Source organism: Falco peregrinus, chromosome 5 (assembly GCF_023634155.1).
Source record: "Falco peregrinus isolate bFalPer1 chromosome 5, bFalPer1.pri, whole genome shotgun sequence".
Classification (NCBI taxonomy): domain Eukaryota; kingdom Metazoa; phylum Chordata; class Aves; order Falconiformes; family Falconidae; genus Falco; species Falco peregrinus.
In genome coordinates, this window is record NC_073725.1 from 51,584,051 (window position 1) to 51,728,229 (window position 144,179).

The window sequence follows — 144,179 nt, forward strand, 5'->3', positions numbered from 1 at the left end:
ACAGCCACGTGAAAGGAGGCTGTAGTGAGGTGGGGATCTGTCTCTTCTCCCAAGTAACAGATTATAGGACAAGAAGAAACGGTCTCAAGTTGCACCAGGGGAGGTTTAGATTGGATATTAGGAAAAAAAATCTTCACCAAAAGTGTTGTCAAATGATGGAACAGGCTTCCCAGGAAAGTGGTTGAGTCGTCGTCCCTGGAGGTGATGAAAAGACATGTAGATGCAGTGCTTAGGGACATGGTTTAGTGCTGGACTTGGCAGTGCTAGGGTAATGGTTGGACTTGATTATCTAAAAGTCTTTTCTAACCTAAACAATTCTATGATTCTATTCTGTTAGTCTATGATTTTACACTGCTAGCCCAGGCAACATAAAATCATAGTAGGGATGAGAGGCTCCTGAGGGCATTGCAGTATGGGGACAGATAGTGCAGAGTTGCTTTACTTCAATGTAATGGATGTAGCCAACAAGAAACAATATTTGGTTATACCTGCTGGTCATGGGACAACTTGTGTAAACACCTGCCTCTTTACATAGCAAACTTCCAATACCTAAAGTGGTCACAGATACAAATATGGCATTTTTAACTGTCATTGCTACTTTAGCATGTCAGAATACATCCAGCTGAGTACACTAAATGTGCAAACAAGCATTCATATAAGTTGAAGATTAGTAAAGAATTGCTCCTCTGGCTATCGGAGTACAGACCAGTACAGACTTGGCTACACCATCCCCTGATGGTTCAGCTCTCATAAACATTAATTCACTCTCAAGCTCTCTTTGGAAAGAATAACCTAGACCTGAAACAAAATCTGATGAGATTATGGAGATAGTTTGCTCAGAGATCTCTTTTAAAAGGCAACTGCAACAAGACTTTACTGGGCTAGGCTGCTATCCCCTAACACAACCCTTGGACCTAATCCTGGGGCTTTACACCTCAGATTTCAAGGCCCTTTTCCCACACATGGAGGGATGCTGCACAGTTTTGTTTTATAAAATCATTGCTCCAGTAAGATGCATTACAGCTTTCTCACTACTTTAGGTAATTTAAACTGAAATTCGCCTCCCTTCAGCTATGTCTTAGGGCCACATAGGGACCAGAGAAGACCAAGAGCCAAGTCTGGCTCTTAGTTTTTGTGTGTCTTCTCCGGCTTTGCAGTTAGAAGATGCTTTTTATCATGGAGGCCCACCGCTACCCTGACACTTAAGTATGTAAAAAAATGCAAGAAACCTGATGCTTAAATATTTTTTCTCTCCCTTCCCCTCTCCCCCCAAAATGAAAGGTAAGAGATAACAAGAAAGAATTCTTTCCAACATGTGGCAGCTGAAACTTAAACAGATGCAGAGTGATTCTCCAACTACTCCAGACAGCATCAGACATGGACTAGATCCCACCTCTTCTCAAAATATGTTTCACTTGTACTAAACCAAAGCATACATTTCACGTTTTTTCCATTACTGCAGCTCCACAGGCTCTAGCATGTGGTTTTGCAGATATGGGTAGTGAGCTCAGTTAAATGAAATCTTTAACTCTACATAAACTCCACAACTCCTTTACACAGATGCTGTTCTTCCCGCACACAAAGAGTACACTTTGGCCTATGCCTGTGCTATGCATGTATCTGCACTGTTAAGGACTTAATATAAGGCTCTCTGTCAATGGGGTGACAAGAGCAAGACTGAGCTACCTTGTTAGAGCTATGTGAGAGACCACATCTGCACAGCATTAATGTCTAGTCTAGCTTGTCTCACTCTGGTGCAACAAAGAAGTTAAGAAATGAAATATAACCCAACTAAGGCTAAAAGAAAATTCATAAAATGTGGATCACTGCAGTATCAAGAACTTGTTTATCCTCTTCTTGGTGTGGTAGATTATAGCTTATGAATGGGTATGAGACAACAACAGTGGAATTTCTCAGCAGCGAGGCTTTTGTTTTTCTTCTGTGGGAAAAAAATGGACTCTGATGTTAACTGATGATCACGTATGTTACAGCTATCTGCCTACAGCAAGTAACATTATTAATGCTTAGAGTGAAGGCATTCCCAAAGTGTTTGTAAAAGGATGAATGAAAAGATTGATAAGACTATGTAAGCCACACAGCTGAATATTTCTGGGTATTATAAGCAACCAGCAAATGCCAAATAGGATCACCTTAGAATACAAGTAAGTTATAAATGGTTAAGCCATTTGATGGAATAAAATGCTGCCGGTGTTCTAACAGTTGTTAATTCACTGTTTTTGTCATCCCTAAAATTCATACCCCTCCAGTGTTAACAAGTGACTCGCACAGGTTTGAATATAGCATTAAATTGCAATTTGGAGGCAGTGTAGAGCAAGTTGTGCATGAAATTCTGCTTAACCTCTGAGACACTGTGGTGTCGAGCAACTTTCCACTCCTGCATTTGTGATATTCTATAGCAATGCTTTTCAGTTAGTGCTAATTCTTTGTCACATCCTGTTTCATAATAATAATATTGATGCGACTTCAGCTTTCCTCACTTATATGCATCATAGAATCATAGAAACGTAGAATGGTTCGGGGTGGAAGGGACCTTAAAGATCACCTAGTTCCAACCCCCCTGCCATGGGCAGGGACACCTGCCACTAGACCAGGTTGCCCCAAGCTCCATCCAGCCTGGCCTTGGGCGCTGCCAGGGATGGGGCACCCACAGTTGCTCTGGGCAACTTGTGCTAGTGCCTCACCATCCTCACAGTGAAGAATTTCTTCTTAATCTAAATCTTCTGACCTACATCTACCCTCTTTCAATTTAAAATCATTACTCCTTGACCTATCGCAGCAGGCCTGGCCCCACTTTTCTTGTAAGCCCCCTTTAAGTATTGAAAGGTCTCTCCCATTTACCATGCTCTCTCCTTCCTGTCCCTGAATTCCTCACTGTCACACTATTTGTTAGCAGGAGAAGCTAAATATTTACATCTTTTAATAAAGATGCAGGAAAAGATGTGAAGGAGGGTAGTAAAATTATTTGAAATTTGAAGTATTAAGCAAGGTTTTTATCTTGACTGTAACCATGTTTTCTGGTCTGCTTAAAATAATCCTGAGACACAGAAGCACTTTAGATACACTACATCACGCAAGGCTTTTAGCAAGACACATAATTTTCTTTTTATTTTTCTCTCAAGTCATTGGTTGGGAACAAGCCCACTGCCAGCACTGCAGCAATGGGAGGTGTCCTGTTCTTGGGCAGTACAATGCAAAGCAGAGTTGGCACATGCTAGCCTCAGTCTTGGATAGGGTCACATAGCCTGGTGGAGAGCTTAGTCTCACCTTGTGGGATCTCTTTGAGATAAATTGTCCCAAAATCATGACACTGACCACTGTGCTCAGTTTTCATACAGTTTTTGTGGGGAACATTTCCCTCCCTTTTACACTACCATGTACTGATTTAATAACCTTCCAGCTGCCACAGACAGGAGTCCTGATAACGAGCAGACCGTCTCTGGGATACCCTCAAGTCCTAAGTTTCAGGCTAAACAGACACTTGTGAAGGTAGGAAGGAAGGAGAAGTACTACCATCAGCTTCTGGCTCTGCCTCTTACTTGCAATCTTGTCTAGAAGAAAACATGGACAGAGTCAATTATGAGGTATACTGAGGCCTGGGAAACTTTTCTTTGAATGTGGCTTTGTAAAATACCAATTTCAGTGCCCACTGAATGCTGGCTGACACCCGTGGTGCAAAACTCTTGGCTTGCTAATGTTTTGTTATTGAAGACAATACACTTAAAAATAGGAGTGCGCATAAATAGTTTTGGAAGCAAAATTGATACACAAGCAAAGGCTACTAGTAGGGCTCTGTGACATTCAGATACAGCTGAAGTCGAGGTTGTGGTCTCTTCCTCTCAAAGACCTATTCTTACCAGAATAGGTAAGATGATGGGTGGTGATCACAGGGAACCCAGGAAGAGAAGAGCTGGCATCTGGGATGTGAAAGTTTAGTCTTCTCAACCCATCGGCTGCCACACTGTTGCCATGATCTCACTTCACAGAGCTTTTACTCACAGCCTTCAGAAAAGGGTTGACAGGCAGATAGTTTCCTCATTATTTTGTCCACTGACAGAGCAAAATTTCTGACACACCAACTGTATACCCTTTAAATTTCTATCTTTCAGTAGACCTTGACTATAGCCTTTTTTTCCTTTAAATTCTGCTGACTGCTGCATAAGGAGATTTTTGTTGCTTCTGCCAACATGTAGTACAGGGCTGTGCAGAAAATCACCGGTCTCTCCCCTGGGAAGGTGAAGCAGTCACAGAGGAAATAATTTTTGTTAACTTTAGCCCTGAAAAAAACCTAGAAGAAAGGTACAGGCACAGTCTATGCTCTGCACACGGAGAAATGTTGAGATCTAAGTATGCTTAGTAAAGGACATCATAGAAAATAGTTTTCCAGCTGTAACAAGCATCTATTAAGTATTTTTCAGAGATTTTACCTTGGCAAATTTTGGGCCTTATTGTCCATGAAGACAAGAAAAGACACACTGGGAGGGACCAAACTCTGCTGCAGAGGGTAAAGAATGAAACTCCTTAATTAACCATGAAATATCATTTTCATTCCTGAACAGTTTTAGTTGACTTTTTTTAAAGAAACAGCTTGTGCAGGCATGGAACTCTTTAGCCCAAATATTTAATGTAGATAAATTTTTAAGTGATTGAAAAACAAACCTTTTGAAGGAAAATAACACTAAGTAAAGGTATATCTCTAGTCAACACTGAGGATTAAATGTAATTTCGTTTCCACCAGTGCAAAAGTTCTTTGAAGTAATTGCAGTTACATAGAATTTGTCACTAAATAACTGAAAGCAAAATCTGGACATGGTAATCCAAATGGTTTTATGTGATTTATCAAAACAAGTACACGAAGATAATTTTATACCTGTTATGCTTTTACATGGCAATGAGGTTTTTCTGAATTACCTTCTTGAAATACAAAAGTCATGTTTACAAAATACACACACCCCCCCACATACACACGTGTGTGTGCCTGCACATTCACAAAGAATATAACGTACTACTCTGACATTACCAGTGCAGCAGTAATCTTACACAGGAAGAAAAAATAGTGTAACACATCAGTTTCTGTTCTGTTTTCCAGAAGAAAAGCTCTGATGTACAAAATACATCAAAGACAATAGCAGGAGAAAGAAAAAATATTTTTAAGTTATCTAAAGGGTAGTATAAAAGATTTCTATTTTGTGATTGAATTTAAGTTTAGGAATAATGTTTGATGTATTTTGAAACTCAGCCTGCTCAGATTGGTTAAATTTGTGAAAGGTTGCCTGTCAAACGCTATGTCAGTGATATGAAAACAGACAGCCAGTAAATCATCCTTCCAATATAAATGTCAACTAAAAATAAATAGATGTCTGCAGCAGAATGCCAGCCTGATATTCCATTAAGATCAATGTTCTAAACCATAAAGCAAACTAAATATTGATGACAAGAAATCTGTGAAAAGAAACAGTAGCTTATGGTCAAAGTAGGAAACTGTTAGTAAAACTAAGGAACTGAAAAATTAACAGAAAAAAATAGTATAGTCTTTTAAAATAAAAATTTCTGCAAGCTAACCTTCTTGTGACTAATAATAAGCTGTAAGTATACAAAAATATTTAGAAATATTTGAAAACTGAACCATGCAGTGTAAGTTCAGCGTTCTATGTGAGTTTCAGAAGTACTTCTTTTCATGTGTTTATTATTTTGAGAACATCGTTCATTAGATGTTTGTTATTCTTTGGTTTTAGCTTGAAACAATGTAGAAGTTTCCATCAGGACTGGTTCTTCCTGGTGTTAGAAACACGGTTTCTGGAATCATATACTGAAAAGAAACATGCACTAGAAGCAGCTCCTATCAAAGTGTTGTGACTTGAATTTAATCTGAAACAAATACAGAAAAAAAAGGACAAAAACCACATGAGGTGAAATGGTAGAAGGTAGGGAGGAAATCAGGTATAATGAACATAGGGAGTAAACAAATTGCATTCCCTAGTACACAGCATCTAAGCTTTACAGGAAAGTTACTGGATCTTTTCACTAGCCTTAAAAAAGGATGAGAATGATATGTAATTAAGATAGATGACAGGTTATACAGGTTAATGCACAACATCCAGACTTTAACTACAGCAAGTTATTGGCTTGTTGATTTAATTTAAAAATTAACAAAATGGGAAAATTGCATGGCAAACACAAATGAGAAAACCAGAGGAAATGAGCAGCTCTGGAGTGATCAGGAGCCATGCAGGTAGTGGGAGGAGGTGTAGGATGTGCCTCGGGGCTGCTTGCCGGCAGCAGGGGCGGGCAGGGCAGGAGGGCAGCCAGAGGGCCCAGTCACTCAGGGGTGATAAATCCCTTACGTGACTGATCACAGCAGCAGCAGGAGGTAAACTGCATGCCAGACAGCCAGGAGGAAGAAGATGTAAGAGATGGTAGATACAAACATTCCCAGGATACTTCAAATTCCATTTTTTTCAGTTAACACCATAGCCAAAGAACTAAAGACAAGCGGTACAGGACTTGCCAAGCACCTGTTGTTCACTAGTTTTGTCTAAAATCCCATGTAGTCTCCTCTTTTGGCACCAGGCCTCATGTCTGAACAGATAACCGGGCTCTCATGTTCAGGATCGGTACTTCACTGATACCGGCCTTCTGGGAAACCTCACCAATGCATGATGTAAAATCAATCATCAAGTTACTACCTAAAAGTTGTATTAGTTTGCAAAATAGAAGGAATAAAAGCCTAGGCACATATCAGCGCTTTCCCGGTGGGTACAACAACATCCCGTGAACCGTCACAGAGGTCCTTGTTACAACACCGACCCGAGGAAGCGCAGCACATGGAAGCCGCCCGTCCCTGCGCCAGGCCCCGGGCAGCCCGGGGGCTCCGCTCGCAGGGCAGGCCCGCAGCACTGCAGCCTGGCCGTTTCCCTCTTAGGTCTATTTACTTTGCCCATTTTCCTCACAGAATCCTTGTAGAAAAATATTAAGATGCATTGGCAAGATGTGGGCAAGGAGAGTTGAAACATTTATGTCTGGTGTTGAGGTGCTGGGTTTTTTTACTTTGGGAAAGCAAACCATAGGCTCTACTCCTTTTACAACCAACGCGGCTTTTGATTCTCCTGAGAACTTCCTCTGGAGGCAAACGCCTTTCCAAGCGCCCCCCCGAAGGGCGATCCTCCCCAGAAAGGCCGATGTTTTGGGGTTGCACACCCACCGGCCCCACGACGTCTCCCTGCCGAGAGCCGAACCCGCGCAGGCGGCTCCCGGCGCAGCCCCGCTCCCCAGCGCGGCCGCCGCAGCGCGGGGCGGGCCGCGGGCGGGGCGGGCGGAGCCTCCCGCCGCCACCAATGCGGGCGGGGGCCGCGGCGCCTGCGCCGCTCCCGCTGTGCGGCCCGTCCCGTGGCAGAGGCGCTGAGCCATGTGGAGCCGCTACCGGGCGGCGGGCGGGCTGCTGGGCCGTGGCCGGTGAGGACCGGGTGGGGGTGAGCTTCGCGGAACGGGCTGGGGGGCCCCGCCAGGTCTCCCTTCCCTGCCCCGCCCGGCCCCTCTGCTGGCGCTCCGCGGGGGGGAAGGCCGGCCTGCCGCGGCCCCGGTCCCCGCCGCGGGCCTGGGCGGGCTCCGCGCTGCAGCCGGCCCCTTGGCGCTCTGCCGAAGGCCGGGGACCGGCGTGCCGTGCCCCCGGCGGCGCTGGGGGCCCGCTCCCGGGGGCAGCTTCGCGCAGGGGCCGGCGGTTGCGTGCCCCCCGGCCGCCTCCCGCCTCCCTCCCTCCGCGGCGGGGTGAGGGACGCGGTTGCGGCGCGGCGGGTGCGAGCGCGTTGGTGCTGAAGCGCCGTGTTCTCTCAGGTCTCTGAATCAGAAGTTGCGGAGGTGGAAGAGCGTTCCCGCTAACGAACGGGCCCTGCAGTACCGGGCAGGCGAGCACATCCACGGGTTCACTGTAAAGCAGGTAAGCGGCGCCCTTCGCCTGCGTTTCGCCTGTGTCCGTACCGAGAAATTGTCCCAGGAGTCCGCACACCACGTACTTGCATAGGCGCTTTGGGTGGCCAGTTAAAAATTGATGCAGTAGGTGCTTGCGGTTATCTCTGCAACCAGAATCCTTTAGGTAACGTTAACGCATGTTCCTGTAGGGAGCTCAGCCTCCTAGAACAGATCACACTCCCCCGGCGTCTCTGTGTCTCTGCAGATGCTGAATATTTGGTTTGGTCTTCTAAAAGTCCTGGCAGACAACTGAACTTCACTCTGTGCTGTTTCATGAAATACATTCAAGTAATATTTAATCTCCTAAGCTGCTTTTAATGCCTTTGTTAAGAGCTTACGTTTCTTTTCACTTTTTTAAAGAAAAAAGCAGAAGCAGAGAGTAAAGGTAACTTGCAAAAAGTGATTGCTAGTGAAAGAGAGTGGCGAAAGTGGGTTTCTTGATTATTATTTTTTTCTGTCTGCCCTAAACATTGCCATTTGAATATATACCTTTTCTTTGTATTTCTAATCAAATTGTTTGGGTTTTAATATCTGTACCAGAAGAATATAGTTGTATTCTTGCATTGTAGTGTATTGGTTATTTTCCATTTGCATACATTTTTTTTGATTTTTTCACCCCACAAATCATAGGAACAAAGAATTAATTTAATACTATAGATGCATATTATATACAGGATCAACAAACTGATCATTGCAATACCATCCATGATTTTAGTTGACTTAGTTGCAGTAACTCTGTAATACAACTGTTTTATTCCAATGCAGGTGACAGCTGTTCCTGAGCTGTTCCTGACTGCGGTGAAGCTTAGTCATGACAGTACAGGAGCCAGGTATTTACATGTGGCTCGGGAGGACTCCAATAATCTATTCAGGTAAAACATTAATGTATGTATAGCACGTTCCATCTCAGCATCATATTGTGGTTTCTAAACTGTAATCCAGCTTCATAACTGCATTTTTTTCTGTGATAACAAAGAGGACAGTACTTGGTTTGTGGGACTGCCTCAGAGATTTTCAGGTTGGAACAGATGTGATGAGGTCTGTTGTTCTGTCTGGTGCTCCAGACAGGGTCAGCACTTAATGCAGGTGGAGTTCCTTAGACATTTATCCAGGTGGGCCTTAATCTCTGTCTTTGGAAGTTTTCATGCAACCTTCTGGGCAGCTTGTTCCTAGTGTCCATTTGGTGGGATGTCTTTTTCTTTAATATCCAGTTGAACCCCTCCTTGCTTCAGTTTATGAACAGTGCCTCTTGTCCTTCCATCATGCATATCTATGCAAAGAATCTGCCTTCATCATAACCTCCTTGTAGGTATTAGAAGGCACCTATTGAGTCCCCTCATGCCTTTCCTTCTCCAGGCAAAATTAACCCATTTTCCTCAGCCTCTTTTTGTGGAGCATGGCTCCAGCCATCTTTATGGCTCTCCATTAAACTGTTCCAAATTTATTATCTTCTCTTCTGTATTGGTGAGCTGAAAAGTGCACTTCCTGATAAACTGCCTTATAGTTGCAAGATGTAAACCAGTTTTTTTCTGTAACCTTCCATGAACTTGGTGGGGTTTATTGACATTTTTAACCTTATAGATAACTAAACACATTATTTTTTTTTTATGTGCTGAAAGCTTCTGTACCATCTCCAGAATTACAAGTGCAGAGGTTGTACACCCTCTGAAAGGGGTGGCTGAGCACTCAGGCGTTTTAAGAACTCAGTAACTCTGCATTGTGCTGTTTGTCCTGTTGGTTACTAGACAGTGATAATGTTCCCATGAATCGCAGCTGCAGATAGGAGGTGGGTGGACTTATCACAAACAACTGTGTTCCTGTCTGTGCTCTCTGTCTTCCAGTATACAATTCCGAACCACTCCAATGGACAGCACTGGGGTCCCACATATTCTCGAGCACACTGTGTTATGTGGTTCTCAAAAGTACCCTTGCAGAGATCCATTCTTTAAAATGTTAAACAGGTCGCTGTCCACCTTTATGAATGCATTCACAGGTGAGCCCAAAGTACATAATACTGCTTAAAATGCATGAGGTTTTACTGCAGTAGAGCTGTTTGTCAGCCCTCCTTAATTTCCCTTTAGAGAGCCATTGTTATTAAGTGTGAATAATGTGAGATATTAAAAAAACTAACAAGGCAACAAAATAAATCCTGTTTATTTGGCAGTTACAAAGTCCCAGTAGAGTTGGATCTTTGTAGTATACAATACATTTAATTATTTGTATATATACATGGCAAAAGCAAAGTTTTCATGGTAAAATAATTTCAGTGTTAAACTTCTGTGTATTTCTCAGCAGAAATATATTTCATTTAGTAAGTTTCTTCTTTTCCAGTTATTTATATGGATGAGAAATTAAAAATGAATGAAGGCAAATTGCATCTTAGAGTTTCTGAAATTATAGTCTTTTTATGTTTATTTATATGCAGCTAGTGATTACACACTCTATCCATTTTCAACACAAAATTCCAAGGATTTTCAGAATCTCCTGTCAGTGTACTTGGATGCTGCTTTCTTTCCATGTTTGCGGCAACTAGATTTCTGGTAAGATGTGGACAGCTTGAAATGTGCGCAAACCTTAAGTGAAATAAAAATACCCCCCCACCCCCCCAAAAAAAAAAACAAACCAAACCCCAAAACAAACCCAAACCCTTGACATTCCCAACACTTCCTGTTATTAATTTTTTCAGGCAAGAAGGTTGGAGGTTAGAACACGAGAAGCCAGCTGATCCTCAGACACCTCTAGTCTTCAAAGGAATTGTGTTTAATGAAATGAAAGGGGCATTTGTAAGTTTTGTGAATGTTTGGTTTAAGATCTTATACATGGGGAAGTGGCTTAAGTTTCAGATTATCAATGGCACCAGAGTTTTCCATTCCTCTGTTGTGGAATTTAAGCCCTCGATAAGGCAGCAATCTGTTACATGGTTAGTCTTAAAGTTAGCCCTTCAAAAGTTTGTTACATAGAAGAAAGCACCTTGTTAATGGATTTTATTGTAGAATTTTCTTTTAAATTGACATAACATAGTTTTATTATAGTATGTGGGATGTGTACAGTATGTGACAAAAGCTTATGTGAGGAGGAGTGAGCTCTGAGGTCTTATTATTGAACACTTTTTATTTTTAAACTGTTTTGATGACTTTTACTGAAATGTGGTGTTTTCCTCTTAAGACAGATAATGAGAGGGTATATGCACAGCACCTACAGAATAAAATCCTTCCTGATCACACTTACGGTGTAGTATCTGGTGGAGATCCATTATGTATTCCTGATCTTACATGGGAGCAGCTTAAACAGTTCCATGCCACACATTATCATCCAAGCAATTCCAGGTATCTGAAATTGATGACTAACTTTCTAGGTTAAATAGTGTATTAGCACCCTTTTTATATTTTTTGAGGGGAAAACCAGCAGTACAGTGTTGCCATTCACAAGGCCAGCAACTTAGATAACCTCTGCCCTGCAGCAGCTAGGACATCGTTGAAGCAAGGAATTTGCTCTAGGAAGGGTAATGAAAGGCGAATTGGAGGCAGGAAAGAGAAGTGGCTGATTTTTCTAGAGTGCATCTGCCTGCTTGATTATGAGGCTTTGTTTTGGGGATTTTATGTTTACAGATATTTTACCTTGAACTCATGTTCAATTTCCCCCAAACCACATACTAATAACTATTTGGCAATAACGTTAGGGAGTTATGATACGAGTAGCATAGATGAGTCTAGGGGTTCCTGTCCTCCTTGAAGTCAACAGATTAGCAATTAATTTGTGACTTTTTTTTAACTTATTCATCTGCTCCTGAATCACACATTGCTGTATCAAGTTCTAAATAATGGATACTCATTTAGATCAGATACTAATTCTGTTGGTACTAATAAGGTATTTAAGCTAAAAGTCAATTTGAAGGTGGTATGGAGGGAAATCCATAGTATCATTGTTTCTTTTGTACCAGTTTTATGGTTCATCTGATTAATTCACTTAGGGAACATCAGTTTGCGTCATGATAGTGAATTTACCATCCGTTGTTTTTCCAGTCATCCCAAGTATTCTTCTGCACCTGTGTTTAGATTTTAATTGGGAAATACGATTTACCGGAGACATACCCTATGCTCATATTTAATCCAGCGGAAGTCAGCAGCGTTTCTTGTATATACAGGAATGTACTTGGTAGACCGACCCACAGAACCCAGCCATGTTTTACAGATCAGTTAAGACAAATGGATCATCATATTTTATACATTATCTGTGACGAGTGTAAGAATTTTGCCTTCTGAAACTTTAGAGCACTGGGATTCTGGCTTCAATTACTAATATTTTTTTCTTGGAACATTGTATGTTACTGCAACTAAACAAATTCTAGCTTTTTGTGACCTCTGAAGCATAAAACAGAAGCTGTAAAATTCCACGTTTTTCCAGAGTTCTATGTATATGGCAAACTGGTGGGTCTTTAACCTAGGGGCCTTACAAAGCACATTCTATTCTAGATATAACTGAATTACTGGAAACACATGAAATTCAGAATATAATAAAAGCTGTTACTGTAAATTTCTGACAATCTGATGCTTAATCCCAATCTTTCATTTGAAATACAGATTTTTCACTTACGGTAATTTTCCACTGGAGCAACATTTGAAGCAAATACATGAGGAAGCATTGATAAAATTTGAAAGAATTGAACCAAATACTGACATCCCGAAACAGAAACTCTGGGAAAAGCCTGTAAGTTAAAAAAACCCAGAACACACACACCCCCCACCCCCCCAAAAAAAATACTTAAAATGAAACAAACAGAAAGAAACAGTGCACATCCAGTCTTGGAATTGCAAAAACTGAATGACTGGGTAATATTTTAGCCTAGCTTGCTGGAGTTCCTTTTTTTTATTTAGAAGTGTGTTTGTGCGTTTACTCATGAATATTGAACTTACTCATGAGTATCTGTAAAATCACTTGAAATCTTTGAAAGGAAGATACTATGAAGATGCAGGAGTCATTTTTTAGTTGTGACTTTTGCTCAAGTTCAGTCTGTATCAAATCTGTTATACTTTACAGAGAGAACACAGTGTAACATGTGGCTTAGACTCATTTGCTGCCGATCCTTCCAAACAGACGACTGTCAGTGTCAGCTACTTGTTGACAGAGTAAGTATATCAAAATTAAATTCTGAATTAAAGGCTTATTTTAGAACTTTAAGCAAGATGCAGGCATATTGCGTGTCCACCAGTCCCTCTTTATAAATGTCATCTTTAAGGCGATTAATACCATGGGAAAGCTAGACAAACTGTGCTTTAGTAAAGGAAAGTTTAATTACTAAGCAGAATTTTTGCTGTCTTTTTCTGTAGCAGCTAGATGTAAGAAAAACCAGCTATTATCTTACAGAACTGTTCAGTGGGTTAGACTTCTGGGAACACTGGCTTCCTGTGTTTCAATTCCCTGCCATGTGCAAGCTTTTCCTGTGTCCTACTCCTAATTTTGTCAACCCTTGCAGCTCAATTTAACTTGCTTTACTGCTAGTTATAACAAGTGAAAGATGCAGAACTCTCCTAGTTCCCTGTTTGGTGCAGTGTTCCTAACTGACAGTCCTTTCACCTTTGCTCCTTCTACAGTGTTTTGTAGAAGTAATTCTCAGCGATGCTGGGTGTCACATATTTCTGGCTTGATGGTTTTTAAGAACTATTAATTTTTGTTCAGTATTACAGATACTTTTGAAACCTTCACACTAAGCCTGTTGTCTTCACTGTTGGTTGATGGGCCGAATTCTCCTTTTTACAAGGCTTTAATTGAGTCTGGTGTTGGTACAGATTTTTCTCCTGATGTTGGGTAAGTGTTGCAGTTTACATTTCATCAATGTAAGCAATATTAAAAAAGTTACAAATTACTATTAAGATGGGTGAAGTCATCTCTCATACAGGCAACTTATGCCAGAATAATCTTACTTTAATCTTAAAACATTTTTAAAGAGTTTCTACTGATGAACTGTAAAGCATTCTTCAGTGTAATTTTTGGCTTGTCAAAATAATGTCAGAAGCTATGTTAGTTCAAACAAAGTTGTACTGTTTAAAGCTTATGAACAAGAAAAATGGGTAGATAAAAACATGGTATGGCATCAGTGTCCTAATTTACTTGAGGTTTTCGTCTTGGCCGTTTAGTATTACTCAGGAGAGTTTGCTAGCCCTTCTCTGTACTCTGTCTTTGCTTTTTTCTGTCAATTCTGTGATTTAGTAGTAGGTGGCTTTGGCACAAATGTACTTTTGCACAGTTAGGTGCCATTAATTTGCCATCATCTTGGTACAAAAGGGTATTTCTGCCAACACCTACTTTTTCAAGCTGTAGCTCTTGCAGCCAGTCTTCTGAGCTCATTTTGCACTGCAGACTAAGGGTGGGTGGATTGTCTTCACCTAACTGCAGGCTCAGCTGCTCATCATAGTTTGCCTTTCTTGTCAGCAGAAAGAAAAAATGCTTTCAGGGCATGATTCATCTGACTGATTTTTAGACTTGAGGATGACAAAAATCATGCTGTTGTCTGCACTGACTGTGTCAGATGTTTGAGTGGGAAACCTTAATACACTCAACTATGGCTTTAATGTCTTTATCTGCCTAGCTTGAACTGTTTCTAGGTGAAGTCATGGGCTTCCTGCAAATCCTGTGTCATGTAGACAACTTAATATTACAGAGCACGGCAGTAGAAACCTGTCTTTAGACACTGAAGTGGTGATTCAATTTGGTAATTGAACCAAATTTACCTTAGTGACTCTGCTGATGAATTAATTTAGAAAAAGAGGTTTGAATCCAGAGATCAGTATTCCAGAATTCAACACTTGAGTCTGCTATTTAATTCCTTCTATGATTTTTAGTATGAAATAATGGATGTTTAGAGTTGATGAGCACCAGTTGTTTTTTGTTTGTTGGCTTTGTTTTGAACTGCTAAGTGTTCCGTATTTCTGCACGTGTCAATTTGTCTCTCTAAAGATGAGTTCTTGTGATTAACTCTGCCTGATCACGTGGACAACATTACCTTTAAGTACCATTGAAGCTAATTGCAACAAACATAGAACGTTTCACCTTCACCACTTACTTTACAAATACTGCTTTAAAAGTGCAAACTTAAAAGTACCATTCCACTCACCTGCTTAAGTAGAATGTATGTGTTTGGCATTACAGGTGGCTAAAATGTTCACCTTAAAAAAAAAAAAAAAAAAAAAAAAAAAGAGAGAGAGAGAATTCTTTACCTGAAAGTACTTACAGGTGAATGAGAAGATGAATAGAAGAGACTAGCTTTTCTTCTCTAACTGTTGTTCTTTCTCTAATATTATATGCCATATGTTTTCTTAACAGTGGCTACTAATACTGAAAGTGAACAAAAAAATGCTTTTAAGTTCCATTTCTTGCCTCTTTGGTAATTATTCTTTTTTTCTGTCTAGCTTTTAAAATCCCGTGTGTGTGTGTGTGTGTGGAAGTGACAGGTGTTTTTTCCCCTTCTTCTGCCTTTCCTGGCAGTTTTGATGCTGAAATTCTAGTACTTGTCACTGAGTTGACTATGTTTTATTCTAGGTTTAATGGCTCAACAAGAGAAGCTTATTTCAGTGTGGGTCTGCAGGGTATTGCTGAAGGAGATATTGATACTGTGAAACAGATAATTGCTAGAACAATTGATGAAGTTATTGAGTGAGTAATACTAAATTTTTGAGAATACTGTTAGTTCTTTCATACAGTCTTCTACAATTAGATATTAGTAATATAATAATATATAGGCATATAATAATACAAGCATATATAATAACATGCCCTAAAAATTTAGTTTTATAAAAATAAATGCGCTAAAGAAGTAGTAATATTGTTCAGTACTCTTAAAACTTGTCTGCTGCTTCCTTTATTGTAGTTTATTCATCAGTGTAACCTTCAGGAGTTTAATGCTATTAGTAGAGTTTCACTAAATGACACAGCATGGTAAGATTATTTCATCTCAGTTTTAATTCAGTGTGGAAGACATTGTGTTTTAATGCTTCCTTTATAAATGTTTTAATTCATTTTCATAACTTCACTTAAATTGATTAGTGTTAATAGATATGATTTCCTTCTCTCATCACCCCTTCCCAAAGGAAAGGATTTGAGGAAGATAGGATTGAAGCTCTACTTCACAAAATTGAAATCCAGCTGAAGCATCAGTCTACGAGTTTTGGACTTGCCCTGACATCTGTAAGTCTGTATGTGTGCCCATGTGTGGTGTTTTTTTAGGAATGGATAAGAAAGCCATGTCTGCGTCTTTACGAAACATGGGGTCATTTTGTAGGCATTTGATATTTCATGTACATCTTTCTTCCTTCTTTTTGGTAGCCTTCAAACTGTTGCTGAGCTCCACACTGTATGACTTAATTAGGCAGTAAGCCTGTTGTCTTTGACTGAATGGTAGCTTTGATTGCAGTAGCACTGATTACTTCTGCAAGAGACATGCCATGCTGGCTCTTGGGACTGTATATTTTGGCTAGATGCCTATGTATTTTTAAAAGGACTATATTTTTCTATGGAATTTACTACTGGTGGTACTGCTGTAATTTAATTTCAAGATCTGTAAGTGAAGATTGTGCATAATTAAATTCTTGGCCTCAAATTTTGATACAAAAGCTGTATCGAAATTTTGATACGGAACTATTACAGAAAATGCATTCCACAGCAGAATGTAGTGTCTTTGAGAAATTGGCCAGTCACCATAAATTCAGGAACAAGTTAGCTGCAGTATTTACAATCAGTTTGGAAACTGGGGCCTCCTGCTGCCACTGATTCTCTGGTGTCCTCTGTGGTTTTTTCTTCTTTGCAGTTGATCAGCAGCTCTTGTGCTTTCTTCTCTCAAGTGTCGTATCTTCTTCAGCATGGACAAGAGTTAAATCCTTTGGCATGCAAGGTTAGGTAAAGAAGCAGGGTCCTGGCTTAACATGAGACTTGTAAATGGGAGAGCACAACCAAGAGCTGTTTCAAATCGAATTGCCATACAGTGAAACAGACAAATTGTGGAAATTTAATTGCCTGTCATGTTTCATAGTAGGATCTGACAAAACAGGACTGACTTTGATAGCCAAAACTTTCTAGCATTCTTCAGATTGTGTGAGTAACTCTGTGATGAAACAGTTGTGCATATACTTTATCTTTCAACATTTTTTAAGTCTTGAGGTTGATTCAGCTGTTAGGACTTAATTCTAGAACAGAAAACTCTTAAACAATTCTTCCTTTTAAAGACAAGTCCTGCAGCATTTGCTGTTAATGCTCCCATAGAGAAGGGTTATATTTCAGTTCATTTCCCTGAGTTCATGTTTTAGAAGTTGACCTTGAAAAGGGCCTGAAAGGGGCCTAGTTATAATTAAAGTAATTGTAGAACCATAGAATGGTTTGGATTGGAAGGGACCTTTAAAGATCATCCAGTTCCAACCCTTCGTCACCCAGCTTGTGCTGATTACTGGTGATTGCCCCAGGCCGGGTGCAGGACTTCACACTTGGCCTTGTTGAACTTCATGAGGTTCATGTGGGTTTATTCCTCAAGCCTGTCAGGGTCCCTCTGAATGCCATCCCTTCCCTCAGGTGTATCTACTGCATTGCTCAGCTTGTTGTCAACTGCAAACTTGCCAAGCATGGACTCAATTCCACAGTTTATGTCATTAATAAACATACGGAACAGTATCGTTCCTAATAGAGACACCTGAGGGACAGACACCACTTATTACAGATGACCATTTGGATGTTCAGCCACTGAATTTAACTGTTTGCATGTGGCCATCCAGCCAGTTGCTTATCCATCAAACAGTCCATCCGTCAATCCCATATCTGTCCAATTTAGGATGTTGTGTGGGACTCTGTCAAAGGTCTTACAGGAGTCAAGATAGATGACATCAGTTTCTCTTCCTTTACTCAACAATGCAGTCAGTCCATTGTGGAATGCTACCAGAATAGTGAGGTACAATTTGCCTTTTGTGAAGCCATGTTGGTTCTCGCAGATGACAACCTGTGGAACTTTAGATGTCATGTGGTAAGGATTCTCTAACTTCCATGCTGTGTTCCAGTGCTGTGCTAGCTTTACAATTAGAAGGACTTTCCTGTGTGATGCATTTATTTAAAACGCAGTACAATAGGTGAACCATTGACTGCAGAGTGGAGCTTAAAGAGTTTTACTAAATGGGGTAACATCTAGCTGGTGGCCAGTCACAAGTGGTGTTCCCCAGGGCTCAAATTTTGGGCCAGTTCTCTTCAATGTTTTTGTCGATGACCTGGATACAGGAGTTGAGTGCACACTTAAGTATATTTCCTGATGATACTAAATTAGGAGGAGCTGTCAATTCCCTTGAAGTAAAGAGAGATCTTGATTGACTGGAGTGCTGGGCAATCACAAACTGTATGAAATTCAGTAAGGACAAATGTGGATATACCAGGGATGGTATAATCCTGGATGTACATATAGACTGGAGGATGAGGCTGGAGTGCAGCCCTGCAGGAAGGGCCTGGAAACATTCAGGGTCAGGTTGGATGGGGCTCTGAGCAACCTGATCTAGTTAAAGTTGACCCTGCTCTTTGCAGGGACGTTGGACTAGGTGACCTTTTAAAGGTCCCTTCCAACCCATACTACTCTATGATTCTACGATTAGAGGGATCTGGGGGTTTTCATTGGTGGTAAGTTCTGTATGAGTCACATAAAGCTAAAAAAGGCCGACCGTGCCCTGGGGTGCATCAAGGACAGTATAGCTAACTGGTCAAAAGCAGTGACTGTCCCACTGTGCTCAGCATAGGTGCAGCCTCACCTTGAGTACTGTGTGCAGTTTTAGGCTCCATAATATAAGGACATGAAAATATTAGAACATGTCCAAAGGAGGACAGCAAAGATGCTGAAAGGACTGGAGGGCTTGTCTTGTGAGGAGCTGCTGAGGATACTAGGTTTGTTCAGTTTAGAAGAGAGGAGATGGAGGAGTGACCTCACTGCTGTCTACAACTCCCTCATGATGGAGAGCAGAGCAGGAGGTACTGGTCTCTTCTGTCTGGTGTCCAGTAATAGGACATGAGGAAATGGCTTCAAGCTGCATCAGGGAAGTACAGATACGATATTAGGAAAAAGTTCTTAATGGAGGCGGTGGTCAAGCGCTGGAACAAGCTCCCCAAATGTACTGGTTTTGGATGGGATAGGGTTAAATCTTTTCACAGTAGCTAGTATGGGGCTGTGTTTTGTATTTGTGGTGAAAACAGTGCTGATAACACAGGGATGTTTTAGTTACTGCTGAGCAGGGCTTACACGGCATCATGGCCTTTTTTGCCTGTTACCCCTCCCTACCAGTGAGGAGGCTGGGGGTGGTGGTACAAGGAGTTGCGGGGGTACACAGCCAGGACAGCTGACCCCACCTGACCAAAGGGGTGTTCCATACCATATGGCATCATGCTCACCGTATAAAGTTGGGGAAGAAGAAGGAAGGGCGGGGGATGTTTGGGGTGATGGCATTTGTCTTCCCAAGTCACCGTTACGCATGAAGGAGCCCGGCTGTCCTGGGGATGGCTGAGCACCTGCCTGCCCATGGGAAGCAGTGAACGAATTCCTTGTTTTGCTTTTCTTGTGCACAGCTTTTTTCTTACCTATTAAACTGTCTTTTATCTCAGCCCATGAGTGTTCTCACTTTTGCCAGTTCTCCCTCCCATCCTGCTGTGAGGGGAGCGAGCAAGTGGCTGTGGGGGGTGAGCTGCTGGCTGGGGTTAAACCATGACACCAAGGGGAAGTGGTCATGGCCCCAAGCCTGTTAGTGTTCAAGAAGCATTTGGATGACACTCACAGTTAAACTTCTAGGTTGCTTACTGAGAACCAGCACTGAGTTGTTGTAATGACCCCACAGAAGCCTCAAATAAGGAGTGACTACTTTTAATTCAAGAGAATTAATGCGAGCAGGTTTTGAAACAGTATTATTCTTTAAAACACATTAGTGAATTTCCACAGAATAGATAATAATCGATACTACTGAAAAAGTCTGGAAGTCTTGTGTTACCTGCTTGTAATTAAAGAGGTAAGAAAAAGGAAGGTGGTTTTGACAGTTCCAATGCATTTGTTTTCTCTATGCTTTTAAAAGCCTTTTCTTTCCTAGTTCTTGGGATTTTTATTTTGCTTTGCTTTGTTTTTTCCCCGTTCACACAGAGTAGAAATGGAGAAGGTTTTGATATCTTGCCCTGTGGTGTATTTGAAGAACTTCCAATAGCAACTTGACCAAACAATGGTCTCAAAGTAGAGAATAAAACTACAATACATATCCTTCTAAAAGAAATATCCTGAGGATATTTCTCGTTATTTAGTATCTTCTTTCTCTGAAGTCCCTTCTGTGTTACATGTTTGAGTTACTTCTTTATAAATCATTTCATCTGACCGATAAAATAAACTGGTGGACTGTAATATTTATTTTGAGACTACTTTGCCTCTGCTGTCTGTTTCCTTTTTCCTTCTTTCTTGGGCTGAAAAATTAATTTATTTTAAATGGGAGGGAAGAAAGAATATTACAGGATTTCCAGACTACAGATACACACCTATTAAATAAAATAGGTGGTTTGGTGTGATAAAATTAGAGGAGAGAATGGAGAGAACAAGGGACAGATGATGATGGAATAGTCCTTTGAATCTGAACAAAGATTTCAGCTGTTTTTTTCCCTGTCAAATATATTAGAACTACTCATTATATGTCTGCAATTCAAATATAAATGATAATGTGGTTTTGGAACATAGATGTCAGTTATAGAAATGCACACGGATTGTCCTACTTACCTAATTATTTTTTTCCCTTTCAGTATATAGCCTCCTGCTGGAATCAAGATGGGGATCCAGTGGAGCTTCTGCAGATTGCAGATAAAGTCTCTCGGTTCAAGCAGTGCCTTAAAGAAAATCCCACATTTCTTCAGGAAAAAGTTAAAACATATTTTAAGGTAGGCAAACTTATGGAAAAATATCTTCAGTATTAATTTTTAAATCACAATCTTGTATTGAAAATTAAACCGAGGATATTTTTTTTTTTAATAACCATACTGCTTATTTTTAGGTGTAGATGAACAGCAGCACTTCTGAATGTGGCACGTGAATTTTGAATGATTGAAGTGAGAACTTTTCAAAACAGAAAAAATGGTCTGGTTGGACATTTGGAAACATACATACTAGAACACTGATAAAACACTAATGTTTTACTGAGCTGTGGTAGTTCAGTAATGCTGTATGCTGATGATGTAGAAGGGCACATGGGTATCTCCTAATAAGAAGCTGGGCTGTGAAGAGGGAATTGGAGACCTAGTTATGTGTTGGCATAGCAAGATGTATCTGTTTTTCCTTGAAAAGACTTTGGTTATAAGTAAGATTGTTCTGGTGCTCCTCATGTTCACTGAACTGCTGTCTGAATTTTGCTGTCAGTGCCAATTGCTTTCTGCTCTTTTTCTTACCTTATTGTCCATACATACTACTGGAGTTGGTGAAGACATAGAAACAGTAGAGGCATTATAACAGTGAATAGTTCTGAAGCCCTGAATTAGTTAATGTCAGAAAGAAAAAATCCAGTGGTAGTGCAGAAATAGGGGTGGGTGGTTGTTTCTGTTTTGGTTTTTTTTGGGGTTTTTTTTTTTTTTTTTTTGAGGGGTGGGAGGGTGGTGGTGGGGTTTTGGCTTTTTGGTTTTGTGTGGTGGGGTTTTTTTTCAGTCAGATTGTTCAAGTTGTTTTGGAGGGCATATCCGTTACAGGTAACGGCCAGCATGATTTAATAGTGAGTACATGCTGGTTCTCGTATACTCTAAGGCAACAAGAGACAGTGGCATCAATTGAAATCTGTTTTCCTAAAGGCATTATTAATGTCTGGAAGTAGTAGGGAGCTGTTACAGTTTTAGCTTTTGTAGGGAAGAAATACAGGTGCAGTATTTTTGAAAATGTTAAAATGTTCTTTACTATGCAGTTCTGGTGAGGGGGCTAAGGGAAAAACATGACTCAGTAGGAAGTAATGAGAATAGCTGAATGTTCTTGTTTCACAAAATTATGCGCTGTTGTACATTGTGCTTGGAGTTTAATAAAGCAGGAAGACAAGGAGTGAGGCAGAGAATGCTGTTCATCCTGTCGATTTTAATATGTCTGGTTAATTCTGCATTCCCCTCTAAACTCTGTAGTCAGTCAGGTTTCTGTAGTCTTTCCGCATAAGCACGGGGGAGACAATCCAATTCTGTTTTATGAGTTTACATTGTCCCAAATTATTGGCAGTGTCTGTCAGTGACAGATGTTGCTGTTTGACTCCTGCTTTGAAATGGGCAGCTTTTGAGGTCACTATCTTTTGACTGGCCTCTCATTATTATACAAAATGGAAGCTGCTTGAGTAATTTTGTTATTAAAATTGCATAGTCTGGTATAAACAAAGAGAAATTCAACAGCGGTTGTGACACTTGCATAAGGCATGGAGTTCTCTGGCAGCAAGACTGATGCAAAGTATTTCTGAGCAGGATAAGGCATGCACATTTTGCATCATATGGGATCTCTCTGCACTCATGCTTGGGCAGGTTGAAAGAGGTGTTTAATGAAACCCTTCTGGATTTAACCAGATTCCCCATCTTAGAACGTTCTCCAGATAAAACGTGTGGTGTGCTGCTCTGTAGCTTTATGTACAGTTGTTTAACCCTGATGTAATTAAACTAATGAGTACTGTGTGTTGTTGAGGGACTCTGACTCTATACTAAAATTACACAGAAGGTTGTCCATGCTTGTTCTTGTGGTAAGCTGTCTCTCTTCCCCACCCTTGCAGCAGACTATTCTGTGTGAAGAGTTCATATCACCTGTTTGTGATACTTTTGATAATACGCAAGCCAAGTGGTGCAGACTGTTTTTATCTGCTGTCGATGAAGCAATAATCTGAGGTGAAACAGGAGGCAGTTGCCCTCAAAATTAATAATCCTTTGTTTTGGGATATATTTCTGCAGGATAATCCACATAGATTGACTCTGTCAATGAGTCCAGAGGAGGACTACCATGAAAAACAAGCAAAAATGGAAGCAGAAAAGCTGGCAAAAAAGGTCAATGCTCTTTCTGAAGAAGAAAAAACCGAAATCTTCGAAAAAGGTTAACATGCTTTTTCATATTTTTTAGGGGGTAGCAGCTTAAAAGCATAGCCAATTTTTTAGCTGATGCTGTATAGAATATCTTAAATTCTCAGGCACTCTCCAGCACTTGATCTGAAAGGGATGATTTTTGTTGGAAGTTTGTGTATGTGTTACGGGTCTATGCGGTGCAGTATTTACACTACAATGTGCGATTGGTGTATTCCATTAGTTTTAGCACTCAAAAATACAGTGATCAACATCTCCAGTTGGGCAGAAGAAAGGAAATTGTTTCAAAATATTGATCTGCTTATTCTTTTCCATGTTAACTTGCACTAAGTACAAGATGAATCCCACTAGTTACCTTGAAGCCGTTTATTTTTGAGCAGATGAGGTCTGCCTCATATTCCTATAAAACTTACATTTTGTGATTTTATTTCTTACCTTTTCTACTTAAAAAGCCAACTCTAAAAATAACGTTGTTTAACTTACTCTGGGCAATAACTTAAACTTGGAAACCCAGGGCAGTCACTTGATTTTATGAAAACAGTGATCTAGTCACAGAAATCCTCCAAAAAAGCGGTGTTAATCTTCTAAAGCTTTGGTACTAGGTGGGGGATAGGGGAGCAGAAGATCGGATGAGGCTTTCTAGTAACGAAAGTAAATTAGAGTACTAGAGGTGACCAGCTAGAATCTGAAAGGCTGAAATATAAAATTAAAACACAATTTATCTGCATGAGTTACTGACAGAGCACTGGGGTAAGAACTGGGGGGAATGGCTTAGAAAGATGTTCTTACCTGCAAGGTCTGGGTTGCCTGGGTTGGTGTTCGCAGAGCTGGGTGAGAGGATGGCCTGACAGGTGTCAGTTCTTCGGGGTTTAAATTGAATGTTGCTGTAAACAGGATGTGAAGGGGCGATTGGAAAGAGAATTTACAAAGTGTTGCGATGTGATGATCTGCAGAATTTGTTTCAGTAAAGTATTTGAAAGAATTGTTGATAGAAAATTCTAAACTTCAAACTCTTGCTTTTTTGTGTCTGCATCACCTCAGTGGGTTTTGAATGCACTTACACTAAAAGCTGAAAATGACGAAGTGGTATTCTGCTCTCCTTACTAGGTTTGGAATTAATCGCTCTTCAAAGCAAACCTCAGGATACCTCTTGTCTCCCCGCTCTAAAAGTGTCCGACATTGAGCCTAAAATCCCATTCACTGTGCTGGAGACCACACTCGCAGGTTGGTGTAACCACTATTTTGTCCTCAGAAGAGCAGCACTACTGGATTATTACTGAGCTGTGTGCCCAGCTGTTGCTCTTTTTGCTCTTTGCAAAGCATATGTGCTTACTGTTTCTGGTCCTTTCCCTCAGTCCGCTACCTCTGCAGCAGGCAGTTTGCACCCGATCTGCCGGAGCTTCTTGCCGTCGCCTCCGAGGGGCAATGCAGGGCTGTGCTCAGCTCCAGCCAGCCGCCTGCCTTCCCGGGGTCTGACAGTCAGAGGGGTCTCTCGGGGCATGCCCCACTGCTCTTGAGCAATCTCCCCACTTTCCAAAGACTTAACCAGGGTGCAGCACTATTGGCAGCTTGTGCAGCGAGCCTTCCTTACCGCTTTCCCTCCCTACCTGTTTTTTACAGAATATGACATACAGGAGACATGGGGGGAAAAAGAAATCTATATCATTCTTCATAACTTCAGTCCAAGTTTCTCCCTGCTTTGGCAGCGGCTACCCCATGGACTGATAGGAGACAGGAAATTGTAGATCTCAGTTTTGTTACAGTTCTGCCAGAATCTTGCGGGTAATACTACTCTGTAATATGTTTCTAATGGACACTTCCCACCCAAAATTGCCAGCAGGTATCAAGTACTGTGTAGTTTTGATGCTAAAATGACCTGGGTTTATGAAAATTCTAATGTGTATATTCTAATGCCTTAGCTTAGAGAGAATGTACAGTGCAAGAACCTGCTTTCCCCAGCTTTTGAGGTGGTGAAGGCAAAAAATAAGGGAGAAAAACGTCTTCACTTGTTTAGAAACAAATTGCCATTCCTTTGTTTGGGTATTACCTCTGAAATGTGACCTCTCTCAACAGAGTTCTGTCTTCAGATTGTCCAGGTATCCTTTGCCTTACCATGGACAGGCAGAGTAAAACCCCTTCAGTCCAGCATTCAGTGCAGCTTAAACAAGAAGTAGCTCTGAAGTGTCAACAGAAAATAACTCTTGATGGGAAGATCTTGTAAGAAATTGTTTTGCTCTTATGTGTTTATAGTAGGAAGCTGTTGGTTGTTCTTTGCTTTTGTCTTTTTTTCATCCCTAGCTGATGAAATTCCTGTGCAGTTCTGTGCTCAGCCGACCAACGGAGTGGTTTATTTCAGAGCTGTTTCCAGCTTGAACACGCTTCCCGAGGAGCTCAAACCATACGTGCCACTCTTCTGCAATGTCATTACAAAGTGAGAGGTTTACTTTCTTAGAAGCTGAAGCAACAGGCTGTAAGCAAAAAGCTTACTGAAACAGTCTTGCTTTTAATAATTTCAGCATCTGTTCTTATTATACGAGGGAAATGCTGTTAAGTTGGTGTCCTGCAGAAACAGTGGTCTTCCCTGTTCCCTACGGAGTTGCCAACTCCTTTCCCCTTCTCTGTCAATCTCTGCATTGCCTTGTTCCTCAGCATCAACACAAGTATTCCCTGAGCAGATTGGAAAAGTCATAACAATTAAAAATACCCTAGCAGAAGTTAAGGTTTTCACTTGGATAGGTTTTTGGTCTAATTTCACCATGCGAGTTGCAGAAACCCTGGCCCCATCATAGGAGAGAGTGGCACAGACCAGAACAAGTAACCTGGGCTGGGAGGAATCTGGTTTTTTTTATTAGTGTTAACAGCTTATGTGATGTTATTAATGTAGTTCCATGTGGGTGTTGGTAGCAAGCCTGTACACAGGCACACTTTTTAATACACCATTTTGACTTAACAGGACGTTTCAATGGAGAAGTTTGGTGTGAAGCTTTTATAAGATGTGAAATACTATGTTTGCTTGATAACGCTCCAAGTTGTTTAGTTGCTAGATTAGTATTGCCATATGGATCCTGGTTTTGGCATCCACTGAAAATGGAAATAAATCTCTCTTGTTTTTCACAGGATGGGATGTGGAGCCCTTGATTACAGGGAACAAGCCCAGAAAATAGAACTAAAAACAGGTGGGATGTCAGTCAGCCCACATATCATTCCAGATGATTCACACCTGGATGTGTATGAACAGGTAGATTAATCATAAAGTTCAAGATGTTCCACTTGCAATAACAGCTTTATAGTTAAGGGTCAGTCGGCTCCCAAGCAGAGGATCACCTAATGTGTATTGAGAATGTACTGTATAAAAGGACTCGTGCCTTTTTGTGTAAGATAGAATTTTGACATTTGAATTAATCTAGTATTTCATCTTAAGGGGACTGCTTGATGTGGATTGTGCTTGATGTGGTTGTCTGTTTTAAGGCAGTGCTTCACTAGCATCTGTCACCATATTTGTGGGTGCTGTAAAAAGGTTTGGAAGCAGAGGGTAGAGGAGAGAATGGTTTAGTTTTATACACAGAGATTGCTGTGGTTCAGATACATGGCATGTTTACAAGATCGTTAGGTGTCAGTATTGGGCATAACAGTCCTAGCAATGTTTCTTGAGGTTTATTCTTAGACTAACCTGGGGGTTTGCTGCTGTGTTCTGCTCCCCATGGATCCTGGAGTTGAATTAGAGGACTCCTTTGCAGAAAGGTGCACCCTTAGAGCGGTTTTATTTGTACTTGATGTGAAAAATAAGAATTTTTGTTTCTGTTAAGGAGGAACTGACAGGCTTACTTTGTGTGAAGAACAGTCACGTTTCATGTCTGCTCTGAGTTTAGTAGCACAGCCTGCATTAAACTGGTTTTGTGATTTGTAACATTGGGTTGGCATCACTGCATCACTTTCATGAAAGTTATTGTACGTTTCTTAGGCCATTGCTTTGGTTGTCTTGTGTGAAGCCTTTTTTTTTCTGTTTTGTTTTTATTTTTTCTTCAGGGTGTGCTCTTTTCATCTCTGTGCTTGGATAGAAATCTGCCAGACATGATGCATTTATGGAGTGAAATATTTAACAAGTACAGTACATTGGTTTTCTTTTGTTCATGTTTTTGCATGTATTTTAGGGTTCTCTTTTTATTTTCTTTTTCACTCTCCCCCCAACCATTCTCTTCTTAGAGGTTGTACTTTTGGATTTCTTTTTATAACTGTTTTTAGTCGTTCTCAGTTGCTAAACCTGAGTATTCCATCATTTGCATGACTGTATAGTGGATTAAATGGAGAGCTGACAGTTTAAAAGCTCTTTGTTGAACTTGGGGTGATGAATGATTCGTTATTATAAATTCCATTGGTGTGCTTTTGCATGAGACTTAGCAAGCTGATACTGCTATTTTTCAGCCCCCAGTTTGAGGAGGAAGAGCATTTCAGGGTGCTGGTTAAGAAGACTGCCCAGGAGCTGTCAAACGGGATTCCAGATTGTGGGCATTTATATGCCTCTATTAGAGCCAGCAAAAACCTTACACCTTCTGGAGAACTGCAAGAAATGTTCAGTGGGATGGATCAGGTAAAAAGTTGATGGCATCCTTCAGCAAGGCCGAAATCCTTGACTTGAGAATGACAGTGCTTGTTTTCGCTAATTCTTTCTGTTGGCTTAATCTGTCATCTTTCTGCCTTCCCTTCCCACACAGGTGAAGCTGATGAAGAGGATAGCAGAAATGTCTGATATTAAACCAATACTACGCAAACTACCACGCATTAAGAAGTATTTATTAAATAGTGACAACATCAGGTGTGTTCCAGCTAAAAAGAAAAAAGGGCATTAGGTTAAATAGAGGCCATGGCCTGTGGATCTGCATTTCTCAGTGCGCTTCATGGAGTACTGGGGTTTTGTGCAACGAAGAGCTGTGGAAAAATGTTACTACTTTAAATCCTCCTTGCTTACAGAGTTGTAGCTATGGCTTATTTTGTTCAATTTTAATAGGTATGAGAAACTTACGGCAAATTTCGTATGTAACTGGTACCACAAGTGTGTAAATGGCCTGGGCGATTTTACAGAAATACTCAAAATTCTGTCATTTTCTTTTTTTTTCCCTTCAAGGTGCCCATTGGACAAATACTGTTCTGTTGTTTTGTAACAGTAGAATACATTTTAGTTTGGATTTTTTTTCTCCTAAAAGGAAAACAGTGGCATTCTGAAATCTGCTTTACGAATATATTGGAAAAAATAAGAGGGCACTTTAAGGTGTTTAATATCGGACACATTAGTTCCAAAAATAAGTCCATTTGGAGTGACATAAGTTGCAAAGTTTTGTTTTGCAAAGCATGAAGTGATGAATGAAATTATGGAAATACCATGGTTTTGAACCATACAGATAAGTCTGCCTGTGAAGAGAGAATACCGAGGGCATTAGTTTCTTTGTGAGACACTTGTATTTCGCAAAACTGATGTCGTCCTGTCCTGTGCACAGGAATAGTTTGACAGCTGCTGCTAAAAAGTCCAAATGTGTTCTTGGGCAAGCAAAAAAACCCCACAATTGGACTGTGACTTTTTTTTTTAATTGCACATCAAATGCTGATTTATGAGTATTTTGCTTTTTTCTGTGATAGTGATTATCAGTGACCGCAGATGTAACATTTTGATGATTGAGTAGGAAATGTTTAGGAGCACAAAGTGGTGCAAATTATAAAGGACTGTCCAAAATCGCAAAACCATACTTAAAAACTTGATATGTGTTTTTAACAGATGTTCAGTGAATGCAACACCTCATCAGATACCAGAAGCCTCTAAAGAAGTAGAGAAATTTATAAAGGGTATAGCTAGAAGTAAAAAAGAGAGAAAACCTGTTCGTCCCCATGTGATTGAGGTAAGACATTACTTCATTTGTGACTAGGGCATCAAATACAGTTGACTTACCTCTTGTAAAAACCACTGTGTAATCAGGAGATCGTTGAACTCTGGTACTGTGCCCATACAAAGATATCTGAAGAAATTTGCAAGAGGCAGCTCTGTGATATGCTGCAATGTGTTTTGCCACAGAGGCTGTCTTCACCTCAATAAAACGGGCAATAGCAATCCTGTGGATCAGGTGTCAAGCCTTACCCTGAGGTTACTGCTTTTGTTGTGGCATGTGGAAAAAGAAATTCTTCTGTTCTTTGTCACATGAAACTGTAATTTCTTTTTTAGCTGAGCTTTACTTGAAATGTTGGCCAAGAGGAAATGGTGCATGATGTGCAGTTCCTCAGTTGTGTAGAAATTTGTCTTGTTATCTGGGTGTTCAGGACATTTGGCATAAAATGTGCTTCATTCAATAGAGTTGCCAAAAGATCCGCTCTGTCAATACGAAGATTCGTCCTAATTTCTGATGAGACTGGCATAAGCTCCCAGTTTCCTATCCATGCGGGAAATGATAGTCTGAAACTTTCTCGGCCTGATTTAATCTCTGTCTTGTCGTCTTTCAGTGCCAAATTACTCTTGAAAGGAAATTTATTTGGCGTTTGCTTAGAAATTCAAATATAAATAAGTAATCAAGTAGCTTGCTTAGGTTTGTGAAGACACAGTCTGATGATAGTTTCGAAGAGGTTTGAGTGGCTGGGGTTGCACTTGTAGTATTCTTGGTCTAAATTGTTAAGTCATCTTTTAATATGAGAGCTGGGTCTCTTGTAGAAATCTTCAGAAGTCAGACCTGTGGGAAATGAAGCGCTTACTGGTTTGCAGATCACAAGGAAATTAGTGAATGTAAGTACAGTATTGTTGGGAATACTGGTGTTACAGAGCTCTTACGGGTACTAATGGTCCATCTTAAGCTGTTAGAGATTCTTTTATTAGTTAGAAGCACACCACTGAAATGTGCTGTGCCCTTCAGATCCACCCTCTGACTGGATTGTTTCCTTAAACTAGCCATCAAACTTCTTAATCCTTTGATGTCATCCTTTTTGTTATCTTCCCTTTGGTTCTGGAATGAGTATCATTTAGGTGACTCCACCATCTGTACGTACAGGCAAATACTCACTTGTGCCGTCTCTTGTAAGTGATACTTGTTTTATTTGTAAACCTGGTTTCTTTCAGAACCGGGCTCGTGTGTGGTCACTTCTAGTTAGTTCCTTCCTTTCCTTCCTCTCCTCCCTAAATGATTCTGAATGTGAGTGACACCTGGCAGAAGAGCATTGGTGACAATTCAGTAAAAATGAAAATCTGCGTTTGGCTACAGGAGAGAAAACAGATTAACATACCCTGAGCTCTACTTTGAGAAGAAGGCAGGGAAAGCTCAGCTCATGGTTTTGTTGCTGACCAACATGTATACGTTGCTATGCTTGGCCCAACTAGCCAGAGTTGTGTGAGGGGCTTGGGAATGGGTCTCTGAAGTGAAGAAAGGCTTGGGAGTATTGAAACAGCGTCATAAAAGCTGCTGGAGATGTGTAAGGCTCTGCTCATGCTTAAGTAAGCACACATATACAAGTACGTGCATGTGTGAAAGAGGCAAAGAAGCGAGTGCTGTGAGGCCTGGAGACATGAAGAGGTGGAGGTGGGGTTGTAAGGAGGAATTGAGTTTATTGCAGGGGATGTTTGTGCAGAAGTTCATATAGCTGCCAGTGTTCATAAATGGCTTGCATTTGTTGTGGATCTCAGTTTCTGAACCTCTTCCCAGTATGTAAAATTGAGTAAATGGATTAAAATGTGATGTCACCATGTACTAATGTGGACATAGAAGTGGAGAGTTAGGAACACTTGTTTCGGTCAAAGTAAAGGCGTGGCAGGGGAAGCATTATTACCAGCTCTCTGGTAGTAATACAAGGTCTGCACAGTTGAGAAGCTGTGTGCAAGGATGTATAGCCAATGTACAGTGTCCATGTACTTTAGTTTCCCAGGGCAGTTCTGTGTGCTGGACTGCTGATACGGGCACAAGTGAAACGTCACTGGTTGCAGTGTAGGTCAGGTAGTGTGTTTAGCATGTCTGTGTCTGTATGTTTGGCAGAATGTCATAGTTCTCAAAAAAGCCACAGTTACCAAACGGATAAATTGTCTCATCTCTGCTACTGTGACAGTAATGTGTTTTTCTCTTAGGATCCTACTTTCAAACCATGCCAGATGAAGACCCATTTTGTACTGCCCTTCCCAGTGAACTATATTGGGGAATGCATTCGAACAGTTCCCTACACAGCTGCAGACTATGCAAGGTGGGTAGCAGAACCAGCAGGGAGCTTCTGCGTAGGGGTTAGGTGGAGCACAGAAAATGGAATGTCAATAGAACGTGCCTTGCAGTGCGCTTGCCACAAAATCTTTACAGAGCAACTTCTGCATGGCTAGGTCTAGAAACGCCCTGTTTTAGTAAATGATGAGATTAAGTAATGAGGGGCTGCTGTCCCTTAACTTCCAAATAAACAGTCCTGCCTACTTGGATGTGTCTGAGTTGACAATCCTTTCGCATGTTACAAAGGTTAGGAGGCTGCTCTCCTATTTCATCACAGTGAAATCAGTGAAAGTAGTCAAGGAATGTTCCAAAGCAGTGCCACTTAAAATGGTGTCATATTATTTAGCTATTACTACGTTTTGAGTATTGTTACTGTTGTAGATTACAAGCAGCAATGCACTGCAAATAGGGATCTTTGTGAACTTTAGAGGAAGTTCAGAGTATTACTGTTGACCAATTCACGTAACATCTTCACTGTTGATATTTCTCTGATTCCAGCCTTCGAATTCTTGCACGGTTGATGACAGCTAAATTCCTACATCGAGAAATCAGAGAGAAAGGAGGGGCTTATGGCGGAGGTGCTAAACTTAGCCACAACGGCGTATTCACTTTCTACTCCTACAGGTAACAGCGGGTTAGTTCCTTCCTGTTCCTGTCTGTGGGGACCACTGAGTGCACTTGTGTGTGTTGTATTTTTGATTAGTTGTAGCTCTCTTTCGAGATGAAGTGATACCAAAAGAATGAAATGACAAGAAAGTGGTTCAGTGCTGATGATGTTAAGAGTAGTTGCTTAGGGCATATTATAAACCCCTCCTTGCCTTCTCTGGTTTGTGTCCTTGGGAAAGCCTAACTTATTTCTGCTGGTAGCAACCATTGTATCTCTGTACTTAGATGTGTAATGTCTTAGTACCAGATTTATGTAAAACTGGCTTTCGCTTGTTTCTTACTGGGTTGAGGAGGCCCTAAAAAAGGGAATTCAAGACCTAAATTTGAGACCAGGAAGTAGAATGATGTTCCCTAAGGTCCTGAGTTTGAAAATGTGCAGCTTCCTTTGACTGGCTGGAATCATCAGAGATTCAGCAGAAGGCATTGCTGGTGATGAGCTAGAACTGCTTTCTCCTTTTCTTTTCCTCTTTTTTTTTTTTTTTTTTTTTTTTTGCCAGCCCAGAACAGTTACCTTGCATTGGTCTTAAAGCACTTTTGAATGAAATTTGAACTTTGAGGTATCAAAGATCAGTTATAACCCCCACTAAAAATGTCGTGTGGCTATAGTGTCCTGGCTTAATTTCCCTAGACCAAAGGCAGCCTAGCACAGTGCTTGGTGGAGCTTCCTTGCTAAAATTTGGGCAGCCTTGCCTCTCTATGAAGTTTCAACATGGTAGGACTTGTCCTGGTTGGTATTTCAGTAGTTGTTAACCTGTTGCACCTGTTTTACAGAGAGCGAAAACAGGTGTAGCAGGAAAAGCAACTCTAGAGAAGATACGGCATATCATAAATATTACTGTTGTTGATACTAATGGCAGTTATGCTTACTAAGCTGTTGCAGCAAATTGATAATGCATTGTAAATGGTGCTGGTTTACAATCTTTTTTTTAATAGCAGTTCTCTGTACACTGTCTGGAACTACTTTTAGACAACTGAAATTGCTTCACTTGTGTTTTGTAAATTCAAAACATGCCTGGTTTATAACACTCTGTTCTTCTAAAAACCCAAAACAACACAACAAAAAACCCACAGAACCCAATCCTAAAACCTCTTCTTATACATAAAAAGGAAGTTTATAATTTGGTTTAATCCCTGTGTATATATGTTTGTGTGACACATTGTGAAAGAAATGAGAACAAAGCAATTAGTTTTTCGTTCTGTAAGGCTGAAGTAATTAATCTTACTGTTTTTGTTTTAAGAGACCCAAATTCATTAGCCACCTTGAAAACATTTGAAAAAGCAGTCGAATGGGCTAAATCTGGAGATTTCACACAAGAAGATATCAACGAAGCTAAGCTAGCAGTATTTGCTGCTGTAGATGCACCAATAGCTCCTTCAGATAAAGGTATATTCTCACCAGGCGCCCGGTGCTGCCAATATTTATTTTTTTTTTATTATTTACGTTTAAAGGGAAGAAAATAGTTTGCTAAACTGTATCATTTGATAAAATTTGTACTTGGCAGATGCAAGACAAATGCAGTTCGAACAAAGCAGTCAATTCCTGTTGCCTCCTTTCAGAAATTCCACAAGCATTCAGTCTGTCTGCTGAAGTTTTTGTGTTCATACTGCTCCTTGGTGTCAGGTGAATACAGCCAGGAGATGGAGGTAGATTAAACAAACAAGTTTAGGCTTGGGAAGGGCATGAAATGCAGGAAAATAAAAAGAAATACTGGTTTTCTGATTCAAAAAAAGCCGAAGGATTATTTTCTGACGAAAGTATGCATATTGACTATGAATGTTACTAACCTTTTGTGCATACTTATTTGAAGATGTTAAAGCATAAGCCTGCTGCAGTGGAGGGTGCTATCTTTACATTTACAACATTACTTATGATGGCTTGGTAGTATCTTCAACATCTTTTCAGTTTGCTCACATGTTGCTTTGCTTTCCTGCCTTTTCCCTTCCTCCCCCATTCTCAGCTTAACTTGCCGAGTTAGAATATATTCCTTCCCTATATATAAGGGAATTATAAGGTTAAAATTAGCATTATTTTGATATGTACTTGTATCAGCACTATTAAACAGGAACACAAAACAAAGCTGACTTTCAGCTGACAGAACTTGGTTTTGGTCTGGGCAATTAAAAAAGTAATCAATTTTAGGTGCATACGAGTGAAATGGCTGCATATTGAATGTTGTGTTTGTGGAAGTCGATTTACGTTCTTTGATACTTTTACCTGTATCTTAGTGGAGCTATGGCAGGTTGAGAGAAACGCTGATAGAAGAACATTGTTCAGTAGGCCTGGAAGGTGCTGCAGAGGGAAGCACCTGTCCCTTCGTGCTGCTGTTACTTTGATCACTGGGGCCTGCGTAAGGACCTCAACAACCGCATCCAGCTGGGAAGCCAGCCCTGCTTTGGGCAGGGGGTTGGACTAGTTGACAAATGTCCTCCCAAGCCCTGTTTTATTCCCTGTGACTATTTGCATGACAAAATGTTTTTCTATGATTATTTTTATTGGATTTGGATTATTATTTCTTTAAACAGGGACCAAACCTTTGCATTGCACATATATTACAACTGATGGCAAATGTGAAGAGTTTGTTGTTCTCTTTTTATTCTCACAATAAAAATAGAAGCTTCACGAAATGCAGCTTGGCTAAAATGTTCTGAGAAAGTTCTGAGAGTCTTAGAATGAATCGTGCTTAGGTTTTCTGGATTTTGACAAAATCACTTACCAGAATAGAATATGATTTTTTTTTTTCTTCTCTTCCCTAAATAGTAAACTCTTCCTACCTCAGAAAATCAATTTGTCCAGTTCTAACCTTTGATATTTGATTTACAGTTAGATACTGTCCCAGAACAATGGTCTAACAGTAGTGTCTGTTCTTCCCTCCCAGCACATGTACCTTCTTAGTTTGCACTCATTCATGCACTTAACCGTAGCTGAGATTCCAGTGCAGTGATCTGTGGGTTTTGGGTTTTTTTTTTTTTCTAGGAATGGATAATTTCTTACATGGGATTTCAGATGAAATGAAGCAGTTGCACAGAGAACAACTTTTTGCTGTGAACAATGATAACCTAGTTGAGGTGTCAAACAAGTAAGTCTGTGCTCAATTTAGGAAAATGTTTACTTGAAAAACGGGACAAAAACCTAACTTGAAGAAAACAGGTTTGTGAAAGTTGTCATGATAAAGTTCTGGGATTTCTTTCCTTGGTGTTTTGTAACCTAGAAAGAGAGACGTTAGTTATGTCCCACTTACTGACTTTTAGCAGATGTAACTCCTCCTGCATTCTGAATTTGGGGGAGTTGTTTTATTTTTGAAGGATCCAGACACTGTCTGGAGAGCAAGTACACTCAGTCATCCAGCTCGTGGCTGTATGAGCTGGTTCTAGACTCGTAACATTTTGTGCTTTCTTAACTTCTGAACTGCACTTTGGATGTAAGAATTCACTACTGAAGAATGCATGGTGAAAGAGACGGGCTGGTTAGGGCTGCACCTTAGGAGACTGCTATACTGTGATGAAAACCCACTGCAGATCCTAAGGATGCTTTTAAATGCAGACAAGAGATACGTGTCAGACAGCACTTTGTCCTAAGATGAGAGTGTTTTTGTTTAGCTGAATGCAGCAGCTTCTCATTTGTTTTTGTTTTTTTTTTCTTGCAGGTATCTTGCTGTTGGGAAGAGCACTCGTGGCCAAGCTATACTTGGCCCAGAAAATGCAGATATCGCCAGAGATCCCTCATGGGTCAAACGATGAATTGCTGCTGAACATTGAGCTAGTACAAAACATGCCAATCTGTGTCACTATATAATAAGGTATATTTAGTAACTTTTAAGTTGGACCATAGCGCTGTTAAATGTTCATTGCTGCTTTTAAGTGTCCAACATACAAGCTAAGCTGTCCTTCTTGAAATAACTATGTGAAAAATTTTCTAACCATACAGTATTTGAGAACGAGAATTACATGCTCTCTATGGCAAAGACAGACCTTAGTATTTTCTGAAGACTCACTCCTCCAACCATATATGAATCCCATATAAATTAAATATTTTTGTATATGTAAAACTCTATAGTTGTAAATGGTGTTTGTTTGAAGTAATGTCTGCTCTTGGATATATAAAGAACAATGTCTCTCATAGTGACAGATTCCATTCTTTGGTGTGGTAATTTCAGCTTCCTTTGCATAAGCCACCTACAGTTAGAGGAGCTTTGTGGCCATACGTTCCACCTTGCACCGAGCCAAGTTTGTAGTGAGTTGCAGCGTAGCGGACAAATCTCTGAGTCAGCATACAGTGCATGCTCCGTTCCACTTATTTTGCCAATTTGGGCAACATTCAGTTGTGTTTTGATATGACATGGTTTAGTATTTAACTTCTTGTCAAGGTCTAGTTAACAGATGAGGTGGCATGAGGAAATGATCTTGGCCCTGTTTGTCAGCCTAATTTCAAAAATCTGTTTTACCCTTCATCACAATGGGGTTTTTGTCCTGAAGAAGCAGAGAAAGGAAGCATGAAGTAAGGACCAGCTTATACAGGGATGATTACACTAGTGTAAGGAGAAAGGGTGCAGAGTTCTAGCCTAATCCTTAATCAGCAACACAACCCGCTTGCCCTGCTGCGACTGCTGCCTGCATGGTTGGGAAAAGGGCAACTGCTTCTTCCCTTCGCTGGAGGGTACAGAGAATCCTTCATGAAGCACCATTCCCCCCATTGTTTAAAAGCAGGTGCATACAACTCATGATGTTTGCAACAGTATTTTATTTCACTTCAGATACATTTAAGCACATCCTGTAACTCGACACAGAGCTAGGCATCTACACTTATTTTCTGAGGTGTAAGTACTCTGAAACAAAGTGCAGTAGATGAGTAACTTACAGAGTGCATAGAACGGTGTTGCACTGAACTGTTAAGGGGTAGTATCAATAAATGGTGCTTATCCATTAGATGCTAGGGTTTGTTTCAAACATAACACAAATATAGGACAAAATCTGTGTGACATCTGAATGTCTTGTTTCACGTAAAGTGCTGGTACAATAATTTAAATGTTACAAAACAAAGCTGTAACAATTCTAAAGCATTGTTACTCACAATGTGCATCTATTACAATAATCTAAAAGTGATGTGTTTAGATGGCTCCAGTTTCTGCTTCCTTTGGGCTGTGCATAGCAACATGCTCCAGCTGGCCTGAATCTGAAACATCGTAACTAGTCTTGTACTTGGCCAGGATTTTCATCAGGGGTCGCAGCTTCAGCCACCATTGCTCCTTGGGAATCCTGTGTCTGGGGGGAGCGGGGGGAGGAGAAAAAAAAAAAAGAGATGAGGATTTACTTAGCTGCTTAGACAAATGCATTTGACAATAGTAACAGTCATGGCGTTCCTAAGATCACACAGATCCTGACATTTATGGTGGGATGTAAATACTGACCCAAAATAGAAATGAGGACAGAATACTGAAGGAATGAACAGATTTCACTGGAAGATGTTCCTTATAAGTAAGCATAATACTAGATTTAGCACAAAAATGCTGTCCTGCTAAACTGTGCCAGAAGTAATGTAATTCTAAGTGTTACAGCAAAGACAGCTACGAGAGATTTAGAAGAACAGTGGACTCCCAAGAATTCCTAACAAGAGACTTCCAAGTACAAGGAGGAGGAAGACAAAGCTGTTAGAAAAGAGAATGATTGAAATGAATCACTGGCTAAATGCAGGCCAAAGGCAGAAGTGGAGTAAAAACGGTTGGAAAGGGCTGTGCGTCAGCACTGTGGAGGTTGGTGGTTTGATGTGGTGAAAGGAAGCCTGTGTCCAAATGCTTAAATGTAAGCAGCATGTACGTACACAAAGTCTGTTTCAGTCTTGAGCTCAGCCACTGGTTGGAAAACAAGGTTGCGTCTACGCATTCCCAGCAAACAGACAGAGTCATCAGTATTGGCAAATACTTTTCCTGAAAGGAATGAAATAATTCAGGATCTTTCTTACTCACACTTTTAAGGGCAAATACCATTTGTCCGTAATTAAACTGAATAGGAAGCTTATAGCAGCTTAATTCCAGTTACTGAATATTTAATGTAATGGTAAAACATCAATTAGTACTTTAATAGGGTTAGGAGATCTTCACTTTTTTTAGTTCAGCTTTGGTGATTAGCGATGAAAATACAGTGTAATTAGGCAACAATAAGACTGAATTTTAACATCCAGTTTTAAATTAGATTTTAGTAAATAGTCCTTTACAAAAATTCCCAAAGAAGACATATTACCTTCTTCTGTCTCCCATGTAGCCACCATGAAACAAAAAGGAAGAACAGATGTAACTATATAACCATCAATTCCTTCATACATGAAACACTGCAATCACACTGACATAAAAAAACAGCTATCTGAATTACTGACTTCATCTGAGGGGAAATTGTACAGCAGGAAGCACAGCAAGGCACTAATGAACAATAAAATCATACTGGAGGGGGACAGAAGTATATGTTGACTAACAAACTAAGATACGTTCATATGTTTGCATAGTACAGCAGTCCTACGTACTGATAGCTAATCAGAGACAGGGACAAGAGAGAGCACCAAATACTTCTGCACCTTTTCGGTAGGTTTCTTTCAGTTTTTTGGAGATCCACTGCATAGCTTTTGCAGAAATCTTTGTCCCGAAGTTCCTATCAAATGGTGAAGGTGCACCGCCCTGTGTGAAAATTTAAGCATGGGTTAGTTTAGTTACTGAACCAGTATTTTTGCCTTATTGTATCAGTCACCTCTGTTAACGGCCTGCTCTACCTCTTATGTAAACAAACCAAAAACCCCACCACACAAATCAAGCTAAAACACTGAAGATTTGTGTTGAGCACCTGCAGAACTCTCATGGATTCACTAATACTTTTTGCGCAGATAAATGGAGGGCACTGTTCTCCCTTTCTTCCACTTGCCCTTGGTGCTGATCACACCGCCACAGGGCAACCTGGCTTCAGCATAATATAAACCAGGGAACAGTTGGAAGGAGGGGTGTCAGAGGGAGCCTAAGAAATCCAAGTGTTGACTCTGTAATCTAAGACCTCTGGGAAGCACAGCTCCCTATGGCAGCTAGAACAAGAAAGGCCATAATGCCGTGTATGTAATACTGGGGAGAAAAAAACCAAACTGCATTAGGACTTCCTAGACTAGTAATTGCATTTTTTAATTTATTTATTTCCCCCCCTCCTCTGGCTTTCATCCCAAGTATTACAGCAGCCTTTCTACAGCTCTGGGAACCAAAGTGTTGTTTTGGGGTTTTTTAACCCCTCTGTATTATATAAAGTCTGACTTTTTCATCCATTTTCAATGGAGCAGATGGGACTGAAATTATATGTGAGGTAGCTCCAAAATAGTTCCAAACAGGCTGTTTGACTAATGGTGGCCTTGACCTTCAAAGTAAACTTTCCTAAATATTACACAGAAAGTGCTAACCTCAGCACTGAACACTCTGGAACCGTATGAGTAATGGGAATACATATATAGCTTGTAATGATTTAAAAGGAGAGAAAGTTACTTCACTACTAGTACTTGAGAAATTTGGCTCTGCATTTATTTTTTACTCTACTTCAGTCTCGGTGATTAGAGTAGCCAAGCTAGAAATTCACTGCCTGCCTGCTAACAAGCAGTGCAGTGAGACAGAGATGCAAGGTGCAAAGACCACAAGGAGTGGCTCACTACTGTCTCTTCTACAAGACCAGTCCCTCTGCATATATTTTTATTAATGATACCTAATATCTTCCAGGGTTCAGAAGCCAGACACGTTACAGATGGGCAGATAAGGGTGTTCTAAGGGTGTATTACAATAATTACAAGATACGTTTAAAAAAAAAAAAAAATGTTCATTAATACAGACAGGAGAGGAAAATTAAATTAATTAAGAATCCAGTGCTTTTTTTCTAGATTTTTAAGTAGGAACTACAATAAAATACAGTGTTAACAAAAACTTCCAAGTTACCTACAAACAAAAATGCACATTTTTTTTCTTTAATCCTGAGTCACACTTGCTTGAAATGTTTGAATAGTATATGCTCTTTGTCCGTACAAAGTTAAGCTCGTCTGTAATTTTAAGGTCAGTTTTACCTGTTGCATGTGGCCCAGTACATTCTTTCGACAGTCAAACACTCCCTTTCCTTCTTCAGAATACAGCTGATAAATGAAGTCAGTTGTGTAATTCTCATTGCAGTTCTCGTTTCTGTAACAATTAAGGCCAGATACAGTTAGCAAGTTTACTATTAAGTAGTAGATATCTTTACAGATATTGAATGACAAATATTTTTCCCAGTTTCTTGATACCAGTATTCATGGCTTGGATATTTTCATCTAATCATGTATGTTTACTTCCATGTAATGTGCTCATGATTTTAAAGTCTGCATTACTTCTACTACACTAACATCACTGGCAGGTCACGTGGAATCCATTGCTGAATAAGGTAGTGAAAAGTTAATTATGCAGAGGAAAAACTGCATTAAAACAAAAACTCACTGACATCCAACGTCATAATTTTGCCATTTATAAAAGCATGGATAATGAATAGTACCTTAACCTGTTCCTCACCAATACTGTAAATGTAGGGTATTTTTTCACCCCAGTTACGTAACTAGTAGAATCTGAACAAATATAATGGCATCCTCATACGACTTACTGTGGTATTCATTTATCAGCCCTTCCCTATTTGGCAGACTGAAAATAAATGCTCAAGAAAAGCTACCACCCGATTCAGGCTGCCTAATAAAGTAAAATTTTAAAACATGCTAATCAACATATTTTAACTGGTTTGATTTTTGAAAGACACTTATCTCCTGAAATCTAAGTAGGATTTTTATAGTAAAGCCATACTATATGTGCACACAAGTATGCTAGTTTTCACACTATCTTTAGTACAAAAGAATCTACAAAAACAAAGCTGACAACAAAACAGGCTGAAAACAGGATAAAATATTTTTTTAGATTATAGAGCAAATGTATTTACATAGAAAGAAGGAAGTTTTGGAACCGAGCTCCCAGAATCGATTTCTGGAGCAACATCTTCACTACACAATACAATTTACTAAAGGAATATAGACTTGGGAGTGTCTTTGCAAGCAGCCAAGCAGCCTACCTGGCTTGAAGTGCTCAGCATCACTGATGCCATCTATCAAAACTACTTTTGCTTACCTCAGCACTAGACCACGCTGGATACTGGTTTTCATTTTTTCAGTCAAGTGTTCCACGTTAGCCTAGAAACAACAAAAGTCTTTTTAATGAGCCATAGAGAACTCTAGAACATCTTTAATGAGCCTATGTATCCTGTGAACTTCTGTAAAGTATTCCCCACCATAAAGTACTATGTACAAAATCAAATAATGAACAGGTTTTTGGAGATCCAGGATAATATACCGTGTATAGCTATTCATCTTGGGCTAAAACTAACTTCTTCCTCTACATCACAAATAACTGATTTTAATAGCAACACAAAGTCGTTTTTTGTATGCTGTACTGATACAGCACCAAGTTGGAGATCCTCAATATACATAAAAATATAGAAAGTGCCACAAAAGATCATAGCTTGTCCTTACTCCCAGTCCTTGCAACAGTCTGTTATAGTTACAGCGATGTACTGCTGTGCTGGTACTCCCGTGTATGAAGCGAAGAGTACATGCCACTGAGAAACGAGTGGGGAGGAATTATGATTCACTTCACATCCCTTTCCTTTCAAGAAATTTCAATCTTTTTAGCTTTGTATTTGTCCATGACCATAGCTAGGACCAACTACCTCGGAAGCGTAAAATCCTCATAGTAGACAAGTTCCATATCAGCTTACACCCTAATCTCTAATCCTTAAAGCCAGAGGTCTTTGTTTTAGGAACACCTCCAAACATGCTCTGAACAGCTGCGGTATCCAAGTCAGTATCTAACGCACCTTACGTACTGTTTGGTTCCTGACCTGGAACAGCCTTCTCACACAATGAGCTGAGGCAATATCATAATGGAAAAGGTGGGTTTTTTTCCTTACTTGTTTTTTTTCTTTCAAAACTGCCCAGGTCTGTTCATTTACATGTAATTTAAATTTGAATCAAGACTACAAATTACACAATTCATCTCGTAGTGTTGAATGGCTAATACAATAATTTTGTCATTTAACTGAAGCTGATGCCAAGAATAACTGGGTATATATTCCTTTATATAACATGGCATAAGATCCGGCGTCATTATATCAAAGCGCTACAGACTTTTAAATACAATCTAAACTTTTTTTGTTGTTACATGAGCCGTTTACTTCAAATATACACATTATGACATAGATATATATATACACACACACAACTATTTTAGGATCTACTGAAAAATAAGGAAAACATTTCTAATGCTGCATACCTGGAGCTCTCGAATATCAAACTGTTCTTCAAAGATATAAGCAGCATCAGCTCCTGCTGCAAGGGCCCCCATATTAGCCAGATAACCACAATAACCACCCATGGTCTCAATGATGAAAACACGACGCTTGGTACCACTGGCTGATTGTTTGATGCGATCACATGTCTAATCAAAGACAAGACATTGTAAGTTTAAATTAAATAAAACCATAACAATTCAGTTTTGGTTTTTTTATGTCATGCAACTTTACATCACTTTCTTGTAAAAGAATTTATAAAAAATAAATCTTTAAAAACTGCAAAATAGAATAACCCATTTAACTACAATAATTACCAAATAAAGTAATTCTTATAAATCATATACTGAACACCAGAGTCAAATTGAAATGTTTTGCTATTATCAACGCTTATTTATTTGCTTCCTGCAAACAGAAAAACAAGAATTAATTTTGATTTATGCATGGAATTAAAAGTAGTGATAGTTTTTTAACAAAGACAGAAATGGATATAATGGAGCTTTTTAACCAATTCTGGCATGAATAAGTTTCTCTTCTTTGCTTTAACTCAATTCGTTACTGAAGAGTTTGTTTCTTCTTAGTATTGATTTTAAAATTCACTGCATTCCCAACCATACTTAACAGTTACAATTTCTGAAACTTAAGTCCTGAGCATGTATAGCCCCTATTGTTTACTTTCCAACAATGATATCCCCATAAATATTACTCTTTCAAGCCCTACTGGTGCATTTTTCAATGATTTTTGGGTTTTAGTAATAATAACTTAATTGTATTTATATTTACTTTATTTATTAATAATTCATTTGATTAATTACAATTAAGTACATAGGCCTTAATGATTTTCTGAATGAGTAACTGCAGATGCTGTAATATTTAAGGTATTTCTGTTTCACAGATATTTACAACCAAACCTTCGTTCAGCTAACTGAAAATAATACCTCAAGCTGAAATTAACACTGTGAGCAATATGGTCTTTAAAAATACACCTAACAGACCACAGAACAAATAATTAATTGATACATCAGAAAACTTAATAAAAACCTAGGACCTTTAACAAAAAAAGGTTTAATGCATTGAGGGACTAAAACCACTGTATGCATTTAGTTAGGTCCAGCTAGCAAAAAACACGTTATTTCATTTATTGTATTTATATACTTGCATATGTGTATGTTGCATATACGCACACCCCCATGATTCACATGAATTTATTCTGCATATAGACGAACACTGTTACCCTAAGCAGAAAGTATCTCTGTAACAAACTATGTCACAAAAGCCTTGCATTGAACTTCCAGTTGTTTTTTCGAAATGGCTTTCTGTCTTTTACCTGTCTTGGATTTTACAATTCCTCAAGCACCTTACCTTCCCCTTCCAGATGTGGTTTCATAAGAATTTTTGCACAATACTGGTTTCTGGCACAAAGTAAACAGTAACAAATTTATAAAAAAAGCCATTACTTGTATTAGTGGCAGGTGTAGCACTGAACCAATTTTAACTCATTTTAAAAATCTTGGCTTTATACACTGAAGTAATAAATACACATGCAAAGATCCCCTTCATTTTGAAAACCCCAAGCTTTCTAAAAGTGTTCTCCAACTGCTGCTAGTAGAGTGACATTTTCTGCCTTTGAAGAAGCTCCAGGTTCTAAGCAAGGATGTAAATCATTAGTTGCTTTTGGGACTACCCACTTTAGATTTATTTAGAAGGATTTCCATCCTTGACTATACAAGAGACATAGTAGAAACTTTCTACTATTCTTGCTTTCTCAGAATGACTGTGACAAAAATACCCTAATACAAAAACACCACAGGTGGATTTTAAAGAAACATTAATTCATATACTACTCCATAGGCTGAAAAGGCCAAAGCTCAAACACCTGATGCTTTCAGAAGCTTTAAACCTGGAGACATGGTAACTCTTTCTGGAGTACTCTTTGGAGCTGCATTGCTAGTTGAGCTTTCATATGAACTGAGCCAGCTTCATGAAAAATCTGATACTCAAAACTTCACCAAATCAACAGTGTTCTACTGTTAGCATAAACTAAACATTCTAGCCATAATGAAATTCAATAAGTACAACCACCTTTATTTTTTTATTGAGACCATTACTGAAAGCTGTACAAATTGCAATTAAAGATAATAATGAAAACAGTGAAGTAAGAAAAAGCTGCAATACAAGCAATTATTTCCCCCCCCCCCCCCCCCCCCCATTATGTTTTCTTGCTTTCATTTTTACAGGTGCATCACAATTAGAAGTGCTATTAGTTATAATTAGCAGACTTACCTACTTCTATAGATGTCAGGTTAAGGGAGAAGCAGCTAATGGAGTGCTAAAAGTACCTGTGTCCTGCCCATGAAAATAGTGCTACAATTTACCTACACTACATCTTAGGTCATCTTCACCCCAGGAATGCTGTATTGCATCTCCCAAAGACCAGGCCACAATATATTCTGACACAGCTCTTTCAATTATCTATATATAATTTTCACTCTATAGAAATAAATAATACTGTATCAGAGTGGGGAAAAAAAAAGATGCAGTTCTCAAACCCTTGGATCTCTATTCTGATTTTCTTGGCCAATTACTTTATAAGTAGTTACCTGGATTGATAATGAGGGCTTTGATAAAATGCAGAGCTGTTCAGAGGTTTACTCATTTGTTTACATTAGACCTTGACTCAGGTCCCTTTGCTGTGTGGCTCCAGCAGCCTCAGTAGGATAGTGAAGAGTTCATAAAACAGTTGTACTCAATGGAAAAAGTTATGGCAGAATAAAACTAGAAAACTGATTGTTCTAATTGTAATGGAAAACTCATTCATAGTAAGTTCTGGCCTCAGACAGAAACAATGGCAGACTTAAGTGCTTATGCATGCATTTATATGCACTTAATATGTGTTAAACCTAATACAGTCTATAGGATTATTCATGTGTTTAGTGTTAACCGTGTACTTAAAATGCTCTACTACACTAAGCTCAGTCATTAGTCCCTGCAATAAATGTGGCATTTATTTGCAACACATGCGCTTTCCTCTTTCACCCACCCAAGTAATGCTGAGGAGCTAAATAAGATAAAAAACAAAATAAAAGGAAGCAAAATATTTTATTCTCAGTAAAAACAAATGCCCTAAGCACTAATGCACCAGTCTTGGATAACAGAACTAAGTCCCCAAAAGTTAAACATATAACATTATTAATTTTTATAAGGTTAACCTTTAATGAGTTTTGGCAAACTTAACTATAAACCATAAAAAAATAAGACAGTAACTGAAGTATTTTAGAAAACTTGACATTTCAAGTGTCTTTAGGTATCCTCATCTTAGGCATTTTACCAACTTTTAAAGATACGCGTTCTTACCTCCACAATAGCATTCAAGGCAGTGTCAGCACCAATGCTAAAGTCTGTGCCTGGTACATTGTTGCTAATAGTAGCAGGCAACACACAGATCGGTACACAAAACTCCTCAAAGCGGGAACGCGCCTCCTGTAGCTGCAGACAACTTTCATAGGCCTGAAGCAGTGGTACAAGTATGAGTGATACATTCCTTGCCTTTGGATTGCTTTGCTAGTGACTCCTTGCGTGTGATGGTAAATTTGGCTGTCCATCGGCTCCAAGTAAATGCAATTTAAATACAATTGGTGAGATTTCCTGGAGGGGATATCCTGTACATACCACAACAGTGCACTGGGGTTGCATTGGCACAATGCTCTTTAAAGAAATGCAGAAGATTAGTGCATGTTAATACAGAGTGAACGTGAAGTGTGCACAGCAGAGAGGTCTGAAGCAGTTGGGCAGAAAAAGACAGCACAGACTGGAAACCGTTCCACAAGAAACCACTGAGAGAACAAAGTCTGATACATGTTATGGAGTTTAGAAAGTTAACTAGTAGAACACCTACAACTTGAAGGGAACGCTTAAAGAAGCGTGCTTTTTTAAAAACTATGTTATCCTATAAAGTCAAGACATACATCTATTTCCACCAAGAGTAAGGAAAAAAAAGTTTTGCCCATGCCTTCCAAGAGCCTATCAACATCACACATCTGCCTCTACGCACACACACTGGACATTGGCCCGGAAAAATCCAGGAACATGTGCAATGGATGAGTTAATGAAGTTTGCAGGTACAGTTGAAGGATTCTTTGGAAAGCAGCTGTAGGTCCTTGGAAAGATTCCAAACATTACAAAATAAATCATCATTGAAAAGTATTAGGTGTTCTTAATGGACATCAAATGAATACTTAAAGGTTAAGAATTTGCTGCTCTTTTAAGTCAGTAAAAATATTTTTTAGTTATGTTTTCCAATTCTTTCTAATCTAAATTAATCAGCATCTCTCACGATGTGTGGCAATTTTTCAAACTACCTATGTAATGACTCTCCACAAGAAAGCCTGATTACATAAAATGTTACATTTTTCTTAATCTTTCTCCCAGAAAGGACCGATGTTCACAAAAGTCTCATCTTTTCAATTTCTGAAACCAACTCAGAGAAGGAAACCATTGCAGATCAAAATTAGATAGCTATCAAGCTATTTCCACAAATATCTATACAGTGACCGATATAAATAATAATTTAGGAGAAAATAACGGGGAAAAATCCACCTGTGAGAGTTCTGCTCTCTAGGTTTTTGTTCTAGAGAGAGCAGATCCTGTTCAGTGAGAGGACAGGACATATGGCGATAGGTGCTAAGTGCAAACTGACTTTCTAAAGTCTATCTCTACTTATTTCATAAGTGCAACTTTAATTAAGCTCATTGCTAGGATGCATTTCCAGTTTAAGTCTGAAACAGTCTAAAAGATTGCACTTTCAGACCTGTAGTTCTGAGAAGCAGAGCAACAAATGGATTTTTTGATTTTTTTTGAGTGGATGAGACTTCACTGAGAAAATGTCAGTACCTGACTAGCCACCTCAGCTCAGTCAGGCTGCTTTGAATTTTTACTCCTACTGAAAAAATAAAGACATACAGTGAGTCACAGTGGTTTGGCAAAACCACATGGCTTCCTGGAGATCTGCAAAACATGAGTTTCTCTAAAAAAGTTTTACATTGAGACTTTTGGGAAACCAAGATGAAGGGAGATTTAGACCAAAAACTAGCATAACTGGTTAGTCTGCATTTATGGTATGTTAAGATGCAGTTAAGGTATGTTTTACTTGCATCAAATAAAATGGCAGTATTTAATGCAAGTGATTTCAGCAAACACATCCAAAGACTACCTTCACCAAGCATGAGCATTAGATATGCAACATCTTCACATCACTGCAGCAAAACATGAAAATGTTTTCAATAAAGGGTCACTTTACAATCACAAAGGGTAAGCAAGTGACTGGTCATTTTAGTAATTACTTTACCACTATTTTTTTAAAAATAAGTACTACAGTAAGATCATAGAGGGATACTGCACTATGTTGATAATTTGGTTTAATCATTTCACATCTTTTTACTGTGTTTGTGTTATTAAAAAGGGTATTGCCATAACCAAGGATGCTTTATAAAAATACAGGCAGTCAAGCAAAAATTGTGGTTTGTTGACTTTTTATGTTGATCTAAATGCAAATGCCCATTGAAAGGGATGGATTTACTGCCCTAGCTCCACGTCCAGCTGTTGCTAGGACTTAAGTGGATGAAAATTTAATTGGTTAGCTGGCTCAACCAGGCTAACTTTCAGCTTCCTTGTTCAGATTAATGCAGAGCCACACATGCTAGTGCCAGCACTGGAAGGGTACATGAGTCCGTGTTTTTCAAGGGAAATGCATGGAGACCACATTAAGGCAACCTAATAGTAGCTTTCTCCACTCAGTGGCTGTTTGCTATTCTTTTTCTCACACAAATGACTGACCAACTGGTACCCCCCTTTCCCTTTGTTGAAGGGAAAAGGCAGATTGTCAAAGAAACATGCTGGCGAGTTTTAGCCTCTTCCTTTTTCAGGTTCTGTTTTTCTCCACCTCTAGCCAATACCTTTTTCTTTTCATTTCCCCCGTTTACTTCTACATCTCCTGAATCAAATGAATATTCTTCCATACCTTGTTCTGGTTTATTGCACTTTCCATCAGTTTCCTCTAGCCCATCAGTAGGCTTTGTTTTCAAATTAAATTTTCTTCCTTTCCACCCTCCATGTTCTGTAGCTGAAAGAGTCTAACCTTCTATTAATTCTGCTTAATTACAGAGTAGGTTTCTGCTTTTTAATTCCACCTGCAAAATGTATTCCTAATGCCTCTTTTTGATTATTGTCAGTAATCCAACTTTCATTTTAAAAGAAACTTCTATCCTTCATGGTTACGTAGGAAAAAACCTAACATTTCTTTATTGTGACATACCAGAGGTCTGCTATCTGAACTAATACTCTATTCATTTCACTGGATTAACAACATGAAGTTGCGAATATTGGTATTTTCATTAAGCTAGTTATTTTACTGATGCTTCTTTCATAGAAAAGTCAAAGTTCATGTCCTTATCCTGCAATCCTAAACAATTTATTTTGTGTGTCTAGATATACAAGCCTTAAGCACACCCTTTTCAGGTACAGAAACATCCAGCTTTCCCCAGGTATTTTATATTGGAGTTTTCATTGACAATTGTTCACACTAATATTCTGAAAACAGAAATAAAAAATACAGCATATCATAAATTTAAAACACTATTCAAAAGACAAAACAAATTCTACTATTCAACTGATTATAAGCTTATATTTTAAAACAAATATGGAAAAATTGGAACCTTTCGAGATGGTCACAGAATCTGCTGTAGAATCTAAATTCTAAATGTTAAAAAGCGTACCGTCCACTACCTAGGACTCAGGGAAAAGCAGAGTCTTGCTTAATCTCTTACTCAGATGTTATGTACCTGTTAATCTTCTATTGTTTTTCTTTTTAAATGCAGCATCTTCACACATTTTATCTGCAAGTGTCTCAAGGTACCATTTACATGCCTTGACAAGTTTCTAACAACCTAACATGGCCAAGTGTCTAGTAATGCCAAACACTAACAAGGCCTCATTACCCAGCAGAAGTGTACTTACCTTACTAAAAGTTATCAAGAACACAGAAGGAAGAACAGTACCACAGAAAAACTAAGTGTAATGACATTTTGGTGTTCGTAAGAGGTACTAATCTGAGAGCACTGAAAGATATGATGCGTTTATTGACCTAATAGTAGCAATAGGAATAAAAATGCTATAAACTAGATATAATGGACATTTATGTCCATCTGCTGCTTTCATTTACCACAGTTAATTGTATGACCTGCATTGAGCCCATCAGTCACATTTAATAGGGCCACCATCACTATTGAACCTGATCTGAACATGTGACATCGGAATGAAAGGATACATTCTTCATTATCAGTTTCAGTGACTTGTGCCCAAACAATCAAAGCAGACAACTGACAAGATAGCAAGCAGAAATGTTTCCCCAACACAAAGTTTGCGCGATCCCAAAAGAAGAACCAACTTAAATTTTTCCATTGGATTGAAGCTATATCTTGCAAAGCCACTACATTTCCAATTTTATTTTACAGAAAAATCTAGACAAAATAAAATGCAAAACCAACATGGAACCTATTAGTAAAAAAAGCCATCGTTTAGAAGTTTTCAACTACTGTATTGAAAATATGGACATAATATTATCATCTAATGAAGGCAAATGGTATCTAGAAACCTACATATAAAGCAAAACAGCAACAAGGAGAGAGAGACATTGACTGACTATTATATATCTCCTCTACACGAAATAACCTACAAAAAGAAGTCAGTTAGGTAAATAAAGCTTATGAAGAAAAGGAAAGAAGAAAAGTAGGTGTTATGCACAATCATTTTACTCACCTTAATTTGTGATCAATCGTTTTGGAAAGATATTTTTATTTACCAGAACTGGAAACAATATCAACATTTATAACCTAAGTTGTCTATAAAGAGTACGTTCCAGATAAATTTTAGTTAGCTTAGTCTTGTTCAAGGCAATTTCCTTGAACTGTCCAAAACTGACATTTCCTAACTGAAGTGTTTATTTTGTTGGAGATAAAAATATTTATTTTTGCACTGTAAAAGAACCAAACCAAATCATAAACAAACAGGTGAAAGTTACGTTAGTGCTTTTGACATTGATAGCATTTGCAGAATACTTCAAATTGCTGGAAATAATATCATCATTTTAATCTTCAAATACATCTAAGTGGTACAATAACTGACAATTAATTTTCAAAAGCAACTTGAAATATTTTTTCCACTTTACATGACTAGTACGCTCACTGTTTTTCACTTTTTAAATTGTACCTCAATATGTACAATCAGTGAAAAATTCTACATCCTGGCTCCAGTGTGGCTGGAGACAAAAAACAGAAAGTACAACTTGTAAAGTAATATGGCAATTCACTAAGTTTTGAAATAATTCTGTTACTTCTTTGTAAGTGAAAATATAAATTCAGTTTTGAAGACAAATGCTTTATGAGGTCTTTGTTGTGTTTTAAACCAACTACAGACACTTCAATTGTATTTGCAATATATATGTGTCTGCATATTAGGCTGAAAAGAAAAACAATTGAAGGAAGCGTAATACTACTGCTATTGTTTCACAGGCAAAATTATGTCAGAATATATAGAAATGGAATTGCTTTTCTTAGCAGAGGTGTGATGGATTAATAGTTCTTAAGTGATTCAAATGAACTGTAAATATGCATGTCTGACAATTCGATTTGTATAGTGTTTGACAATGCTTTCTGTCCAACTGAGTTTAGTAGTGATCCATTTCTAATTTATATCATATCACTGGAATTTACTTTTTAAAAAATACTTCATAATACACCTCAACTCTTTTTTGTTATATCTGTTATTAGTAGAATTCATGTAATTCCTATTATCAGAGAAATATGGATCTTACATTCTCTATTAGAGCAATAAAAGTTACATAAATAAGGATCTCTTTTTGAACAGAACATTCACTCACCATTTGTTACAGCTAGGTATACTGATATTTTCATATAATGGGGATTTTTTTCCCCCTCTACGGTGCATCAAATGATCATCAGGTCTTAGCTTTAGGTTTCTTTCTTCCATATAGAATAGGTATATGCCATCTTATTTTGTAGTTTACAAATTTTGACATCATTGCAGTTTCAGAGGACAGCTAATGGAAGCATTTGGGACCCTAAACATACTTTTTTTTGAATAGGTATCATGACTGTGGCTGTATCAAGTAACTATGTAATTTTCCAGATTACATTTCCAAAGTTCTGGTCTATAAAAATATCCAGTTCTAGCCAATTAAGTCAGTTTTAACCAGAACTACTTTGTTAGTAAAGTGCACACACCAGAATAGACTTACATCAGTGATAGTGTTCAGAGCAGTATCTGCACCAATGCTGAAATCTGAACCCGGTACATTGTTGGATACAGTTGCAGGAACCATAACCATTGGAACACAGAATTCGTCATATTTCTCTCGGGCAGCTGACAATTCCAGAAGTCCAAGGTACGCCTGTTGGGCACAGGCATTGGGTGAAAAATTAGGATGAATAAAATAAGGGCAAAGTCGGGAGTGATAAAATGGATAGGGCCACAGGGGGAGCCATTTCTACCACAGCACACTTCAGCAAGTCAAAGCATTAAGGAACCACTAAAATCTAACACACACAAAAAAAAAGCATTAAAAACAGGTATACATTTGAAAACAAACAATTAATAGAGCATTCATTTTCAAGGGAATATACAATTTAGACATAACAAAGTGCTTCGTACAACACAAACATACTGCAAACTAGTTCCCCGATTTTCAGGTACTGTTACCCAATTAAAACCTTAATATTGCTGAATAGGGCTATGCCTAACAGATTCAAAAAAATGGATGATTCAATCCTTATCAAGAAGCAATAAGCATGGTCTTCTCTGGGAACTGTTGGCAAAATACTTTCCTGAATTGAGATTTCAAAAATGTTTTATTGTGGTAAAATAAAATGAACGTGAACTACAGGGAAAAAAAAGAAAATAATTCTCTAGATCAATTACAGATTTCAAAATGCACTATGGGAGAAAGAGTGGCTTAAATAAGGGACCACAGTGCAATTACTACTAAAGGTCAAGAACTTCTGCAAGTAAGTTCTAAGTATTGATACAATATAGACTCGAACTTCCACTACTGAAGTCAGTAATTATTTTTTTTTAATGCAAAAATACTATCATGTGATCTCACCTTATTTATCCATTTATCATATCCTGTTTTGCAGCTACTAATCATTGTATTGAATGTCAACTTTCCACAGAATCAGTGATTGACAATACTTCTGATACTGAACATTCTTTGTGTTGTATATCAAATATAGTTATAAACAAATGCACCTTACATGACGATTGGGTAAAAATGAAAATAGTCTATTTGTTTTGTTAGGAATTCTACTCTACTTTACACATAATTAGGCATTTCAGTGTACCTCAAATCCACCAATAACCATAAGGGCGTTAATGTTGTTAGTGCGCATCTGGTCAGCAATCTTCTCCAAATATTTTGCAGGAAGAGTACTAAAATTATTAAACCAAAAGAAAAATAAAAACAATTTACAATCCACAGCAATAAAAATTTCTTACTAAGCTGAAATAATAAACTGAGCAGGCAATGAAATATTTTTCATTTTACATATTTATCCATACAAATAATTCTTCCTGACAACCAGTAAGGAATCATGTTAACTGTAAAGAAACCTCAGGTTTGCAATCCTTTTAGCTGTAAGGACCTCAGGAAATTTTTACGCTGAGGTCCTAATTCCCATTTTCGTTTTCTCTTCAGAGCTGGTACAGTACTGTAAAGATAACCAAGTTGGTTAACAATTAAAAAAACTCCAACAACTGAGGACTTAAAACATCCTGTGGAAGGAAAACAGCATGGAATCATACACCGATTATATAAAATACTAGAATTCATCATATCAATTGGCAAAATATTGATGTTACCGTTTTGTACCAAGAATTGATCCTCCTTGACCAGTCCAGCCTCCAACATCTCCCCAGCTGATTTCCTTTATCTTTGAAGAAAAGTAAAAAAATGAGATTCAGTTAAGTAATTATCCAATTACTTCTCTTGACATGCAGCAAACACCAGGTACTACTTAATGTAAAGCTGTTGGAACAAGTTGCTGGGACACAGACAGCACCAAAAATGAACTTGGCATAAAAAGAAAACAGCATCAAGAGGTAAACTTAATTTCTCTTGAATTCTTAACAATCCTTTTCCATTCTGTCTATTTGTTTTTTCTTCTCCAGAACATGATGAACCCTGCCTCCTTGTGTCATATCATGATCCTATTTTCACATCCTCTTCTACTGAATGTGAATCACAAAAATTTAAAACTAGGTCTCTGAAGTTAGTTTTGGGACCTATGGTTCCAGCTAGGCATAGAAATCATAAGTCTTGTATCCAGTTTCTCCTCAGTATACCAACTGATTCTTAACATTTAAAACAGGGGATCAGAAGAATCTAACTCACCTGGGGGGAGAGGCAGGGAAGCTTCCTCCCCCAACAAGCACCACTGCAAAGTTTCTTATAGCAAAGGAACATAAAAGCAACAACTTGCCTCAAAGAATCAGTGATTCTTCTGTTATTCTGTGGAAAAGCCACCATATGCTAAACATTGACCAAATTTTGGAGGTAGGATTCATGTGAACCAATTCTGTAGCTCTGCAGCATGTGATTAGCAATACTAAAGATAAATTAATCTATAGACTTGAATAGTTGAGAAATACAGCTACAATTTGGGTTTAGTATACCATTTTGAAATAAAACAACTTACAGAATCAGTTCCACAACAGTTATAACAGAACATACCTTCTACAAAGATAAACATTAAAAAAAAAAAAAAAAAAGGTGGTGGTGGTGTGGGATGGGATACATGCTACTATGTAACACATACATGTAATTAATACTCACCTTCCCTCTAGCAAAACCTTCAAATCCATCAATGACAGCAAACATTTTATGGCCTTCAGTTATGCCAACTCTCACTGCAGCCCTCACTGCAGCATTCATTCCAGCTGCAGGGGCACCAACATTTAAAACTGCCACATTAAAATTAGTCTGCAAGAGAAAAATAATATTTAAAAAGCACTTTAATTTCTACAGAAAGGTTAATTTGTCCATCATACACAGTTGCTAAATACTGGAATGTAGGAAAGTAAAATTTCAAATCCCTTCAGCCATCCAAAAGTTGAAGGTAAGTAGGAGATACCTACACATATTTCCTGATCTGCAGAATATCACATACAAACAAAAAGTTTAAATAAAGAATGCTTGTTTTTAAATCAGACTTATATCACATTTTCATTTGGTTTGTAGGTTAAAGTTATTCAGTTTCTTATACTGTAGCTCCGCTAGGTTCAAGAAACATAAAATACGCTGCATTATTCAACCAGTTTCATGTGATCAAAGCAGTAATTTTTTCCAAAACCATCCAGAATAGCCAAGAAAAGAGCAGGAAATTATTCTAGCACTACAGCAGTTAGGTATGTATCATCAGTACCATGCAAAGCAGAACAGACAACAACTTTTAATTAAAGCACTGGCCAGGATTTTAGAGCAGCTGAAAATACAGTAGTAAACAGTAGCATTCAGCATCTTTCACAGTACCATACATTTTCAGATGATGGCAGTTTTTAAAGCATTTCCTAACGCCTCAAAGTAACTGTGCTTATATACAGTGTCTCCCCAAGTTTAATGAGTATTAAAAGTAGCGGGTAATCTACTCAAATGGAAGTCTAAGAGATCAAATATACATTTATAATTTAAACCACAGGCAATGTAAGAGAGAAGGTTCTATTTAAAACATAACAAGAAATAATAAATATTTTGGTATATAATGCTTATTCCATACCTATGCATTTAGTCCCCATTTATATTGCTTTGTTATCAATCGTACTCTAAAACAACTACATCTAAATGGATGTAAGCATTACAGACTGAATAATACAAGTGGAGAAAATAATGAAATCTAGCTACAAAATACTATTAAAAACTTCTGTCTTGTTACAACATACCCAACTCCAAAACCACAAGAGTTTTAAAATTAAGAATGTTTTCTTTAATGGAATTACTACTTTGTACTGATAAATCCGGTATCATTCAGATCACCGATTCTTTTCCAGAGGAACAAGTTTCAATACTTGCATTAAAAAGAAAAATATAACAGAAGACATTACTCATAAATGTGCACTGTAAGGGTAAACAAAGCAAGAGTGCTACTGTGTGTAACACATTAATAAGCATCTTTGAATTAAATTTTAACTTCAAAGCATGAAATGCAGGTCTGCTGTATATGAAATATGCCTTGAAATAGAAGGCCTATTTCCAGATAAATCACAGGCCAGTTTCTTTGATTAAGAAATGGTCAGCTGGTACAAATCAATACAGGTTCATTGACATCAGTAAGTGTTAATTTAAAACAGATAAAAATACAATCCATTGCCAGAAGATGTAGAAGGATCTGCAATTTATTAATTTGGTTTTATTTTTACAGCTTTGAAATTAATACTGAGAGCAAAATGTAAGTAAAGAATTAAAACTTTACACCTTTAGAAAATTTAAGCACTCTCTATGACTTTAGCAAACAATTTAAATTATAGCAAACTATGTAAGCAAAATGCAAGAAAACTTGACAGTCTGATTTTATACACTAAAATTCATCATGCTTTAGGTCAGCTAGATGACCTTAAATTGTTGGTAACTATTGGCATGACAGAATTATAACAAATTGGTACAGAATAGCTCGAAGTTACTAGCTTTTTCCTGGAAGATGGGAATAAAACCCCAAAAAACCAGAACAGTTGTTAGGTAATGATCATGGAATCTTTTCCAATCAAAAAAACCACAAAAAGAGACCTAAAACAGAACTTACATAGTTTCTTTTTTAGCTCTGGCAAAATCAAAGGATTGTAGAAAAATGCAAAGGAAACACAAGCAGCATAATATCTGTGTGCAGCAACATTGCTGAACCAGAGTGTTCAGTAGGCTCCAGTGATCCGATCAGCTTAGCTTTTTCCTCAATTCCTGTGACATGCACATTTCATTTACTTTTTAATTCCCATCCAACCCCTTTTATTGAAGCACACAGATTTGGCTAATGTGGTCAAATCCAAGTAGTTAATAATTACATGCAACCTACATTTCCTTCTAATGCCATCCATCACAAAAAGATACGGCACAACTATTTTAAAACAAAATACAAAAGCCGAATGCTAAATTTGCTAAATTTGCAGTGGTACATACAAGAAACACAAAACGAAACAACAAACACCTGATCTAGCAAAGCAAATGTTGAAAACCCACCAAAAAAAATCCTGAATTCTTTGATCTCTGGAAGGTCAAACTTAGGTCCTTTTTTTTTTTTTTTTTTTTTGGGCGGGTGGGAGTGGGTGGGGTAGAGGTGGAGAACAAAGAAAAAAATTAAACTAGATTTATTTTATCATAGTCTCCTTTAACGCCCCTATGACTTCATTTGTAACCAAGTTTCCTTTACTGTGCGACACTGACATATCACACAGTAATTTTTAATTTTTGTGAATTAAAACGGCTAGTTGTGATTATGTTACTTGTTCTCAACAGAATTTCCGAATAGATTTCAGCTATTCAAATAATCTTTTCCTATTTTCAATGCAATTTTTCTTCTTAGTAATATTGAGAAGATACTATTAATCATTACTCAAATGTTTAATTGGAACAGAAAAATCCAAAAAACAAAACAGTAACATAATCATGCAAATAAGATAGCAAATCATCACAAACCACAATTAAAAAAGGAATTAACCAGTGAGACAACACAGTCACTATGGTCAAAACCAGAATTATTCAATAAATCTTTCTGCCATTATAATATTTAATTAACTTTATAAAATATCCTATGGTACAGGTTTGAAGAGAGTATTAAGGCAGAATGAGGAGAAGATATTTGCTAAGATACCCCAAAAGCAGGATGTACATTGTACACCCAAAAAAAGGCCCTTACCTTTGGAAGCTCAGCGTCTGGTTTTTTGTGCGACAGCAATTTGTAGGTGTTAAGGTTGTTTTCAAAGCTCCTAAATAAATAAGAAAATAAGTAAGATAAATAAAATGGTAAATTTTTTAACTCCTAGTTGTTTTAAAGGAACACTTGCGTTTTTCAGAAACCTTTAAAAACAGGTGTGTAATGTTAGCACCAAAGTTATTACAAATGCAAAACACGATAAAAACTGGGAATGAGAGAACACTGGAAAATACTTAATCCTGTAAGGTAATATGGAAAAAATATAAAATAACTATATAGCTGGCAAGTTAGTTTTACAGATCAGGGATAAAGCATTTTATTATCAAATGACTTGAAACATAAAATGGTCTGTTGACACATAAGAGTAGAAAATGTCTCCTCCAGCTTTACTGTTGGAAAGCTACCAGCTACTTACAAACAAGCTCACAGGATTGGCCTCAAAATCTTGAATAAACAAACATAGGGTTGCTACTGTTCAGCTCATACAAGGCTGCAGCTCATTTCTTTGTGACTAGTACCAGTGAAGAAGTCTGACCCAGTACTGAACTACAGTAGTAGCTGCAGGTAAGAATTTCAATTATGCTATCTAAGCAGCTCTTCTTCCGTCTTCTCTATTGTTCTCAAATACATAAAAAAATATGGATATAAAGTTAATTAATATAAAACATGAAGTGCCAGAACAGCAAAGCAATTTGGCTTTTCTAGAGCAAACAGACTGATAGGAGTTATTGGCCATACCTTCCACGAAGCCTCACAGCCTCAACAAATCTTCCCTCATCCATGGCTTTCTGGACTTCTTGAGTCTTGAAAAAACAAGTTGATTGCTCAATATGTTTACAAACCACAGGAAGTTGAATATTTAATATATTCCAGTAAATAAACCATTCTGAAATAGCTTTCCAAAGTGAAAAAAGAAATACTGACATTTCATTAATTTATGAGCTACCTCTTATCATAGGATAAATTACAGTGGACAGAAGAACAAGTAGAAGTAGACACCTAAAACCTTCCTGGGATAAAAAAAAAAAAATAATCAATGTATCTATTTTGCATTTTCTTTTTTCAGTTTAAGCTGAACAATTTTAGTGCAGAAACCTGACTCTTGTGTATGACACGTAAATGGATGCAAGAATTTGAAGAATTTGTTTTAGCAATAAAAAAAGAAGCTCTGAGATGAAATTTTATAACGATTTTTTTAAATAAGTGTATATTTCTTGAGGTTGGGAGTTTCCAAATAAGTAATAACACATAGAGAACACACATGAAGTTCATTATTCCCAAACGTGGGAAAGTGCTGCACACATTCCCATCAGTATTTTAACGACAACAGGCAATTATTGTACACAGTGGTCTGTTGTAGTTAATGAATAACTATAAATTGGCTTTTTGCCAGAAACTCACCATCTGCACACACTCCATCAAAGGCAGACGGACAGCCTGGTTTCCAGACAGGGACACAACACAGGCAGGGGTAGCTGGAGTAGCTTCTAAAAGGGCAAGCACAGCTTCCACACCCATACGACTTGCCTGAAAATAGATAATGTTTGACTTGTTGAAGCAAGCGCTTAAAATCACAAGGCTCCCAATTACAGAAATGGTCATGATTTCTCTGTAAATCAAGCTGAAACCAATTATCCCTTGGAAGGTGAAAATATTGTAGCTGTTTAATACCCTTAAGTATGGACAATTGTTCTTGCAGCTTTGCTACTTAAACCTAATATAGATTCCTTTACACGAAGTGCTTCACTCTTCTGAATTCGAGCTATTCAGACAGTCAATGTGAGGCAATAATTGGATTTTTCAAGTTAATCAGGTAAAGAACCACTCCATCCTCAAATAAATAACCAAAATGTAGTTGTACTATGTGGCGCTGTGGGTAATTATTTCAGGTTCACTCACCAAAATTCTGTCAAAAGCTGAAGGGGTTCCACCTCTTTGCACATGACCCAAGATAGTTACTCGGGTGTCAAAACCAAGTCGCTGAACCACAAGCTGCAAAGAATTTCAAGATATAGTGGTTTTGTTGTCATCACTATTTTATATATGTATATATATAGTGTTAGCACTACTCTGCTTTACATGCTATTGGAACAATAAAATTCTACATATACTATACATTAATATGTCAACAGTAACGAAAATACTACAAAAGTTAAGCCAGTCTTTATTTTATTCCTAACCTAGACCTAAATTCCAGGTTCCTAATCTAAAGGAAGCTTTTATTTAATAATGGCAAAATAGTGGCTTAGATTGCAATGCTTTAACTACAGTTACAACGGCTTCACTATGTACAGTCCTCAGCCTTATAAAAACAGGTCTTAATATTATAATTAGAATACTTGACAGAAGTCAGATTATAGTGTTTTGTTCACTTCACGTTTAATCTATGTGCAAGATCACACACCCCAAAAGATTCTGAGTAAAACTTCAGTGAAGATGACTTTTAACCTTAATTGACAAAGCTTTTAAAACTTGCAGTAAAAATTATAGTTTTAAATAAACAATAATAAGCTATAAACTATATAAAAAAATAAAGTAATAAAACTATTTCATTCAGTCAGACTTTTTTCCATTTCCTCTGTTACATACCAAATCTAAAATCACAGGAAAACATGTATTAATACACCTTCAGTGAGCTGGTTAGGAATAAGTAATGGATACCATAAAGCAGAAAAAAAGCCTTAGAAATTAAAATCCAGGGATAGATGATTTTGAAAATACAGTTTTTGAATTTTTTAACTGGCTGAAATTTGTTGCAAGCAAGTAATGTTTCTTCCATAAATGCATAAGAGCTATCTGCTGTATGCACACTTAACACTGCTTGGTGCCAAATTTTACTTTGTAAAACTGCAATTCTGAACTAAGAGTCAAAGATTACTCTCATGCTGACAGCTAGGGAAAACAGAACTTCAGAGGCACAGGACAGAAAAATCCCAGGCAAAGTCAAAGCGTCATAGCTTCTTTCTGCTGATGACCATTTTTCAACTTCTTTCCTTAAGGGACCCTCTCCATGAAAAGCAGAATAATTTCGGGTGAAAAGTTCTTCTTAATCTTAGACACCAATGAAATTTTTGACAAATAAACCATGTACAAAAAAGTGGTAAGACTATGTTCAAAGTAGACAGTATTATTTCACTGTGAAACAGAACATTATTAAAATTTTACAAAAAATAAAGTTAAATAGGATTGTAATTTCTGATTTGAGCTGATTTCAGACTCCATCAATTAAGGAACCATGAAGTACGTGTTTTTGGACTGTCGTCTTACATTACAAGGAGAAAACATTCCAATTAAATGATTTCCCTGGATTCAGATAATAAAGCACAAATATAAAATACAATCAGCAAACTTTGTGATACACTACTTTACAGGAACAGATTTACTTTACAGAAGTGTTACTGTTAGCAACAAGCACCATCTTAAGAACGAAACGGAAACTGTATGGTATAGATGTTGACACTTACATCCTTAACCTTCTCTGACGTTATAGGTTTGTTGTGGCAGTCAATAGCTCCTTCAGCTACAATAATAATATTCAGCCTTTTCTTTCGTGCACGATTCTATAATAAAAATAAAAGCATATCAATGTAATTTAAAAAAAAATGAAAAAATTACAGAGCAATTTTGTAATCAATTGCTCTACATTAAGCTGCTAAGATTTGATACTTGATCACTTCAGAGTTCTCACACGTTTTATCTTCATACATTCATACACTGATGAAGTGAAATGTCTTATATCAAATTAATGAGGAAAGGTACATACACTGCATATATAGCTATAGTTTTATGTAATCCCCAGAGTAGGCCATCTAATGCTTCAGAACAATTGCAGAAAGTCCCAATCACGTTTTTAAATCAGTTTTCAAACAAACTTCTGCAAAGGCATCAGGGAATCCCAAACACAGTGATAGATTACCTCTGAGAGCTTAACACACATTGAATCTTCCCATCCTTCTTCTGGTGGGTATTCAGGAATAAATACCCAATCTGCACCACAGGCTAAGGCACTAACAAGAGCTAGATACCTAATAAACATAAAAAAAGATTAGACATTTATGATTCAGATTTCTTGATCTCTCATAATTATATCTGTATAAGACACAAACTGCTGAAGATAATACATACCCACAGTGTCTCCCCATAACCTCCAGAACAAATGTCCTCTGATGGCTGTAAAAATAAGAAAGCAAATTAACTGCAATACTGCAACTCAAAACTTCAGTCCAAATTCTTGAGATCAGAACCTGGCATCAGGCAACAGCTTGTGTTTAGCATGCTTACCAAACACAGAATTCATTAGCAAAAGAGAAGTCCTATTAAACAATGTATTGAAAATTATGTAACTTCCAACACATAATTCATTATCATTACTACTTTCTTCTAAAACATGTAAAGGCAGTTAGGAGAGAAGAGGTTAACGTTCACTAGAAATATAAATTATGCAGACCCATAGTTAAGAACTGTAATAATACAGCTGTATTAAAAAAAAAAAATCACTTAATTGCTTAAATTTTATCTAGGGAAAGTTTATATACAAACAGATACTACTTAGTGCTATCCAAAGTGTGTCTGGATCTTCTCTAGAAGTGTATGTTGGGGAAAGACTGAAAACATTAAAGAACCAAAGCCTGCCCCTAAAGCTGACACAGCTTCTATGATCAGATGCTTGAAGTGCTGCCACTACAGGAATGATGGAAAAGCTGTTACTAAAAAAACAAAAGAAACCAGGACAACTGAACGCTGCAGCCCAAAGGTGCTTTTATTCCTGCTCTAGAAATATTACAAATACCAGTTACCTAATTTCTATTTAAAATTAACTTACACTCTCTGCTATTGTACGGCAATAGGAAACTTAAGATTTGAAGCATATACAACTGTATATTTGTTGTAGTTTTCTGTAATACCACAAGTTACCTTTGAGCAGTGGTCATAATGGCATCCACAACTTCAATGATTCTGTGCAAGGCTGAGTCAGTACCTATGGTCATATCAGTGCCACAGAAGTCATTATCTATGGATCCAACCATTCCCACAATGTTAAGGTAAGCATACTTCTTAACAGCCTCTTCATCAATCTTTCCTGTAAAGAAGTATCCAGAGAAAGAGCTATAAGGTTTTAAAAAAACATAACCCCAACATTTTAGACACACTGCTTGGATGCTCTACTTTTGTAAATTAAACATATCCAAACATCAAATTATGTTCAGATATTTTAGGTAACAAGGTTAGTCAAAACTACAAACAAAAGCCAATCAAACAACCAAACAAAAGAATCCTGCATAGAACTCCTTACAGTAATGAAGGAAAAAAGAGCTTTTCAGTCCATTTCAAAGTGCCAACAGATTATCAAGTTCTGTAACCAACCTTAGAATTGATGGTTTGGACTTAAATAGCATTCACATTGTAGTTTCGGTGTATGACGTGCAATGAAGAAGTAAATGATGCAAACTGGATGTGATTATGGACATATGTAAACAATCAAAAACCAGCCTTAAACTTTTAAAGACTTCTCTTCCGCAACACTGAAAGGCTCTGATTTCATGATTAATAAGCAAATATAATAGAAAAGCTACTATTCTAAACTTTAGTCTGTGTCTCCCAAGAGATCAGTGAAAATGCTGAATCATCCAAGAGTTCTAAAGGATCTCAAGGATGAAATACCTTAGTTGCTTAAGTGTTTAAAACTACTCCAGTATCTGTTGATGTGATGGTAGTAAATGTAACGCCAAATTTTTAATATGGGATTGAAGAACTATGTATCAGTCTGTTTAATGTCTACTAGAGAAAGTAGTAGAAACCATAATGATAAATGTAACTTAACGTTCAAAAAGACAAATACAGAATTCTGAAGAAGAATCAAAATGTTTTCTATGAATGTATACCATGCATTACAAACCTCTTCTAGAGTTCCAAACGTAACTTAATAATCACGTGAATAAGGGATATCTGGTTGACATATCTTACTTATATTTCCAAAAAGCCATTGACAAGGTCTGTTGCCAAAGGATTTTGAGGAAACTAAGTAGCCACAGCATAAGAAAGAAGGCTTTTGCAAATAATAAATAAATAATGTGAAACAGAGGGTAAAAAAATAAGAAAATGAGGGCAGTAGTAAATACAAGTTCTTGTATCTGAGGAAGGTAACCAATGGAGTTCTACAGGGATCTGTGCTGTTCAACTTACTCAGCTATAACCTAGAAAAGGGAATGAGCAGTAAGGTGCCAAAGTTACTGATCAAACTGAATTATTTGGGTTCTAAAGGTATGGAGTGTCTGAGAAGAAATGAAGACGACTAGCAAGACACAGTGAGTAGTAAAGTATCAGATGGAATTCATTGCAGATAAATGTAAACCAATATATGTGAAAAATGTACCCTAACACCACAAACAAAATAATGCTATTTTCAGCATAATAACACAATAATGCTGTTTTCATTAATAAATCAGCTTCAATGCTCAATAGCAGTCAAAAAATAAAAATCAAAATATTAGAAAATATTAGGAAAAGAATAGAGAACAAAACAAAGATCATTATACTACTGTGTAGATCCATGGTTTGCCCTCATCTTGAATACTGGGTGCAGTTGTGGTCCTCCCCACCTCAGAAAGGACATGGTAGAACTGGAAAAGGTTCAGAGAAGGGCAACAAAGATGGTCAAAGGTATAGAACTTACATATAAGGAACAACTAAGCAAACTAGGACTCTTCCATCTAGAAAAAGAGATGATGAAGGGAAAATAAGACAGCTGTAAAATCTCAAGTGGCATGCAGAGAGGAAGCAGGACTGATCATTCACTGTTCTAACATAAAAATTATAGGACATCAAATGATACTAGAAGCCAGCAGGATCAAAACAAACAGAAGTTTCTTCACAATCCTCATCATTCGGTGAAGCTGTAGAACTCCTTGCTACACAATGTTTTCAGGAAAAATCTGTATGCTTTCAAGGAGACTGTATGCATTAATGGAAGAGAAAGTCAGTTAAGGACTGCTAACAGCGTCTGGTTCAGGAAATCCTGAAGACAGAAATGGATGGAACCTATCAGAGTATTTATATATATGAATAACATATAGCAGCAACACAGCATTATTTATGCTTATTCTGTTCTTTAACACTTCCCTATACATTTTTTCAGATGCTATCAAAGACAGCTACTGGGCTGGATGCACTTTTAGCAACAGCCACTTAATGTTGTGATTGTGATCTTAAACAAATAGTGATACACAGGGCAGGAAAGCATCTTAATTTGATAACAAACAAGTGTGTAACTTGTTGCAGGAAAGGAATTACCATCTCAGCTTTGATATAAGGGCAAAAGGCTTTCCAAGCAGAAAGTTCCAAGTTCAGACCCTGAAAGTACTTCATAACGGGGAGAAAAAAGCGCCACACGGAATGTTACCCAGTAACTTATTTGGCCTTTTTTGAAGCTTTATGGTATGTAAGAGAGGATGTACAGAAAAAAAATATTACTTTATGAAGAACGATGTAATTTCTGAGAATGTATGCATTTTACTTTTGAACTTAAGAAATATCCTGTGGATATAGTTTGCATGTGTATAATTAGGGTACATAACTACCCTGGCAATTGGACTAGAAGTCTAGAAGGTCTAAATGCAAACTTACCTTTCTGCGCCAGTTCTTCTAGAAGTCCGCTCCATTCTTCACGGAACAGATTTGCACCGGTTAAGCTACCATCTCCGCCAATCACACAAAGATTAGTGATTCCTCTTTGAACCAAGTTGTAGGCTGCCTGCAGGCGGCCCTCACGGGTACGAAAAGATTTGCAGCGTGCACTACCAATAACTGTACCTCCCTAGAAAAAGGAAGTATAACAGTCTTAATTTATAATCCAGTATTTTAGTGACTTTTTAAAGATGGATTAATGGCGAATGGGTATTTTGTAGCATAACCTCCATCTTTAATTTTACAGCAAGTAATAAAAAGCAAAGAATTATCAAACCTATGGGAAATTACGTTCTCAAGAGCAGATAGACACACCAGGGAAAAAACACTGAAAAATGACTGATAAAAGAGTTACTCTTGAAGGAAAATGAAGGAAAATTCAATAAATTATCTAATTGTTACTTATATGTGATGACAATAGTAAAAGTGATACAATACTAAGTAGTTAAGTATTTTAATGAATTTGCTTCAAAGCATGACATTTTTTCCCCTAATATCAAGAAACAGAAACAATAACAGGAAAGATGTATCCCTAAAGCTCAAAATTAGCATTTATTGTCATTCCACAGAATTATGGAAAGAACTGCATCCAAATTTAGTGCCTTATAGATCAGACTAATGCTAAATTTTCTCTTATTAATTATTGAATGTATTAATATGATTTAAAGAACTTTCTCCAAAAATGAAAGTTACTATTTTCAAAAAAGACTGAAGCACCCTGTCACTGAGGATGGCTAGGCATCTTGCTGAAAAGAAGTTATTTACACATCTTCTATGTTTATGTTGTTCAGTCACTCAAGAAAAGTCTGATTTTGATCTTATTTATTGTCACAGTAAAAAGGAAAATTAATCAAGACTGCAAAAATATTTTTTCCTGCAAACATATCTGCAGATGATTACCTCACTTTTGCACAAACATTTTCTTTAACTTACAATAAATCAGTCAGGCCAATCTAAATTTGAGCTTCAAATCTATAGAGGCTGTACTAATATGATCTGCCCTGTCAATAGGTGTTGCAGTTCTCAAGCCAGTCCTAGGCACTATTTTGCCATTTACATGGCAATACACAACAGCTGCTAGTGGAAGAAAAAACAACAAAAAAGAAAGTGGAATAAAATCAGTTCAGCTTTCAGATAAAAAAAGCGTACACAGGGAGATTTCTAAAAATAACAATCAGGACTAAAAAATGTATCTAAACTAGATATTCTCATATTTTAAAAAGCATAGTTCTAAGTGGAACACAGTCTATGTATTTGAATCAAAATACTACAACTTGTTTTGATTAAACAGAAATAAATCTTGGGCTGAAAAATCTTTTATCAAAACAACTAGACACATTCTTTAAGATGTACCCTCAGCTTCATTGTTGGTCTGTTGAATTCCTAGCAATCAAGCTCAGAAAGGTGTTGCTCTTATAGTATGTACGCTATATACATGTATAGGATGCCTACATCCTGCTCCTGCCTATGCCCTTGTGTGGCTTGGCTATGACACCTCAATTTTCTCTTAATCATAAATTGCATCTGGATGATGCTTTTAGTCATATGGTTTAGTTTTAGGTAGCCCTGTGAGGAGCAGAGAGTTGGGCTCCATGATCCTTATGGGTCACTTCCAACTCAAGTTATTCTATCATTCTGTGATTACAGATTCTATGATAGATGGGGAGGGTTAAAAAAACCAACCAAAAACCTAAATATATGTGGACAAAATATCTCACAGTACTCCCAAGTATTTGTTTGCTTTTTAAAAAAAAAATCTATTTTTCTCTCTGCTGTTTTATGTTTATTATATTAGCTCTACAGAAAGCTCCAAAGAAAACCAAGCTTCACCTGGAGGTAGTTTTCAGAGAGCTTGGTGCTTGCCAAGTAAGTCCTCTGTGCCAAACATAGCATCTGCTCTGGAAGAGGTAACATTACCATGCTCAGGAAAAGCGTAAGGAGATCCAAATGGCCTCCTTGCAGAATGTTGTAATATAAAATACAAAGTCACTGGAATTATCTGAGCTCTGGAGAATTGTACTGTAATTACACCCACTACTATAAGTCTAAATCCACTTACACAGAAAGCCAACACGATTTTGTAAGAAAACACACGCCTTACAAAACACAGTTGTTCCATATTTTGGCCCTGTGATGTCTTTTTTATTAAATATAGGCTTGTCAATATGGTCTTAGGAGGCTGATGACATGTGATGCTGACAGTCTAGGATAAAGGTTTCCAGGATTATTTCTGTGCACCAAATACAAAATCACACAAAGATCTTTAGAAAGAGTCAAACATCCACACTGTAGAAACCAAGCTCTGCTAAAAGTGGTACGTACAGGTCACTCAGTCATCACTGAATTTGAATCCATAATTGCAGTGGTTGCCTGGATGTAGAATTTTGCTTCCCTGTTTAAAGAGAGAGGGTTTGGGTGCCACCCCACCCCTTAATACTTACCACTTGTAGGATACTTGAAACACTTTCCCATGAAACTTCTACAATATTATCACCTCCATCAACCATTCCCTGGTAACCCTGAAAGATAAAAAGTATTTCAGAAGTCTGATTTGAAAAATTTTGTAACATTTCCACTGCAATAATACCCACCTTGCATATTTTAATACAACTTTAAGTAATTAAAAACACTAAATAAAATATTAGTCAATTTACATGCAATAATATTGAAACAGGTTTCACATTAGGGGGAAAAAAAGCCAAATCCTCTTCCTAAAAGCTCAATTCCAAAGACAACCTTAAGAGAAAGTAATACTTTACAAAGATTACACAGATTATAAACTGGAATGGCAATTTATTTCTCCTTTCTTAGGAATAAATATTCATTTATGTTTTAAAAACTACAAAGATGGAAAAACTTTGAAAAGTATTATAAAATGTGCTTCCTAAAAACACAACCTCAGCTTGAGGTCATGATCTTAGAAAAAAAATCCACCTTTCTAACACTTCGTACACTTTCTCCCCCAAGGTAGGTAATAAGCAAAGAAAATAAAGTGCAACAACCAAAATCTTTTAATAAATGAAGAAGAAATCAGGTCACACAATCTTTATTCTTCTCTGAAGGCAGTTACACAATAAATAGATGAAAGGAATTTAGTAGAAAAATATAGTTTTAGTGATGCATTTAAGAAATCCTTAATAGCTTAACTCACATGGTCATCAGAAACCAATGCACGTTGTAATATGGAAAGAACTATACTTAGCTGAAAGAAGGAAAACTATCCAGTGAGCAGCTGAAGGGTTTTGTTATGCCTGGCTTTAACAACTCTCTGCATAAATACCAGCAGAAAGATAGTGACAAATACAGGTTCTTTTCCATTAGGCGATATTGTAAACACTGATTTTAAAAAAGAAAATACATCAAAGTTCTAACCTGGAAAAACCTAACCAATACAGACACCAGAATAAAACCGGAGTTAACATTCAAGTTATTGACATTTATTTAAATCCAAAAGGGGAAAAAAAAACAAACAACCCACGCTAGGTTAAAGAAAACAGAAAACCACTGAACAAAATTAAACATGACAATGTTTATGCCTCCATTTTTAGATTATGTGTGCATATGGAAAAGCATGCTGAGGAATTAACCTTCCTTCTGTATGCAGTTCTTGCAAGACTGTACATCCTTAGTTTTATGGTTCTCAATAATAAATCAAGTGGAACTAGAAATAGAAGGGAGTTTAGTAGACAGCAAAACTGATATCATAAATTGGAGACATTTACTTCAGCGTCATCCAGAATATATGTAGATTTTATCCAGTAAGCCATAACTCACAAATCAACTAAACAAACTTCAAAAGCCATATATATTATATAAATACCATATCATACTTGGAGTCCCTCACTAGCATGATAGGATAAAAATATAAAGATAACCGGGACTCAGCAGAAGTACAAGTTACTCAAATTAAGTTTTCTAGGATTCTATTACAGATTCCAAGGAGAAAGCGTAGAAGTTTCTGCTCAGCGAGACTTGACAAATGAATTTACATATAAGATGATCAAGTAATCCTAAAGAGCTAGATGGAAAGTAAGCTGTCTCTAATTTCTATCATTCAGTAATCCTTTCAATATTTTGTACGCTCTCCAGATAACTTCGATACATGTCCAATGTATACACATACACTCTTGCATACTAATGTATACACATGATGGCTCAAAGCTAAGACATTGTTTACAATTTCTCCAAAATTAGAACAAGTTGGAAAAGAAATAATGCTTAATCTACATGACAACTTTAAAAGAAGAAAAAAAATAATCTTTCTCAGATAAAGAAACATTCCAGTGGATCCAACTGAGCTTGATGAAGGGTAATAAATTAATAAGTTCACTTATCACAGGTTTGCTGGTTTTATTTCTTTAAAGCAAAGAATCCAGTGTTCCTTATATCACTCAGTAATAGATTGTAAGCTTCCCCTATCTGTGCTCCTTTTGGCAATTACAATAACAGAAAGATTCATACATAGGCAACAAATTCTGAAAGAATATTGTGATGTTGCATCCTAACCCAGTTTGTAACACTGACTTGTAACACTGTAACCTGCACTACAAGCTGACAAAACACAGTTCACATATTTGCTCCAATCATCCACCTTCCATTTTCACTTGAGAGGAAAAATAAAGAAAGGGCATTCCAAAAAGTAGTATGTACAGTAAATATATAAACCATTATATACATACAGTGAGACTCATGGATGAAAATTCCCCATTCATATTTCTTAACAAATCTAAAACACTGGGGAAAGCAAAGGGATGAATTACTACTTGAAATTATCTATAAAATTTGAAATACCTTATAGCTAGGCTAAGGATGAGCTATGACCAACTCCTGCACCATGCATCTTTAAAATCAAATGAACTCATCCATTCTGGTCAGGAGTCCACATCAGTTTTACTTTCCCTGAGTAGACCAGCAAGAACAGGGGCTGTATTAACAATTCCTCCCACTACAGGGTAAGGACAGGGAGCTTTTGGAACAGGCCCGATTCATTTTAACTGTCACATGAGTGTTTCCTAATGCAGTTCTGCTTGCCAAGTTCTGTATGTAAGCTAGCTCTGCACAATATAGCTCAAAATCCCACACTGTTCCTCCATACTATTAAGAGACACAAAAGCCATAGAACTAAAACATCTTTGTAGAAAAGCTATAGGGAGAAAAACATTGATTACTTATAACTGAAGTATTAATAATGACCCATTTATCATTTTAGATATTTAAACACTGATGCTAACTTGGGGACTGGGCAATCCATTTAAAGGTGGAATTTAACTTGAAATGTTTTATCAAATAGTTCAATACTGTTACAATTGTCTGGTTACTGAAAGTTAATGGCAGATGTGAATACAGACCTTAATAAAACGGGGGTGGGAAAATGTCAATTTACATTAAAAAAAAATCATATTTAAGATTCTAAAAAAAGCAGTTTAGGTACTCAGATACTAAAACTATGGGGCAAGAATGGAAAAAAGTAAACTGTCAAAAACACAGCAAGCACTAAGTAAACTGTCAAAAACACAGCAAGCACTACTTGTGAAGATCAACCCCATTTTATGCTTATTTCTTCCTCTACCAAAATCTGAGTATTCGAAGATGTACAATAAGAAATCTCCATGGGTCATATGTTCACAGGGTACATAAACACTGTAACTCCTGGAGAGTGCCAGACTGCAAACCTTGCTTCTAGTCTTAACTCTGAAAACAGAACCTTTGAAAAAGAACAAGCCATTCTCTGATATGTTACATGCGAGACATTTGGGGCTTTAATAGTGATTTAATTACTGAGCTTTTTTTAGCTCTTGCTCGACAATGTAAAATACTAGCGTCACTGAGTGCACAAACCACCACATAAAAGACACGAAGTTTTCCTCACAGAAATCCATGACTGCCGTACCATTGCATTTCCAATGCTGGCCTCTTGAGAAAAAGACTCTTAACCAAGATGAAGAATCTAAAAGTTCCATAGCTTAGTAGTATGAGCACGCATCCACTGGGAACTATGTGCTTCAACCCTGGAAAAAGGGCAGGTTATTTGTATAAATATTTAAGACCTCAGTTTCTAAAATGAATTGCCATAAATGAGAGGCATTACTTTTTCTTCTCATTATAAATTGAAAAAAAAAAACAAAAGGAAAAAAGAAAAAAAAAAACACCTTAAATAATTTCTGATTAGTGAAAAAATTTAAACTAGCCTCCTAGAGCAGCCTGGTACTTCTACATGTACTTCCATCTCCCAGATTTTACAGTGTGAGTGAAATAAGTCCACAGGTATTCAAACTTTAATTCCGACTGTGGTAGATTTGAGGAATGATGTGATGTTAGTTAATGAGGATGAATAAACACTGTTCATATACTGAAAATAAATACTAAAAGATGTTAACATGAACAAAACATGAAACTAAGGCAACTGTATAGAGTAAGCATTGTTTCCACAAATTAATAGCAAAAATCTCAAATGTGCTAATTTCAATAAGATACACATTTTTTAATTTTACAGCTATAAAATTAGGTTTATATATATACACTATAAATTCTACAATATTGTCTGTAAATATATATGAATATGAATAATTTACTAATTATAGTTTTAGATAAAAACTACTGTATAATTTTTTCACGAGTTGTTTTTATTTTCCCTGTTTGGGAATCAAAATATGTCTGAATATATTTCTCATGAATTCCAGTATTTATTTCTTTCTTTGGGCTTTGGTAAACCCAACTTAAAAAAGGTTAGAAAATTACTTATATCTAGTTCATTGCCAATTTTTGTTTACTTTTCTTGGTAATCTCTCATCGCAAAATAAAGCAAAATGGAGCTAGAAAACAAAAGGGAAATAATGTTACTGTTTTACTTAGAATACAGGGCTAGTTTTGGCCACAATGTAGAAGACAGATGGTTTTACAGTCTTTTAACAGTGAAAAAAAAGTTCTTATGACAGAGAAAATTGCAGGAGAAAAAAAGCCTACAACTACAGCAAATTAGGCTTGAAAAGGCTGAGACTTTGACTCTGTTTTTGGCTCCAAATAAGAAAACATTCTTCACCTTTCAGATGTTGACACTTCAGGCTTTTTCCTCACTTTTCAGAGCAGCTTCAGTACACATAACCCTTTACCTTGATGTATGTGTGTCTAGTTGAAATGCCTATTCAAAACATAGGCTAAAAATATACTATTGTCATTGCTTAACACACTGAAGTATGTATTTGATAAACTGTAATTTAGAAGGACCTTATTAAAAGTATTAAATATAACAACTTCGGGTATATACAAAAATATATCTCTGTATGCGTCATGCAAAGGCTTATAATAGGGATCATCAGTGACAAATCTTACCCCAGGATTTTTACTTTTCACTACACTTGTCACCTGCATCTGTTTCCTATTTCAAAGTGCTGAAATTAAATAGTTGTTCCATTTCAAAGTTTGCAACAGTTTCTCTGAAGTACTTAGATGTATTGTGAAAGAAAACTGACTTCATATGTTAATTGAAACAGCCAGAGAGAAAAAGGCTTAGCATTCAGTACTTCCTGAAACACAGAACTGAATGGACCACTCTAGAAGCAAAGATCTCTTTCAGAGCTATTACCCATACTCACAGTGAAACGTGCATTTTTCTCCTAGACTGCTCTGTTACAATGAAGGTAGTATGAAAATATATAATGGAAACTCAAACATTGACCTGATTCTTACAATCAATTTTCATTCAGAAATGTTTGTGACTTCACATTTGCAAGCTCCAGCAATTAACAGAGACACATAATAACATAAAATGGTGCAATTTTGCTAAGTTCAGAAAAACAGAAATATCCAAATTTCTCTGGAAACTTATCACTGAATATACTCTGTGATATAAAACAGTTTTTAAAGGGTGACAAAAGTAAACATACTGTAAGAGGAACTACAGCTATGGTAATTATTAAGTTAAACATAATTTAAAAAAAAATAAAATAAAATCCAAGTTATGGCCTTTAAAGACAGCCAAAGATCCCTCCTTATTTCCACAAAAGTTATCTGACCCATTTCAGCAAGCCTGCAAAACAGCTGAACACTGAAGGAATTCTAGAGTTTGGCCATGTAATTAGCACACACTAAGTATTCAGAGCTACTTGCTGTATCACTGTAGTACAAAAGAATGTGCTCTGCTTATTTGCATTTCAATATACTTCACAACTCTTCAGTAAATGAACTATAGGAATAAGCTGAAAGAAAATGGATAAGTAACTACCTTTTAAAGATAAATTGTATATTTTGCATGTGCAAAACTTAAAGCAAAGTTCTTTCCTACAACTGCCATGAATTATAGTACTCTGTATTTTATACTAAACATTAAAATTACATTTTGCTAGGAATATTGCCTCCAAAATTTTACCCCATATCAAATGTGTTTATTACAATTTGTAATCACTTCAGACTTCTAAGGAGTTGTACAGGAATTCCAGAGTGAACAGAATGACTTCTTACTAAATATATTTAGTGTATTGTTTAATGTGCAAATTTTATAAAAACTGAATGTCCTTCATGTGGAAGTCTAACTATAACTTAGTCTTCCTGTAAGACATACACATATAGTATTATTTTAGCATTTCCATTAAACTTGTCCCATCATTTTTTCATATCAAGTAATTGTTACAGAAGTTAATCTTCATGCACATGCAGTCTCAAGTTTCAATCACAAAATTCTGATGTCTGGACATGCTACTGATGGCACAGGTTTTTTGGTGGGATCTTTTTGTTTGTTGGCTGGAGTTTTTTCAGTTACTACCTACAAACCAGGGAAGACAGCACCAGCCTGCCAGTGCTCTGGGTCAAAACCAAGTTGTGTAATCTGTGAAATGCGGGTGATGGCACATCCTTAATATGCTAGGAAAATGGACTGAGGAAAAGTCAAAGGGTTAAGAACTAGTAGTTTAACTAGGTTTGGGAAGGTATTTCTACAGTGCTATATTTGGGGCCAAACATCTAACAATACACAAATACACAGCTGACTGCTGGGTGCACAACCACCTGCAGTTCTCCAAGTGTTTTCAAGCTTCTGGTGGCACATCAAGAATTGCAGGTAATAAATCTGCATTTCTAAATCAAACATCTTTAGTGCATACCTCTTGAAAAGTACTTTCCATAGAAATAAAAAATATGTAATAAAATGTTGACACAACGCAAGGGAATGACATCTACAACATTTTCTAATTTATACTATTCACTTTTCATGATGTTTCAACAAAAACTCAAGTATAGTCAGAAGACAAACACAGAACAAATAAAACAAAAACTAACCTCATAAACAAAATACACTTTGGCTTTTACATAGATTCCCATGCGTACTACTGCGCGCACAGCAGCATTCATACCTAGGAAGAAAAAGCAAAATCACATTGTTACAGGTTATCCAGTATTTTTTGTATACTATAAATTTTCAGTCTTTAAATAAAAGGAAACATTAATTCATTCCTAAATCAGCATCTATTAAAACAGAAATTTGCTTAATGACAGTGCAATCAGCCCATGTACATGAAGAGTGCAGAACTATTTGCTTTGTTGCAATAATTATGTGGATACCAGCATGAGTATCAATCAGAGATTAAATTGCTGCTGATTGTAAAACATCATTGTAAAATAACAGCTACTAAATCAGAAACAGGAAGTAAATTTATTTCACAATAATGATCAGTTTTCTAAATGAAATGCAAAACACTCAGCCAGTTAAAATTCAGCTTCTTCAAAGGAGAAGTTTTATTGTAACATTTTTTTTTCCCTGAGCTTTCTGAAGTAACACACGTGTTTATACAGTATTTTGTGGGGAACACTGCCAAAGCTGACATGGACAGGTGCCCACTTAACGAAGAGAGCAGTAGCAGTAAACTAACACAAGACATGCTGCATAGACTCATTTGACAGAAAAATGCCTAAATGCCACTTTGCTTCCTGGAACTGCGAGCTCAAACTGGAATTCCCTGCTCACAGACATCTGACAAATCACATTACGTATACGTATAAGTAAAATCTTCCATTTAACTCCAGTGGTCAAACACTTAACCTCCTGAGCAATGGTGAAAGTTCCACTAGTCTCCCTACGTGATCAAATGGATTTGTTATAACCCATCCCCTTCAGATACTCTATTACCCTAATCATTATTCAGGAAGTTCCCCAAAGTAATAAACTAATTGCTTCCATACCACTTAAACAGACTCAAGAGATTATGCGAAGCATGAGAACATAAGTAGTTAGGCTACATTGAAAGAAATAGTCTCAGCACATCAGATGAAAAGCAATGCCAGAAATGTGATGAACCAAAACATTGGGCCCCAATTCTCCAATTCTGTTGCACTTAGTATCACAACAGTAAAGTAGGTCACCTCCATGTTTGACATAGGTGTTAAGCGTTCACCTATGTGGAGATACAAAAAGTTGTTAACTAGAATATATAAACCCACAACACAGTAAGTCATAAAGATCTATTCCTACAAAATCTATCATTACTGGGAAAAAACCAAACCCTGGGCTATAATAGAAAGGCTTACCTGTCTAAATAAAGAATGAGTCTGAGGTTTTCTCAAAAATTTATTACTTAGGAACATAACAAAGTCCCTGAAGTTGCCCAATGAAAAACAAAAAAAACTGTTTGCCAAAATCAAAAGTTGCTATGCTGTCTGTATAGATGTCACTTAGCCTTAAGATTAAAATAATGAGTAACAGTGTTTTCACATCAATTCTGTATTAGGAAATAACAGCAAGAATTCTCTCAACCAGAGTCAGCCTTGTGGCAGACCTGGAAAAAGTTCTCAAATGCCAAGACAGCTAAAAGCACAGCTTTAGACGATGAACTGGATGATGCCAAAGAAAAGCAGAGAATCTGATGTGACAGGCTGTACTGAAAAGAAAGCTAGCATGCAGAGTTGCAGATTAAAACAGATCTACTACACAGAGCAAAGTTATCTCCTCAGTGAAGCAGTTTCACAACAAAATGAACACTCTCACACCCACACGATGTCCCCTAGAAAGCGGGGACAAAGACCTCTATTTAAGTTTTTAAAACTGACAGTTCTTCACAGCACTGCCATTTTCCTCAAACAGGGAAGCACAAGCTACTCCTTTCATCAAAGTCCACAGCTTGTTTCTATTAACGCACAACATTTGTGGGAGGTTTTTTTTGTTGTCATTGGAGTTTTTTGGTAGTTTGCGGGGTTTTTCCTTTTTTTGGGGGGGTGGGTGGGTGGGGTGTTGTAGCTTTTTGTTTGTGTAGAGGTTTTTTTAGAGGTAAGAAAAATTTTTTATGTTATCCATTTGGCTGCAGGGTTCTAGAATAACGGCTAAAAGGTTTGTTTTCTGAATGGAAAAAGTTCATCCTCACGGTATGAGGACTACTCAGGACTCTTAAAAGGACAACTGCCCTTTTAAGAACCCTCTGTTCTTGAGGTTCAGCTTTGTCACCTCTCCCATTTGGCACCTGAGAAGAAACACTAAGACTGTTTCAGATATCTATGTCCAGTTATAGACTCTAGTGTCTCATTCAGCAGTAGCCTCTGTATTGCAAGTATCCAATTAGAATAAAGAAAAAGCATCTGTGGTCCAAACAGGCTAAAGCAGAATACTTTTGTTGGGTGGGGGGTGGGGTGGGAAATAATTAACAAAATAGGAAGACATTAAACAGACATTCATGTGTCTACCGAAGTTACATACTTCTCTTATCTGTTTCTTGCTCACATTTCTGCTTTATTGGTCATGTATCCTCCCTTTTACCTTTAGCATGCACCTCTCAAGTGCATTTGAAAAGGTAGTTACTCTGTTCTCACCACAAATTCTCTAGATCCTCCATACCTTTGTTATGTATAAATTAGCCTACAAATATTGACTCAGCCTAGTGTTCATATTTCTTCTAAAAACAGAGTAAAACATAAGCATTTATTTCTCAAAATGACAATTCCATTCTTTCCACGTGAATATATTTGTAATATAGCCACACACTTTCTTAATGAATATTTTCCAGTTTCCATGTATCTTACATGAAAAACTGGTAGAATTCATAATTTCCCTGCTGCAAAAAAGGGCAAAAGCCCAGGAAAAAAACCCATAAATTACAGACAGAAAAATCTTCTCAGTACCACCACCACCGTAACTTTACAAGTTTATGCAACATGTATCTTAATATTAGTTGACAATGTGTATCTTATCTCCTTACAGAAAAAAAAGGTCTTGCATGTCTACTGGCAAGCTCCTAAAGAAGTGGCTTACATTTCAGAAAGGAAGGGGACTGAAGGACGTTATAATTTGATAACTACTAAATACATTAAGTCATTGAAGCTTTAGACTTCTACATGTTGGCTATCTAAATCAGAATACAGTGCTTGCAGTGATTCAAGTAGGTAAATACAGAGAATTTCATTAAGTCTCCACAGAACTTGTCTAACAAAATGTTGCTGTATTTGATTATTTGTGGAGTCTTACAACAGTATTTGTGAATTACCATAGTAACTATGTAATTATATGCTTATTACTGAAAAAAAAGAGATTTACCGGGTTAACCATGGACTTAGTCCCAAATAATAACCATAGCCTGATAAACATATAGGATTACAATAGCAGCTTCAAAAGAAAGTCACAAGTAAAACCAGTATTTTTATATAACATAAGAATTAGTTAAAACCTTTCTGAATTACCACTTGCATTAAAGCCTTCAACAGAGGAAATGATTTATTTTGTTCTTTTGGACTCAGCAAATATTAAGTAAACTGTAACTACTTGCACAGTTTTCCATAATGTCTGAATTAATTTAAGAGTTGATAATTTACTGTCTTTCTTGATATTATCTATTCAATTGTCTTTGAAAGCAAGAGTTTTCATAGCGGGGTTATAAACAGTATCGCAGAAATCTTTGAATTATTTTAAAAGCACTCCCTTCCCCCAGAAGGGTATTCCTTTCCTGTGACTACATCTTGTTCCACATCCAATAGGCACCACTACACTATTTTGTGTTTAAGCCAAGTTTTCCTCACTTTAATCAGCTACACAGGCCTTTAAATAAATAACGGTAATACTAACCATATAAAAGAAAAATCAGAACTATGTATCTTGGACAAGCATCAAGAAACACTTAAGTACCACCAATTTTAAAGATAAACGTTGGCTTTAATGCACACTTAATGACTTAACACATATGTTTAAGTGCTACCCTGAATAAAGATCCACACTTAAAAGGCTATATGGCAAAACACACAAACTAAAGAAAATGTACAAACATTACCAAAACAGAAAGACTTTATGCAAGCATGTAAATGGATGTATCAGTAATTATGTAAAAAGCCTATAATCATCAAAGGGAAAGAGTCAAATACAAGAACTGAAGAAATCATTAAGAAAACAATTTGGGTTTGTTCCATTTACTTTTAATTACATAACAGATTTTGTTGCATATTATCACAGTAATAATTCTAGATACCTGAAAAAAACACTGTACAATTTTTCCTAACAGTAACACCATATTAGATCAGAGCATTCTAGTGCACAAATATATACAATAGCAAAACAACTAGACGACATACAAGTCTCCTTCAAAATTTAAAAAAAAAAATAAAATCTTAAGAGACTAGTTTCAAACATAGAATCCACTAGTTACGGAAGCAGTTCCTGCAAGACAGTAAGTGTACTGAAATAGTTAAACACATCTGTTAAGTATATTCCTTAGTTTACATTAAATTGTATTTATAGTATCATATACATGGACACATATATACATATTCTATACACATATTTATACACGCACAATTATTTGCTGGAAAAGGTGCGTTTTTAGGGGTAGGACTCAAAAATCCCTTGTGACTATCTTCCCATTACTTAAATGTTAACAAACTGTAATTTTGATGACATAAAAAGAGTATGTGCTGTTATGAGGGGTGGGGGGGGGGTGTTCACTTTTTTTTGTTTGTATGTTTTTATATTTTATTTGTTCAGTGGCAAAATTTCTTTTTCCATGATACGCTACCAGGACAAGATCAATATATCTGCACTTGTCTTGTGATGTCCCTCTGAAGCCTGTAACACCTCAAAAGTAGATATACGTAGATCTTTGCCTCCAGTCATGCTTGTGGCATTCCAAAACTCTGGAATCCAAGAGGCCACAGAGTTATTTTCAGCTGTTTTAAGCTCAGTAGGTGCTGAAGGAGTGGAGGGTTTTTTTAGTTGAGTGGTGAGATTTCTTCTTCCAGTTTAAGTTACCAGGACAAGAGCAGTACATCTACACTGCTATATTAAATATACCTTGAAATGTTGGGAAGCCTGTAGTGCTTCAGACGTAGAGATATGTAGTAGATCTTTACTTCAGCAGTCACAGTCTATGATATTCCAGACCATTACCATGCAATCTGTAAGTCCCTTACTTAATGCTGTCTTCCACAACACTAAATCTTTCAAGTTTATCTCAGCTAATATGGTCACATTCAAAGGCAATAATCTTGAGCCAGTGAACCGGAACCCGACAGCAGCTCAAAGTAGCCACTAACACATCATTCCCCGGTAGCACACAATTGTCTTCTGTCAGAAGCTTTCAGATGACATTGTTCCTGCTGCTAAGCCATACCTATCACGGTCCCACACAATCAGCAGTCTGATTGGAGGTTGTAGGAACTAAGAGACCTACAGCAGCCAAAATTGTCTGTGGCAGCCACTGGAAATCCACATAAAATACAACCAGTGTACTTCATGACCTGAAGGAGACCATGGCCAGACAATCCCACAAAGTGAAGACAGAAGTGTGACTTAAAACCCATTTATTATCCCACCTTTTTGAGCTGCAACCACTACAATTTAGAAATAGTCCAGAAACTGACCTAATACATAAACCTTGGGAATCAATTGCCAAAACAAAACTTCCTTTGCCCCTCAACTCACTTGTTATTATGGTGGAAAGTACTTGTTTTAATTCACAATTTAACAGCTGGCTACCTGAAATGATTAAATGCCAAGTTTACAGTGTACAAAAATATTTTTCCTTGTGAAATAAATCCCTGATAAATTCTTTAACACCACCAAAGAATATACCTATGTTTAAAACATGGTGAGCAAATCATAATAGTTCCAGTATGACATATATACATTCTAATATTCCACAGGTAGTAAAAAGGAAAACCAAAAAACCTTGCAAAGAAATACCACAAACGTAGGGAAGTAATTTAAAACTTAACATGTCTTACAAATAGAAAGGTTTGTGTAATTTACATAATGCTACTTATAGATTATTAAGGTGTACAATAACAGTAAAGGCAGTAACTTCTATTTGAAGATAATTTGAAGTATATTTTATTCTAGGCTAAGATTTACAGCCCAGTCTATATCAAGGCACCTATTGATATGAAGATGATGTGTTTACTACAACATTAACAGGTGCTCCTTCCACTCAACTCTGTGTTTCGTTTGCATTACAGGTATTCTGAAGAGTTTTAGTGTCTAACAAATTAAAACACACACACAAACAAACCCCAAAACAGGAGAGTGGAACTTTTTTTTTTTATACTAGTACTTTTTTTGTCTACTTCAGAGTTAGTTTTTCCTCACCTACAGATTACTTGAACATACATTTTCAAATAGCTCTGCAGCAATAGCTGCATATTTCCCTCTACTTATACTTCACCTCTCTCACACATTTGCCCTACAGAGGGCAAACGACCTTGACAGAGCATGACTCATTCTGGCCCTTGTCTAACTCCTAACTTCGCATGCCAGCAGGTTTGAGGTTGCATATTTTACACAGCTATACTGTGACCAATACAGTAAGGGTTATGAACCTCAACTGTGTTGTGGAATTGAGTTGAAACAATCAAGTTCTAAAGCCTTTTGGTTTGGGGTTTATTTTTTTCCCCCTTATTCTTCTAAGTTAGGGCAATAAAGCTGCCTACAGAACAACTTGGAAGTCATTCAATTCACTTTGGTCTTTGCGACGACCTCACCCCTCAGACAGCAACTTTCACAGGCTGTTACTGTTTATCCATCCAGGAAAATATGCTTCAGTGGCAACCTGCCAGATAATAAAGCCTAGATGTTACGCATGGATTCTGCAGGTCCTTTAAATGCTTTAATTCACATAGTGGCAAGTGCAGATTAATACTTTACAAAAAGAGATACATCTGCTGTTGCATTATATAATCTCCAGCCACGCGGAAGCAAGTAGCAGGGCTCAGCCTCTTGCTGAACTCGCTCCTGCTGCTTGAGGCAATGCCCTGTCACACTTTAAAGCTAAAATGGCGATTTGGCGACCAGACCACTAAGACAGAGATGCCTTCACTCGCCGTCCTTTGTAGAATCATTTAGCAGTGGAATTGACGGCACTGAGTGCAAACTGTTGATGAAACTTAAACAAGTGCAACCCCACTAAGGGGCAACAGAAAAGCCATTAAGGGCATCGATTTGCGTTTTCTCCGAAATGGCAAACATTTCCCTCTCCGATTGGTACCAAATCCCTTCCTTCCACGCCTGATTAGAGATTCAGATAATCCCAGGTAAACCCGGGGGCTCCCCGTTATTCCTGCGGGCAGAGGGAGGGAAGATGCTTCTCCCAGCCCAGATGACGCAAAGAGGCGGAATCTGCAGCGACTCGCAGCGGATCACGTACACACCGGCGGCGGGGAGGGAGCGCGGAGACGCTGGTCCATGTAGGCTACCACCTCATGGACGCGCCGGGAAGGCGAGGGGAGGAGCGGCGCTGCCGGCGCCCGCTCCCGCCCCGGGGAAGCGGACAGCACGGTGCGGGTGCGGGCTCGTCCCTCCGCGCCCCCGCGTAACAAGGTAGGGAAAGTGGTCATTAAACTGCCCAGCCCGCGCAAAAAGGAGAGGCTTCCCCGCACCACCCCCACCCCACCCCCATCCCCTTCACAAATGCGAGTAAGTGCCGTTTCTTTAACTGAAAGTACTTTCTAGACACTGCCGGCAAAAAAAAAAATAAAAATAAAAAAATTAAAAATTCGCAATTTAAGGGGAAGGAGCTAAAAGCAATCACCACTAAACAACCCTCCTGGCAAAAGTTCTCTCAAATAGCACAGAGCGTTGCACATCTTAATTAACTGAAATTTCAAACTCTTAATATATATAATCTATACGGTAGGAAATGGGAAGCGAAAGCGTAGGAAAACATGAGTTGATGACTAAGTACATTGCGATCGAGCCTCTCTTCTTTCCCTTCCCTCTTAATGTCTGTAAGTCTTTTGTTCACCCTGTCCTGTAGCTACGTCTCCCTCTACACTTCAGAGACTTAAGGAGGTGAAACACGTTTCCAGCACACTCCTACGGGGCTCTAGAGAGTAAACTACCAGCTGAGCGTTCGAAATCATGGCTAGGAACACGAAAGTGCTCCCGGTGCCAAAATGAAGTGAAAAGCAGATGAGGCGAGGGCTGGCAGAGCCCCAGCAGCGCAGCCAGCCTCCCACCCGCCGTGCGAGGCAGCACGACCTCCTCCCCCGCTCACATCAGCCATCCGCGCTCCCTCCTGGCTCTCCTCTCCCCACCATCTCCCGAGGGGTGAGGACATGGTGGTGGTGAAAGTTACTGGAGCGTTTCTACCCTCTTCCCGGCCCAGGCAGGCTCAGAGGAAACGTGATGAGAAAGGGAGGGAGGAAGCATGAAGATACGCTTGCAGCTCAGGCGCCCAGGCCGCGTAAAAATGATTTATTTTCCAAATCATCTCAGTAAGCGAGACAGCTCGAAGGCCAGCGCGCAAAGAGGAACCCCAGAACCCCCACAATCTCGTGTGCCCCGCTCCCAGACCCCGCGCTCTCCTCACCGCCGCCCATGTGCCCCTGCCGGCGCGGCTTCCCGCCACCGCCCCACGGGCGGCCCGTGCTCCCACCCCTGCCCGCGGGGCTGCGGCACCCACCGGCTCCTGCCCAGCCTCCCGCATGGGCGCCCGGCCTGCCTGGAAGGCCCTTCGCGCTCCTGCCTCCCTCATACCGTCCCCCGGAGGCTGCTCACCCTCCCTCTCCGCTGCCCCCATTCCCCACCGCGCCCGCAGTTCCCCGCCCCACATTCTGCCTCTCTTTCCCGCTCGGCTCCTTCCCCTCGTCCTCCCCCCGCTCCCGGTGTGAACGGCGTGAGCAGCTACCTTGGGCATCGCCGCCGCTGGTCAGCACCCCGATGGCCTTCCCGGTGCCCGAGAGGTTCTCGAAGAACTTCGGCTGGTGATCCATGGCGCTGCGGGGGCGGCACCGGCGAACGAGACGGAGCGAGGTCGCTGAGGGGAGCCCCTAGCCGCGGGGGTCTGCCCTGCTATCCGGGGCGCACACTCCGCTGGATGAAGTATGTGGCCTCTGCGAAAAAAAAGAACCCGAGAAAAAAAACGGTGTAGGTGTGTATCTACAGACAGGTAGACTGCTATAGAAAAAAATGAGGGGAGGGGGCGGCTGTGTGAAAAAGTCCGGGAGCAAAACAAAAAAGTGAGGGGAGAGCGGAGAGATGCAGCTCTCACATCGCAGCCACCCGCCTCTTCCCCCGCCGTGCCCGCGGCCGCTTCCTCTCCCCGCGCCCGCTGACAGCCCTGCGCGGCGCGGCCCGGCCCCGCCCTCCTACGCCCCTTCAGGCGGACGGGCGGCCCGGGGAGCCAATGAGAGAGCGAGCTGCCGCGGGAGCGGCGGGCGGGGCGGGCGGTGTGGTTGCGCTGGGGGTGAGCTGGCAGGTGGGGGCCGGCGGGAGCAGGCGGGCGGCGGGGGCGGGGCCCCAGGTGGGGGTGGGAGGCCCCGCCGCGCCCTTCCCCCGGCGGCGCCTGAGGTGGGGGCGATGCGGGAAAGATGGCTGGCGGCTCGGCGGCGCGGCCGCGGAGGGGGCGGGATTGACTAACTCATCGTCTCCACCGTAGAGACGGAGTAATGCCGCGTGTGGAGCCGCGGGAGCGGGTTCCCCGGGCGGCCTTTTCTGCGGGAGCTCTGCGGCGGCCAGAGCCGTGCTGGCGCTGCCCCCGGGCTCCCCCGCAGTGGGGCTGTGCTCTCCGGGCTGAGCCCAGTCGGCCGCGCCGTGTAGCCCGGCGGCAGGCCTGGCGGGCGGGGGCTGGAGTGGAAATGTGCCGCCGGCGTGTGGGCTGCGCGCTGCCGGGCGGCCTGGCCGGCCCCTTGGCGCTGCCCTGCAGCCCGGCCGCCCCGCAGCAGCCCGCGGGGAGCGCGGCTCCCGCCGTGCCGCCGTGCCTGCGGCGTGAGGCAGGAGCCCCTTGTGCCGGCTTCGTGTGGCGGGGTCGGGTCCGCGGCCGCCTTGTCAGGCAGGGAAACCCAAAGGCCTGGAGCTCCCTTCGTTCTCCTTTTGCCTCTCATCCCTTCTCGGGTACGCCTTGCTGCTGTGGCATCTCTAAGCCATGGCAGCCGTTCAGGTGCCAGCAAGGAAGGGAAGTTCCTTCCTGTAAGTGTTTACAGCTTAGAGACAAGGGTCGAGTCTAAGGGAGCAACAAAGATAAAGCAGTTGGGAGAAATTACTCTAGGTAGGAATCCCAGTCTTTGCCTTTTTTGTTCTCCAAAAATATGATTTTGCTTGGGGAGTGCTTAGTATTGGCAGAGAAGCACTCACTTGAACTCACTGCATTGTAACACAACACTGGAATACAACAGAATAATTGTTGATCACAGCAATGAGTGTAGTCACAGAAACAACTTCAACCCCCGATTTTGTTAGTTTAAGCAAATAAAGCTCTATTATCCCATATACAGTTCTTCACGGTACTTAGCGTAAGTATTTGCAGGGTCGAGGGCTAAGTTACTTGCCCAAAATTACAAAGCAAGTCAGGGAGTCAGGAACAGCAGCAAAATGCTGACTCAAGTTTTACATTTTAATTGCTGTAGTAATTATTGCTTTTATTCAACATCTTCATCACATCTTAGTCTTGCCTCACACTGTACAAAGACATGCTCATCGTGTCAACTTGCACAGAGACACACGCAGAAGTACAGTCATTTGAATAGTTCAGTCAAAATTACTCATAGATAAATGTTTGAAGAAACCATACCTGCAAATAGATACCTATACCAAGTAAGCGGGCAGCTGATGTTTGCAAATTTACTCAGAGGCTAAAATGAGCGTGTGAATTGAAAACTGAAAAGACACATTGCCAAATAGTTTACATACCATCAACTATAGTGATTTTACAGAAAATGTAATGGTATTCTTTCTTGAATGTGAAGAGAGCTCAGAGTCACAGATTATAAAGGTGAGCTTTTGTTACAGAAATATGTAAACCCCCATAAAGTCATGCTCTCTTCAAAGGGTTGTGGTGTGAATTAGAATCACGTTAGTTTTCTGGAGAGTAGCTCTGCAAAAGCTAAATTAAGCTATTTCAGTGATGCGGGGCTTGATCCAAAGCCTGTAAAATCAGTAGGAAGGTCTTTGGCTAATATAAACTATTATGACTATTTTAAGATCATGGACCAATGATAGTTTGTCATCAGAGTGACACTTTGAGGAAGCATTCGTCGGTTCTGCTTGGTTTGGTACAGTTACTTAGGCATTCTTTAAAATTGGCTTATTGTGTTTTGTTCACTGTAACTTAAGTATTCACCCTTTGGAAGTAGTCTTGCCCCTCTTGTTTCCAAATACAGCCTTGATGCTAAGGAGCTATTATTTTTTGAAGGTATTTTTTTTTCTCTAGTTGCCTTATGGTACGTAATGAACTTATAAGTGACATATTTTTTTCACCCTTGTGTAACCAGGAAGCTCCCTATGATTTCACTGTTTTCATCATTTAATACAGTTACTCATTGTTCTGTTCTTCAGCAGAGCTCTCAGGAAAGAATTGTATTTTGTCGGTGTCAAGTTATTAGAGGTGGGAGGAGAGGAAAGGATGTGGAACTGTTTGTTCCTGAAGCTGTCTTGATATACTTAAATATCTTAACAGCAGTACAATTGCCTGTAATCTTAAAAGGAGTGACTTCTTGGCTTGTGTTGAAGATTGTTGGGGGAAACACTCTTGTTTAACCTTGTGGAATATAGTTGCAATGCACCTAGGTGCAGGTGCATAAATCATACTGACACTAAGAGAATAGGCTCTTTTGAGATATGCAAACTGATAATAAAGAAACTGCATATCTGAATGAAACCTCAGCAGGTTATTTGCATGCTACATTAGGCACTCTAATTGTCCTCTTACTGTAATACTAAATAGAGTCAGTTTACATGGGATAGGGAGAGGACAGGTGGGTTTTGACTATTCCCTGATAGTGACCATTGCAGATGCTCTGCTGCATCCTCTTCCCATTGCCTGTTTGTTGCCAGTGCCATCTAGATCAAGCCTATATGTCCATCTTGAAGTCTTTTTACTACCTAAGAAATCCTGATTGACCCTTTCAAAATACTTTGGATTGCTACCCATCTCATCTTACTGTGGCAGTATCTTTACACATGCTACCTTTGAACTATAAAACGGTTCATATCATGCATGTAACATCACAGAAGCATCCAGTTCTTCATTTGGCAAAACATCTTCCATTGAAATTAAGTTAAACTAGGAGAAACAAGTCACGTCGAAAGAGAACGAGATGATTGCATGAGTAACAGAGCTGAATGAATGGATTTCCAGCCAGCTGGAACTATTTTCTACAGCTAGACCTTTCTTTCATATGTGGGTTCTCTGGCATCTAGTGGTACGTGAGCCCACACTTCAAGTTTGTCTGAGGTGCTTATAGGAGCTGTCTCTTCTGCCCAGCTGTTGTTTTTTCATGAGACTTATGAATCATAAAGAAAGTTAACTTTTGCATATTCAACTTGTTAATATTATTTTAAAATGGGCAGGGAACAGAGAACGAGATGGAAGGTTTTAAACAAATTCCAGCATTTTTAAACAAAACAGCCTACTCATAGGATGCACAGATTAGCATGGAAAGAAGGAAAGAAGTCATCAAAATGTAATTTCTGGGCAGATGGTTTCTTGAAAAGGACTGACTGCTTTCTTCTGTTAATACTACAATATTCACTGGCCCTACATGTTGCATATAAACCCTTGTACTAGTCACTTTCCTATTTATTTTCACCCTTCAATTGTGTCATTCTAACAGTATAAATTCTGTAGTACAGGGGCTGGATTCTATGGGGGTTCTTTCCTTTCTTGCATAATGACAGTCCTGGTGACTAATATGAAAAAGGCTTTCTTTATGCTAGAAATATAAGGTGTAAATGAGAGGAAATCCAGAACTAGTGTGAGACAAGAAGTATAGGAAAATCTCCAAGAGATTTGGAGGACTTGCTGTTAGAGTTGGGTGAGGGAGGAAGAGATATGAAGGCAAGGGAAAGATAACATGGATTTCAGAAGGGGATGTGACTGTATCCAGAATAGTTAAATCTTTTAATAAATATTCAGACAAGATTTTACCATGTATTTTTCTTGTGTTCATCTCTCATTGGTACTGATTTTGTTAGAGAACAGCAATTAACATAGCCTCAGAGATAGACTCTGGCCAATATAGACATTATGGAAAAAGTGATCAAATTATTAATGTTACTTCCCAGTGGCCATATAAAATGCATCAAAATAATTCTCACTCTAAACATGGATAATGTCCTGAGTCACTGTAATATCAGCTTTTAAAAAAGAGAGAGTCGTATCAGTGGCCTATGGATATGCCAGTTTTACACAGGGACAAAAATACTTAAGTCATGTACTGTAGCAATTGTAAGACATTTACAATGCCCAGGTTGGCACAAGAAGTGGAAGAGGGAAAAAATGCCAACTGTAAAGGATGTTTCATTATTTTCAATGAGGGATGATAATGTAAAATGTCACCATATTCATAATGAAAGAAAATCACATGCTGACCATCAACTAGAACTTTTTCTTGGGTGTTAAATGGCTGTTGCTTCAAATTTGCTGTCCCCGACGCTTCAATTGAGAGTTTAGGTACAAATCTAAGGCATTGATTAAATTCCCACTAAAATGAAATGACAAGACCTTTTAATGGTACTTGAATCAGGCCTTGTATAAAAGAAAAGCACAAAGCTAATCCCTATGTTTACTTGACTCTATCTGTTCTTTATTTTAAAAAAAAGACAATGATTGAGCAGTATTTTTCTATAAGTTATTTCCTCCACAATGATTTTATCTCAGGATGTAAATGTAAAACATAATAAAGCAGTAGCAGATTACTTCCTAGCCAAAATATTTTGAATGGGAATGTTATATAACTTCAAAACCAAGGAGTATTGTTCAGCTCATGCCAGCTTTGAAGCTTCCAGGTTTTTTTGGAAAATGTTCTATAAATGGTTATATGGAAAATGTGTCAGTGTGGTCTTTAGGCTTGATAGTTATTTCTTTCCTGGTAAATTCATATATCTTTTCTTATATGACACTCACTAAAATTTCTAGTTTGTGCTCAGCAGGTTCATTATGTGACATTGTTTTTTCCTTCCTTCTGCTACCAGCCACTAAATTCACTGTTCAATGCCACCATCAAACAAGTATTATTAACATGCTATCTATTTCTAGTTTATCTAACTTTCAGACTTTGATTCTTGAAAAAAACAAGGTCTAAGCCCCTAAAAATGCATCTCTCTGGGGTTTGACATGACCTGGAGTCCACTTCTTAATTTAGAAGTCTGTTTTTCTTGTTGTATTGGGTAGGAAAATTCATGACTGAGCTAAGCACCACCCAAAAATATTGCAGAGCAAAGAGGATTTGTGCTATTGTGAAAGATATGTTGTGTCAGATATACTAGGTTTGGAATAATTGAACCATGCTAGTCATACATGTATCATAATTGCTCAGAGGGTTAAAAAACTCCAAAACAGAAAAAACTGCCTAAGACACTTCATTAAAAGGAAAACTTGTGCTAATTAAGCGATTAATGAATCATACAATTGACTAAGTTATTTCTCCTGGTTTGGGGGGTGAAGAATACATAAGCCTTTCTTTCTCACCCAGAAGTCTTCCACAGTGAGCCATCATTTGGCACCACAGGATAATTTGTAAGCTTGCCATACTATGAGCCACAAAAGGTATACGTCTGGTTGGGAAATGAGTAGGGCCATGCGTGTATGTTCATATTCCATGTTAAAAGGATGCAGACTAATTATGGTATTCTCAGAATGTGGTCCTTCTGCAGCTTTCTCTTAAGTACTGCAAATGATCTTGAGGAGAAATCTTACTATTTATGTGATGTGAATTATGTTTACCTTAATACTCAATATAAAAATATGAACAATAACCTTAGAATATTGTCTAGAACACAGAACTTCTTTCTTATAGATGAGTGCCCTAACTACTGAGTTATTGGATGTTATTATCCTTTGTACAGTACTTCTGGATGGGTGAATCCTTGTGACAGCTTCAGCAGTAGTGTTGGTGTGTCCTCGTCCAGAAAAATGTCCTCCTGACCAATCGGGCAGATTGTCGAGGAGGACGTCAGTGTGTTTGGGCAGAACTGATCTCAGGAGCATCACTTTCTGCTCATATGCTGCAGTCGTTAGGCTATGTTATATGAGAGATGAGCAATGTAAATTTTACATGAAAGTCACTTCTATTGAAAAGTGGGTGATATTAAGGAGTTCTCTGAAGTTCTGTTATATTCCTCAGCAGAGTTTGGTTGGAATAATGCTTAGCCAGTTGTTCCCCAATAGGCATGAATAGAGGACACATCAACTAAGTGCTTATGTGGATTGGGGCCAAATGGACAATTTGGCCTGAAGCTGTCTCTGATTTCTTCCCTCAGCAGAATTGATGGAAATAACTGCAAGGTAAAGAAGAATTTATAAAGAAGAAATTATATTATTTGTGTAACTTGGGATTGCTTAAGGAAAGAGTAATCTCTTCCCCTATTTTATGGCCTTGGGAAAAATTTTATGTGGAAAAGAGAAACAACCAAAAACCCACAGAAATAACTCTCTACTTAAAATTACGTACCCTTAACTATACTTCAAGAAATGATACCTTGAGTAATGATCTAATCTAATCTAATTCAATTGGTTTGGTAAGTGTAACTTCATTTCTAAATGTAAGCTCTGATGTTCTAACAACATCACAATGGTTGTTCCCTTCCACAAAGACTTGGAATTTTATAATGTGGAATTAACGTGGCAGTATAGTTAAGGTAATATAAATGTAGTTAGACAGTTACTGATATGGTGAATTAAAAATGTAGTCCCCCCCAAATATGTAGCGGTTCCCATGATACTGAAGAATTTTAGTTCATTTAAAATAAAACTAATCTAAAATGTGGTTTATGATTTGCAGTCTTTACATGTTCTATAATACATGAGAGTTAAACAAGTGAACTTGTTCTTTGTTGCACTGTAAATGCTTCCTACTTACTGTAGGTTTTTGCAAAAGTTAGAGTGTTTATATTACTTTTATTAGTATTGATAAACAATGGATTTGATATGTATTTCTCATCTTTTCCTTTTGAGAGTAGATTTCACTCTTTACAATAGAGGTTATGCATATTTTCTTTGCAGTCTTGTGGCTTGCCTGGAAATGGAAGCTCCAGCAGTGCTTAAAATAACCTAAGTGGTTGTGGAGGCTTCAGGCAGCCATTAGTGATATTTTGCTTAGATAGATAGAATGATATATGATTGCACTTTTTATTGTAGCTGATATGACCCTAGTGCTTCAAATGCTTTTGCAAATCAGTGTGGAGTCATCCTATTGGATTGAAAGAGGATTCAGTGTTCAAAATGAACCTAATGGAGACATTAATTTGGGGGACTGTGAGGTGGGGGGAGAGCCTCACTGGTCAAAATGCAATGTCTTCCAGAGTGTACAGGGCATCTTTGTCTCCTCCACAAACTATCTGGGTGTACAGTGCCACAAAGTTGTCTTTCTGAAGGACTGAGGAGACTAGAAAAGCAATTTTGGTAGTAATGCAGATAGTGGGGCCATCATTAGAGCTGGTGTGTTAGCAGCCAGCAGTTTCTGAGAGCGATTACAAGTACTTGACAACACAGTAAAATTAGGTATTTGGTCCAAATAATTTGCACTTCAAGAAGCAGTCTTCACCTTTGATTTATTGTTTTATTCTGTTGTGGTGTCATGAATAATATATAACAGCACAGATTGTTTCTTCAAAAGGACATACTTTTTTTTACTTACTTTCCTGATCAGTCAATACCTCTTATGCCCTAGCATGCATTTGCTGTCTCTCTTTCTCCTCCCTACTCCAGCCTTCCTTTTCTTCCTTTCATTTATTTTCCTACTATCTCTTTTCCTTTGCTTCTCCTTGCTTTAACTACTTGCAACTTCCTCCCCATCTCTTTCTTCCTTTCTTAACGCTGAAGATAAGAAGGTCAGGAATTTTTTCACTCCCATTGATAGTTATAGTATAGTAGTTAACTGATGCAAATTTCATATTCTTGTTTGCAAATATTTTTTATGACACTGAGATCATAACCGATAGTAAAAAGTACGGAATGTTTCCCTTTGTGAAATAAGAAAAATAGCCTTTCATGACTAGCAGAGTCATTTTCGTTTGTCAGAAGCCAATCTGGATGCCTTATGCAATGTTGTCTGTTTCCTTCCTGGAAGGCAGTTAATAACGTCTTGTTTCTCCTTGTCTGTGAAATGTAAATAGTTGGCAGAGATGCATTTAATATTAATTTCTGTAACTGTGCATTTGTATGCCTCCTTTGCACAGAATGACACCAGAAAAAGTCTTATCTCACATTCTGTAGCACAAAAATAAAGCCCACCCAAACAAACTCAGACAGAAGACATTGCATATACCAGAGTCTACAGTTTAGAAATACTTTGGCAGGCATAGCTAAGAAGTTAAGTAACATTTAAACTGTGGAACAGAACTAAGAAAAAACAAATGTTTTTGCGTTTATCTACAGACAATAATTTTGTAAACATATATAAAGTGTAGTATTTAAGAGTATGTGCTAGGCCTAAGGAGGTATAAAGTATCTGACTTTTGACATATTTGGTTTTGTTTTTTTGGTTGGGTTTTTTTTTTCCTGTACTTGCATTATAATTCCTTGGAGTTCCTAAGAATTCTAATAAAGGAAAAAGTGATTTCTTTGATTGTCTATGCAAGTGAGCAGCTTCCTTTTATGGTATGTTTGTGTAATACCATTAGGACCAGTGAAAATAATCAGTATATTGTGAATAAATTGAACAGTGATTGTTGTGATCAGACATAGATGAAAGATTTTTAATGTTTATTGTTTACAATCAATCTTAGGTTTATAGTTTCCCTTCCAGAAAGGTGATGTTTCTTTGATGTTGAATGTCTCTATTTGCTGCTGAGACTGAATGCCTTACACAGTACTTTGTCTTTCAGGTATGAAAGTCGTGTATTAAATATTTGCTTTTTTTTTTTTTAAAAAAAGGAAATAACTGTTGGAAGAACAGGTGCAATAACAACAGCTTACTGGAGATATTAAAAAGAAGATCCTTCTTACCACAAAGGAAAATTAATATTCTACATAGATGAAAAATTAGTTCGTTAAATAACATGATATAGAGGTTACCTGTCATGGTATTTACTCTTCATTATTGCTTTTGTGAGTTCAGAACTTGATCAAATTAAATTTTACTATGAAAACCAAAAAAGCAATTTAGCTCACAACAGTCAGCATTTCTGTGACATGATTGAAAGGAGTAGACAGGAGTAGGAGACATCATTGGGAGTCTTGGATATAATGTGTGGTGGGCCAGAAGGGGATCCCTGAATTCCAGGGCAGGATGAGCCCCACAAGGAGTTAGTAGTATTTTAGCTAATTCTGGTAAGTTATAGTCTACATTTTCAGTCTTCCTCCCTGATACACTTGTCCATAGCCAATCTAATTTCTTCATAAAGTCAACATCTGCTGCTGTGAAGTTTCATTCCATTTTAGTGGCACAAGGTGATGCTCACCAAGCCCGAACCAGACACCCATGGCAAACTGCTTCCATTTTGCTAGGTGACAGAGAGTGATAGGAATTCCCATCCTATCCCTGAAACAATTCTGCTGCAATGCCATTGTCCCTAACTTAGGATCCACAAGCATCTGAGGATCATAAATTGAGCAAGTGGCTGCCTTGGCAAACCTCAGTGCTTTCCAGTATGTAGGGCCAGACTAGGATAGATACTGAAAGGTGAAGAAGCAGAACAGAGGACAAAATTAATCCCATAAGTAAGACAGGAACAGAGACAGAAGAGATAATGTCTACAAGGGAAAATGTTTTAATGCCTTTTTAACCTTCATATTCCCACCAATGAAAATAATTTATCAAGAATCACAAAAGAATGTGATCTGCTCTGAGGAATATTCACTTTTCTTACAACTCCTACCTTTGAAGTTTTCAAGACCTGACTGGACAATGCCCAGAATTCAGTTTTGACCTTGCTTGTAGCAGGAGGTTGAGTTTAGCTCTTGTGAGGTCCCTTTTAACCTTAATTATTCTATGATTCCGTAATTCTAAATTTTACTCAAATTTGTAAATTACTAAGAGGATGAATGTGTGTAATAGCTTCCTAGCTGTATTGGCTAGGCGGCAAGTATTCATCTGCCCCAGCGGAGGATGTGACTGTACTTTGGGGTATCGTATAGTGTCTTGCATGGAAGGGAAGAGTGTCAGTTACAGGCTAAAAAGTTCTGAAGGAAATTATGCATCCTGTTAGGCTGCCAGCCCAGTTGCAGCCACTCTGAAATTATTTTTGTTTTAAGAGAGAACCAGTGAAGTTCTAGAAACTTGGGATCTTGAGAGGAAACTCTTACTATGCAGCCAACAGGGTGAGTAGCATGGCAAGGTTGTGATTACTGAACAAACAGGGAGAGCTTCATAGTTTGAAGAAAGTCAAACCCAGGGGAGTACCTAGGTTCCAGAGTGAAGAATCGTTTAGAGAAGCCAAAATAATTGATATTGCAGTTGGTTTCCTTGTAATTGTTAGGGCCAGAATTTCTCTGAAAGCTGTGCAAGAGGCCACAGTCTGTGCTGCTGTAGGTGATGTGATCGAGAGATAGGATGTTGCTATAAGGTCAGGGCAGTAGTGAAAATGAAACTGAAGATAACTTGCAGAGTAGGTCTGGCAGCAGCAGCCAGGTCTGGAGCAGCAGTCCCTTAATGCTACCCTTGAGCAGCCGTCAGTCAGCAACCGCTTGGGCAAAGTGTAAAAAATATCCTTAATAGGAAAGAAATAATATGGGTGTTGGAGGAAGAGGCAGCTGTACACATGTCCAGCACAAAGATCACATTAAGAGGGCATATGGGCGCAAGTTTGTACTCTGCTCCTTTATAATGGACCTAATTCAGCTTTACAACCGTTCCAGGCTTGTAATGAGTTGGCATGATCTTGTTTGCAGTGCAGGCTCCACTCTGGCGTGGGTTAGGGCTTCAAATACTTCTTACTTTCTTTTTCCTTAAGCCACTCAAAATGGAAGTGCAGTTTAATGACGTCATATAAGTTTGAGGTAGAAGTGGTTGGCTAGGCCACCCGTCTGATACCACAATACAAAATTATTTTCCACAATTTATGTTCTGGTAACTTAGTATTTCGTTAACAAGCATAACTTAAAACTGACTGATAGTAATCTTTCGTCCCCACAGTTACTGTTACATTGAGACGTGTGTGAATAGTAACAGTGTTGTTACCAGTACTAAGTTAGGGATACTGGGCTTTGGGGTTTTTTTCACCTTTACTTTTGTTCTTTTTTAAAGTAGGACTGTTTTTATGTGACTTGAATATGTAACTTTAGGTTCTGTGTTACTGATACTGATACTTATTTCTTCTTGAATCTAAAGATATGAAGTAATGTATATTCATCTAAAAGAGTCAGCTGTCTTCAGTCCATTCCTTTTACACTGAAGACTACTTAAACACTTCAAGCACTATTTCTAGTACATTTAGCCACCATTGTTCTATAATGTTTGTGTCAGCGACCTGGACCACCATCCGTGTTCTTGACCCTGTGGAATCAGGTGTTTGTTTTCAACTCATCTTTTTCACCTTGAAGAGGAAGTTGGTGAGCCCTTCTACAGACAATTGGAGGGAGCCTCATGATCATGGGCCCTGATTCTCATGGGGGATTTCAACCTCTCTGATATCTGCTGGGAAAACAACCCAGCCAGGCTCACATAGTCCAGGGGTTTCCTGCAGAGCATCGATGATAACTTTTTGATGCAGGTGGTGGAGGAGCCAACAAGGCGAGGTGTACTCATAGACTTTGTATTCACACACAAAGGACTGGTTGGGGATGTGAAGGTTGGGAGCAGCCTTGGCTACAGTGACCATGAGATGGTGGAGTTCAGGATCCTGTGTGGAGGAAGCAGGGCAACAAGTACGATTGTAACCCTGGACTTGACTTTTGGCCTCTTCAAGGACCTGCTTGGGGGGATCCCATGGGTTAGGGCTCTGGAAGGTAGAGGGGTCCAAGAGAGCTGATATTCAAGCATCACTTCAACAAGGGCAAGTGCAGGGTCCTGCATATGGGAGGAATAATGCCATACACCAGTACAGACTGGGGCCGATCTGCTGGAAGGTGGCTCTGTGGAGAAGGACCTGGGAGGTCTGATGGACAGCAAGGTGCCATGGGCCAGCAGTGTGCCCTTGTGGCCAAGAAGGCCAATGGGATCCTGGGGTGCCTTGGGAAAGAGTGGCCAGCAGGTCAAGGGAGGTGATCCTCCCCCTCTGCTCTGCCCTGGTGAGGCCACATCTGGAGTGCTGGGTCCAGTTCTGGGCTCCCCAGTTCAAGAGAGACAGGGAGTTGCTGGAGAGGATCCAGCAGAGGGCTATGAAGATGATGAGAGGACTGGAGCATCTCTCTTACAAGGAAAGGCTGAGAGAGCTGGGCCTGCTTAGCCTGGAGAAGAGAAGCAACTATCTTCAGAGCGAGTGTCAAGGGGATGGGGCCAGGCTCTTCTCAGTGGTGCTCAGCAACAGGACAAGGGGCAATGAGGACAAACTGCAACACGGGAAGTTCCACCTGAATATGGGGAAAAACATCTTTACTTTGCGGGTGACAGAGCCCTGGCACAGGCTGCCCAGAGAGGCTGTGGGGTCTCCTTCCCTGGGGACATTCAAAACCCACCTGGACGTGACTCTGTGCAATCAGCTCTAGGAGAACCTGCTTTAGCAGGGGTTGGACTAGGTGACCTCCAGAGGTCCTTTCCAACCCTGACCATTCTGTGATTGTGTGATTTGTAGTCCTGATTGTGTATTAAATGTGACAAGTACACTACTTCCTTTATAAGATATAAATGTAAACATGAGGATAGGATAATAGTATCACATTGTCAAGTTTTGTTTTGTTCTCCTGTGTTCTGAATGTGGGTGGCCTTTCCAGTACTAATCCATGACATGCACATGCATGTTCTAAAGTTTCTTATGCCACATATTTATGGTTTAACAAACAGGCTTGAAATATTTTCCAAATTAACTTTAAACAGTGTTGCCATGTAGATACTGTACTTAAAAACAAAGGTTGCATTTCTTTTTCTCTTTCAAGGACTCGAGAGCTTAGGAAGAAAATTTCTTTGACCAGAAATCAAGAATTCAGATGTGAGAAGGTACTGTATGGCAGTTCAGTAAATATTCAGGTGGTACAGTGTTTTGTTTTTATGAATAATTCACATTTTGGAGCTAAGTTTTCTTATTCAAGAACCAAACACATTGAACACAATTAAACTTTTCCTTCTTAGGTTTATATCTGAATTTTAACATGCTAGAAATCTAAAGCAGGCAGTTGCTTATATTAAGAGTGTAAAAAAATTAGTATTTCCATTATTTATCTGTAATGCATAATATTTACTGGAAATTTTACCTGGATTATCTATATTGTTTCTTAAAAGGCAGCAGTTACCCACAAAACAAAAACATGGACAGTGGCTAAATATCAGGAGGAGTATCTGAAATAATATTTACATTCTAGCCAATGTTTAACAGCTCCATGACAAAAGAGAGCGGAGTCTTATCTTTGTAATTTTAGCAGTATAGCTGATGAGAGCCTTGTGTCTTAATAATGTGACAGTTTCAAGGTTGAGTCTGGAAAGAATCTGGCATCTGCTGTGCTAGACAAAGGCTAAAAGTGGGCCTCTCTGTTCCAACCCCCATTCCAGAGGGGAAAGCTGGGGTTCCAGGTGAACTCAGTATTTCTGGTGAGACTGTCTTATGAACTCAGATCACTGATGATAGAATTTTTTCCAAGACTCCGTGCTGCAAGCTTATTTGGAGAGGGATTTGGTATCTAAGATAGACTTTTCTAGGGTTTTTTTGTGATATACAGTTATGGTGTATGCAGGGAAGATGCACGTGAAGCAGGAAGAAAGATGGGGTGGGAATATAAAATACAAAACCAGACAGGAAAGAGCTTTTACCATAAAGTGCTGCCTCTTTATTGCAGAACTGCTGTTCAGTTTGTCAGAGACAGTGTTTTCTGTGAACAGTTTCCATTAGAAAGACACACTTCGATATTCTAAACTAGCTACAAACAGGAGGCTATTAACTTGGACTGAATCTGAGTGATGTTTCAAGAAGTGGAAGTTTGGTAATGTTATTGTATCACAGTGAGTGAAGTAGTAAAAGTGAATTTGAAGGAGCAACATGCTTATTATAAAATCCTTAAGTTCTTTTTCCATAAGTCATTCAGAATTATCTAAAGTGAACCTAACACTTTGTTTTAGAATGATTGTGGCAATACAGTTGTCACATGAAGAGTGTATTGTTAAAAAAGTCCTATAAAACAATACAAAACTATCCCTTCATCAAAGCACCACAGAGTATTTGAGCTTTGGTACGCAGTGTGTTATCTGACTCTAACAAGCTTAAGCTCCTTAAAATAAGTGGAAGCCCTCTGTTATGATCAGGGCAGGAGAGTTTTCTGAAGTATAATTCAGAGCAGCTATTTTTTTTTTTATTAGCTACAAATAGCTTCCCTTGTTTGTGACAGGCCTTGATATACCGAGGCTTTTTTCTCTTCTGAGTATGTCACAAAGTAAAGATCACATAAAATGGTAATGCAGGGCTTCTTTCTTCTGATGCTGTTGTTAGCTTAGAATGCAGATAGCACCACATGCTTCTTTAAACTGAAAGCCATACATTCTCACTAAATTATAGAAATTGGTGTATGGTTCTCATCTCTCCTTGTTTTCAGCTGTAAGTTCATGTTAAAAAGCTGATACACTACTGTTCTCGTAATGTCAAAGTTCAGTTGCTGTAGCCAGAAAAAATCACCATTAAGAAAAAGTCTCCCATTCATGACTTTGCCTCGTACTGTTCTGCCACGTCCCTCTTGAGATGCCTGTGTGCAAATGGAATTTTTAAAAACTTCAAACTTTAAATAACTAGTGTATATTTTGTTTGCCATATGCTAATAACATAAATATCTCAATTTTCACTTTTGCCTGCTATTCTTGCCATTCCTGTACACCACCAGGTCCTTTTCTCCTGAGTAATAGCTGGGTCAAGGACAGATAGAAGCCCTTAGCGTATTGGTTACACTAAAATACATGCAATGAATCCGAATGACAAACCAAATCATGTAATGTGCTTCATTAAATTAATTAGTTCAGGCTATAAAGATGGTACCACTAGACTTTCAGTGTGGTGTTGGTTATTTGAAAAAGAATGAGGAAGAATTTAAGGTCAAATTACATGAGATTATATTGGAAAAAGACTACAGAAATGAGAATCCAGGCATACAAATCTTCAAAGTCATCATGGAGTCATGTGTATATTGGAAAGTGACTGCTCTTGTCTCTTCCACAGGTTGGAATTGGAGACTCACTAATAAATCTAGTCTTAGTAAAATTGCTATTGAATACAACCTCTGACTCAGTACTGTCCCTTGAGAAATGTTCTTGATTTAAAAGACTGTGTTTACTACATCTGAGGATGTACACATATCTTGTATTTATGAAGGCTATACTACATAGGTATGAGTTCTACACAGGTGCTTTTAAGGTGAAATTTTGGATGTGAATATTCAACTGGTGCAAGAACCTATTCTTAAATTTTGCTATTGCAAATTCCTCTTGGCAGGTAAAATCAAGTTTGCTGGACTTAAATAGTTGTGATAGGATAGTCTATTCCAAAAGTGCTGTTTCATATTGTATTCAGTCTCCTTGCTTTATTTGTATTCTGAAATACTTTGTAAAAATATGCAAAATAAGGCAACGTATATTTAAACTTATATCTGAAGCTCTCTGAGACAAAGTATAGGCTGTTTAACATGACCATTCTTTCAAATTTTTATTTCTTTTCCTTTTAAAAATCTTTTTCCTCCAACCTCCCCCTTTCGCAGTACATGCTTAGTGTTTTAGAAGATGCTGAATAACTTCTGCCTTTTTCCAAAGCATAAAAACCTTTAGCAATTCTAATGCTGTTTTTCAGGAAAACAAAACAAAACACTCATAATAATGAAATATGCATTGGTATTTTTTTACTCATGTTGACTTTTTGCTGTATAAAATTAGGATAGCTGTTAATCTGCTCTTTGCTGCCTAAGTGAAGAACTGGTACTATTATCTGTAGCTCAAGTTTTTATCATGTTCTAGCCAAATGTTTTAAAGCTAGCTCAGGTATTTTTGTACTACCCTGTGCTGTAGAAGGATGTCCTCAGAATGGTCCTTAACGGAGGTGTTATACCTGCTAGTCCAAACTGTTTGTCACTATCTGGCATACACAGTGTATTGTGGCCATGATTTCTGATTGCTTTCCCCCAGATGCAAGAGAGAGGCTTCTTAGCTTCACATATTGCTTTAACTTGCTTGCATATCTGCGAATACACAGAAAAGTAAGTTCCTATGAAGAGAAAACAGGTTGTTTTATTTGCTGAACATCTAAGAAGGTTAGAAGTTGACAACCTTTCCAGCAGGAATTAGTGTCTGTCTTTGGCTGTTACTTGAAATGCACAGTATCACTGCTAGATGCCTAAAGATTTTATAATCCTAATATATCTTCCTCTACAGTAGGAGATTGGGATAGATATTGCAGAACCAATGTATTCATCAAGTGATTCATTAGCTGAGACTTTAAAGCACAGCGCATCTCTTTGCTCCTTTATTTTTGTAAGGTTATTTTTGTGTGCTTATATTTTCTGTATCAAATATTTTAAATAATTGATGTCCTTTCTAATCTGATTAAAATAGGTTATGACTGTTAAAATAAATACTCAGAGAGATGTATTAGTGTAATAATCCCACCCTAACTCAGTTTACAAATGTCTATGTGTTAAGGAATAAAGCAAAACAAAAGAAAAAAACAAACCCATATATATATTTTGAACTATATACAAAGCAACACATTGGAAAGGCAAGAGTAGGACAATTTTTAATTTTTTTATATTTTTCTTTCTAGGTATTTATGCCATCAGTATATATAATGTGCTTACACTGGCAGTGTACCTTTTATGATGGAAAGGTTGGATCCACATCCAAACTACTGCAGTGTATATCAATATCTGTCTTAGAGTGCAGTAGATGCACAAGCACTTCCTCAGTTCAAAGATGAGGGAATTTTGTTCATTGTTTTAATTTAGTATCTGTCTTAGTTGAATTTATTCATGGAAGCACTTTGATTTTTATATTGATTACTGTGTGACTTCAAGGGGTTTTTGTCTTTGCTGGAACACTGTCTGCACGCTGTTGGCACCCTGATCTGTGACACAGGTCTTGGCTGAGTGAGCAGCTTCTGGTCCAGATGATGCGTGAGTAAGGCAGTGTAATGTATATGCCACGACAAATGATCAAAACATAAAAACTGTGTTTGTTCTTAATCTTGGTGCCAAAGCAGTAGGTCTAAAAGGGTTAATACTGATTACCTGGTAACTTTAATTTTTATTAAAAAAAAGATAAGGGTTTTTTCCCAAGCCGTTTTTGAAAGGAGGGCTGAGGGGATTTTGGGGATTTTGGGAATTCATACTGAATTGAGGTGCTAGGCTGCCTTTGAAGACTTGAGCCAGATTGAAAAAAACAAATAAAAAGTTAAAGAATGGTAAGAAGATGGGACAGATACAGTATTACAAATAATCTTACTCTTTTCATCCTTGTGTAATCTAAATCAAATGTGAATATTAGAATGTTTTGCAAAGTCTCCTGATTTGTTTTAACATCTGTGTTATCTGAAGAGGCAGGTTGAAAACCAGTGCCTAGAAATCTGGAACCACAGGAATGAGTGTTGTTTCGATGCCAAAAGATGTTATGAAACACTGTTCATTCACAGTACCCCTTCTTTCTCTTCTTCAAAACTGTCAGTTTCATAGATGTTATCTTCTTTTACAGGCTTTCAAATAGTCAGTGAGCTGCTTGGAAAAATGTGCCAGTACGCAGTGCTGCCAGCGCCTATTAGATACCATGTGAGTATTTAAAGGTGTTTCACTATTTAGGTCTTGTCTGTATAATGGAATGCAGTTGTTAGTTTTATATATAGAGAGATATAGATATGAAATTTACATCTGGATGATCAAACTGAAATCTCAGAATTCTTCATGAATGGTTGTGGAAGCCTGGCAGCACAGCGTTGTGGAAACAAGCATATCTTTTCACACATGAACAGCTAGGTAGCTTTGTAACTGCAGTGGTAGATGCAGCAGTGCAAATGTGTGGTATGAGATGTGCGTTGGAAAAGCATTAGGCTGTCATAGGTTCATATTCCCATAACTGATAAATGTACTGTGAAATTAAGTAGTGTAACTGATATGCTCACTTTTTAGCCTGGACAGAAGATTTTGAGGGCTGTATCTTATGATATTTATTTTATGAAAATATCCCCCTTTTTTTTTTTTGTAAAACGAACACACACAAATATATTTACATGCTCTTTTGCATCCTTTTTATTAAGGCTAAAGTTATTATAGTTCTTTATAAAAAATGTCTTGACAATAATAAGTTAAGCAGTTTATATTTTTAAATAGGAACTATATGTATATACTTCCTTTAATTTTTAGAAAAATAGGATAATTTTTCATGACATGATATAGATCCTTAAAGTATTTGATGGAAACTGACTTTGCTAATGTGTTGCTCTTCTTTTGAATGAGTAGTTTTCAATTCTTTGAAGTATCTCTCTGGATTGTGCATGGATCTCTTGCCAAGTGCAGTGATCATTTGCCTATGAAAAAAAGATTGTCAAGAAGTGTTTATTAGCTGTCTTATAAAAAATGACATCCAGTATTGTGGCAAGCAAAATGTGACTTGTGAACAAGCATGTAATAATTTATTCAAAAGAAATTTAAGAAAAAATGAAGAATACTTCTAGGAAATTTAGTTAAGATTCAAGTGTTCTTTGGTGTATAAAATGATCATTGCTGTTCCAGGTGAAATAGGTGCCATCAGTTGCATGGCTAATCCTTACCCATGTGATGTAAAGTGTTTCTAAAAAGGCATAGACTAAGGCATAGACTGGTATAGGTTTTGGTGCTGAATTAAAGTTAGATATTTTTAGAAAGCCTACGATGATTGAGCTTAAAATGGATGTGGGCTGAAAGGTTTTGTATGAGTGAAAATCTGTAGTGCTTGGTAATGTGGCACGATCCCACAGATTCATACAGCTTTGATCAGCAATGTATAACTTGTATAAGAAACTCATCTGTATCTTTAAAATTCCTTAAAGTGAGCTGGAAGAAAAAAAACAGCCTACTTACCTTGGCCACAAATTTATCCATTTTTTGGAAGCAGTCTTTCACTATAGATTCATGGGTAGTGTTAAGTCTGGACTTCAGCTGTTATTTTAATGGAAAACAAAAGAAACTTAGTTTGAACAGTGACAAGTAAATAGAAGTTCAACATGACTCAGAAAACAGTACCTTCTGATAGACATGGTCATGACTGAGAGCTTTGTAATGCTTCTGTAAGATGCAAGCCTGCTAAATATGTTAATACTAAAGGTAGTGTAGCACACACTTGCTATGTCTACAAAGAGATCAGGAGAAAAATATGTCAATGTTCAAAGCAAGGTAAGGGGTCTATGGATTTTTTTGTTCTGTGACAATACTAGTTTTGTTTATGTACGCTGTCTTTGAAGGAAACTGATTTCAGAGTAACTGGTGGTCGTTTGACATATCATGTACCTATGTGATTATGTTAATTCATTTAAAAAAAAAAAAAGTGCTTAAGTAACCACCAGTTATTATCCTTTGTTGTACCCATCTTGTTCTAGGGTCTAGCCAGGTCAGAAGCAGCAGTGTGGTTTTGGAGCTCAGTGTTTATGTGCTGTTGCTCAGGCATATGTCTAGCCCTGGAAACCTCTCTTTCCTGCAGTAAAGTGCAGCGGGTTCCCTCCACAGCAGCACAGAAGGGTGTGTTAGGGTGTACATTTGTATGCCTAGGTTTGTTCTCCTGCAGGTTAATTAGCAAATCTGGTGCATGGCATAGGCATTAGTTGCAAGGCAAGCTATAGTTAATCTGAGGCTTCACCCTCTGTAAATAGTTCTTAAGCTGACCCCAACTGAATTAACTATTAGCATATATGTTTAAGTAGTTTACTGAGCTGAAATAAGATGAATGCAGACCTAATATTTTCCTGAAGTGTTTTGCATACAATTTGCAGCTAATTCTTTACGTTAGCTTGTCTTGACAGAAGTCATAAGTAGTTGAAACAAAGCACATGACATTGATATTTAGTGAGAATAGTAAGTACTTCTGTGGTAGAACTGGTGCAGTCTTTAAGGAGAAGCAAGTTAAATACTGGCTTAGCCATATTTTTAGGCATCACATCTCAAAATATGCCCACAAATACATATATGTGAATTTAAAACTGCCTGTATCATACAGGTCAGTAAAAGCGCGAAAGATGCCTGTCATTACTTGCATACAGATGTTTTAATTTTCATTATTTGAAAATGTAATCTTTAAAGTTTTCTCTCACATTTTCAGCATACATATTACCAGTTTTATTAACCATGAATATCTGACTTGAATATCATGTGGTGTAAAAAAAAATTATACTTACACAAGTTTTGAGCTGAGCATGAGCTTCATACATTCCTCTTAGAAAAATGTTCTTGTTTTGAAAAGGAGTGTCTGCTTTCTTGAAAAACTCAGCAATTTCATGCACTATATGAACAATGGCAGCATTATCATATCCAACCTGTGATGACAAAAAATAAATACAGACAAATGTGGTTTCTGAAATTTGCACTTAAGTCTCAGTTAATGGTATGTTTTTCAACTGCCAGAGTCTGTTTTAAGTTCTTAAAGACTTTTCACCACTTTCTTCTGCTCTTTAAATTTTTTAGTACAAAAATTATAGAAAGTAATATGCATTGCAAAGATGGTATTTATTTGAAAATCAGGAATTGTCTGTGCATTTCCAGTTGCAATTTTTGCTTTCGTAAGGTAGATCTGTGTTTTGGAATGGAAATATATGTTGCATTTTTGAATTCTATTGACATTCTTGGAAATATAGAGTGTACAAGGAATAGTCAATAAGAAGCCAAGAGTCAAAAGCAGATCTTTTGAATTCAGACCAAAGACAGCAGACTGAGTGTGCAGCTCTTTCCTCACAATCGCAGTACGTATTTGGTGAAGGGGAGCTCCCTCTGTCTTAGAGAAGATGGAAATACAAGAGAGGCCGATGACTTTTTTCCCCCTTTGTTCCGTGGTTGTGTTTTAGAAGCTCCATTGATGAGATGAGCTGGAAGTGGGCTGAGTGAATTCCTTTGTTGCAGTCGCACACTCTCAACCCAGTACCTTCTTTCTTATTTTGTGGCATTGCAGACCTGGACTGAAAGTGAACTGTGCATATAAAGTACATGCATGTACTGAATAGCATGTAAAATCACCCCAGCCCTAATTTTGTGGGGTCTGCTTCTGACTGAAATTGCGTCAGCATGCCGTGCTGATAGTTTCCAGGCTAGCAGATTGATTAGTTTCCAGGCTAGCAGATTGATTCCAACTAATTTTCCACTTTAAACAGCAGGACTACCAAAAAAGCACCTAAACCTTTTCGTGTGAAAGTAACATAATAACTTAAATAATAGGAAAAAAAAAAAAAAAAAAAAGATTATTTCCGTAAGTAACCTCTCAGGGAAAAGAATTTGGACTGAACACTCAACAGTCAGATTTATCATTTAAAGCTGTAATTTAGTATGTCATAATTCTAATGTGAAAGTCTTTTAACAAGTTGCACAGGCTGTGTAAGGTAGAGCTGTTACAATGAGATAATGTCAAGTATGTATCTTTTTCTACTTACTGCTTTTAGCATCTGCTCAGGGAAACACAAATCTTCGTTGCTCATTTCCTCACACTCCAAAGAAAAGCCTTTTTTGTTCTTAAAGAAAACATCAGTATAGAAATTTTAAGCATATGCAAAACCAGGCTTATTACGGAAACAATTAATAAAAGAGTTCACTTATCAGTTGGTCACTTAACGATGAAGTGTATGAATGACCACTTTCATAGAGGACACTATGTATCTCATGAGGTTGTGTGAGGAAGATTAATTTGCTCGTATGTTCCCAAGCCTATCTGAAATGGAAGAAATAGCTGCCCGATACCTATTTCACCTTTTCTCAGTTATTCCAGGGAGCTCAGTCTGTATGGTGCTGGGGAAAGGGCAGGCCACAAAAGAAGCCAGACTGGGAAAGGAAACATGCTTTTCATATAGCTGATTTCCAAAAACACTTTCAGAGAGTATTTGTACCAAAAACTTTATGGCTGTGAATGCCCTTTTCCTTGAGTGGGATTAAGTCATAGTAAATTGTGGTGTTATGGTTTCAGTTGATGCCAATTAGCAGGAACCCCAGATGACTGTGTGCTCTAAAATACGTGACTTCTGTGTGGAGGATGTGTTCTCAGGAAGGCACATAAATGTCATATATTCAACAGAAGGAGTTCACATTGAAAAATCTAAATGTAAGGTTTTTGGCTTCGTACAAAACGGGTATCTAGCTCATAATTTTTTAATAATGTAAAAAAAAAATTGTAACCAGGCAATTGTTATGCATTTGGGAATTTCTTGCACCTAAACTAAAGAAAGATTGAAAATGACATCTATAAATTGTGGCAATATTTTACACATTGACTTACCAGTTTCTCAATCTCCTCTAAAAGCGTACTCCACTGCACGCTTTGAAAGCACTGATGACTGCTGCTGCGGCGATAACCAAGGGATGTAGCAATAAGGCAGACAGTTAAGAGGAAGAAGTGGCTCCCAGGGCAATACATTGTCTAGTTTTGGAAAAGTAAGAAGACAGAAGTCTTAACAGAATCAGGGTGGTTTTACAGTTTTGTAAAGTCATGCAAGCACTCAATTGCTTCTGCTTGTTCACTTTTACTCTGTGTTTACTGATGTGCTGTGATAGGCCTAATAAGTTCTAAATGTTAAATATGTTTACTCAGTGTATAAAGAGGAAAAAAAATCATATAAGACAACCTTTTTTTATACTATCCATATAATATGTAAATGGTTGTATGTTTTTTTTAAATATCCTATTCTGATTTTCTGAAATACCTATTTCCACAGTATCTAGAAAACTGGCATTATTTGCTGCAGTAAATTTGAATAAATGTAAACTATTGCCTACTAAATAATGAAATAAAAAAGAATATTTTTTCCCCTAGCAGTTTGCTGTGTAGTAATTCCTGTAGCCTTCTTTCTTACCTGTAACTTGTAACATGATTTAGAGTGATCACTTCTAAATATAAGTTTATATTTTAGTCAGATTTTGTTGTCATAAACTCATTGGGCATTACAATAGTAAAATAAAAAGGAGAAGTTAAATGAATAAATTGATTTCATCTAGAAAAATGAGCAAGAAAATCAAAAAAGCCTACCTTGTGGATAATGTCCGCTCCTGATTGTGCACTTCTGTAGGGCTCCTGGGGTACATTCTGGCAGCTGCCTCAGTCCCTTTTAAATGCTCTTCTCCAACTGTTACAAATCTCTGACCACCTCCTCTCAGCAGATGATGCAGAGTGAAACTTCTTTCTTTCACTATTCCATCTCTTCAGGTATGTTGATTTCCAGGCAATAGAGAGGCTATATGGGGGTGGCAGAGGCCACATTTTAAAGTTTTTATTTAAACAGAGAAAAAATACATGTCTGAAGTCTTTAGAACAAACTGTTAGAGTTTATTTTACAACTTTATAGTTAGCAGTTTGTAAATATTCACATCAGGTAATAAAATATAAAAACCAGTGTTCTTCAGTATGAACAAATACTGTCTTCTATATTTACATAATGGATATAGAATTTCATATAATTTACCCCATGCGATTTATAATTGTATAAGTGGCATTGAACATAACAGTGAAAAAGTTTAACTGTACCCATTCTATGTGAACATCTAACTTTATAGTTCTGTAAGTATTATATTGACCTTCAAATGTAAAATGCAAACTCATGCGCACAAACATACAACATACATCACACACATACACGTATGTTACTTCCTCAAGTTGCACCAAGGACTATCAGCATTAAGTTTTTCATTCACTGTAGGCTGGAGTTACTGGGGAGAATTAATTTCCAAGAGAGCTAATCCCTACCAAATTAGAAAATGTCTTAATAATACTAATATTCTGTTTTTATTAAATTTTGTCCCTGGGGCTTTTAAATCCCATTAAAACTTAAAGTAACTCTAGCATCCAACTGTACTGTTCTTGTTATTTCCTATCTATCTGAGACCCTTCATCTTGCTGCCTGAAGTTTCTTCGCGTTGGTTTGTCCAAATGTTAAGCACTGCATAACGTGGAAACAGAAAAGATTTTGCACCATTTTTTTTAAAGTTTTTTTTGGATGGATTGACTTGTAGTTTTAAAAGTCTGTAGGTATCTAACATCCAACCTCTGGAAAGCTCATTAAGATCGTATTTGTATCTTTAATCTCTAATGTTTTGTCAATTTTTCCCTTTACAGAATACCTGCCCATCTTTAATAATTTTACTTTACTATTGCTAGTGAATGTCAGTTCTCTATGTACCATTCATAACTCTTCTGGAATCGTAATAAGGAACTTAACATCTGGAATTAAAGGCAATTTTTTCCACTTTTCTGCGAATAAGTAGCTAATGGGTGTGGTAAGACAGGCCTCATTTTATCTTGTCTTGGAGATGTTTCATGAACATCTTTGCAGCGGTAGATTCTGGATACAGGACTTAAATATTTACCGTAAGATACATGCAGGCACTAAGGAAGGGTATAATTCAGGGCACCACTTTCTTAGCATAATGCTACGTCAGGATTAGATAGAGAACTGTGGTAATAGGGCAAAGGGGACACCAGGAACAGTATAGTGCTGGAAGTCGGAACGTTTTTGGGCTTGATTGCTCATTTCACTGTGATCACACCCTTCAGTGTGAGCCACCTGGCTACCTAACTTGATGCTACAGATGTTAACCTAAATCTTATGGATTCGTTTATATTCACCTGTCGAGTTTTCAATGCCTAACAAAAAATAAGAAAGGTAATAATTTACTGATTATGATTTGAATTTCAAAAATGGGATTTTAGACCACTGAAGTTGTGTGCAAACCTCACTACACATTTCTTAACATTTAGCACAGAAAACAGCTTAATAGTTGGATACTCAGTTTCAGCAACCAACCATATAAAGGAATAGTTCTGAAATTCTAAAATGGTGGATCCTGTTTATAAGATTGAAAATACTGGTTTCCCTTTGAACTGAGTAAATTTGTTTTAAGTAGACTGGATGGTGGTAAACATATTTTACTTTGTGTTTAGGGAACTGTGCTGGTTAAGTTTCAGTTTCTAAAATGCATGTTATGTATATTAATGTAAATATCTGTAAACAGTGGTACCCTAGATTTTTCATGTGGCATTCAGTCTCACCTTTGCTTTTGACTCAACATCAGTAAAGAATGGAAAATATGTAGTACATCTTCAATAGACTTTCCATAGTAAAAATTTAGAGAAGCATTCTAGGGGAGGAGGAGAGCCGCATGAAAATTGCCCGTGGTCCTTGTCTTTGTCTTCTCATTTCTTCTTTTCCCATTGTGGCTTCTTGAGAGATGAAGACTAAAGAGTAAAAGATGCACGATTGCTGTGTAGTATCTTGTGACTAAATCATGGTTTTTCTTTTTATAATTTCATTGTACTGAAAATTCATTGGGACCACTTTGGAGAGAATATTTGAGGAAGGAGTGCAGTGGGGCTGCAAGTGAAACAAGTCAGCTTTCAAAGGTATTTCTTCATGTTATGTTTACTAAAGGGAGTTCCTTCTCAAAAGGTTAATGAAATAACCATATTGTGATTCTGCAATTCACCTCTGAATGTTTTTAATCATTTGTCTGACATAGGAATTCAAATATGTTCTTTTGAAGGGGAAAAAAACCAACAGGAAAATAAAAAGAGGAAGCATCACTTTTTCTAGCTGTGTAAATGATCTTACTTGAACCTACAAATCTTTCAATACCAGATTTTTTTTTTTTTAATTTCTTTTTAATATTAGACTATCTTACTGATAGAAGCATAAATACTACTTGTTTGTTGCTGGAGTTACAGATTTTTCTTGGCCTGAAAGGTGGCTGATAGATGTCTGTGTTTTAAAACTTAACACTTCAGTTTTCCACCCTGCTTGGCTTTCAACATTAGGCTTCACAGTTCAGGATAATGTCATTTCCTTTCATGCACTGCAACTCTAGGAGTGACTGGGGCTAGGCACCTGAAATGCTTCTAGCATTTTTCCTTTCATGTTTTCTCTTTCTATTGTGGTTTTCCTTTTACAAGATGCTCAGCAGTGATGTGGTAAAACTTTTGCTCTGCTGTGTTTCTAATTAAAACATTTGCAAGCAAACAAACAAAAAGACCTGTAAAAGAATGAACTAAAGAAAAATATTTGACAGAATATTTATTGAACATAAGAACCATAGTCTTTGTTGTGTTTTGGCCCCTTTCTGCTGGTTTGCCAAAGGAGACAGCAGCAATTACCTCACTTTTCTCGAAGTGAGGTAATTGAATACTGTCAGTATCGCTGTGTAACTACAAGAATTCCTTGAGCTAGAAGATCCCATTCAGTTTGGGGCTGATGTGTGTGGGAGAGGTGTTTCCGTCCACCCCACCCCCTTTTTTTGTGTTGTGGGTGTGAACTAGGTTTTTTTAAAAGGCACACTTTACTGTATAACGTCTATCTGCAGAAAGTGAAAGCCACACCTGAAAGTAATTTCCTGTTGATCAGGAAAAGTAATCCAGAAAGATTGAAAATTAAACATTTAACCTCACTGCTTAGAATTTAAAACTCGAGTCCTGTAAATGAAATGATAGCATCGTAGCTCTCAAAAAAATTTACATTCACTTGTTCAAGAATGTGGATAGTGAGGAAATTATTAACCTTTGTTAGGCCTGGTATAAATGTAGATTATAAATCATCTTTAAGATACCAAAATGGACCTTGGAAGATCTGGATATCAAGACTTTTTATTTTGGTGACCTTTGTGCAATCACTTTTATTTTTTAGTACTTTAATTCTTATCTCTCGGATAGTGTCCATAGGGAAATTTAGGATTGTGTTGACTTGTAAGAATTTAACAGAAGGCTTGCTATCTGCAGAAAGCAACCTAAATACTGTTACAGAGCAAAGTACAGAAACCTATGTGAGAGCTTGTATTAGTAGCATAGCCAGGAGCAGCGAGCTCCCTGGAGACTCAGCAATGTGAACATGGAGAGACTCTTTCCTATCATCATTCTTAGTGGAGACAATTGCAGCATGGTATAAACCATGGACATGTTTACATGCTGTACATTTTGCTTTTTGTTTTCCACAAGGTAGTCCTGCAAATTTATCATAGCTTAGAATGACAAATCCTGAAATTAAAATACTTAACCAGGAAGGGGAGAGAACACTAGTATTTTGTGACAGCTAAAGGTACCTGATGTTTCATGGCTAATAAATTCACGTTGCTTTAAAAAAAAAATCTATTAAATTCTCTCACTTTTCAGCTTAAGTGAAATTTCTTAACAGGTTGTAATATTTTTGTGACTCTTAGGCCATTAGATATATGAGAATACAAAAGGTGAACGGAGAAGGCCAATGATGATTTAAGAACCTGTCATTGAGATTATGGGGTTTGAATTCTATTTTATTTGGCCGTCAGTATTGTCTTGATTCAGCATCCTGTGTTTTAGTATAGAAAAAAGGCAAATGTGATTAAATTTGGATTGCACACCAATGTTTTATTTGTTTTGAAAACAAGGTATTGTTTGAGTGCTGAAGCTGTGAATAAGTGGCATCATTAGGTGGCATGGGTAGGTTATGGAGAATGACAGTTGTGGACATGTTCTGAAGACATTGCCCCTCAGATGTCAAGTCAGGTGACTTCATATTTGTAGGAAGCTGAAGAAAGGTCCCTGTATTTAGGGAAACAGTGCAGAGGACTGATGGCTTCCTGATTTCATTAGGGCTAGATCTTCCAGAGTACTTAGCACAGCTGTTTTGGGGATACTGCACTATAGGGAGACCATTTAAAACATACTGATATTTAATTATCATTCTGAATGTTCCCAGCCTCTGGAGCTCTTAGATTCTGGCAGAATTTTCTAACTGGAGTAGGGATAAGGTATATTTTGTATTAACATACAAGCTTTATAAGTTGGTGTAAAATGTAACGCAATACAATATGCGCCAGGGCTGGAGGCTGAAGTTGGTGATTTTAAATGTTTGTTTATATGTTTTTGATAAGGTGTGGGCTAGAGTAAACATCCTTGAGAATGTTTTAACTCAGCCAGGTTGAGTTCCGATCTGAAAGCTAGAAAATGACAGTAAAATAAAAGCTGCCTGTTTTTCAGATGTTCTTACAATCGCATCACTCCCTAATTAAAATAAACTATTGGATTAGTTAAACATTCTAGTTGGGCCTGAACCTTGTTTGAGAATGGTTAAGCCTTACCACTTTTGGTATCATTTCCTTCCATAGCATTTAATGCCCACTGGTTTCTATTCATGAGGTTTATGCATCTGTTTTAGAATTCTCATTCATTTCTTTCTGTGTGCAATTTTTCATGCAATGGCCAAGCTTGATGTGCCAGGTATTCCTGACTTCACATTTGGAAGAGCTTTGTGGTTTATGTAATCTCTCTACTAATACTGTAATGTGAAACGTTTTAGTTGTCATTATTTTGGCATCCAGACTGAGGCACTGTCAAAAGACATGGCTTCCTGGAACTGCTGATCATGCAGTCTCTGAAAATCATTCTTAATAATAAAATATTAAAAAAATATCAATTCTTTGGAAAATTATGGCCATGTCTAACCTTGCACCTTTTCTTAAAACTTGCTTTGAACTCACCCTGTTTCTATGAAAACATGCATGGATCTAAGCCCTGCTAGCACTTAATTTTTATTAATTGACTCAATTCTGTCAGAAAATAATACAGAAATAGTTTTTGGAAAATCTGTTAATTAGCTCTACAATTCAGTAGAGTTCATAATTCAAAATGTTAAATTAAGATCCTGATCAATTAACTGTTTAATTCCCATCCAGTTCTGTAGAATGTCACTTATATAAAGGTAAATGCAATTAAAACATAGGAGTTAGCCATGTACTTCAGTACTGAAAATATAAATGACTGACGTTTATGACAAGATACATGAAAAACCTATACTGTTGTACAGGAATATTAAAATGGTGGAAAAACGCTAAAAATCTCATAAAAAAACTCCCATGTTTTGTGATTGGCAGATGAAATTCCTGCTTTGGGAAAGAATTAATAAAAGAGCAGAAAAGCCAATAAAATATGGAAACAGAAGAAAACAAGGAGAAAACTTGTTTGTTAATAGGAAAACTACCGATTTTCAAATCTCTGCAAACCTCTTATGCCTTGTCATATTTTGTATCTTTACATGATTCCTAATGTGAAGTCTGGGCTCCTGAGCTGGGCACAGAGGTTCTGGAGAAGGGCACAAAGGTTCCTGGAGAAGTCAGCTGCTTCAAAACAGATCTGAAACACTAGGTAGAATGAGAGACCAAGATAAAAAAGGAAATTTTTGCATTCTTCCTTAGAGACTGGTAGTGTCTGCTACTTATTGAGCTGTGTGCTTTTACTCCTGCAGTTGAAGGACAGGTGTCACTGGCAGGTGCAGCTAGATTCCGACACGCAGCAAGTTCCATTGCTTTCTATTGAATAAAGAAAGAAATAGGTTAATACAGGTTGAAAAGAGACAGTTTTTAAAATCCACGTGAAGGATTTTGAAGGGTTGGTAGATGAGAGAGGAGCAGTGGATCTTGTCTACCTAAACTTCAGTAGGGCTTTCAACAGTCTCCTGTAATATCCTCATAGAGAAGCTGTATGTATGGGCTGGATGAGCAGGCAGTGAGGTGGATTGAAAGCTGACTGAACAGCTGGCCCCAGAGGATGATCGTCAGTGGCAAAAAGTCTAGTCATAGACCAGTAACTAGCAGAGGACTCCAGGGATCAGTACTGGCTCCAATCCTGTCCAACATCTTCATTAATGATCTGGATGATGGCACAAAGTCCTGGTCAGCAAGTCTGCAGATGATGCCAAACTGGGAGGAGCACTGATACACCAGAGGGTCGTGCTGCCATCCAAAAGTATTTCATCAAGCTGCAGAAATGGGCCAAGAGGAACCTCATGAAGTTCAGCAAAGGGAAGTGCAAAATCCTGCCCCTGGGGAGGAACAATCCCATGCACCAATATATGGTAGGTGCCACCCAGCTGGGGAGCAACATTGCAGAAACAGACCTGGGGCTCCTGGTGGACACCAAGTTGACCATGAGCCAGCAATGTGCCCTTGTGACAAAGAAGGCTAATGGTGCCCTGGGCTGCATTAGGAACAGTACTGCCAGCAGGTCATGGGAGGTGAACCTTCCCATCTAGTCAGCATTGGCGAGGCCACATCTGGAGTCCTGTGTCCTGTGCTGGGCTCTCCAGTACAAGAGAGGCATGCTGGAGAGAGTCCAACAAAGGGCTAGTAAGACAATTAAGGGACTGGAGCATCTCTGCTATGAGGAAAGGCTGGGAGAGCTCAGACTGTTTAGCTTAGAGAAGGCAACAGCTTGGGGGAGATCTTACAACGTATATAAATACCTGAAGGGAGAGTGCAAAGAGGATGGAGCCAGGCTCTGTCCAGTGGTGCCTGGTGGCAGGACCAGAGGCAACGGGCACAGACTGAAACACGAGAGGTTACCTCTCAGCGTCAGGAAACACTTTTTTACTGTGAGAGTGACTGAGCACTGGCAGAGGTTGTCCAGGGAGATTGCGGAGTCTCCATCTTGGAGTTACTCAAAAGCCACCTGAACAATCCGGGCAACAGGCTGTAGGTGAGCCAAACCCTGAGCAGGGGTTTGGACTGGATGACCTCCAGAGACCCCTTCCAACCTCAACGTTCTATAATTCTGTGATTGATTACAAGAGGAAATTATTAAGAAAGAACAATTATTTTGCTTTACAGTGTAGGTTACAAACATGAAGAGTCTACATGAGCAGGCACTGCTTGTCTGTTGAATCTTCTCATTCATCATTGGTACACTTGTGTTCTGTTGGTGCATGCTGGTGCTGATCTTGGGCATCTCTTGAGACTACCGCATCCACATGGGGAGGAGAGTGATGGTTTATTACTTGTTTTGTGTTGTTTGCTGACTGACTAATGTGTTCACGTTAATTGACCTCTCTCATTCATTGTGGTTTCAGGATTATAAATGCGATGCTGTGTGCCTGTGCAGTGAAGGCTCGGCAGAGTATGTCTAATGTAGGGCACAGGACAATGGGGGTTTGCATGTGGTGTGGTGGGTTAAGTCATCACATATAAATGTGGGACGTGAGTTGGTGGATTTGGAGGAATTAAGGCAGAGCCCTTCACAGTGTGGGCTGTTAGCATTGCTTATGAGCTCCCTGCACCAAAGCTCAGTGTTCCTGAACATTCCCCTGTAGCAGATCAGCCCAGGACCTCTGACAGTTAGACAGAAGGGACGCTCAGAGAACTTGACCTGGAGTAAACTGTTGGACATACCGTAGCAGAACTTCACCCTCATCCAAGTAGGAATGCTAACTGTTATGTTAAATTGGTATCCCTATGCCAAAGAAAGGTACGTGTACAGAGAAAGAGACAGAAACATGCGTAATGTCCCTCAGTTTAGAATAAACTGTAACCTGGTGATTAAGCAAGGCTGTACCAACTAGGGGTGACCATAATAACCATCCAACCTGTGTTACTGCTGTTATGTTTAGTTGAGTCTTGTGCCTGCCCTCGTGACTGCTAACTATGGCAGTTACAGGCGATGTGAGAGATGTATGGCCTTCCCGTTCAAGAATAAGTGTTTCATTTATTACAAAGGGGAAGAGGCACTGCTGTTCTTCCCCAGATATGCTTTGAAAGCAGACTTCATTGACTTCTCTGGAGAGCCGATCCATTTTGCCTTCCCAAAGTAGAGCTGATCCATTTTGTCTTCCCAAAGCATTTGCTTGGCTCCATTGGGAGTTTCAGACGCTGGATCTGTGCCACGCTTAAAATGAGATGGATGCTGGACAAGCTTAGTAGAGTGCAAGTGAACGTTAAATGGTTGGAATAAATAAATGTCAAAAGCTGAAGTTCTGTGAAAATCAAACATTTCTAAGACTTCCAGAATTGAAGTTTTGAACTAAGTGAATAATGCATGAATCCAATATTAATTCAATCCTTTTTGGAATTATTCCAAAAGAATAATTTTTACAGAAGTAGACATTACTGCCTACTGTTACAGCTACTTTCCCCCCCCTCCAAATATATATGTAGTGTACACTGTAATAGTTGGTCAATATACATTAATCTATACCCTGAAAAAACTCCTATTATTCACAAGATTCCACCCACCTGCAGGAAAATTTCATTACATGACTTCTGACATTTATACAGTGAATGACACTGGAAATGTCTAGGGGACTCACAGCCTTTTAGAAGTTCATAGTTAATTACTAATTATTGCATGGGAAAGCTTGAAGATTAAAGAAGAAAGGGGGGCAACCAGGAAGAATGGATAATACATTATAAAATGAGAAGTTTTTTTCCAATGAAAATTTAATGTCCTCAGTTCTCACGTACAACTCCAGAAATTAGGGTTTTTTTCATCTATAAAAACATAGTAGAAGAGTATGGAAACATCTAAAATGGTTTCTGTTACAATGACTGCTGCTTCTGTTTTCCATTTTTATCTAGATTTGAGAAAATATCTGAGTATGGAGTAAAACCCAAATGCCTCATTTTTATTGCCATACAGTGTAATTCAAAGTCCCTGCAGACCAGCAACTTCATTATGTTTTTTGGGAAAACGTAGGACTCATTTCTTTAAAAATTCATAGCAAGTGACTCATATTTATATAACACCCAGTGAATAAACCTGCAACCTGAATGCAGGAGACCTAAGGTCAGAACTCTCCTCTGCTTTAGACAGTGCAGCCTCCTAATCCAAACAGTGCTGGCCTCATTTGTATTAACATATTTTAGGTTTATGGCGCTTATGCAGGTATGCTTAAATTAAGGGTAATGCACCCAAGGCAAGTACATTAGTATGATAAAATAGATTTTTCACAATGTGGTAAGTGAACCAAGGTAGTTTGGGAACTGTTACTAAAGAGTTTTGGACTGCCTCCACCCATGGATTGTATAACAAGACTGAGTTAAATTAATGAGATTTTCATGAAATTTAATGTTAATCATTTGCAGATGGCAAAATTATAGAAGATACTTTTAAAATTGGTACATATATCAAGCACTCTGCAGTTTCTGTTTCTTTACAGTTCTTGTACTGAATGGGAAGAGGAGGTAACAAATGTGGACAGAATAAAGCCAGTTTGTTTTCAGTTCCCAGAAATGGACATTTAGAGGGTATGTATAGTCTGCGTTTAGATTGTCCGTACTAAGGAGCTCTGTCTTGACTTGCAGTAACAATCACAAGTTTAGGTTTTTTTTTGTTTTTGTTTTTGTTTTTTTTTTTTTTAATGGGGTACTTATGGGAAAATGCACCATCATTGGAAAGGCATTTTATAAAGTCTAGCCTTGGAAAACTATACCTGACTTCACACAACCTAGAAACTTAAAGTATGAAACTTTTATTTCTGAATAGAAAATATATAACAAATGCACTTTCAATGAGTTTAAATTTTTAGCACCAAGTTGTTCAAGTTTTTTAGAAGAGGTAATTGAAATAGCATTTAATTATTAGGTATTTTTAAAGGTTTATGATTTTCATAGTTAACTACAAATACCGTTTTCCCCAAATCCAGAATCTTTCAAAGCACTATGAAATAGCAGATTTACCTGTCTTTTAATTGAAGATAAAATGAGATTTCATTTTCATTCTTGCTGATATCAGAATTCAGGAAGATATTTTAAATGGTAAATATGTAATTGTGAGATATTCTAAACTGATGTGTATGTATGTAAATATATGCACATACATAAAAATATTAGTTGCACTGTTGATTTACTACACAGGGGAAAAAAAACTAATTTGCAAGAAGATTTGAGGGTGGCATTTGTTATAATTCTTTAAACCAAACTTTTATAGTGATTGTTTTTTTTTGAACTAGGGGAAAATGAGGTCTTAAAAATTAAGTCACAACTTGTTGATAAAAACAGCCTCAAGGTAGTAAGAGAACCAACAAACAAGGTTGAAAAAGCTTCCATTTTTTTTACAAAAAACACACAAACCTTAATTCCAAGTAGGAAAACTTATGTCTGTGTAATAAATGTTTAGTCAGCTTTACCATGGGCTTTGAAAGCAATGTCAGTAGTGTGACATGGATAGTTATATACAATCTTCCTATATGTACATAGCTAAAACAATTTATATAGCAAACTTTCTAATTTCTTATGCTTTAGATAGTTCAAGTTGCCTAACGGACTTTGATTTTCACTGTGCAAAATCATGATGTACAATTCCTAACTTTCATTTTCCTTTTCCAGAGCAGCACTGAATGGTTTTGCTTTAACCAGCAGCTGGAAAATACTCTCCACCCTTCCTATAAATTAGATGCCTCACTTTACAATAACTTGCAGAAGCTTTTTAATGCCCAGCTCAGTTTTTGTTTTGTTTTATAGTTCCATTTCACTAAATGAACAATTGTTTGTGCACTGCATTCCTGTAAATTCCAGACTGGGATTGGGTTGATTTTAATTTCTTATTTTTTAACTCACTGAATTCCATTAGTGAGTTTCCTGGCAGTAAGTGGAACTTCTCTGACGATGATATAACAGTGAGACTTGGGAAATTTCACACCTACCCCACACTTCATGACTCTACATGGAGATAAAGTCTGACATATGTAGTTTCTTTTCCTTCTGTCTTACCCCTGACCATTTCCTTGCTATATGCCCAGCTCAGTAGGTAGTACTGGGCTTTGTAGCATGGAAGAAAGACTTGTAACCCTTAGGCCAGCTGCTTAATTTGGTCAGTGGAGGGATTCAAGACCCCAGAGAACAACTTTTAAATAGTGGCAAGGTGTGGTATTACACAGTACTCATAATTTCAAACTTGGTCTCCAGGCTGCATCCCAAAATGCTATCTTTCATGTAGGACTAATGTGTTTGTCAATTGTTGAGCTTGGGGGATCTTGCAAGTTGAAATTCATGGCTATGTCATGTAGATTTTAGTTTACTAAAGGCACAGGATTTTGCATCACCACCTCACTGGCCTCTGCAGTTTGACAGAAAAACTTACAAAGTCTAGCACCATTGCTGTGTGTGTTTTCCACTGGATACTAAAAGTAGCAAAAAATATATTTGTAAATTATGTGATGCTGGATTAAAATGATAATGTCATATGACAAAACTTAGTACATCTTTACTAAATGTAGCTATCTTGGTTTATTATACAAATTTGTGATGGAGTGAAGTTAAGAGGAACACCAGAACTTGAATAAACCCTGAAAAATTGAAGCAAACGCTAACAAATATATCAGCAGTAATTTAAATATAAACATACAACAAAGTCATATGGAAATTAATTATTAAATGTCTCACCAGTGAATTCTGCCGCCATCTGTTTCCTGTGATACACCACGAGATTTCCAGCAGGTAAAATTATTTTGATTCAGTCATTTCATTTATCATTCACTTTCATCTGAATTGTATACCAGGAGGCTGCAACTTTTGAAACTGTTTCAAGTCTGGTAGACATGATTGACTGGTCCATCCTGAAATGAAGCTTAATCACTTGTCTAATAGTTCACTAGAATTATTATCATGCCTATAGGACAGGATCTTACTGATGAACAGTCAGAGCTAGAGATCATAGTCTTCTGCACTGTCTGTCTTAGGAAACTTACTTTGTTTTCAAGTTCCCCATAAAGTGGGAAACATGAGAACTAAGAACTCCTGAGAAGGAAAAAAAAAACCCCAAAAAACTCTTTTGCCAATCATCATCTGGGAAGCCACTGTCTCTTAAAACCCACATTAATATGACATTCTTGGGGACCTTCCAAAAGTCAATAGAAGGCCTCTGTACATCCTTTAATATTTACAGATAAAACTTTTTTTGCCAATATTTCTTCTTTTTTCAATAAATGTAGACACATTCTAAATCACAAAATCAGTTGAGAGCTTCAGTGACATCTGATTCTGAAAACTAGATCAGCTGTACCCCCATAGTGAAATGAGTGGTCTTAAACATGAATGAGTTGTTAGTGACTGGATTCCTAAAATGAGATTAATCTCTGTAAACATATTGGTCTAAAATTCTGTCATGGAGTATGTCTTAATTAGAAAATGATGGTAACAATAGGAATGAATCTCTAGAACCAAAACAAGTAATTCTGAGTGAAGATCTGCACTATGCAAATTTTGAGGGGTTATTCCTGATTTACTGTAATCTCGTTGTCAAATAATGATCAAAGAAGTATTCAGTTGTGATCTTGGAATGCATCTTCTGCTTTACTTTCTTCTCAAGGAATTCAGTTCACAGGCTGCAAGATGACTCTGAGATGCAGATGAAGGCGTTGTCCTCACTTACGATCAGGAGATCTGTTTTAGAAACACACTCCTGACCAAAAACAGTTACATGCCCTTACTCTTAGTTATCTGAGGCTTCCTTAATAATCAGTGAAGGTAAACTGGCAACTCCAGAACGTGATTTATTGGCACTTAGACACTCTCTCAGGACTGATGTCTTGAAATGTTTATTTGTTTATTGATATAAAAGGAATCTACAATGAGTAGCTCAGATGATGTCTAACAGCTACAATTGTAGCTTTGGGCTAGGATCCAGACTTATGGTATCAGTCTGTTTAACATATCTTATTTAGTTGCCCCCCCAAAAGATCACCTTAACAGTTAAAATAAACCTATTATTCTCAAATTGATCATCGTTTTCTTTGATCAATCTCAGCTGTCAAGAGTTTGAGGGTTTTAGCCAAAGCCATCTCCTAATGGATCCATTCAAAAGCTGGTGTTTAAAGAAATCATTGTTGAGTGTTCTGAAACACATTTATAATATTCAGTATATAGACTAAGGAGTTTAGCTTAGAATTTTTTTAGCCTATGGGTTCATATATCTGAAATGAATTTTGTATACAAGAAAGTATATTTTTATGGAGTTGTTGCTACTTCATTTTCTTAATCTTCATATTTCTCATGTAAGGTTTAGTTTGTTTTTCTCCAGGATTTCTCTTTTAAGTTCATAAATTGTTCTGGGGATTAAATAACTAAAAAGCTAGTTGTGTAGGGATTTTGTTATGAGCAATTTCCTGGATGAAAGATGAATTTATTTTGTGTAATATTTACCATCTACAAGTTAGCAGTTATAGAAGCAGTTTTCTATGCTGCTTCTCTAGGCAATGAAGAGAGTGGGACTTGTGCAAGAGGTGGAATAAATTAACCTATAGAGGACTCTGTCTTCTTAACAGAATAAAACAGATGAGGGAAGACCTCTGGAGGTCATCTGGTCCAAGTCCCTGCTCAAAGTAGGATCAGCCTTAGGGCAGGTTTCACAGGGGTGCATTTGGCTGAGTTTTTAGTATCTCCATTATGAAGAGATACAGCCTCTGTGGACACATTTTAATTTTTTTTTTTTTATCCTCATTGTGAATGTTTTTTTCTTACTAGTCAGAATTTCCTTTATTGCAATATGTGTCCATTGCCAACTGCCCTTTCACTCTGCACCTCTAAAAGGAATTTGACTCTATCTTCTCTATACTCTCTCTTTAAGAGGTTGTAGATCTCCCTTTAGTTTTCTTTCTTTCAGGATTACAAACCCAGTTCTCTCAGTCACTACTCATATATCTTGTGCTCCAGGCCCCTAATAATCTTGGTGACCCTTTTGCTGAACTTGCTCCGAGTTCGGTAAATGATGTATGACAGTACATAAAAATGACAAAATGACAGTACAAAAAAAATGACAGTATCATCTTTTGTGCTGGAAAGCTCAAAACTGAACAAAGTACTCCAGGTGGGTTCTCACAAGTGCTGAATAAAGGGGAATAATCATTTCTCTAGACCTACTTGCCACATTTGCTAATAGAGGCCAGTATGTTTTCTTCACTGGAAGGGTGCAACCTTGCCTCATTTTCATGCCCACCAGGACCACAGGTCCATTTTGCAAAGCTGCTTTCTAGCCAGAGCACTCAGTGTGTGCAGCTGAGCGGGGTTACAGGAAAGTACAGGACTTTCCTTGTGCTTTTGTTGAACTTGAGATCAGTCCATATCTCTAGTCTATTGAAATTCCTCTGAACGAAATTTCGCCACCCTCCAGTGTACTGACCCCTTCCCCCCAGTTTGATATTCTCTGCAAACCTGCTGGGAGTATATTCACTTCAGTTGTTCAAGTCATTAGAAAAGACTTTCATCGACAGTACTGTCCCCAGCACCGACTCCTGAGGAACACTGTTGGGTCCTCACTGTCAGTTGCCCTTTATCCTGTTAATTGCAACCCTCTGAGCCTGCCCAGCCAATTTTCCACTCATAGCCCATGTATCAAAACTGAATTTCACCAATTTGACTAAAGGCTACCTTGGAACATCATGCCAGAAGCATTGCTGAGATATTAAAATTAATTGAATGAGTTACAAAAGCACAGAGAAAGAGACTTTAGTTGAAGGTTTGGGAATGTGCAAGCCCAACAGTGTAATCAGAGAGAGCTACAGAATATGAGGTCAAATGATTAACTTTGAAGGCAATTTGCCAGCATCTGAAACTGTCACATGGTCGTTGTGCTTTTAGCCATTTGAGTGCTCTAGATAAATGGGAATACAGCTACAAAGGCTCAGCAAAGCATTCCTGATGATTCATCTTCATACTTGTCTCACCTTGCAGCTCCCAATATTCACTCTATACCCTTTTGTATAGCAGCTGTTTTCCCTTCTTTGAATATGTTAAAGGTAGAATATGCATTCCAGAGGAGTGCACAGTAGTTTCAGTCAGGAAATAGTTTTCGTCTGTATTTGGATCTAGTGAATTAGGGCGTGAATCTCACCACTTATGGATATTCTGATTTTTATATTTAACGAATTAAAATGCAATAGTGTCCCATGTGTTTTAGTAAAGGTCAGATTAAAAGTCAGATTAACTAGTACTACAAGGCTGAATTTACAAGCAAAAGCTTTAGTATTTACAAGGCCTATTCTGTACTTCAAGTGGATAAATCTTCCATGGAACTTGTGGTCTTGTTTCTTTTAGGCTGTGTTCAGACACCTGAGTAATTACTTGCTATTACCTCTTAGTGCATGCCCTAACCTTGTTCGAACAAGAAGTGAATCTGTGCTGGGATGAGGCAACACCGTTTCCCTTCCTGTTTCTGTACTTCTGTTCCCATTTGAGGAAAATGCATTCACAGAAGCCAAAAGAGCATTAAAGGCCAGCTGAGGATCCAGTATGCCTTAGAACTGCATTCATTTGCCCTGTAGGTGCAGGGATATTAGCAGGCTCCATGACTGATGGTTTATTGTGGCAGAGCATCTCTCCTGCTCTTACTTGATATTTTTAACCCTAGAAGGCCAAGATCTCAAAATTTTTGCTCTCTAGGAAGACATACCAATCCTGTCCTACATAGCTTTACATCCACATATGTAACCGCTAATCTGTAAGAAAAGTCAAATATGTGTTTTCCTAAAGTGGTACTTAAAACTTAATTTTCCCTATCTTTTAGGGGTTTGTTAGGGTTTTTTTGGGGTTGTGTGGTTTTGCCTTTTTTTAATAACTTTAGGAATATTTCTGAATGGGTCTAATAAAGAATATATTTTGTCTAATAGACTGGAGTGGACCGTAATTTGAAATAGTCTTTTTGAATATTGCAAAACTCATATTATACGTATGTGGGAAAAGAAGTAACTGGCAGTTAACCTCAGCAGGTACACTGATAATAGTTCAGATAAGAACTACCCAGTAAACAGCCAAGACTGTTGCTGCAGTATGTTCCTTTTGACATTTTGTGAAATGCTCCAGGAAATAAGGTTTCTTATTCTCTAAACTAGTCCTGTGTTGCACACCTTAGATGTAATAAGTACTGACCTAAAGACTTCTCCAAGCTATTTTTTGCTGCAAAGAATTCAACTTAAATACAAATCTTTTCTCTAGCTGTCTTAGACTGAAAAAGAAAAAAGGAATAGAAGACATTTTCTTGCTGAATAGGAAGCAGGCAAAATGTTTTTTGAAACAACAGGTAGTGCTTAAATGGCATTTTCTCAAGATCTTCTTCACCATTGGCAGAATAGAGCTATTCCCCACATGCTAGAAATGCATTCCTCACATTCCTCACTCCTAGAAACAAACCTTTGTTGATAACGGGTTGATGTGAAGTTAACAACTCCTTAAAAAGGCATCAAAGTGGTGCTGAATTACGGTGTTAAGCCTAGATCTTTCGTGAGGGCTTTTTGTTTGCATCCAGCAGATTTTCTGTTCTTCTCTTCTTTCCACTTCATCTCTGCTGCATAAATTGTGCATGCTGAAATGACTAAAACAGCCAGTATCCAACAGGAAATGAGACCTTGTAAGATATTTCATCACACTTGTCAGATTACAATAGAAAACCACAAATTGTTGCTGAAGGAGAACAGGTTATCCCTGAAATGGCACGATAAAATGAGGAAAATGAAACTGAAGCTGTTGTACATGTATGGAATGGGCCATGCGTACAAAGGGAAAACCTCAGCCTCGTCTGTTGAAACATGCAGGTGAAATCTGATGTTCCTATTTTACAACAAAAATTCTTTGAGAATACATGAATTGCTCTATATCAGTAGGTGTTTGTGGAGAAGCACTTCAGGAACTATCATTGTCTGGAAGAACTCAGATATGCACAGAACAGTTTAAAGAATTCCTCTTGAATCTTTGCTTCAAATGCATACTATTTCATTTTTTTTTTAATTCAATATATACTGCCAGATACTCATCACAGGGAGTCAGTCAGTTCTGTGCTGTACCTGTGTTACTCAGACACTGGACAGCACATGCTATAACACTTGTGCACCTCTCAGCTTTTCTGGATCCGCTGCTAGTGCATTCCTTACCATTATCAGAAACTGCAAGACACCTCCACCTTCAGAATGCTGAAGTCCATAGTTCAGCTAATTCAATAAACTAATTTATAAGCAATCTTACTTACTTGACTACTTTTGTTTATTCTTTCTGTTATGTCTTCTTGCCTCCCTTCATGATACAATTCCCAGCAGAATTTCTCTATTTAATAGCATTATGGGCAGGGTATCTCTGTTTCTATTTTCAATCTCGTGTGTGGCACTATGCCAGGAGAATCTCTGTTACAATTTTGCTTAGAAAATAATTTTGACACAGATTAGCTTTACCCATGTTACCTTACTTTGCTTGTATTTTTCCTGAAGACTGCGTGTTCTTACGCATCTGTGTTCCAGTTATGATTGCTTTTTGACCATTTTATACATTCCTAAGTTTCTTCCCTTTTATTGTAAGGACTGTTTGGTTTAGCATCGTAATGTTGAAATTCTAAGATTAAGATTTTGAGTAGTTTGAAAGGAGACTTGGAAGTTGAGCCTGTTTTTGTATAGGCTTTTATAACACCCTTAAAGACCAAATGCTAGGTCTCTGACTGGCATATCTTCGGTGCTCAACTTGCATGGATTCCTTGAAAATGGTAGCTGAGAAGTACTACAACTTGTATAACTTCTCCTTGGAGTTGAAATCTAGATGCCTCTGCAATAGCTTAAATGTACATGAATGTGGCTGATATATTTTCCTCAGAAATGGCTGTGACAAGGGTTATGGTCTTCCATACAGGTGCACATTGCAACATTCTAAGAATTACTGCAACTAGACTAGCAGATTTCTTAATTTTTTTGCAGCATGCTTCAGAAATAGCTTGAACTATGGAGTGTGATCTTTCGTGTGCATTTATCTTAGGACTGCAATAATGTAAAATTCCAGCAGGGGGACCCCTCATACCTTATAATGCACATTTTGTGTCTGCATGGCACTCTTGCCCCCTGGACGAATATTTTGTTCTCACAGAAATTTTTGACTTTTCAGTCTACACAAAAAGTGAAGTGTAAAACACTGGACTTCAAAATAGCATGTAGCTTGCAAAAAGGTGTTTAGGATTTTCCTTGTCTTAGGACAAAGTGAGAATAACAGAAAACAAGGAGTGTTATACTAGGCAAATATAATTTACAGCATCAAAAATTTTTCAAAGAAAAGCTATCAATTCTATAAATAGAATATTAAAACTACTTTATCTACCCACTGGTCATACCATTCTTTTTTGGCATGTTTTCATGTTTCAAATCTAGAACCTACATTTTAAGTGTCAATTTTAATAGAAGTCCCTAAGAATTTTCATTAGTCACAGCTCTTCCAGCTGCGAGAGACTCCTTGTTTGGTTTTAGCGCTGCAGGTGAGTCAGTTGTCTAGGTAACAACCTATTCCCATAGATTTACTGAGCATATTTTAAGTATTTTCTTATACTATTTCAAGCCTTTTGTAATCAGATCAAAGTAGAGCCTGTAGTGACACTAAAGATATTGCCATAAACCTGAAGTATATAACATGTTTCTATTGATTTACGCATAATTTTAGTAACTGTACAAGCTTCTTTGCATACTGTACTTTGACCACACTCGTGCTTATATTCAGTGCAGGGAAAGATTAACGTGAGGCCTATAGGGTGCTCAGACATTTTGTGGTTGTTTTTTTGCTGTTTCACCAGTACAGTTAAACCCTAAATACACTGGATCCATCACTGGAATTCTTCTATTCATGCTGTCAACTGCTCAGTCCTTGGGCCTGTCCAGATGCTGTCCTTGTATTTGCTAGGTGGTCCAGCCTGAAGTTCAGTAGCAGAGCATGTGCACAAGCATACATATGCACACACACAGAGGACAGAGAGCGTGCTTGCACATGGTAGGTAGAAATAGAGTTTAATGGAGAGGCCAGGTATAGGGCTTGGCCACACAACAGTACTGACCTGCTTACCTGTGACCTGCCCTCTTTTAGTTCCAATTCATCTTCAGTTTCCATGCCTGCTCCTCCCAATCCACCTTGATCCCTGCCCCTACCTTTGTCCTTTTTCCTAAACATCCCATAGTAGGTTCTGCACATTCTTGCAATCCCCTTAAAATGCCCCGTAATATGACTCGTGAAGTCCAACAAGACTCCTCAAATATCCCATAACATCCTCCCTCAAATATCAGCATATATGCACTGCAAAAGAAACTCCCTAACTAAATTCTTTCTCTATGTCATTTTTACAAGGAGGATATTGAGTCTCAAAGAAATCATAAAAAGCCATCAGGTCCTATGAAATGAAATGAAATGAAATTATACATACAGGGGTCGCTAGTTGATTTAGATGTTCACAGAAGCATTAGCTGCTGCTTTTCACTCAGGGAGATAGTTGCTGTATCTGGCACTGTGGTTTTGCACATTCTTCTACGTTCTGTGCCACAAAACAACAACAAAAAAACACCTTCTAGCCTCAGTCTGAGACACAGCAACAAATGAAAAAGTGTCCACTAGGAAATAAAAGTTAATGCATTACGTATAGAATTATCAGAGAAAATACAGCAGGAAGAGGATTGAAGAGGCCATCTATTCCATCCTGCTGCCCCAGCTCAGACTTGGCTCCATTCGAACTATTAATCTGTAGTACCCTGGTTCACTTGTAATTCAAAAATTCAAATTACAAAGCTTTTCCACAACCTCCAGACCTAATCTGTTCCAACCTCAATTATTCTTTTCATATGAAAGTTTCTCTTACATTTTGAAGTAAATCTCCCTTAATTCAGTTTTAAATAAATGATAGTAACCTACCAGCCTCTTATTTTGTTGCTGAATTAGTGCTGCTATTTAGATTGTTGATGTGAAAGTATCCACACTAATTCTGTGAAAGGAAGGCTTAGCTCTTGTGATTTTTGACAAGAGACTTAAGTAGCAAAGAGTTATATCAAGACCAAAAGAAAATAAAAGAGAAATAGAGAAGAGAGTGGATTTTACTCTGTTGATACAATTGGATTTCAGTTCTAAGCCTGGCATCCAAAGAGAATTTATGTAATCATTGTACTTGTTTGTTACTCTGCTAAATTCAAAATCTTGTAATGCAAAAAAGAAACACACCTCACAAGTAAAGCCAAGAATTTATTATTGGTATAATTGAAACGTCAAAAGAATAATCAAAAGAACTGTTATATCTAATTAATGCAGAAAAAAGGGAAGAAAATAAAGAAATTAAGATTACTACAAATAGGTCTGGCAATAACAAAGTACTTCAGATTGTTGTGCACAGTCACCCACTGCCCTTCTGGGTCCTGGATCAATGGGTCCAGCCTTTCTCACAAAGAGGGCAGGGAGCAGTGGGTCGTGGAAAGGTTCAGTGTCCTGTGTTCTTTGCTGGGAGGAGTGATGGTGATGGATTTTTTTTCTTTTCATCTTTTAGATGGATTTCCTTTTGCCAGGGAAGTATCCTGTTGATGGTTTCTTCTTCACTGTGGTTCACTTTGGGCAGTTTTTGTGTTTTCTGGCAAAGATTTGCACCTTGTTCTTTGTTAATGTCTGCATCATCATGTTACAGCCATATTTTGTATGTAAACTGTTTTACAGATATTAGGTACGTTTTCTTTCCTCACTTTGTGACCCCTAAATCCAGTTTTGTCCAGATCTATATGCCCATTTCTTTAACCTACCACTGATGAATTGTCTACATCCTTGACGTTTCCAGTGCTATCCTGTGACCTCTTTCTTACCACCCCCATCCCTGCACTCCTCCACACTGCATCCTGTGTTCCCAGTGCCATCATACCATCCCTGTGCTGCTCCACCACTACATCACTATGCTGGAGTGGTAAATATTTGCCTTTACACAGAGGAATTACTTGTTACTCTATCTATAGAAAAACTATGGTTGTACCATCAAAAGACAAGCAAAAATAAAACTAATTAGGCATAGCAACCTGTCCACATAGAAAAATTGCTGTTACACCTAAACAAGCTAAAACAAAGGTCCAGGCAGTCCCAGTTCAAACAAAGGCTGCTGGGCCTCCATCCTGGGGCTCCAAAAAGTCAGTTCAAGTTCTGCTAGCCTGTAGCCTGTTAGTAGCAATGACAGTGATATATTTATGGGACTGCTGGGCTACAAGAGCCTTCCCTTACTAGCTTTTGAATTTCAACTTCAAGGTTAGAAATTCAGAAACATGGCAAGAGAGAAGTACCAATAATACACAGTGAAAAAAAGGATTCTATAGGAGGTACAAAAAAAAGTATGTGTCCTCCTTAGCCTGCCAGGTAAGGACCCAGCCCACGTGTGCTTGCCAGCCATTCGATGTGTGCCCAGCCCTGAACCAGCCTCTGGGTGCCTAGACACCAGCAGGGCACAGAAGAAAGCTGGTGCTTTGTGCAGATGGCAGTACAGCTTGGGAGAACTAGTGAGGTCACCTGAGCTACTGCAAAGAGAAGGGGACATGGGAAATCACTTACCAACAGGAAACTGGGCTATAATAGCTTTCAAGCATGTATGGTGTCAGACTGAGACTCAGATCATGTCTTTCCTGAGGAAACCCAACAGTAGTTTTCAAAAAAAAAAAAGTTTTATACGGAAAACATCTTTCACAGTTCTTTGTTGCTTACCTCTGGAGTGGCTGCATCAGCCATCCCAAATACAATGTAAGACATTGATTACAGCAATATCTGATTGCTTCATCATCATTAACATACTTTTTTTACATAATTCCTGTGAGAGAGAAATGCTATTATACTGATTTTAGGGATGGGTACCTCAATCATGGCTCCTCACAGATACACAGATATAGGGTAACTAGCTGCCATTCTAAAGGAGACAGATACTTAGAGAATTCTGACCTGTCCAAAGTCATGTGGAAAACGAACCCAGATTCTACATCCCATGTTAAGCACTAAACCTCTTCTTCCCATACCCATAGACCTCTCTTCTTATGTTCTTTTCATTTTCAGAGGAGTTGTGCTTCTTGGGCTTTCTCCTGTCCTTGATTGCATGGGCACTGCGAGGGGAAGGAAATTTCACAATTCCATGCAAAGGATAATGAAAGTTGCTTTTATTCTTGTATAATGGACTTAATGAGACTTGGTTTGGTACATTCCTAATTTTTTTTCTGAAAACTATGGAAAAAAATGAAACCTGTTCAGTTAACAAAGCAGTATGAATGACACTAAAAGCTGGATCCTCCATTGAGCTTTCCTCTGAAATTAGCGAATTGCTAATGAGTTGTTCCATGAGCACGAGACTGAAGAAAACATGACCTTTTACAGATTTTTGCATTGTCTTTTTTATAACTATTCTTGAACTCTTACATGACACATCACTTTCTTGCCAATGTTCTGTAGTACCTCCAGTTTCTGCCACATCTCTAGTTGCCCACACAGCTACTGTCTAGGCACTGGGTAGGCCTACGTGCTGTCATTAGCTCTGGGCTGCACGTGTGGATTTTTTGAAATTATATTTTGATCTCATGTTCTCAGACATCTTGTGCATAGAAGTCTGTCTTTCTGCAAAGGTACTCAATTTTCCCCTCTTCCTTTTCAAGCTTTATAAAGCTTGCAATTTCTTCATGTCTTTTAGGCCCCTTCTTCCTTATTAGGTGAAATTAGCTTGAAATGGTTATCAGAGGATTGCCACATGGACAGATGGACTGCCACATGGTACAGGCACACAAGGCTCATTTTCTGAAGTGAGGAAGAAACGAGTGAAACAAGAAGAAACAAGGAAGAAGCAAAAACAAAGAAACAAACAAACAAATCCATAGGAAAAGAACAGTAATTTTTCTATAGTTCTTCATCTAGCACACCTTGCACTGTGCTGTAAATAGAAGGATAATGTTTATAAAGGTGACTGAAACTAGTCCTGCAAAAATTCATAAGCCTGCAGTGGTATTTCTAAAACTCAGTTGAATCATTAAGAAGTAAAATCTTTCCTAAAGTCGTAAATGTTCTTTCCCCCTTATTTCCTCCCTCTCTCACAGCATCATAACCTTGAGCAAATAAAACATAGGTACTTGAACTGGGACTTGAAATTCTTTGCCTCTTATACCATTTTTACCATTTTTCAGTTGCAATGGCATTTGTGTTTTATGAAGCTCTGAGACTTCACTATTTTAGTAAGTACAGGAAAATACTGACTTGATAAAATTCCCAGACTAGTACACAAAGAAGCAAGAAAGGTCAATAAGACAGAAATGTGCTACCTAAAGGCAAGTCAGATTTTCAAAGACATTATCTTTCTCTTTGTTTCTTACACACACATCCACACATACATTCATCACAAACTTGGTATCTGTAGACTATGACTGTGAAGGAGCACTGTGATCTAAAGAACCTTAGTGTGCTGGCTGATAATTCCTAAATAATCATCATCAACATACTAAATAATAATTAACATAAAAGAGGTCATAATATATATGGCTACTGAGAGGGCTGTAGTATTCAAGTGCACAAGTGTGTTCTGCCAAAGCAAATTTTGCAACTGGAAATTATAATTTTGCACAATTGAAATTTTCTGCTAGGGAAAAAGTATTCATTTTCAGATACCTCTTATTTTCTAAAGGAAAAATGTAAATGTACTGATTTGCTTTGACTTCGTTGATCTGATTTAGAATATTTCCATATTGTTAAACCAAGCCAATGCATTTAATTATGAGTCAATTCGAGGAAACAATTGCAAAATACATGAATCAATTACATTGCTCTGTCAGCAAACTGCCTTTGAGCTGCTATAAACTGTGCTTCCAGACTGGCTTTGTTCGCCAGTCCTGGAGAATGATAGCTGAAGTAACGCACAGAGAAATCATTCTGAATTGCATGATGCTCAATAAAAGATGTAAATGAGCATAAGTAAAAGTGGGACATAGAATTTCCAACTAAAATTCAGATGAAACAAAGTGTCAACATGGAGAAAATAATTTTGTTACGCAACTAACTCAAAATTAATCACTCCAAGTCTATTCAATAAACTGAAACAAGGCTTCCCCCCAGCACCCACCCCCCCCACCCCCACCCCCCCAAACCAAATAATACAGATTTGACTGAGGAGGTAAATCAGGAGAAATGAAAATCAGTCCACTACTTTGGTTGGCATGGCTGTTTAATAATCTGATCATTTTACTGTGCTATATAAAGTTGTCTATTATGCTAATTGGATCTATAACTGCATACTAAGTGATCTCTACAAATTTCTTATAAAAGAATTAAGGGAGAAGATGCCACCTTTCTGTCTGGCATCACTAAAGTAAAATGGAGTTTAAAAAAAAAAAGGAAGGAAAACTAAGAGATTAATAGTTGTTACTTTTTGATATAATAACAGACATAAGAAGGAAAAACATTACAATTTATGGGGTGAAGAATTTAATCTATGACCCTGATCCTATGTTATCTTTGACCTGGAGCCTCAGCCTGGGATATTGAGGATAATGAGTATGTAACCACCACTGAAAATTAACCGAACTCCGGTCGTACCCACTGGTTTTAAAGATTCAGTGCATGTGATGTATGTGGACACTAGAGGGAAACACTTAACTGGGCTACAGCAGTTTGTGACCCTGACGAGGAAGGTGGAACAGTCGCTGTACTGATAGACTCTCATTTAATGGCAATATCAATTTTTTTCAGGGAGAAAACACAATTAGCGGACTAAGGAAATGAATGTAGGTTATGAGGCTTATTCTTCCTGTAATGGATATAAATGTACTTTAAAACTTCAGTTACTGTTATGGATCATGGACAACCGAGCAAATTATATATTAAACTAATCGCAGGTAATGCTTATGTGTCACGGTTTCATCTTTTCTTCCCTTCTCCTGCAATTGTTGTTTCCTAATTTAAGCATGTTCCTTCTTTAGTACAAGTAAAAGGGAAAAATCTTTAAGGTCTGATTCACTACCTTGTGTAGTTTTTATTTCTGGCTTGACATGGTAAAGGAAAGCCTTGTCTAAAGAAGCTTTTCTACTTTGTGCCAGAGTTAATGACTATAACATATTGGATCTCATGCACAATTCATGAGAGCTGATTTAGCATTAATGCAGGTGTATAGAATGGCTGGAACTGTTCACCTGCTCTCCCTGATGGAGGCAAAATGCTGCCATGATTTCTAACAAGGAGAAACTGGAGGAACGAATCAGGGAGATGAAATATATAATGTATATGTAAACGTGGCTTAAAATGCATTGTAAATGATTTGTACATAACTAGTCAAATACCTTTCTTTAGTGGCAAGCTAATCTTCTAGTCAATGCTAAAATGCAAGGCTAGATTGTCATCCTGTTGGCAGCCCTCTGAAGCAAATTAGGACTTGATCCTTCTGCCAGAGGAATCATTGGCAGGCAATCATATGCACAATATGCTGCTCCAAATGCGATCAGAGACATGTGCATTTGACTTAACTGGGTAAAACTCTTCACCTGATAATCATCTGCTAACTTATAATCACTTGATAACTTTTCATTTCTCTAACTAATTTTCCTGTAATATGTAGAAAGAAATTCTAGCAAAGTAAGATTTTCTTATTCCCATGCTTACTGGAGATAGATTTTGGTCCACTGGTTCCAGTAACCTTCAAAACTGCTGTCAAAATTGGTTTTCTTTTGAACTGATCTTATTATAGAGTTACTGCATTTATAGGAATGAAAATATTTTCTTCCAAAATTAATATTGACAGACATGCCTGTGTAAAGTACTCAGTCACTAGTTCCTGTTTAGCTTCTCATTTCAGCTTTTTAGCTTTTGTCTTGCTGAGGGAATACGTTAACAGGGAAAAATAGGCCTAAGTACTTGGAGTCAATATGACTCGGTTAGACTAGAAGTATAACTTTTAGATGCTAATATGAAGTAGAATTAATTCAGTAAAGAAGGCTCATGGGGGATCTTACCAATGTGCATAAATACCTGAAGGCAGGATGTAAAGGCGAGAGACCCAGACCCAGTGACAGGACCAGAGGCAATGGGCACCAGCTGAAACACAGGGGGGTCCCTCTGGACCTCAGGAAGCCCTTTCACTGTGAAGGTGACTGAGCACTGGCCAGGGTCCACAGGGAGGTGGTGGAGTCACCACACTTGGAGATACTCAAAAGCTGACGTAGATGGTCCTGAGCAACCTGCTCTGGCTGACCCTCTGATGAGCAGCAGGGTTCGACTGCACACTCATGAGAGGTCCCCACAACCTCAGCTGTACTGTGATCCTGAGATTCTGTGAAATGTACTATCTAATAAATTATCATCTATAAACCATTTATAGGTATAAGAAAAATGCACATTGTTTTAAACTGTAACATATATATGTGATATTAGAGAATGGTACATTTTAATAGAAAATAGTTAATCCTTCTCAAATTTAACATAAAAGTGGTTTGCATAGTATTCAAATTTTCAAAAATGGTATACTCTATTTGGGATACATTTTGAAATTCTTGCTATAGGTTAGTAGGGACTTTACTCCAACTCAAGTTTTTATGATGACTTAATCTCCCTTACTACCATCTAGATAGTCATTGCAAACTTCCCTGAGAGATAACATTTAGAACCTAATTCACCTATCCTTGTCTACAAAGTTCTATGTGACTGGTTTTTCATAGAAACTTGCATTTGATGCCGTCATTTAAAATGAGCAAGTAGATGAAAGATTCACATACCACCCATAATCCACATTGTAGAAAATATTTTAAAGCTACTAGGTAACTTTTTTATCTGTCTGAGGTATGCATCGATAGACCTTTGCCAGCTAAAACCTTGTATTGCACAACAGATGATGCTACTGATCGGCAGAGGTCTGCACGGCCTTCCAGAGAGTACAGATTTCTGCGGAGAATTGGCCCATGGTATGTGCTGTACACGTGCTACTATACTGACAGCTGGGGATGTGTCAGAGAAGGTAGAAAGAGAAGTTTCTCAGAAGACGCGGCACTATTGGAAAGTCTAATGGATCCAGAGGATGGTAAAGTATTGTTAGAGCAACGTCTAGACATGTTTAGTACTGAAGGCAGAATATATACACTGGTGGTCAGTTGTGGTAGATGTAACTTAATCTTTATGATCTAAGTAATTCCCACAGGTTATATTAATAACATTGCTACTGTGACCACAGCACCCATTATCTCTGCATCATTTTCCTGGACCTAAAAAGAAAGGTGTGAAGGAACAAGATCATATCGCCAATTCCAGGTTTCTGAACAAGTCCTGAAATCTTTATTTCTGGTTACAGCTTCATTTCCTTTCCTAGCAATTCTAATTCCATCTTACTGTTCTTCCATCTCTTAGTTTCCTTCTGTACAATAAGAAATTAGTAAACCAAACACATGCAGCTGTTTTGCTCTTTGCTGTGACTAGTCTGGTAGCCTGAAAGTAAGTCCTGGGCAGCCTGGACTGTTGTGAAAGACTGAGAGGTAATTTACAGTGTTTTCTACAGCCAGAAGAGTAAAGGACTAACTCAAATGTCAGGCTTTGGTTTATGCATCAGATGTTTTAGGAGACTATGTCTCACCTAGTGGAAACTAACCTTTAGTCAGAAAGGAGTGTTATCCTTCCCCACTTTTTGTTGATCTTTCTCTTGATACCCTATGCATAAACTGAGCTTCACGTTCGAGGTTTCAAATTGAGATTGAAATGAATAACCATTGTGTACTTGATTCTTTCTAGTGCTCTATATGGCAATCAAATCAAGGGAATAAATTAAAAGAGTAGCGTTTCCATCCATAAAGACTGAAATTTCAAAGCTTAGATAACAGTGATAATACTGGGGTTACATTAGGGAACACCCCAGGGTCCTGAGACTGCATTGAACAGGCAATGCTGCACTTATATTATGCTGAGGAAAATTCTATGGATAGCCTAAAAAGAATTATACAAAAGTAACTGTCTAGTTTAGGTTGACTGAATAGATCTCTAGGTTTCACTGAATTTATCTGATTAGATCTCCATTGAGTGCAATGGGAGCTTAGCTTGCATGTAAACATCTAAATTTAGATGTCTAAATCTGTGAGCTGTAACCACTCAGGATGACTGTATTGTAATAAAAAGACACCCAAGATACCTTTAAACTATCTGGCTTGAGTAAGTCCAATCTAATTTCACAGCAACATAGAATTTAGCTCAGAATAATATCCTGCCGTGAAGGCTGACCACAGTATAGGCTATTTTGGAGACCTGCAGTAATTTACTTTGGGTACTAAAAGCTTTAGCATTGACTTAATGGGTTGTTATTTGGTAACCAAGCTGTTTACCATGCTGTGCAACACAACCTTGATGCAAAAAGTATTTATTCCTTGTGTATTAGTGCTAGGGATGTAGAATGAATTCAGCTGGTGAAATCCTGGCCACTTTGATGAAAGAATGACATACGGTAATGACATTATAATAATCTTTATTTCATTTTTTATTGTGTTATATTGCTTCATTTGCTTGCATGGACATTGAACTTGACTGAGGTCATGCAGTGACACATAACTCATTACTGTGGCTGGCTTCTGTTAAATAATAATTTATAGTGCATTCTAATAGTCAAGGTTATTCTTGCCTTAAATGTGCAACCTTACAGTTACTGCCACATTTCTTCTGCCACCATGCTTGGTTTTGGTAACCCTTCTGAATACCTTTCTGAATAACTTTTATTTATAATCTTCTCTAGTATTGATTAAGAGAAGGCTCTGGGGAGACCTTATTGCCGCCTTTCAATACTTAAAGGGGACTCATGATGGAGTGAGACTTTTTGCCAGGGTCTGTAGTGATAGGACAAGGGGTAATGATTTCAAACTAAAAGAGGGCAGATTTAGATTATTTATAAGGGAGAAATTATTTACTGTGAGGTTGGTGAGGCACTGACAAAGGTTGCCCAGAAGAAGCTGTGGCTGCACCATTCCTGCAGTGCTCAAGGCCAGGTTGGATGGGGCTTGGAGCAACCTGGTCTAGTGGAAGGTGGCTCTGCCTGTGGCAGAGGGGTGGAATGTCTGTGATTCTATGATTCTACAAATATGTTGATATTTGAATTCTAAACCATTAATAAATTGTTTTAGCGATTAAAAACTATAGGCAGTTTTGAAATTTGCCTAAATATCCCTCTCTGTTATTTTTTGCCCGGTAACAAAAATACTTTCTCTTTCATTCCAGTATTTTTCCTTGGAGATTGATTTGGCCTTGCATTGAACTAATAAAAGTAAAAGCATTCTTGTAATGTGTCACAGACATGAAAAAGTATCAAATTTAAAAATATGCTTCATCAATGATCCTCAGTCACTCTTTTTTTTTATATTATATACAAAACCCAACTTTAGGTAACTCTCCTAAATTTCATAATTCACATTTTCTTTACTGTCTTGCAAATGAATTAAAATAAAAAAACTTACTAATCTCTTTTAAGACATGATCTTAAGCAGCTTTTGGTTAGGACATCATTTACGTTAATTTGGAATTCTACAAATTCTACTTTCAGTATGTTCTTATCTGTTCTATAATGAATGATAGGGTCACACTAAACTCCCAGGCTTCACTGGAGGGACCATAGGTGGCCACTGTTCGTGGACAGTTATGCAAAATGCTTGCAGAATTCTGATGCTAGGCAAGCACGACAGGCCAGGAAGAGTGTGCACAGAGCAGGCTACCCCTGTGTTATCATCTGAGACTATCAGTTGCAACTTAGAGTAGCATTCTGCCTCTTGAATTTTCAGATTTTCCAGAAAGTATTGCTAGTAACCAACTAGAAATTAGTGACTAAATTAAACTTCTATTTAAAAAGATTATGGTTCAGTCTAAAACAATCTCTGTTTTTCCATTATGGATTTTGTTTGTTTGTTTGTTTGTTTGTTTGTTTTTTAATAAATTTAGCAATCCACTTCAGAATATGCTATTCCAAGTGTAAGTTTAGGCAGGTTTTTTATATTATTCCTTTTTCTGTTATCCTCAGGTAACCTGCCCATGATATTTATCTTCAGTGTCACCTCCCTAGTACAGCTGGGAATATACTGTGAGGCATTGCATTTTTCTTTTATACCAATGTGAATAATGATTTAGTTTTAATCCCATGGCCTATTCACATCAGATGGTAAGAAAAATTTCCTGACCTCAGATAATACCAATGACAGTTAAAATTCATTATTAGCTACCTGTATGGTGTTACTCCAGGAGGCATATCTGATACTGAAGTTCTGTCCTGTTACATCCTGTATGCAAAAGTAACAGGTTTTGTTTAAAGACTATCCAGTAAATATACAAAACAGACAGAACGGGAGGCAGAACACAAGTACAAAGAGATGAAAGGTGGCAGTCACCATGGGTAAATATAGATGTCTGAAAGGTACAGATATTGCCTAATAGATGTCACCAATAGAGTAATGAAGTCTAAAATAGCATTCCTGATTATTTTTTTAAATAGTTTTGCAACTTCCAGAGTCATCCATCAGGTTAGCCAGAAAGCCAAGAGAAGATTCTAGGAATAGGAATCACCTCATCTTCCTTAGACACATGTAACACAGCTATTGCTAAGCCTCCCTTTATATTCATTGTAGAGAAATAGAGCTTTTTAGGATTCAGTCCATGTGATGTATTAAAAATGTCTATTTTAGAGTTAGAGGAATTCTGTCTTAGACTTCACAGTCGATAGTGACTAGATTTCTACTGATTATACATGGAGAGCGGGGTGACTCAGATAAAGAGCAGGCCTCTGCATTTAGCTGGATGAATTCCACTCTAAATCTTTTGACTAAAGGAACAGTGCTTTTCTCTCTGGACCATGAAATCATTCTGAATAAGCAGATAAAGCAAATCTAAGTAACCGCAATATATTCCAGAATAAGTTCAAATAAACCTTTTCCTCTTCATTAGACCAAATATGCCTGCTTTGAAATTCTGGAGATACCTGACCCAACTGGCTGTTTTGTATACTCATCAACAATACTGCTCTGTATTCTACCACCCTGTTATCCCAGACAAAGCACAGGATTTCAGAGTGGACCATCATGCAGGTACATTATTTACAGCCTCACATTATCTTATTTGCATATAAACTACCTCAGTAAACCAGTGTCTAGTGAAGGAGTTCCCAAAATACAAGACATATGAATAGTTTCAGTTGCTGATTTCTTATAAAAATCCCTTCAACCAGAAAAGAGTTCCAGGGATTCTAACTTGTAATTTGTATTCCCATTATATTTAATAACTCTTTATACAATCCATCTAGATCAGTTTAAATGAATGCCTTGTTGCTACTTAGATGATTATGGGTTGCAATTCATTTAACGTGCCCAATGATTCATGTTTAATTTATTGAATTTAATGCAGCATCTGAGTGACCTGTGCATGTGTAGTACTTTAAATGCATGCACACTGGCACACACAGCCCTCTACAGTATTTTGCTTAAGTAATCAGCTTATCAATGTGTTAGACTATGAGATATTGTGTGACTCTTTATGCCACTGTTTAATTTAATGCTCCTTGCAGTAATGAGTCTGTCTGGGTTGACTGGCTACCTCTCAGGAGGTCCATGGCTTTTATGCCAGCAATAATGGTGCAAGATGTGTCCAGTTCTATGATTTGTTACCTGGGCATCTGGCATGAGCCACTGACTTGTGTTTGCATCTCATAGTATTTTTGTGTTGGGAAACTAATTAATGAGTGCCCTTTGTTTATAGCTAGAGGTATGAATCTTCCTTCAGCACCTGACAAGTCAAATAGCATTTACAAGTAATAATTAAGTTTTGTAGAAATGTTCTTTATATATGATAAGGCTCTTTAGGGTATACCTGTATGATTCCCTGAGTATTTTGTAAAGAAGTTTTTCATTAGCATGAGGAGAGTGGAGGCTGCCTTAGGGAAATTTGAAGTCTTTTAAAATCTAGAAGTTCAGGTCATCACTTTTGGCAGACCTGTATTTTAATGATACCTATTAGCCTATTCTGTGTTCTGTTTGTGATAAAAGACAGTGTTTTCAGTTCTCATGATGATACTGAATCCTTGCAAGACATGGGCAATGGAATTACTGAGGAAAAATGTTGTTTGCCTTATGAAATCCACATTACCAGCAATGTTTTTTACCTTAACCACTTTCCTCTAAACCACTTTCACTCTAAACCACAGTACTCCAACTGGTGCTTGATATCTGTGATATCAAACAAGGGGAAATTCATGTGGCATTCTTATCACCCAGTTCCAGATTTTTTTCATCTCTCTGTCTGCATGATCAAGTTCTGCTTTTTGTATTCACTAAATCCTGTGGGGTTTTGTTATATGCATTTTCCTGGGTTTTAAGAAGTCCTTATAGTGTAATAACTTATATGAGGAGGACCTCACTATAATCAACTTTATTTCTGACTTCTGTTGAAGTACCTCAGAAAAAAAAAGAGTTCAGGAACTACTTATCTGCAAGATTTTGTATGTTCCATTTGCTAAATATTTGAATTCTAAAAAGTGAAATATAGTTCAGTGTACTTTTTCTTGCCAAATAGTTCTCAAGTAAGTATCAATGTGCACTGTAGTGACAACTGAGATGTGCTGCTTTTAATTTCCTGTTAACAAATAGAATCCAAATCCCTGAGGAACAGTGGTAATTCCATACTCAGATTTACACAACTTAGTTACACTAAATTATACCCTGTGGTGGGTCAGAAAATCTTAAGGACAAAGTAGTATGGTTGACTGTCAGCACATGAAAAACATTCAAATGTAGGCTAGAAAGAGGCCTAGCAGAGGCATCTAGCAGAAAGATCCTAGATCAGTCTCTAAAAAAAACCCAAAACTTAAATTTAGTGCAAATATCTTTACTGGCTCCATAAACATTTAGAGTTTATAAAGCCAAGCTATCAACTTTATAAGAGAAAAACCTGCTGGCATAGCAAAGTTTTGCACTGAGTCCTAGTTTATTTTCAGAATTCTCAGAACAGTTGTCTAGCAGTGGTAAAATGGCATAGTTCCATCACTGGAGTTATGATTTATGTCAACTGATATGTCAGCCCTTGACTTGTATTTATTTCTATTGATACCACTTTGTTTTAGAAACATTTCAAATTCTTTATACATTCATCTAAAATCAAAATGAAGCAACATAAACACATAAATAACCACCTACACATAATCCAAGCTTGAAATGACTCCCTGGTCTTTAGCTGAAATGATGCCAAGAGAAAAAGTGGGTTGCCATGTCGAAAAAAACCCAAGAGATAAAAAAATCCCAACCAAAACCAACCCAAATGTTCTGTTGCCTTAAACATATAATTTATTTAGAAGGCCAGAGGGTAACAGCCAATTTTTGTGTCATTAACACTCTTGTGGGACTGAAAATTCCTTCTTAGATGTTATAATTGATAATCAAATAAGAAGCATGTCCCTGTGAAAGTTGGTTTTGATTCCATTTTGCAATCTTTTAATTTCTTTCAAGGAAAGACAAGTTTATGGTCACTTGTGTCCAGGGCATGCCTCTTGCCTACATTATGCAGATTTGTCGATTGTTACCCTATAATGTCTTGCTGACAATCCTGTCATTCCCAAATATGGGTTTTGCAGTTTTTGGGGTTCCATGTAAATATAGGGAAGGATTTAAGCACATCCTTAATGAATGCAATAACAGTGAGCTAGATACTATAGCAACTGACTGGGCAAACCAAATAATTTCTTCACTATTTTTCCATGCCTTAAAGTCTATGAATTTGAGCTAATCAGTACTAATCATAATGAACTTGCATCTATCCTATGTGGACTGGCATCCAAAGACTACATTAAAATGGTTTTGAGTGTGAAGCAACCTACCTAAAATCTGAAATAAGTGGCTCCATTTCAGTCATGATGATCATACCTCTTTTTGACACTACTAAAAATTTGGATAGTCCTGTAATGAATGTAATAATGCCTTGTGCCCTGTAGCCAGATGGTTCACTGACAGGCAAGCAGGGGCTAGAGTCCAGCACCTATCTAGTAACCAGAGTATTAAATTGCTACCTGACCATCTGGATAGCATCACTTGCTATTCTGTAGATTCCCTTTAGTTCCTAGGACAGGTTCCTTAATTAGATGATACTCTATTTTACTTTTATAAAGTGAAGACAATAGTTGTAATGGTATTGGGAAACAAATGCATTAGAGATTTTGTATGTCTCAGCGACTATGTTAATAGAAGCAATATAATTTCCATAGAGGATCAATTTTTGCTTTATTTTGCAATATGATTTATGACAAAGCCATGACTGAACCTGATCTTTAGACGTATCTTTGAAGCATATTGTACCATTTTTTTCTGCCAGCTCTTGTGAGAATCCTGGGTTAGTTACGTTCTGCCTGTATTGCAGCTAATGGAGAGGTTATTGTCTTAAATGCATCCTCACTGGCAACAAGGATTCCAGGCTGAGTTTTCTGGCAGCAGCCTGCTGATTTCAGAAATGATGTATTTCTATTGGTGGAAAAGATGCTCCTCTAATTGCCTTTTTTGATTATGTCAATATATATATTACATATAGCTGTTAAATTGCTCAGCAACTTTTAGTAATATATAACCTGTGAGATGTCACTTTCATTTCATGCTACACAGCTTTTCTTTCTTGCTTTAACTCTTTACAATAGCTTAGTTCCCTGTTCGCCTCTATGTGCCGAGGTTGTGTGATCAGAACAACAGTAGATGCAATCAAACTCACAATTAGACCGTGATTCACATTATGTAAAAGATTCATCATGCCAATTGATGTGAAATGACATGCAGTCTCCAGGCAGTGATTGCACAAGGCTTTGATCTCTCCACATGCTGAACTCTGTACTTATAGTGGTTCAGCAAAGCTTAGTTGTAATCATTTTTGGACTAATGCCTTTCTATGATTTCATTATAAAGAGTATAACAATGAGGCCTTTTTCTGCTACTTCTTTTAAATGCCAGGGTGTGCTGATTACACAGTTAGCATCCTGCGTGTAGTTGACCTTTTGCGTAGAAATGTCATGAGACTAGGGTTTTTTTTACCATTCAGGGGTTAGGTGTTTTACTGAAGACAGATGACATTTTTTAATTCTTTACCCTAACATTCCTCTTTCCCTTCTTGACCTACTGGGTCGATAACTTGGAAACTTTTCAAAGACAAGTGCATTTGGGTTTCTTTTAGAACTCAATCCAAAAAGCAGGTATTTTTCTAATTTCTAAGATGAATATGGACCTTAGATGGGGTGACTCTTCTAAACATTGATTTCCAGGAAAAGTGACCTCTAACCAGAACCTACGTTTTCATGTAGCTTATTGCAGATATTGAAAATCAGAGTTTTTATATGGGCCTCTCAGAAAGATGGCAAGTATCATTCCAGATCTCTTACCAGAGCTGTGAGTGACTGCTGTATGTGTGTGTGTGTGTGTGTATCAAGAGTGAGATGTGGAGGAAAAGCATAACTCTACATAACTGTTACTGATTGGAAGCTGTGCAGTGACTGGATGGGCAGGGAGTTTCCAGTCTTGAATTCTAAGCAGAAGTGGATTTGTCTTTAAGGCCTGTGAGAGACGAGGAATACATAAATGCTAATGTGCATAACTAAACTCTCTTTCAAAGAACTGAGTGTAACTGAGTGGCACTCATTTTTCATTTGTGAATAACTTATCTAGATGAAAAATCCTTTGAGAAATGTATATCAAAATAAAAAATCCCAGAAATATGTAAATCATTATGTCTTTGGTCAATAATTGAATACATTCATTTCCAGAACTGTAAAAAATTAGTCTTTGGCTATTTTTGAATTCACGCTGTGTCCTATTTCATTAAGCAGGAAATGCAGATGATTAAGGATCAGCCATAAGCTGTAGTCACTGACTTCTGATAGAATACTTTGAACCTATTTGTGCTCAGAGCTCTTTTAATTAACTACTCTTTCCACAGGATCAAAGAGAACTGGAGCCAAAACCCACTGAAAGCAGGAGATCAGATAAAATTTAAACAAAAAAATGATGTTCTGCAGTTGGAAATCCCATTTTTCTATTCACACACATGCTGTGGCACAAAAGCTATGTTCCCCAAGCAGAGTTACGACCCCATGAAAGATGTTCTGGAGACTTGCTGAAGTCCAGTAGGGACTTTACTGTTGTTACTGTTTCTAGCATTGCTGAAAAGTTGTTCAGCTGCTGTAAATATGGAGGGCATTATAAAACTATAATGCAGATGAATTTTTCATGAGAGAAAGTTGTGATGTTTGGTTGTTTGTTTTTTTTGTTTTGTTTTGGTTTGGTTTTTGGGTTTTTTTTTCCCCCCCCAGAGGCAAATAATGTATTTGTATAGATGAAATATATTGCACTATATTAAGACCTCTGTCTGATGAATGTTTGGATTCCATTCCACAGTCTTGTGATTTGATTCCAGTTTTTGCACCACTAGTAAAGCCTCTGAAATCATGGCGGGCCAAAAAATTCCTTTATGTGTAGCCACTCTGAAATTTTTCATTCATAAAAGCAGTGCATGTGCTGTAAGCTAAGTAGATTGATGCAGAAAGGTCAAATAATCTTGTCCATCTTAAGGAAAATTGTTGACTCAACTTGGTTGTTAAAGCTCTTACCTAAAATAGGTGATCTCTATACTTTTATATTTGTCTTATAGTCCTTGTTATTGATAGGAGGAATTAAAACTCATCCGTCTTCACGGATCTTCAATGCCTTTAAAAACACTGTGCCAGACTATCTAAGTATAATCATCTATTACTATGTGAGTAATATGGAAAGTCTGGTGTATCTGGAGCCTTGCATAAAGGGATGTTCAGTTCCTAACCAAATATACAGCAAAAAAAAAAAAATCCTCTTTAATTTCTAAAATTTCATAGGCATGACTCATTCTTTCAAGTTTTAGTCTTGAGCAACAGGAGTAAAATGTGATATCTACTAGGCAAAATCTATGTATTTCCTGTTGATTCGAGGAAATTTAGTGTATCTCATGGGAAGAAATAATAAAAATCAGTCATTGCTCAATCAAAAATCTCAGCATTGGGTTTCTACAAATTTTATGTTTATTTGTCTACTAATGTAGCTATTTGGTTAAATATCTAAGACTAGGAGAACAAGGCCAAGGAAAACAGCAGTGGTTCCCTGAGCAAATAC

At 38.0% G+C, this 144,179-nt stretch overlaps 2 protein-coding genes and 1 long non-coding RNA gene across 10 annotated transcripts; 2 read left to right on the forward strand and 1 right to left on the reverse strand.

Annotated features, from left to right (window-relative positions):
* Positions 1–7,339: 7,339 nt before the first annotated feature.
* PITRM1 (pitrilysin metallopeptidase 1) lies at positions 7,340–36,035 on the forward strand. Of its 2 annotated transcripts, none has more exons than XM_055806994.1 (27): positions 7,340–7,470; positions 7,849–7,951; positions 8,749–8,855; positions 9,825–9,976; positions 10,409–10,523; positions 10,670–10,766; positions 11,149–11,309; positions 12,564–12,690; positions 13,021–13,109; positions 13,660–13,788; positions 15,520–15,633; positions 16,068–16,164; positions 20,761–20,895; positions 22,912–23,050; positions 24,145–24,261; positions 25,336–25,468; positions 26,155–26,275; positions 27,064–27,140; positions 27,460–27,625; positions 27,750–27,850; positions 28,805–28,925; positions 29,726–29,797; positions 31,124–31,236; positions 31,749–31,874; positions 33,155–33,300; positions 34,891–34,993; positions 35,561–36,035. In XM_055806994.1, exons 1-27 carry the CDS (start codon positions 7,424–7,426, stop codon positions 35,652–35,654), a joined length of 3,102 nt encoding a protein of 1,033 aa, XP_055662969.1. In that variant the 5' UTR covers positions 7,340–7,423; the 3' UTR covers positions 35,655–36,035. The 2 variants fall into 2 exon arrangements, with proteins under 2 accessions (XP_055662969.1, XP_055662970.1); XM_055806995.1 differs by having other exon boundaries at positions 7,375–7,487.
* Positions 36,036–36,634: 599 nt separating this feature from the next.
* PFKP (phosphofructokinase, platelet) lies at positions 36,635–83,499 on the reverse strand. Of its 7 annotated transcripts, XM_055806997.1 has the most exons (24): positions 83,386–83,499; positions 83,023–83,227; positions 74,216–74,289; positions 67,387–67,464; positions 64,886–65,075; positions 62,177–62,342; positions 61,388–61,432; positions 61,179–61,287; positions 60,727–60,822; positions 59,162–59,254; positions 58,664–58,789; positions 58,001–58,065; positions 57,245–57,314; positions 56,569–56,616; positions 54,178–54,324; positions 53,205–53,275; positions 52,688–52,775; positions 51,586–51,738; positions 42,260–42,424; positions 41,060–41,121; positions 39,985–40,096; positions 38,479–38,578; positions 37,732–37,837; positions 36,635–37,175 (listed from the first exon to the last, which is right to left on the reverse strand). In XM_055806997.1, the coding sequence occupies exons 2-24, from the start codon at positions 83,105–83,107 to the stop codon at positions 37,022–37,024; spliced, it is 2,403 nt and encodes an 800-aa protein (XP_055662972.1). In that variant the 5' UTR covers positions 83,108–83,227; positions 83,386–83,499; the 3' UTR covers positions 36,635–37,021. The 7 variants fall into 7 exon arrangements, 6 of the variants coding, with proteins under 6 accessions (XP_055662972.1, XP_055662975.1, XP_055662973.1 ...); XM_055807000.1 differs by lacking the exons at positions 51,586–51,738; positions 56,569–56,616 and adding an exon at positions 45,630–45,782 and having other exon boundaries at positions 83,386–83,498; XM_055806998.1 differs by lacking the exon at positions 56,569–56,616 and having other exon boundaries at positions 83,386–83,498.
* Positions 83,500–101,071: 17,572 nt separating this feature from the next.
* LOC129784640 (uncharacterized) lies at positions 101,072–120,521 on the forward strand. The gene is made up of 3 exons (XR_008747626.1): positions 101,072–101,148; positions 116,481–116,568; positions 117,649–120,521. It is a non-coding gene; the product is annotated as an uncharacterized LOC129784640 (long non-coding RNA).
* Positions 120,522–144,179: the final 23,658 nt, after the last annotated feature.

Bases quoted from the DNA above. Each gene is read 5' to 3' on its own strand.
- PITRM1 (XM_055806994.1), top strand. From the start codon at position 7,424: ATGTGGAGCCGCTACCGGGCGGCGGGCGGGCTGCTGGGCCGTGGCCG. The intron at 10,767-11,148 runs GTAAGTTTTGTG...TTTCCTCTTAAG, and splicing joins ATGAAATGAAAGGGGCATTT to ACAGATAATGAGAGGGTATA. The intron at 33,301-34,890 runs GTATATTCTCAC...TTTTTTTTCTAG, and splicing joins AATAGCTCCTTCAGATAAAG to GAATGGATAATTTCTTACAT.
- PFKP (XM_055807001.1), bottom strand. From the start codon at position 83,107: ATGGATCACCAGCCGAAGTTCTTCGAGAACCTCTCGGGCACCGGGAAG. The intron at 74,290-83,022 runs GTAGCTGCTCAC...TTTTCTTCCTAG, and splicing joins CAGCGGCGGCGATGCCCAAG to GTATGAATGCTGCTGTGCGC. The intron at 38,579-39,984 runs GTAAAACTGACC...ATTTTCACACAG, and splicing joins TACTGGGCCACATGCAACAG to GGCGGTGCACCTTCACCATT.